At 43.5% G+C, this 119,549-nt stretch overlaps 1 long non-coding RNA gene across 1 annotated transcript; it reads left to right on the top strand.

Annotated features, from left to right (window-relative positions):
- The first annotated feature begins 25,915 nt into the window (after window positions 1-25,915).
- LOC133388305 (uncharacterized) lies at window positions 25,916-88,989 on the top strand. Its single transcript, XR_009763728.1, has 3 exons — window positions 25,916-26,062; window positions 60,962-61,066; window positions 87,716-88,989. It is a non-coding gene; the product is annotated as an uncharacterized LOC133388305 (long non-coding RNA).
- The last annotated feature ends 30,560 nt before the right edge of the window (window positions 88,990-119,549 follow it).

Below are 119,549 nucleotides of genomic sequence, written 5' to 3'. Positions count from 1 at the left end.
CAGGGATAGCCGAGCCTCAGTTTAACCCACACTCATAACTGATAGGTTAGGGTTACTAGAACATGCTGTATGTGAGACTACATTTGAAAACAGTCTATCATTTTGGCACCTTCCCATTTTTCCACGCTTTTAAAGCTTTTTAAATTTTTAATCTTTTTAACTCTTTAAAGCTGTTGTGAGGTTTATGATATATTCTCTTAGATAGTTTGTATATACATTTCCTTTTTATTTTTTTGTGAGCTTCTCTCAGAATGCCTATTGGCACTGAAGGGCAAGGTGCACATTTTATAAAATAGGTAAATGCCGCATGTCAATGCTATAATGTTACCATTTCCAAAATTTCAAACTTCAGTGCATATAAGCAAATATATGTGCTCCGCTTCATACAAAAGCAGCACACTTGTCATAGAAACTCAATTACTGGGTGTAAATTCAATATTAAATGCACACAAGGAAGCTCCTTCCACACAGTTAAGAAAAAAACACTTTTATTCTAGCATTCAGATTGTACTCCTGTGACTCTGAGGCTGTCTCTGCATCAATGAGGGCAATGAAAGGCAAGTCATCCCTCTACTGCAGGGCCAGTTCTAAAGGGCAGCCAGGTGGGGCACTGGCCTGATGGCCCCTGGAGCTACAGGGGGCCCCTCCGCTCCCCTTCTGTGATCCGCCCCCCCACGCCCCCACCTACCTGTCTGCTGTCTTTTATTATTGCCCTTAACGAAGATGGCGGCTGCAGTTTCCCTAAGGTACTGAAGCCCCTGCCGCCATCTTAGTTGATGGCAGAGATGCGCGCACATAGCACGCACGTGTGCCATCAAAAAAGATGGCGGCGGAGGCCAGGGAAACCGCGGCCGCCATCTTCGTTAAGGGCAATGGTAAAAGACAACAGACAGGTAGGTGGGGAGGCCACGTGTGTGCGCGTGCATGCGCGTGCGTGCACACATACACGCCAGGGCCCAGGGCAAGCTGATGCCCAAGGGCCACGGCATTCCTGGAGCCGGCCCTGCTCTACTGCATCCTGGCACATACTTGCTTTGTTATTTTGATGTGTGCAGTCCACTTTCACAAAGAGCAGCCATGGACTGAAGGATAAGGCTTTCAATGACTCCTGCCTCCAGTGATGTAGGAGGTATGACTCTCAATACTAGTTGACGAAGAGAGTGGTGTTGTAGCCATGCCTTGTTTGCAGGCTTTCCATGGGCATCTGGTTGGCCACTGTGAGAACAGAATGCTGGACTAGATGGGCCACTGGCCTGATCCAGCAGGCTCTCTCAGCAACCACAGTGAGACCAGATATAGCCACAGCAGTAGGAATACTGTGCAGAAAGACCAGCTTACCAAGGCAACGAGAGTGGCCAGATAGTTAAAGGGGATTGTAAACCTGAAACTAAAGTTACAGGCCACCAATAGTTCCAGATTAGTCATTTACATGATTTGCGATCTGCTGTGTCTCTGGCCCAATCTGTGTCTGTGTAGAAATTTGTTCTTCTATGGAAGAGAAGCAGTTAGCCGGACAAGTAAGAAGTAGGATACAGTGGCAGCCGCATCTACTGAAGCAAAGTATGTGCCAGCACCCAAGCATGCCAGGAACTGAAATGGCTACATCAGTTATTGGCGGATCTAGGGATGAATGGCCCAAAGCCCATGCAGATCCTAGAAGACAAGCAAAGCTGCATAAAGCTGTCACAGACCAAAAGGAATAATGCACGTACCAAGCATATTGATATGAAATACCACCAGTCGAGAGACATGCACAAACAAGGGCATAGTGAGATGGAGTATTGTCCAGTGGGGGCAAGATTGCAAATATCTTCACTGAGCAACTTTTCAGAGTCCACTTCCACCATCTGCGAATCCTGTGGACTTGAACATGTGTTGTTGAGAAGGGGTGTTGGCAGTAAATCACCAACGCATGTTAAAAGTGACCTCAGCCACTGAGGGGGCGACAGAAAGACAATTTATTCTTCCCTTGCCTGATTCCTCCTGTAAAGTGTTTGTTGTTTTTGCAGGCTTTGCTCCTCCTTTCCCCCCTTCTCTTCCTGTTTTTGTTCTCAGTTAATTAGTAATGGCTCCCTGAGTGGAAGCCGCATGGCTGCTTCAGCATGTATTACTTTACCTCTTTGTAGTAATCAACCTTATGTTTCTTTATTCTTTCAATTACCAGTCTTAACAAACCAGTTATGTCTGCACTCTGCTGTAATATATCTGTCAAAAACACTAACAGCCTGGATGCTTGCTTGCTTGTGAGCAGCCTACCTGTGTGGGCATTCGCTGCTTGAAAAGGCGGGCTGGATGTCTTTCTGCAAGTGAATGTGAAGCTTGTCATTTCAAACAGCAGGCTAGGGTGCTTGCATGCAAGGAGATCTACTTGTGGGTCAGTACCCAGCCTGCCATATTATAATTGCCAAGCTTACAGGGGGCAATGTTCCTCCAGCCCCACATTAAAGGTGATATGAACTTTCTCATCATGTACTTTGTATCACCTTTAATGTGGGGCTTCCCTATAACAAACCCCCAAAGTAGAGTTCTAATCCGGACGACCACCTGTGATAACAATACTCAGCATTTAGATAGCACTTCAGAGGGTTTAAAGCATTTCACTTACATTACTTTATATAATGCACGCAACCCCCTATAAGTATTATTATCCCCATACTGCAGAGGGCTGGGACTCAGAGGGAGTGGCTTTCCTGTGACTCGTGGACTCATGGCACACAGAGGTGACTTCAAGTGGTAGTGGAGGCTCCCCAAAATATTTCCTACAACCTCACTGGCTTTCCCCATTTCATGCAGACCTCTACTATATTAAGGTCCTATATAGCTTTAGATCAAACCCTTGATCCCTCAGGATGGTCCTTGCCACCTTGAGCTCTTTGAAGGAAGGGTGGGATATTATATTTATATATAATAAATAAATAAATTATAAATAAAATAAACAATGCTGCTCCAAACTGATTTTTTTGGAGTTGCTCTTGATGGCAAGGTGAGATGCGAAAAGGGGACTTTCTGACTTGAGACATCGTGTATTAGCCGCCACACTATGCACATTGCAGGGTGGCTATCTGCAGTGGAGAGTCTCCCTGTATGATTTGGAACCCTGATTTTCTAGTCTTCTAGATCGTGCAGGGAGCTTCCATGGGTACAGGAGAGTCATTCTCCAGCTTACGGAGGGGGCCAGTGTGGTGGGGAGCAGGGCTCGCACTCTCATCCCTATTCACGTGTTCTACTTGGATACGTGTTCTCATCCCTGTTCACGTGTTCATGAGTACAATGCATGAAGAGGGCTACAGAGGATCTTTCTATGTGCTGTTGTCCAAAGAAGTTGAAAATCATAACAGTCCTGTGTTTCGCAGAGAACCCTGACTTCACTTCTGCTGTCTTCCATCAATCTGGAAGCTTCCCTAAGAGCCTTAGAGGCTCTGCATCCCCTCCTGGAACCACCAGGCCTGGCAGGCACTCCCGCACTCCCACTCTGACTTCTCCTGGTCAAAGGTCACATGTGTGGTGCTTGGTGCTTGGGTGGAGTACCCTGAGCCAGCAAGAGCCCTTTGAGGAGAGGCTCCCAGCATTCCCTTCCTCCCCCCCCCCCGCTGTCTTGTCAGCCAGTGTGAAAAGAGGCCAAGTTCATCATAGTTGGCATATGATTCACACCGCATTTCCTCTCCTTGGCCTTTTGGGGCAAGGGCTTGCAGCTAATTAACACATTCAGGGATGCTGCTCAAGCAGAAAGGCCAGGGGGGTGCTTGTCTGATGAGAAGGATTGGGGAACTGACCCAGGAAAAGGAGGGGCAATGCTCTGCCTACATCCCATTATTTTCCCTTCCAGCGAGTCAGGTTTGCTCTTCTTTCCAGCCATAGAAACATGGCCCTCTGGGCAGCTTTCATTTACCTGACCCCAGGCGCCCCCTCCAAGGGTAAAGAGAGTTTAACTATTGAACAACAGCAACCAAAAAATTAGCAAGAAATACAAAAGAAATTGCTGAGCAGACCAGTGGAGGCAACTTTGCCTATGACCTCTATCACCTTCTCCTTTGCAAATGGAAGATGCAAATCTCTTTGAATGGAGATGACTCTGCATCTTGGAGCAGAGTGTAGCAAGCAGAGGGGGCTGAAGGTGGACCGCTTGGGTCTCCCCATTAAGTAAAGCTCCAGGGGGAAACGTGGCGGCTCCAGTCTCCTTTCATTGCTTTCTGGTTCTGCTCCACAGACTCTCTCATTGTCTTCCCTATGAATGGAACTGTCTGTGTTTTAATTAGGGATTCCCTCTGTGTAAGAGCCCTTCACAGACCAGGCTCCTTAGCTTCTCTTCAGTTTCTCTCTTCCTTTCCAATTTTCAGCCCCAATTTGACAGTCTTAATTTCTCCTTGACTTCCATCAGGAAGGAAGAGGGAAAGGAAACCAAGCAGACAGCAATCTTCCATTTGCCCCTTTAGGGATGAGGAATTGGCCAGCACAGGGAACGCTGGAACACAGCCTCAACAGTCAAGACCTTCTCTAAAATTCAAGACCAACTCCTGGCATTCACTGCTGCACTCTGCGCCAGCCCATCCTCACATCTCTGCTGCCTTCTCCCTGTCCCCTCATGCTTATCACATGCTTGGGGAACATGTTCTACAAGTGTCTAGCAATTGCTACTTCCCACCATCTCTCAACTTGTGACTAGCTAGTAGATGGTCACATCCCTGCTTTGGATGGTCTTAGCTACTGGGTATCCAATTCTGGCAGCCAGGACAAATGTCTTCTCTGTACAGTAGATAGGCCAAGGATTGCCAGAGATGTAAGGAAGAAAATAAGCCACAAAGGCAAAATGACAACAACAGAACATATGAAAACATCAACCAGTTTGATCTGAGCTGGAAGTCCTGACACAAACTGATCTGTTAGATCAGCCTTCCCAAAATGGTGCCTGCTGGTGTTGATAGGAGTTATAATCCACAACTTGTAGAAGGCACCAGCTTGGGGAAGGGTGAGTTAGACCATGACGACGATCTAACTACTACTATTAACCTGCCCTATGTTTTCTTGGTCCTCATCCACCCTACCCTAAATTTGTCCTTTAGGTATGACGATTCTTAATGCTTAATTGATCAGGTTCCCCAGTATACAAGGTGGACTCTAGAAGATGACCTCTACTGTGAGATTGTTGGCCAACTCATATGTTACTGTTGCAGTGTAGGAGTCATAGAATGGTGGAATATTAGAGTTGGGACCTATAATGCCATTGAATCCAGCCCCCTGCTCAATGTGGGAATTCAGTGCAGGAGTCCAGTTTTACTGAATTGTGTCACATTTATAAAAAGGCACCACGTGATTTGGTTCAATTGATGCAGTTTTCTTCCCACAGCAATATTAATGCCCCCTAGAAGAGGAGTGTGTGCTGGTCTGGGAAGTAACCTTGTAATCCGCCCATCCCATGTAGATTTTCTTTACACATATATTATTATTTTGTTTACACATATATTAAAAAGGTAAAGGTGTCCTCGCACTTATAGTGCAAGTTGTTTCCGACTCTTAGGGTGACGTCTTGCGACGTTTACTAGGCAGACTGTTTTGAATGGGGTGGGATTGCCAGTTCCTTCCCCGGCCTTTCTTTATCCCCCAGCATATGCCGGATACTCATTTTACCGACCATGGATGGATGGAAGGCTAAGTGGACCTCGACCCCTTTTACCGGAGATTTGACTTCCTCCTTCTGTTGGAATCAAACTCCGGCCGTGAGCAGAGCTTTGGCTGCGTTACCGCCGCTTACCACTCTGCGCCACGGAGGGTCTTTACACATATTATTTACACATAAACAAATAAATTATCGGTATGATGTTGGATTTAGCCACATGGAAGCAGCTTCCAAGCCACAATCATAATGTGTAAATTGGGCCTAAATAAGAGTCGAGCCGACAACCAGCAGGAATGTGGGCAAATGCTCTAACCACTTGGTCACCACCCCATATGGAGCATGGTGGAGATACACAAAGCCATGACAAGAGATACACAAAATCCCCTTGAAAGATTGATCATCTTCTAGACTTTTTTTATTTCCCCCCCTCAAATCCTAACAGATACTTCACCTGATCAGAAAAAAAATATTTATTTATTTTTAAACTGTCTACCCTGCCAAAAATGGCTAACAAACAGTAATAAAAACAGAAAAAAGCAAACATAATCCTTATGTTTAACATAATCCTTATAAACACGATCCAATACATGCTGATATTACTGCTAAAAATATCCAACCTGTTTAACAGATTCCGGCTGCACAAAAATAACAACTGAGTCATCAAAGATGACATAATTCACCAAAGGCTTTTTTAAAAAGGGCAGGTGCCACAAGGGAAAAAGTCCTATTCCTAGTTGCCATCCTCACTTGCAGCATCCCCTGGATCAAATCAAGGTTCATGCAGCCTTCAATGTTTAGATATCTATTCTGTGTTTTTTAGACAGTACTAATGTATCAGAATCTGCTGCAGTTCCAGCCCAGATTCATTCTCAGACTCTACAAGGTAGCTCTGCTTAAGCAGCCATGAAAGGTTCTGGTAGGTCACGCTGTCTCTCTCTCTCTCCTAACCTCTAACACACACGCAAACAGCTTCTACTTTCTGTATTGTTTTAAACTGTTTTTAAAAAGTTTTATTGCATCGTGTACATTGTGTGCACAAGGTGATAAATACATAAATAATTATTTGTTTCTGCTAAAGTCATTTTAATGAAACCATACTTTTCCTTGGTCACTGAAAAATCTTGATGGGGGAAATGAGAAAATTATATTGCAAAGAAGAGAATTTAAGTTGTGTTTGTTATAGCTCCCATTGCTGTCCCCCTCCCCCATAATCTGAAGGTTAAATTGTTTATTTATTTATTCCAATTATTTAATTGTCAGGGCCAAGCCTTCATAAAGCAATGTATAGAGAGAATTAAAAAAAACAATAGAACATCAGGCCAAATATGAGGCACTGAGTTGTTGCAGTCAAATAGGCACATGAGAGAAACTCAGTTAGGTCATCTAAACTCTCTTAACGAAAGGCTCTTAAGCAAAGATATACATTTTTAAGGCTTTCTTGAATGCTAGAATTAAAGAGACCAAGCAAATGTTAACTGGAAAGAAGTTCCACAACTGGAGCCACCACTATGAAGGCCCTGTCTCATGTGCTCACCACTACTGGCCACATAAGCAGGATTTTAAATGCATATCTTAGATTATGGGCAGTGTCATACAAGTTCAGGTAGTCCTTTAGTTAACCTGATCCTAAATTGTATAGGGCCATAAAGGTTTAATGCCTTAGAAACACACTGAGAGCTAATGCATTTGGCACAGAAATGGTGTCACATGTTCAGACCCCCATCAATATCCTGGTGGCAGTGTTTTGCACCAACTGAGGTTTCTGAGCCATCTTCAGAGACAGCCTCACATAGGACACATCCACACCATACATTTCAACTTCCCAAAATAATCCTGGACCTCTAGTTTTTTAAGGGTGTTGGGAATTGTAGCTCTGTGAGGGGTAAACTACAGCTCCCAAGATTCTTTGGGGGAAGCCATGGCTGTTAGAGTAGTATAAATGCTTTTTAGATGTGTGGTGTTGATATGACCATAATGTGCATTGCAGCAATCCAGTTTGGAAAGAGCTAGAACATGAGCGACTGAAGCTGGGCCATGCCACTCCAGATAGGGCCTGATCGGTTGCCTGGTCAGTAGTGGTGGTAGTGAGGATCATCTTCAAGTTGGCATCAGCAGCAGCATTCTTCTAGAGCAGCCTTTCCCAAGCAGTGTGCCGCCAGGTGTTGTTGGACCACAACTCCCATCTTTCCTGACCGTTGGCAATGCTGGCTGAGGCTGATGGGAGTTGTGGTCCAACAACATCTGGAGGCACGCCGGTTGGGAAAGGCTGCTCTAGAGTGATTCCATGTTGCACGGTGGAAGTGCACTCCAAAATTTACCACATGAGGTGGAGCATTCAGCCCACCCCATGCTCAACTCTGCTTTGAATGCATCCATGTAGGAGGAAGCAGAAAGAATGGTCATTAAATAAATTGTATGGGGAGGACTGTGATGTACGTAGGGTATATGGCATTGAAAGAACATACACTGAGATTCCCCAGGGACCCCAGTTGGATGTCAGTAATATGAGTGAGTTTATTAATGGTTGCACTGGTCTGCCTTCAAGATCTACCAGCTTGGTTACACGTCAGTGCTTTGCTAATATTCAAGAGAATGCCATCAATGTGCAGATTGTGCAGATCAGCTACTCAGCAACATGAAACCCTCAGCTGCAGATTCATGATGTGCAGACCCTTAGCTTTAGAAGTGGTAATTTGGTAATATTACTGTGGCTGCTGAACAGTCCTTTCAAAGAACAACAGGCCTGTGACAAGTGTATTCCAAATAAGTGGTGTGGTTTTGATGTCTTGTCTGTTGTTTCCACCTTGTCTGCTACAATCTATGACTATATGAACACAAAGAATGCTACTCAATAGGAATGACCCATGATGCTGGGTTAATTCTGTTTACAAAAGAATAAATATTATAGCAGTGCCTTATAAGAGAGAATCAATAGCTTCCTTTCACTAGGTGATCCCTTCATGTCTTCCCAAATTGATTTGCCCTCCCCCCAGCACATCACCATCACAGCATGGCTATCTATTACAGGGTGACGGGGGGGTCAGGCGATTATTGAAGTATATCTGAATTTACAATATTAACGACTAGCTACGGAGTGTCCGGAGGTTCATGGTGAATTAATTATCTGTTTAAGAAGCCATGAAGAAATCAATCAATGAAAATTTCTCACTCTTTTGAGAGAGCGAGGGAGCTTGTCAATTCTTCTTTTTTAAAACTTGCATTACATTTAAAGAGGCAGACTTTCCTTTTCAGGAGGTTGTTCTAGGGATGTGATTGGCCTCACTTTGGTATGCCTCTTGTCAATAGTGTATAGGACACACAGTACAAAATGGGGGATGTGAAAGAAATGTGGGGATTCATTTTATTCTGGCAGTGGAGATTACAGCTCCCTCTCATCACCCTTGGTAGTCAAGACACAGGGGCTGGAAAAGTCAGTTTCTGGAGTGGTACTACATAGTTATAAAACACTTTGGTTTTGGGTACATTTTTTCACCACTGGGCAAGAGCAGGTTGGAAAAAAGGTGGCAAGAACTGGGAATGGATGCAAAAGGGAAGCCAGATTGATTGCTGAAAATGGGCACTGCTCGCATCTTCATTTGATGCAGGCGTGAAATTCACTGAAGAAGGATCAGGTTGAAAGTGGCATTTAACTAACTCAGAGCTCTCCCGTTCCCCCAGAGTGAGTCATGGAAAGACTAGAAGTCAGATGAGCATATATGCATCCACCCAAGGGATGCATGGAAAGAGAAGACCCGGAGGGGGGGGGGAAGGCAGCCAGATCCCCACCCCATGCACACATTAGCTAGGATTTATTCTTCTTAGATAACAGACTTGTGAAATTTGGCCCTGATGGTTAGAAGCACTCTGATTCAAACGAGAGGAATAAAGCTAGAGGATCTTATAATCAGAGAACAGGGTAGTAGCCAGTTAGGATGTCTTCATCTAGTAGCCCCTGTTAGGAATGGGTTTGTTCCCAGGCCTCGTGAATCTGCTGGAATGAGTTGAAATGATCCCTCAGCCAGCAACACCCATTTCAGTAATCAGAATGGTAGCAAAAGCCCATATTAACACAGGTGCATCTATGCCATTAAGCATCACGCGGGCTGTCAAATTGCTGCCACAAGTTGGGCTTCTCCCCACGGCATGTCACAGCAGCCGCTGGTGCAGCAGGCTTTATTGGCAGCAGCCTGAAGGCCCAAGATGGAGGTATTCTTGCTTTAGATCCAAGCTGATTTTGACTTGGCCAGGACAAGGGGCACCACAAGCACATCTGGTGTTTGATCCCCCCTCAGTTTGCATCTAGCGCAGCTAGATGTAACAAGTCATGCCTGTATCTTCTTACAATGCTTGGGTAAGCCTTATGCAGCACCAAAAAGAGGTCAAAATAGGACATGATTTGCATAAAATTTGCATACCCTAATTTATATGTATAAATGCAAATTTAGAAATGTTTAATTTAAATAGAAATGCATGTCGCCATAGTAAGGAAGACTGTTACCAGAGATGACCTGTGTGCCTGCTCAATTTGCTGTGCAAGTGATGACTCTTGATGGGTAATTTCAAGACCCGATTTCCCTTTTTGAAGTTCCTTTCTTTTAAACCAGAGTTGGCTCAGACATTCCTTCAAATAGCAGACTGTAAAATAGGCCACATGGCCATTTTATACTACCCTGAAGCCAGAAGATGGGGTCTCTGGTAGAGATGAGCATATCTGTCAGTTTCAGTTTATCTTAGTTGCTCATTTTCCTGTTCAGCATGCCTCTTTTCAGCATCAACTGTTTTTGTTAAATTGCACACAAAAATTCATACACCTTTTTGTGTGTATGTTTCCTAATATATGCATTTTTGTATGGAATTTTGCCCAATATATAGCATTCTGTATGCTATTTCCACCAATATACCCTTATATGTGACATATTTTGGTTGGAGAACTGCATTTTGTATTGCAGTTTTGTATGTACTTCATGTATTCCTTTGGAAAATGCAACAAAGGAAGGTTCTAACCACCTCCCCATCCAATCTCTGATTACCCCCAGACTGCTGCGTTTGTTCTTTAAGCTCAGTCCTATGCTTTGGAAAAAGCATCTGTTATTTCATAGAACTTTTAAGACCATACCCATCAAGCCTCTGAGATCAACATTAGGAATGGGACCCATTGGCTGGTGCCACTTCAAAAGCACTCTGTTGATCTGTGTCCACTATCCACTGCTTTTACCAATCTGATTTTTTATCCCCCAAAATATTGATATTAATACTGATATTTTGAAAGGAAATATTGATAAAAGGAAAGCAGCTCCTCCTCCTCTACTGTGACTGAGGCTGGTCAGTTTTCACATTAGCAAGCAGAGACTAGCTGTTTTTCTTTTGGAAAGGAAAGGAGGAAAGCAGCTTTCAATACTCCCCATCCCCCACCTCCTCCTTGCCAAGTTTAGACTCTTTAGTCTAAGCTCGCCTTTTAATCATTTAACGAATTAACACTACAGAAATTAGAAGGCAAGGCTTGAGAGTATCACCCACAGTAAGGACTTTCTAGAGATTTTCTAGGGCTAGGCTTGCCTTTTAATCTCTTTTACAGGGGTGGCTTGATTTCTCCCACTTGGAGCTTGGATAATTCAAATGAAAGGGGGGTGGCAGAGAGAGACCTGCACTGTTGTGCTATGCATAAAATCTTTAAAAGAACAATATTTTTGAGGGAATATTTGAGGGGGGTAGAAATCTGGTGTTGGGGGATAGCTGCTGAAGTTCAGAGCAAACAAGAGCACTCTGCAAAGATGGAGAATATGCAGACCACTGAAAAATCCAGTGCTAAATCCAAATTCAGTGGAATTCTTGCCCATCCTTTATTAACATATTCCTCACCAGCAACTATATAAACCTTCATATTTGCCACCTCAAGTATCTGATCTGGCAGAAGACATCCTGGCTGGGTCTGTTTGATCATGTCTCTGGCTTGCTAGGCCAGATCCTAAGCCTGAATATCTTACCTTTCTCTACAATGCCATGATTCAGCATGGTACAGTTTCTGAATTTCAGTAATCCTTGGCATAGAAATGAACCTGGTTTTTATAATTCTGGAATTGCTCAGCCTTTGGGGGACCTTCCAAATCTCTTTTCACTCATTCATGTAGAGTCCTGTCTTTGGGCCTTCTTGTACAGAGGTCTTCTGTATCTTTAAAAGTTGTGCTGGGGGAAGGGAGAATTCCACCTTGTGGTTTTTCCTATTACAGGGTTGCAAGAACACCTGCACTTGGCTGACCTTCTCTTCTCCTAAAGATACAGAATCAGTCTCAGGGCCTGAGCCTGGCAACCCTAGCTCAGTTGTCATGTTCATCCTACCAACAGGGCCAAGCCCTTTAGGTCACTTGGCTTTGAGTGATTTTTTGCCCCCTAATCCCTGCTTCTCCTTGGCCTCCATATTCAATTCCCTGCCCTCTTTGCATAGCTTTTCCTCAAGTTATTGCCTCACTTCAGCAGCTCTGACTCTTGGGGTTACTTCCTGTTAACAGCAAACTGCTCCTCCCATCTGTATATCTTGTTTGAGTTTTCCCCAGGACCACTGTTTTCTCCTCAGCTCCTCTATGTGTCAACACCACTGTCCCTTCTCCATGCTTCCTTACCTTTGGCATCTGTTTTCTCCCCTTCTGTTTCTCGCAGTACATCCCCCCCCATCCCCTTTGCCCATTCATGCTGCTTTTCACCCACTAAGCTAGTCTCCAGTCTCCCTGCTTTCCAGTTACATCTCAGTCTGTCCCCCTCCTCAACAGCATATAATTTCTCCTATTTCTAGGATCGTCAACAGATTTTTCATGCCCCAATTTTTTCTTCCCTCATAGGAGTGGCACTCGTAAAAAAGTATCAATAATCCCCAAGAATTCTGTGTTATGGGCAGAGGTCCTCCAGGCTCATACAAGGACTGAACCTACTTAGCATTTCCATTGAGTTTTGCCCAATTCTATTAGGTGTTTTGTGAACATTCCATGATCTCACAGCAGCTCAGCAAATGGCAAAACAGGCCATTTTACCATATTTTCTAGCCTTTAAAGAGCAGCTCAGGTGGTCATATTGTATAGTGGCACTGAGCAGGAGAAGTGGCTTCTTCCTAGGCTTCATATTGTCTGGTCACTGTTGGGGGATAGCTAAGACATGCTGGCAATTCCCACATCCCCCTAGGTAGATAATTCCTTGGCAGAAAGTTCCTTGGTGGACAAGCAATTTTGGAAGTAGCCTCAGAATCTGTGCAACAAATTATCTTATGAGCAATAACAGAATAAAGACAGAGAAGAGGGTAGGGCATCCAAGGTTTAACTGTTCAGAATTTAGATATAACTATAGGTGGTAAGCTTCAAGAAAGACAACCTGGAGGCTATATTATTTGTAAGGGTATATCTGTATGAATAGATGTAGTCTTAGGGCATATCTATGTAATATAAATCTATATATATGAAGCTGTTGGGAGCAATCCTCAGGAGGTATGGGACAGCTCTATTTTTCTGCAGTCTGAGTCAGGAGAGGCCATGCATAAGGTGAACCAGTGCCTAGCTGCAGTGGTGGAGTGGATGAGGGTCAATAGACTGAAAATGAATCCTGCTAAGAGAGAGACACGATGAGCAAGTGGTTCTCAGTTCAGAGAATTGGGGAGTTTCCTGTTCTGGGTGGGGTTGCACTGTCTCTGAAATAATAGGTATGCTGCTTAGAGGTGTTCTTGGAACCATCTTTGTCCAGGGAGGCCCAGGTGGCTTCTGTGCTGAAGAGCACCTATCACAAATTTTGGCTGGTGCATCACATGCACCGTGTCCTGGATAGGGATGAATTAGCCACTGTGACACACATGCATTGGTAATAGGGTTGCCAGGTTCAGGGCCTGAGGCTGATCCTGTATCTTTAGGAGAAGAGAAAGTCAGCCAAGTACAGGTGTTCTTGCAAACCTGTAATGGGCAAAACCACAAGGTGCAATTCTCCCTCCCCCCTGCACAACTTTTAAAGATACAGAAGACCTCTTGGAGGCCGGGCCTGGCATAGATCCGCAGATAATGCTCCCGAGCCAGCCTGATTCATTGTGTTTTAGGTGTTACTTCTTACTGGAGAGAGAAAAAGCATTCAATCCAAATCAAGCAGGGGATTCACTTAACTCAGACCAGATCAAAATAGGCAGCACTTTAACCTGCCATGCACATATGACATGTAGAACGTTGTTTATCTATAAAAGATGCAAAGCATGTCTGTGATGAGTAGGGTCAGTTACAGTGACCTGCAGTGACACCACATGGAAGCATTGCTGACCCTTACAGTCAAAGGCAGACAGGAAAGGGCTAGAGAGGCACAACAAGGCACAAAACCTGTTGTTATTGCTGAAATAATGTGAAAATTACCACATATCAGAGGACCAGTGAAGTCCACAGGAAGCTGCCTTATACTGAGTCAGACCATTTGGTGCATCTAGCCCAGTATTGCCTACAGAGACTGCCAGCGGCTCTCCAGCGGTTCTGACTGGTGCCTTCCCAGCTCTACCTGGAGATGCTGAGGACTAACCCCAAGACCTTCTGCACATAAAGCATGTGCTCTTCCACACCTATGGCCCTTCCCGTTCATATTCTGGCTGTGCAGAACCTTTCTTGTGGAAAATTTTCTTCTCCTTTTCCAGCTGCCCACCCCTGACCGGATGACTGCATCAGGTGCTTGTGCTATACGCTTTTGCTCTGCCTACTCGACCATAGATAGTAACTTCTCAGACTCATCACTGCCTGTACCCAGAACGGCCTGTGACTACTAGTTCCACCGAACTGCTAGAGTCCTTTGATTAGCGTCTTGAGTTTTGTAATGGTCATATGTCAGTTTTAAGTATATAATAATCAAACATGGCTGTGACTCACATGTCTGTCTCATCAGCACCATAAGAAAGGAGAAATAAGGAGCATTTCATAGTAAGGCTTTTAAACATGTGTAGGGAAAATAAATGTTCAGGTTTGCTAGAGACCCCTAGCCCTCGCCACTGGTTTTTCTCTCTTCTTCCCCACACTTTACCAAGAATCCCTAATACTCTAGGTGGGTTTTTGAAAGACAGGACTAGAACTTTGTATGAGAACTTCTTTGTAGAGCACTAACTGGTTTAACGGCTGTAATTATCTGTCTGAGAGAAACTGTAAATTGGATTAAGGCTCTGAGTTGCAGCTGAATGAGCTCCTCCATTGCCCCACCTGGTGGGCTGCTCTGCGATAACAAATATAAGAAGAAGAAAAAAGTGCAAAGAAATCGAATTTGGATTCCACTTCACACTCGTGGCTTCCTTCTGGAAAAAATGAATTTTTTCCGGCAGAAAAAGCTGGCATAGGCTTTGCTGGCAGTATCAGTGCTGGGGCTCGGTATCATCTGCTGGCGCTCTTCCGGAAACACGATCCCCTCCATTATCAGGAGGAAATAAATAAATAAACAGCAGGAGATGTTTTGGCAAAAGTGCAGGAAAGGAACAGAGAGCGATGCGTGTCAACATAGCGTGCTTGCGGCCAGTTCTGTCTGTTGCAGGCGGGGGGGGGGGGGAGAAACAAGGTAGTAGTTTGGGTTGTTCTCTTTTTTCCCTTCTGTTTGTGCCCTGGAAAAAACCCCACCATTTTAAGAAATCCACACTGAGCTAGTTGGTCAAATCTATGCAGAAAACTCCCTGCTGTGACAAATGCTAAGACTGCTGCCTGGAAAGGTACCTCGATACGTGGCAGAATATAGTGACTTCCTCTTTGGAAGGTTTTTGCCACATTACTTGCCATGATGTGTACCTGTCAAATCATCATGGCAGTGACTGGCTGAGGGAAAGCAGTGTAAGGTGGGCAGGAGACACCTTAGAATACCCAGAGCCAGGAGAGAGAGACTCACTGTCAAAGGCACCAGTCAGGCTTACTAAGGCCTTCTGCCAATGCACTGAACAGCTGGGGCAGGGAGGAATGTACTGCAGGCCCAGATACCTGAAGTGGGGAGCAAGGCTGAGGTGGCATGGGTGGCTGGCCTGGCCTGTGGAGGCTATCAGGTGGTTGGTGGGTGGCAGGTGGCCAGGGGAGGCAGACAATGCAGGGATATCGTTTGGTCATCAGCTGATCAGCACAGGACTGAGCTGTGGATGAGAGGCAGGAGAAGGAGGCCGGGGCAAGGATTTGATCCTGTGTCATGACATTTCCCTAGAACTGCCTATAAAAAAGGGGCAAAAAGGAGATCAGGGAATTAGCCCATGCTTTGTGGGAAAGGTCAGTTTAGAGAAACAGCCTGATGTACATGCTGGTGGAGAGAAAGCGTTAGGTTTTAGGCTTATTCAGGAACTGATGAAATGTGTTTTAAAAATAACAAGGATTTTGCCTTAGTTTGTGGATTTAGGTTGGTGTCTCTTTTTCAACACATACATAGATAACAGAGAGGCTGGCTTTTCAGAATCTGCCAAATATTCTAAATATTGCTTTAAAAAGAGTCTGATAAACAAGAAATGGCTCAAGATGTGTTCATGCCTGAGATGGAAAATCCTGGGCTCCTGCTGCAAGGGCGGGATATAAATCAAATAATAAATAAATAAATAATAAGGCTGTTTCCACACTGCACTTTATTCCATTATTCTGATGATTTCTTACCTGGTAATTTGCACATTATATTTGCTCTTTCACATGACGTACAAGCTAGTTCCGGAAATCTTGTGGAATATAGTGCAAGTTTAACACTAATTTTCATGATAAATAATACCAGAAATAATCCGTTTGCAAGCTTGGGAACCCGGAAAATCACAGGATTTTTTGCTAGCTGCAGCCGCTCACATGACAGGCATCCCAGGCAGTGCACTCCCGCCTTCTAGAGGTATGGGGTTTTTTTGCCTGATGAAAATTGTACCAGTATTCTGGCTTAAGTGTGGGTAATAGCAGCAGCAGCATTTTCCACACACACTCCTGTGTCTATACAACTAAAAATAATAATCAGATGCTAAAGGGAGAGAGGTTGTATGGCGATGGTATGAGATCTTAGATCTCCTGCACAGTGGGGCACTACAGCGCACATGTGTTTTAACGGTTAAGGGAGGAAAACAAGACGTTCCTTACAGATGTGTGAAAGACATTTGTGCAAATGCTGATATATCGGCTGAAAAAGCTACTGTTCAATTTGATTCCAATAGTGACCATTTGGTGATGTCCATGTGTACAGTCGCCTTTTTGGTTGCTCAAAAAATGTGTTTGCAAGAAACAAATTATTGGCTTTACAGAGTTCAATAAGTCTTTCTCCTGCTTCATTTCTATCCTCTAAGCCCCATTTCCCCACAATTCCTAGTTCTTCCCTGTTCCCTACATTTGTATTACAGTCCCCCATGATTATCAGCACATCTTGTTGTGGTGTGGGATCAATTTCTTCCTGTGCTTCTGCGTAAAATCTCTCCAATTCCTCTTCTTCTGCGTTTGCCGTTGGAGCATCTAGACTTAGATGATGGTTATGTTGATAGGTTTCCCGTTTAATCTCATTGATATCACTCACTCAGACCTTGCGTTATAGTTCCTAATTCAGTGGTTCTCAACCTGTTTTGCTCCATTCCCCCCTTTCACCATTGTTCAGAATATAATTCCCCCCTTCCCAAGATAGTCTCTCATAGCGTGTTGACGTTTCGCGAGTGACGGTGGTGTTTCTCGTGAGAGAAAAATTTCTTAGTTTATATTATAACAGAATTTCTTGGAGGACTTTCTGGTCTTTAAATAATAATTTAATTTTGCAAATGAAAATAATGCTGCATGTTCAAGAATGAATTTTAAGCTGTGACATTCAATAAACTTTATTAAATGTCGCAGATTAAATTAAAAACAAACTACAATTTTACAGATTGTACATAATCTACAGGACATCACACTTTGCTGAACAGTGGTCCCAATTCCCCCCCTGGAACCCTAAAATTCCCCCCCGGGGGGGAATTCCCCCCTTGTTGAGAACCCATGTCCTAATTGTTTTTGCTACATCACTTCTCACTATTAAAAACAACCCCATTGCTTCTTAATTTCTCAACGTACCCCTGTTATTCTTACTTGATCTCTCAGTAGCTTTCCATACCAATGACCAAGAAATCCTGAGCTGACTTGGTGAAATGGGTATAGGAGGCACTGTTTTGCATCGATTCCAATCCTATCTCCAGGGTTAGTTTCAGAGAACAGCATTGGGTGATTGTCTGTCAGCCCCCTGGCAGTTGTGCTGTGGGATTCCTTAGGGTACCATTTTATCCCCAATGCTATTTAACATCTACAAGAAGCTGTTGGGAGTGGTCATTAGGAGAGCTGGGGCAAGGCGTCATGCAGATTGCTGATAATAGCCAGTTCTATTTCTCTGTAACATCTGAATCGGGAGAAACCATGCAAGCCCTGGACCAGTGCTTGGATTTGGTGGAGGGCTGGATGAGGGCTAACAACCTGAGTCTGAATCCTATAGCAAGATGGGGATGCTGTGGGTAGGTGGTTCGTGAGTCTGGATAATAACATTGTAAGAAAGGCAGGATGTCAGTGAAATAAATATTTTTTGGAGGTATTTGCAACAACACCACATATTTTCCTGACCTCTCTTATGCACCACATTCCTTTTACAGGGTTATTTAGAAGCTAAGAAAAGGCAAAGCAAGTGAAAATGGGATGAGAGAAAGCATGTCCTATGAACAGGGCCGTGCCAGGCATGACTGGGCCCTTGGGCACCAGCCTGCCCTCGGGGTGCAGCTCCTGCCTATTCCACCTACCTCTCTCCTGTGTTCTGCTGCTGTGTACACTGTGTGCACAGGGCTCCATCAACCAAGGTGGTGGCGGAGGCTTCTTTCAGGGGCTGATGCCTCTGCCACCATCTTGGTTGATGGCACACATGGTATGCTAAGTGCGTGGACATGCCTTCCATGAACCAAGATGGCAGTAGGGGCATGAGCCCCTTAAAGAAACCTCTGCTGCCATCTTGGTTGATTGCAGCCCTGGACGCACAGCAGCAGAACACAGGTGAGAGGTAGGTGGAGTGAGTGAATAGGTGGGTGGCCTGGAATCTCCGTCCCTGCCATCTACAGCAGGGACCCTACTCCAAATCTCACCCTAATGAGAGGCCCTTCAGAGGCCCATCTGGGCCGCAGGGGCCCTTGGCCGGGGCTCAAACTGACTGCCGTTTGGCACTGGCCCTGCCTGTGAAGGACCTCAACATACTCCTGCACCTCATGGAAGCTCTGCTTGTTCTTTGTCACCCGATATTCCAGCAAGCTTATAGGACCAAGAACCCTTGCTTCTCCATTGCTCTTGGTCCCCTGATCCAGCATTAAAGTCAGAGCTAGGCCCAGTCACCTTGCATTAGTTTCATTCATTTTTCATTCATTAGCGATCCCTTCTGGCCGAGTAAGATTGTCTTCCAGGGTAAGGTCTTTAACGCTGGGTCCGTAAGTGACTGTGGAGGCCAATTCTGGATCCACACAGCCTCCCACAGTGAGGACATAGGTTTCCAGAAGGAAGATGGTCACGATGAGGATTTGCTTGACGTGCCGTCCGCTTGGCTCGTTTGTCCCTTTCTCCCTGCACTTGTGCTTCTTCAAAGTCCATAGCACCTTTGATAATGGCCAACCTCCAATTGGGATGCTCATGGGCCAAGGCTTCCCAGTTCTCAATGCTCATGTTACATTTTTTTAGATTAGCTTTGAGAACATCTTTAAACCTCTTTTTTTTAAAAAAAATATGTTTTTTATTTGAAATATATAAAGAAAGATTAAATATTAAATATTCACATAATACAGAAACCATATACGCAAAGAATAGTACATTACATATAAAAGTACTACTCAGTCTATCACTATACACATACAATACAAATTACTTAACGTTGGTTATTAGGCAGTTTTAGATAATAATTAATTAACAAGAGGACAGACCCCAGATCTCCAGAGAAACTATTGTAGCCATAAGCTGTTAAAGGCAATTGGAACCTGTGTTGGTGCTGATGTTTTGTTTGTATGTGTAATAAAACACGACCATTCTGTAGCAAAACTGTCTTTTTTCTTTTGTCCTCTTGCCACTCTCAAACGCTGAGTTCAAGTTCCTCTGAGAGCGCTATTTCTCATACTATGCTATACCACTTCCCAATGTTTAATCCTTTTGCCTCTTTCCAGCATTTAGCTATCAACATGCGTGCTGCTATTAAGAGATACTCAATTTGCTTTTTATGTGATATGGTTTGGTTTTGGCCATCAAATTTATTAAGTAATGCCAATTCCGGTGTTTTTATTACTTTCATTCCCACTGTAATGGATATTTCTTCAAAAACATCCACCAGAATCTTTGAATACGTTCACAGTCCCACCACATGTGAACATAGGATCCGCGGACCTCTTTTGCTGTCCACCGATATTCCGTTTTCCATCCTTAAGTTGGGAGTAAAGTAGCTGCTTTGGAAGACGGTGATCAGGCATTCGAACAACATGGCCCATCCAGCGAAGTTGATGTTGGAGGATCATATCCAGTGGGATACGGTTATCCCTGGATATAAACTATATCGGAAGGACAGGGAAGGACGTATTGGTGGCGGAGTTGCTCTATACGTGAAAGAAGGCATTGAATCCAGCAAGCTCGAAACCCCAAAAGAGGCAGACTCCTCCACAGAATCGTTGTGGGTGGTGATACCGTGCCCCAGGAGGGACTTAATACTGGGAACGATCTATCGTCCCCCTGATCAAAATGTTCAGGGAGACCTTGAGATGAGATATGAAATTGAGGAAGCATCCAAACTAGGAAATGTGGTAGTAATGGGTGACTTCAACTACCCAGACATAGACTGGCTGCATATGTGTTCCAGTCATGACAAAGAAGCAAAGTTTCTAGATATTCTAAATGACTATTCCCTAGATCAGTTGGTCATGGAACCGACCAGAGGGACGGCAACCCTGGACTTAATCCTCAGTGGGGACCGGGACCTGGTGCGAGATGTAAGTGTTGTTGAACCGATTGGGAGCAGTGACCACAGTGCTATTAAATTAAACATACATGTAACTGGCCAATTGCCAAGAAAATCCAACACGGTCACATTTGAGTTCAAAAGAGGAAACTTCACAAAAATGAGGGGATTGGTAAAAAGAAAGCTGAAAAACAAAGTCCAGAGGGTCACATCACTCGAAAATGCTTGGAAGTTGTTTAAAAACACTATATTAGAAGCTCAACTGGAGTGCATGCCACAGATCAGAAAAGGTACCGCCAGGGCCAAGAAGATGCCAGCATGGTTAACGAGCAAAGTCAAGGAAGCTCTTAGAGGCAAAAAGTCTTCCTTCAGAAAATGGAAGTCTTGTCCGAATGAAGAAAATAAAAAAGAACACAAACTCTGGCAAAAGAAATGCAAGAAGACAATAAGGGATGCTAAAAAAGAATTTGAGGAGCACATTGCTAAGAACATAAAAACCAACAACAAAAAATTCTATAAATACATTCAAAGCAGGAGACCATCTAGGGAGACAATTGGACCCTTGGATGATAAGGGAGTCAAAGGTGTACTAAAGAACGATAAGGAGATTGCAGAGAAGCTAAATGAATTCTTTGCATCTGTCTTCACAGTGGAAGACATAGGGCAGATCCCTGAACCTGAACTAACATTTGCAGGAAGGGATTCTGAGGAACTAAGACAAATAGTGGTAACGAGAGAGGAAGTTCTAAGCTTAATGGACAATATAAAAACTGACAAATCACCGGGCCCGGATGGCATCCACCCGAGAGTTCTCAAAGAACTCAAAGGTGAAATTGCTGATCTGCTAACTAAAATATGTAACTTGTCCCTCGGGTCCTCCTCCGTGCCTGAGGACTGGAAAGTGGCAAATGTAACACCAATCTTCAAAAAGGGATCCAGAGGGGATCCCGGAAATTACAGGCCAGTTAGCTTCACTTCTGTCCCTGGAAAACTGGTAGAAAGTATTATTAAAGCTAGATTAACCAAGCACATAGAAGAACAAGCCTTGCTGAAGCAGAGCCAGCATGGCTTCTGCAAGGGAAAGTCCTGTCTCAGTAACCTATTAGAATTCTTTGAGAGTGTCAACAAGCATATAGATAGAGGTGATCCAGTGGACATAGTGTACTTAGACTTTCAAAAAGCGTTTGACAAGGTACCTCACCAAAGGCTTCTGAGGAAGCTTAGCAGTCATGGAATAAGAGGAGAGGTCCTCTTGTGGATAAGGAATTGGTTAAGAAGCAGAAAGCAGAGAGTAGGAATAAACGGACAGTTGTCCCAATGGAGGGCTGTAGAAAGTGGAGTCCCTCAAGGATCGGTATTGGGACCTGTACTTTTCAACTTGTTCATTAATGACCTAGAATTAGGAGTGAGCAGTGAAGTGGCCAAGTTTGCTGACGACACTAAATTGTTCAGGGTTGTTAAAACAAAAAGGGATTGCGAAGAGCTCCAAAAAGACCTCTCCAAACTGAGTGAATAGGCGGAAAAATGGCAAATGCAATTCAATATAAACAAGTGTAAAATTATGCATATTGGAGCAAAAAATCTTAATTTCACATATACGCTCATGGGGTCTGAACTGGCGGTGACCGACCAGGAGAGAGACCTCGGGGTTGTAGTGGACAGCACGATGAAAATGTCGACCCAGTGTGTGGCAGCTGTGAAAAAGGCAAATTCCATGCTAGCAATAATTAGGAAAGGTATTGAAAATAAAACAGCCGATATCATCATGCCGTTGTATAAATCTATGGTGCGGCCGCATTTGGAATACTGTGTACAGTTCTGGTCGCCTCATCTCAAAAAGGATATTCTAGAGTTGGAAAAGGTTCAGAAGAGGGCAACCAGAATGATCAAGGGGATGGAGCGACTCCCTTACGAGGAAAGGTTGCAGCATTTGGGGCTTTTTAGTTTAGAGAAAAGGCGGGTCAGAGGAGACATGATAGAAGTGTATAAAATTATGCATGGCATTGAGAAAGTGGATAGAGAAAAGTTCTTCTCCTTCTCTCATAATACTAGAACTCGTGGACATTCAAAGAAGCTGAATGTTGGAAGATTCAGGACAGACAAAAGGAAGTACTTCTTTACTCAGCGCATAGTTAAACTATGGAATTTGCTCCCACAAGATGCAGTAATGGCCACCAGCTTGCATGGCTTTAAAAGAAGATTAGACAAATTCATGGAGGACAGGGCTATCAATGGCTACTAGCCATGATGGCTGTGCTCTGCCACCCTAGTCAGAGGCAGCATGCTTCTGAAAACCAGTTGCCGGAAGCCTCAGGAGGGGAAAGTGTTCTTGCACTCAGGTCCTGCTTGCGGGCTTCCCCCAGGCACCTGGTTGGCCACTGTGAGAACAGGATGCTGGACTAGATGGGCCACTGGCCTGATCCAGCAGGCTCTTCTTATGTTCTTATGTTCTTATTGTTTCAACACTGGTGGTCTTTGCTTTTTCCAATACACTAACATTAGTCCTCCTATCTTCCCAAGTAATTTGCAGAATTTTCCAGAGGCAGCATTGGTGGAATCTTTCAAGAAGTTGGGAGTGGCATTTATAGATGGTCCATGTTTCACAGGCGTACAGTAAGGTTGGTAGTACGATGGCTTTGTAGTTAAGCATTTTGGTCTCCCTGCGAATATCCTGATCTTCAAACAGTCCACGCTTCATTCGGGAGAATGCAGCACTCGCAGAGCTCAGACGATGCTGAATTTCAGCGTCGATGTCAGCTTTTACAGAGAGATGGCTGCCAAGATCGGAAAAGTGATCGACATTCTCCAGCGTCACACCATTAAGCTGGATTGATGGTGCTACAGAGGGATTGGTTCGCACTTGCTGATGAAGCACTTTGGGTTTTTTGATGTTAAGCGAGAGGCCAAGCTTTTCATATGCTTCTGCAAAGACATTTAGGATAGTTTGAAGATCTTCCTCTGAATGTGCGGAGACTACAGTATCATTGGCATATTGAAGTTCTATGACAGAGGTTGTAATTACCTTACTTTTTGCTTTCAGCCTACTGAGATTAAAAAGCTTTCTATCTGTTCGATATGTGATTTCCACGCCAGTGGGAAGTTTCCCCTCAACAAGGTGTAGAATCATGGTGATGAAAATAGCAAATAAGGTCACAGCAATGATGCATCCCTGTTTGATGCCTGATCCCACTTTGAATGGATCACTTTGAGAGCCATTGTTACCCAAAATTGTCGCCGTCATGTTATCGTGCAGGAGTCGCAAAATATTCACAAATTTATCAGGGCATCCAATTTTCAGGAGGATGCTCCAGAGAGCAGTTTGATTTACAGTATCAAAGGCCTTAGTCAGATCAATAAAAGCCATATACAGAGGTCGGTTTTGCTCCCTGCATTTTTCTTGAAGCTGTCGTGCAGTGAAGATCATGTCCACTGTCCCCCTGGAAGGGCGGAAACCATTTTGGGATTCAGGGAGGATGTCTTCTGAGATAGGTAGGAGGCGAATTACGAAGATCCTTGCAAGGATTTTACCTGCCTTGGTAGTTCCCACAATCTGTTCTATCACCCTTCTTGAAAAGAGTGATAATTATGGCATCCCTAAAGTCTTCTGGGATCTCCTCCCTCATCCAGATTTTTTCAATGAGCTTATGAAGTTGTTGTGTAAATTCAGGCCCACCTTCTTTAAAGACTTCAGCAGGAATCCCATCAGGTCCACTAGCTTTGTTATTCTTCATTTGATTAATGGCTTTACTGACTTCATCCAAATTAGGGGATACTGCAAGCTCATCTCTAATTTGTTGTTGTGGGATTTGCGAGAAGACCTCATCAGCAACAATAGAGTTACGATTAAGGAGGTTGTGGTAATGCTCTTTCCAACACAGTGCAATAGACTCTTTGTCCTTTAGAAGTTTGGTACCCTCTATTGAACGCAAGGGATTTGTACCATAATTTGTTGGTCCGTAGATGGCCTTTGTGGCATTAAAAAAGCCCTGTGCATCATGAGCATCTGCAAAAAGCTGGATTTCTTGAGCTTTCTTTATCCACCAGGCGTTGATCACCTGATCCAGCATTAAAGTCAGAGCTAGACCCAATCGCCTTGCATTAGTTTAGCAATGTATGGGAAGGCTCAAGTTGTTTTTTCATGGCTTGGTGGAGGCCCAGTTTAACTGAAGTTTGAAAAGTTCAGTCCTAAGCCCTGGGCTACTGGAAAAGATTGCAGATAATTATATCACTACAAAGGATATTTATTCATTTATATCTGGCCTTGTCCATACGATGATTTACAGTTAGAATTTGCAATTTTACATTTTAGGTTTTTTAACACATTACAGACCATTAAGTTATATTCAGAGAGCCAGTGTGGTATAGTGGTCAAGGTGTTGGACTACGACCTGGGAGACCAGGGTTTGAATCCCCACACAGCCATGAAGCTCACTGAGTGACCTTGGGCCAGTCACTGCATCTCAGCCTCATGAAAACCCTATTCACAGGGTTGCCATAAGTCAGAATCGACTTGAAGGCAGTACACAAGTTATATTCAAATGTAAACGTCTCCATTCACAGATACCTTAAATGAAAGAAGAGATCAAGATATATACAGAAAAACAGGGGGTAAGTGGGCGAAGAGTAGGCAACATCTCCCCTGTCTTTAATATTGCTTTCTCTGCCCCCACTTTCCTCCTCTGTTTCTCTATAATTTGACTTCATCTATGGTTTAAGATATTTGTATGATAAAATGATTACAGTAATCTTGTGCAGAGTGGCTATACAACCAGAGTGCAGCTCGTGCTGAAAGCAGGGTAGGGTAGAGTCGGGAGTGGGGAGCTATCAGCCCTCTTGCTAGGGAATGGGACCCATTACTTTTTCTCCCCTAGCTGATGGTCTTCTTGCTGAGAGATGCTGGTTCACAGGCCAGCAGGAGAGACTTTTTGGCCTGCCCTAGGCTCAGTCGTGTTGTGACAGGGCAACCGACAGTGACAGCTGAACCCTGCTCTGACAGAAGGGGAATGTAGGGTCCCAGCAGCTGTCAGTCTCTGACCACTGACCAGTATATGGGACCATGGTTGTCTTTGCTCTGCCTGCTGCTCTTCTAACCGGGAGAGGGCTCATGAATGGTGCCAGCAATCTCAAATGGCAATAGAATCATTGGCCTGTTGTTTCACTCTCTCCCTAGTGAAGAAGATATTCTAAGCCCAGATCTGGCTCTTTGCAGCTCTCATACAAGGGAAGAAACTCCCGAGGTACCAAAGATAAAGGCTTTTGGAAAGCAACCAGTTCAGCTGCTGTTTGTAGAGGTGTTAATGTTTAGCTGTTCCATTTCAACAACGAGGCCATCATCACTGCCCCTCGGTCTCCCTGCCAGCTGGCAGAATGAGAGCTGCTGGCAAGACAGTGGCAACCACAATCATCATAGGCCTCCTCGGCTGACAGAGAGCAGAGGTGAGACTGAAAAAGGAACAGATCCTATGAGTTGATGAGATGCAAAAGAGCTACTTTCCTGGATGTGAAAAATGGGAACATGCCTTTCCTCCAATCAATACTTCCTCAGAGGTGAATACTTCCCCAGAGCACTTAGAGGTGCTCTTGCTTGCCTCTAAGAAGGCCCTAAAGAGCATTTAACTCTAGTTTCTTTTTGTATGGCTTATGATGCTGTGTTTTAATATCTGTTTTATCTGCTGCTGCTCTTTTTAAAAAAATCAGATTTGATTTATTTATTTGCTACACTCCTTTTAATATTTTAATGAATGTTGCTTTTGTTATTTTGTACTATTTTATACTGTAAATCACCAGTGATGACAAGGGGGTACAGAATCCTGCAGCCCGACCGGGGGTTGTGGGTGGGCGGGGAGGCAAACACCATCAGCTCGTCAGTTACACCAACCTTTTTCTTTTTCTCTTTCCTTCTCCTCCTCTGTCCTTTTTTTAAAAACTGAGTGGGTGTGCTGCTGTGGACCAAAGCTTCCCTGAGCTGTGCTCACCATCTTCATTACCCCAGAGGCACTCTAGGAAAGAACGAAAAAGTGACCCATCCCCCCAGCCATCCCCCCCAGGGGTGGGAAGGGAACCCTTTTTCTTTTTCCTCTCCCATGCCAAAGGATGGGGGAGGCAGTGGAGTAACCAGAGTGGTGGGAGGGACCCAGAGAGCATCTTGCCCAGGGCTGTTTCACACCTGGCAGTGCCACTGTAAACTGCCTTGGGAAGATAATTTATCCTGAAAGGCAGTTTAAAAATCTATTAAGTAATTAACCTCTAATACCTCTGCATAACAATTTCCCTTGTCTGGCAGTTAGAAATACCAAATGCTGGGCCCAAGCAAGAGCTAGCCATTGATCTCATGTGTCCAGAGTGGAAATGGGATGATCGCGAAGAGATCCTAGCCCTCCTCTGTGTAACAACCTTTCCAGTACTTCAAGTATTGCTATTCCCTACACAGAGATTTTTTAAAGACAGGGTACTACAGAAGGCTAGAACTTAAGTTTTATTGTATATTTTGCACTTTGTTGTACACCGCCCAGAGAGCTATGCTAGTCGGGCGGTATAAAAATCTAACAAATAAATAAAAATAAATAAATAAATTTAAATAGAAAATATGTTCCAAATATGGTAGGCAATGCTATGGGAGATGAGGAGGGGAGGTCTATTTTTGTGACCCCCCCCCAAACCTTTTCATATTTGAACCTATAACAGACATTCTTGAGGAATTCAGTTTTGTGAATTCCAATATGAATTGACCCTCTGGACCTAGGATCCCCAAATGCAATGCTTGCAGGTGCGATGGCACTCCTGGACACTCCCTTTAGTGCCTGCTAGGGGCTCTTACCACTGCAAGTTTTTATTAGGGATGGGAGAGAATATCTGGTAAATCAGACTTAGTACTGGATTCCGAATTAATTTGACAGTCCGCTATCTTTTCAGTCCAGCACTGATTTCTTCCAGTGGGCTGCCACTGTAATTGGCACAGATTTTTTTGTGATGGGCCATGGCTGTAATCATCATAGATCCCCCCCCCAATTTTATGTAATTATCTTTGTAATTTCTTCTAAGTTGATGCACTTGTAACAGTGTGTAGATGTGATAAACGGGGGGGGGGACCACGTGAAACACTGTGATCATTTACATAGGCATTTACGTTAGAAATTATGCCATTTTTTTTGCAACAAACCAAACCAACCAACAAACCAGTGGATCGAATCGGCAAGTGCCAAAGCAAGCGGGAACAAAAAAAGGGCGGATCGGGATTGAACGACGGACTATCAGAATACAAGCGGATCGGAACTATACAACAAACCCCATTCCTAGTTTTTATATTCTTTTTACATCCCTTTTTGAACCCCCCCCTTTAAAAACCTTCAACAGCAGCTTGGCTGGCTGGAAAGAGAAGCCCAGGCCTCTAGTTGCCTTCCGCTTAGGATAGCCCAGAGGCATTCTTCATAGGAAGGGAAAGAGTGCATAACAGCTGGAGGCCAGAGCCCAGCCTTCTAACCTACCTCAAAAAAAAAGGAAAAGGGATGCTGCTGCTGCCTGGTTAGTTTGGGGTTGGGGTGGCTGGGGGCAGTTTTCCTGAATAGTTTGTTTTTGAGGGTGTGTGCTCTGGCTTGGCCCTTGTGCCAGAGGTAAACCTAGGTCTTCAGACAGGGGGACTGGCCAAACCCTAGAGGATTGTGGTAGCCAATGTTAGGCCAATCCATAAACAGAGGCTCTTGAGGAGAAGCCAAGGCAGAGCAACTCAGGCAAGGGCAAGGTATGAACTGTGGCCTAGTGGTCAGTCAGGGTAGGGTGCATGAACAAGCCACTGCAGTGCTCAGAGCTAAAGCCCTCTATTACTCCAGCATCTAGCAGTCTTCAACAGGGAGCTTAGGTAGCCTGGACACTCAGACCCTGCCCAGGCCCAGCTGCAACTAGTTAGTCCAGCCTTCAACGTTCCCTGCTTCCAAGGAATCATTTACTCCGTCTTGAGGAGCCTGGTTCTTCTGAGTTGTGAGGCTATACCTGCACCTTCTGGCACTGGTGTTTCTTGGGGCTGGGGGGTAGTTCAGCCTCCCCTCTGATTCTGCAAGTGAGACAGCTGCAGCAGGTGAGTCAGGAACCTTGTCTATACTTCTGGGTCCTCTGCTGCAAATGGGTCTAGCATTGCTTCTCATGAGATGCTAGAGACGCCTTGGAGTCAGGAAGCACCATGAGGAGTTTACGATGCTGAAGTTGGTTCCCAGTTCCCAGTTCCTTATTTGCTTGAAAGTTCAAAACACTAAAAAAGAAGAAAAGTTGACAGCTACAGCAACTTCAAGCCAAAGTTAACATGTCTCTGGACCCCAAAATATATGTTGGGGTACCCTGTATGATATATCGCTGTGATCGGGGGACTCTCCCCGTCAAGAATAACACTACATTTATGCAATCAAAATCATCAGGCTTTTACACTGCAAGTACTAAAAAATATCTTAGTTATAATTATCACAGAAATAATTTTATTAAAATATTAATTTAATTCCAGAATAGGTAGAGATTTTTACCTTGTGGTTTGTTCAGATGTGTCAATACCATGCACTTCATAATCCTGAAATATTTAATCAGAACTGTAGTTTTGTATTTTCTACATAGCTTATTGTTGTTGTGCATAGATGCCCATATCTGTTCCTTATGTCCACAAGAAAAACCACGTCAGGCACGATGCAGTGGCATCTCGCAGAGGACACTATCCACTTTGCTCATGTGGATGATTTTTCATAGCCCACAGCAGATTTTGGAGTGGTCACCGCAAAATACATATTTCCCCCTATTTACTCTTCATTATTTTAGCTGGGAGAGTCTGGCATCTCATAGAATACCCTTTTCGTGGGGTGTATGATTTGTCCTGGCCCAGAGCAGATTTTGGGGGGGGCACCCAGAGTTACTCATTTTTTTCTGTCTCTTTTTGTCCATTTTTGTTTTGCGTAGATGCCCTTACATGTGCCCTGTGCCCAGAAGAAGCTGTGGGCCAGGCAGGACACACTGGCATGTAGAGGACACTCTCCCCTTTCCTGGGGTGTATGATTTGTCCTGGCCCAGAGCAGATTTTTTGGGGGGCACCCCCAGTTACTTATTTTTTCCTGTGTGTGTTTGTAAGCAATAGAGAACTATATATCTATATATAATCTGCTGTGTATTGTCCTTATTTTTAATGCTTGGGGACGTATGCTTTTCTGAAACATTTTTATTTTTCAAGATTTATTTTTCCTGGATCTCTCAGTGGCTTTCAGAAACAAAAAACACCAATAATCTCATAAGCTGGACCTGGAAGGAGGCAGACCTAGAACTAGGGGCAGAGAAGAAATTTGTGTCAGTTTGCATTTAAAGGTGAACCTACCTAATCTGCATTTAGTGAAAGAATACAAAACTGTAACAGATCCATTCATCAAAATTCTCACCTTGAATTTTGCAGCCCAGGTGTCCAGCCAAGTAATGTGCGCAAAAATGCATATAATAGGGTAAAGTATACATAACAATGCATTAGTGAAAATAACTGACAGAAATGCATTATATTTGGAAAAATATAAATATTAGGGAAACTATATTTTGCAAATATTTGCATATTATGCAACATTGCATACATAAATGTGTGTTTTAGGAGAAATTAGCACTACAATGCTGATGAATTTTCAAGGGCTTTTGTAATCCGCTAGCTTTATAGATCAAAACTGAGAGGGTTACATAGGGGAGCCATAGCTTTGTGGAAGAGCAGAGAAGCACTGTACATGAAGTCCCAAGTTCTAAAGCTGTGTGGAAGGTGTACATAAGGCCAATTAAAATTAATACAAAGAATCAGTCCATAAAACAAAAAAACTAAACAGCAGCAAAATTAATCTATCAATTTCAAATGCTCTTTGAAAGAGAAAGCATTTGACCTGCCTTTGACAAAGCAGCAGGGAGGTTCCCATATCTTGGAGAAGGACACTTCAAAAGAAAAGGCCCTGCTTCTTGTGGAAAGACCAAACTGGTCCATGGGGATCTATGGATGGGCTTCAGGGGGTCCATGAACCGGGTGCAAAAAAAAATAAAAATCAATTTCCACTGCAATAAAATACATTGTATTTATTCTCCTTTCAATTGTTTTCCCTTCCATTCTTAAAAAGAGATGCAAATAAAATGAAAAATAGTCTCATTTTTATTATAGAAAGAGAAGACTGAGACTCCCACTATGTCCAGCATTTAACTCTCACAGGTCTGAGCTTGCTCAGAACCTATGTATGATTCTGATATAGGCTAAAACTACCAAATGGGGCTGTTCTTGAAGCAGCCTAGACTCTTCTCTGGCTCCTCTCTAATTTGCTAAAGTGCCTGTTTTAGACAGGCCTAACAACAGATGGAGTAGGATCCTTCCTAGGGGGGCTGACAAACAGGCAGACCAAGGAGGGGGACCTCCTTGCCATAGCTACACTTTTGGATTAGGATTGGCTTAGTTGTGCACAGAGCTGATTGGTCAGAGAGCAGCTGATTGACAGAAGTGTTTGCAGTGGTTCTTTGACTTCAAATATAATTATAAAATATGCGTGGAACAACAGAGAGTGTGTGGCTTTGAGCTTTTGGGGGATTTCTAAAAAATTGCTTGACATTCTCATTGGGAGGTGCTACGCCCCAGTAGACAGCCTCCACTGTTGTTGTGCACTCGCCCTGCCTTATTCACTGATATTTCAGAGGGTCCTATTCTTAACTTGCTCCTTAAAACAAGCTATCATTCTTTAAACAGAGGCTGTCATTGTCTGTCATGTCACAAATTTAAAAGAAACATTTCACAAAAAAGATGCAGGGGAAGGAGAGCCACAGCTCTGGGGGCGGGCTGTGCACCCATTTCCCTGGACTACCGTTCGTAAGCTGCAGCTAGTGAAGAATGTGGCGGCTCACCGGATTAAGGGCAGTCGCCGCCGTGACCATATCACCCCAGTCCTTAAGAAATTGCACTGGCTACCTGTGGTTGCACGGGCCAAATTTAAGATCCTGGCTTTAACTTATAAGGCTCTTCATGAGGCTTGCCTACTCTAAAGAGTCTCCTTCACTCGTACCAGGGGCACCGGCTTACAAGATTGTCCTTGAATGACTCACTTCTTACACCTCCAGTAAAAGAGGTGAGGTTGGTGAGGACAGGGTCTAGAGCCTTTTCTATTGTGGCTCCTACGCTTTGAAATTTGTTGCCAACTGACCTCCATCAGGCCCCTCCCTGCTATGCTTTTGGCAGACCTTGAAGACCTGGCTCTTTACCCAGGCATGGGAAGGGGATTAGGCTGGCAGATTGCAGTTCTTGGGGGCTTTAAATTCAATTTAGGCTGGCAGATTGCAGATCTTAGGGGGGGGGGTTGAATGTTTAAGCTTTTAATTTTTAATTTCTAATTTTTAGGATTTTGATTATGTCTATATGGAATGTACTTGTGTTTGGTTGTAAGTTGCCCAGAGTGGCAGATTAACCTCTGCCAGATGGGCGTCTTAACAAATCTCATAAATAAATAAATCCCCCCCCCCCGGCTCCAAGGCTACTCCACCCCAATTTGGTATAGCAAAGACAGTAGGCAAAGAGACTGAGGAGAGTTGCAGGAGGAAAGGGGCTGGTAAGGAGAAAGTTAAACACACACCAATGCCTGCTTCTGCATTGCAATTTGTGACCCCTATGGTTTTGCATTGAAAAATCAACAGCCGACACTCCCAGACCACTGAGCTTCTAGTTTAACCCTGAGCTTGAATGGAGACAGGGCACTGGATGGTCCTTGGTTCAAGCCATGCCTGTGAAATGGGATCTGCTACATTCTAGTATGTAAATTAATTCAGTTTTATTGGCAGCAAATTGTCTCTTCAAACATTTTGATCTCCCTGTGTCTTTTTCCCTCAATTCCCTTTTACTGTGTGCTTTATCACCCTTGCTGATTTAAAAAGCAGAAATATGATTTATGTTAGAAATTAATGAGTAGAATCAGCTGATGCTTGAACCAACCTCATGTCTCACATTTCTTAACTCTTGTGTTGATATTTAAACAAGGTTAAGAATATCTGGGAGGCTCTTGGCTCAAACTCCACAATAAAGAGCAACATGGGAATAGATTTGGGCTGCAGAACATTTCTTTCAGATTAGAAACACACTTACTGTTCTGTCGGTTCTAGTGGATCTCCACTGCTCTCTTCTGTAAACGGGGTTACAAAACACTAGTCATACTCTGGCCTTTTACTGTAAAACTTGGTGGGAGCCGTTTGAGTGTGTGTGTTTCTAAAATTCAGGCTATAAACACACTAGTTGCCAGAACAAAGTGTTAGTCACACCTGGAGGGGGTACAGGTTGATCTGCCGACTAGCTGCGAAATCTCTTTGAAGCTGAATTAAAAACAAAACAAAATGCACTCCCACCGGGTTTCACAGTAAAAAGGGGCGGGGTTTGACTAGCACCATGTGCCCCTGTTTTCCGAAGAGAGAGACGCACTTGGAACCAGCAGAACCGTGAGTGTGTTTCTACCTTCACCTTCAAAGAGATTTCGCGACTAGTGTGTTCACAGCATCAGTCTAAGGGCAAACCTAGGGACTACAGGAGACATGGAAGTCTTACTGCTCCACGACTCCCACTCCCCTTTCTCAGAACACCCAGTTTAACACAATCCATTGCACGGTATCATCACGCTATGTGCTGTTCCACCCCCACTAGCCAATAACATGAGGCACAACAGGAGTGGGGGAAATCACACTACAGTTAAATTAGGACCAAACGACATAAAGCCATAAAGCTGACTGGGTGACCTTGGGCCAGTCACTGCCTCTCAGCCTAACCTACCGCACAGAGTCGTTTCAGGGGTTTAATGACAAGGAGGAGAACCATGCACACCACCTTGAGCTCCTTGGAGAAAAGGTGGGATTTAAATCTACTACTGCTGCTTCTGCTGCTGCTGCTACTACTACTACTACTACTTTTATTATTATTATTATTATTATTATCATCATCATCAACAACAACAACAACAATAGCTGTTCTGTTGGACCTCTGTATTTGAAACTCCCAGCAATTTTTGTTGTAAAAGCTGCAATGGTGGGTTGGGATGAGTGGGATTCAGGACCAGAGAACATATGGAAGGATCTTACCCTTCCTCCCATGCTATGGCCCTGATCCAGATATATGTATATATATCTTACTAACTCTCACACATGCACCTCCCATGAACAGCAGAGGGCAAAACATGTGAGCTTAAATCTGGATCAGGCAGCTCTGTAGCGGGGGGGGGAGATTATCTTCTTTTTAATTTGTGCCATGACAGACAGTGACAACCTCCATTTAAAGAAAGACAGCTTGTTTTATGAACGGGCAATTAAAGAATAGGACCCTCTGAAAAATTCAGCAAAAAAGGCAGAGTGAGTGCATAACAAAAGCCTCATTTGGAAGAGCCCCCAAAGTCTGCTCATTTAAGAAATCCTCTGACTGAGGGTGGATTTTTTATGATCACAATCACCCTATAATTACTTAAGTGATCCTGAAAAAACAGCATCTGTAGTAACATGATCCTTGAAGAGTTAAGTATTAGAACTTTATACAATATTATGGGCTAGAGTCAGACCCTACCCCATGGACTTTCCTTTGCTCTGCTTTTCAGTTTCAGTTTCAGTTGTGTTCTCTTCCCAGCCAGCAATAAACATATTTGTTTGCCTGCGGTAAGAAAGAGTTTGTTTATTCTGCAGTTACTATGAGTAGGATTGACTGCTTATTCCTAAAGGGGGGAAATAAAAGATAAAATGATCTGAAAAAATGGCTACCCCAAGTTACTCTTTAATCTTCTAAAGCACTCACTATACTCACAGTCAAAGTGGCTATTTTTTATTCTTTTTCTTGTGTACTTGATGGTAAAGGATGAAAACAGCCCTAAAGAAATAGAAATAGTAAACTACAGTTAACTGGCTGGCTGGCTAACCACCTAGGCTGTAACTCAGGCCTAATTTTTGATTTTCCCAATATGTGCCACTCAGAATGATGCCTTTTCAGGGCAGGAAAATGAACTCAGTGACCAGTAAAAAAGTTCCAATTGCTTTCCACAGTTAGTTTCCAGTCACTTAGTTCTTTATATGGTAGCCAGAGAGAAAAGTTTTATCTTCATTGAGCAACAGGAAGGAAAAGGAAGGACTCTCAAGGAGGAGTTTAACAAACATACCCTAAAGTATTTATTTCCTCTCCACCCTTCCCTAGACTTGTAGTATGGACAGGCTTTTCTGATAAAATCTAAAACTGTGATACCTAATGCAGCATCAAAGCCAAGCTCAGAAGCTCACTGTCATTACCAAAGTAGTTCAGTTCATGAAGAATCAGAACACAGGAACAGAACAGAGCACAGGTGAAAGGGGAATGTAGCTATAGGCAAAGCCAAGCTTTTGAGTGTGGTATTCCTGGAGATCTCTCAAAAAAGGTGAGACAATTCAACAGATTAAACTTTCAGGTAAATTAACACACTCTCTGGATGGAGGAGTGAGGGGGAAGGTCGCTGCCTTTCCTTTCCTCTGTCCCCTGGCCTGGGCTTCATGTCCTTACCACCAGTGTGTGAGTTAGCTGGCGCAATGTGCCTCCCCCCCCCGCAATACCCCACCTAACAAGGAAGGCTGGCAACAGGGCTAGGATCAGGGCTCCAGTGTATATGTGTGTGCTATGGCCCTACTCTAAATGGGAGGGGGAGATAGTTGCAACTGGGACAGCGGTGTAGCTCAGTAGCAGAGCATCTGCTTTGCATCCAAATGGCTCCTGGTTCAAGCCCTGGCATCTCCAGCTAGGGCAAAGAGAGACCCCTGCCTGAAATCCCGGAGAGCTACTGCCAGTCAGTGTAGACAGTACTGAGTTAGATGGACCAACAGCTGGAGGGTCTGACTTGGTGCAAGGCATTTGCCTATGTTCCTGAGTGCTTCAGAAAAGAAAAAAAGGAGACTGGGTGTTGGAAACCCAGTGTAACATTTGATATGCCCCTTACACGTTATGAGGGAAAGAAAAGAGTCTCACAATGGTAGCAGCATCCTGCCTCTCATAATGTCTAATTTCACCCAAAAGCTGGCTTTAAAATCAAAATGTTTGTAATGTGCAAAGACTATTTGTGTGGCAACACAACTAAGTATGAAAAATTAATTGCAAGCATAATAATAATGGTTAAAATGACTGAGGCTACTCTTAAGGGGTAATGTGACTACCTAGCAATGGCAAATTCCATCCATTCATAGAATCATCACGTAAGCAAGGACTTAACAGTATTTGGTTCAGACTTCAGCATTTAGATAATCTTATATGTACTTTAAAAACACATAGATCAGTTGCCTTTTTTATGGCTGTGATGGCCAATACCAGACAGTGCCTTAAGCGGTGGTAATGCAGCCGAAGCTCTGCTCACGGTCGGAGTTCGATTCCAACGGAAGGAGGAAGTCGAATCTCCGGTAAAAGAGGTCGAGGTCCACTCAGCCTTCCATCCATCCATGGTCGGTAAAATGAGTACCTGGCATATGCTGGGGGGTAAAGAAAGGCCAGGGAAGGAACTGGCAATCCCACCCCATATATACGGTCTGCCTAGTAAAAGTCACAAGATGGCACCCTAAGAGTCAGAAATGACTCGCACTACAAGTGCGGGGGCACCTTTGCCTTTTCTACCAGAATTTCCAGTAGCCAAATCTTCAGTCATTTCTATACCTCCCTGTTCCTCCCCAAATGTTGTGTGTGGGTTTCATCTTAGTAGGCAGGCAACATCGCCTTCTTTCTCTTTGTTATCTTCCACATGTGCTCTTTGCCACTGTCAGGGACTTGTGTAGGCCAGTTCTTCTCTCCCTCTATGTTCCATTTTTCAATCCATGCTCATCTGTGCTCCCCACCGCATTAGTCCTGGAAGTTAAAAAACCTAGATTCTTACTGAAACTTTTTGGTTCCCCACTCTTTTCTTTTTAATGTACAAACTGATATTTTTCTGTGTATGTGGGAGTACCTCAAGTAGGCAGAACCGCCTACTTTATCTATAGGTGGCCCCATTTTGCTGCCAGCTGATAGGCACCAGACCACCCATGTTTAATGTTAGGAGGAACAGGTGCGGCCCTGCAAAAAAAGTTGCTTGTGTGTGTGTGTGTCTGGGGGGATGCCTTTAGAGCTCTCCCTTCTCAGGCAGGAAGTTGCCCATAACTGTGTGTCTCTTCCTGTGTCGTCCTTTTCCAGCCGTTCCTTTCCATTCCTCCATTATCCAGTTTTCAGTAGTCATTCAGTATTTCATGGGCATTGGGTATGCATAGTGTGGGACTTTCCCCCTCCCCTCAAGAAGTTTTCCCTGCTCTTAGGGTTTTTTCCTCCCCAATTTTTTTTGTATTACTATAAACCTCAGGGTTACCCCAACCTCCTTTTTGTGTGCAATCGTTGCCATTTTGGCTACGTAAGTGACATCCCTCAGGAAACTGAACTGGAATTAGAATGCCAGATGAAAGATGATGTGTCCTGGTAGACAGACCAAACACCTTCAGCTGCATATGGGTTGGAAGGAATGAGAAACTCTGGAAAGGCAAAGTGCACAGTTTGAATCTGATGTTCTGTCCAGAGGTGGGTCCATTGTGCTATTTTCAGGAGCAGGTGACATATCTGCTTGCATTAGCCTATTAAATGTGTTGGCACTTAAATAATTCATTCCCTTCAAAGACTTATGAAATGGCCTTTTGTCTGCACTCACACCTGTTAACCCCACAATGACCTTTGAAAACATCCTTGCCTCTTTGGGAGGCATCCTGTTTCAGACTTGGCTGATGCATCACATAGAGGGAGGACAGGGTGCAGGGTGGAAAATCAGGCTGAAGGGGAGGGCAGGAAAAAAAGAGAAAGCCAGGCAGAAGAGAGGGAGGGAGAGAGAACGCGCGCAAGTCAGCTGGTTTGGGATGGAGGGAAATGGCAGAACACATACAAGTGGAAAGAAAGAAAGAAAGAAAGAAAGAAAGAAGAAAGAAAGAAAGAAAGAAAGAAAGAAGGTCTACAGGAAAAAGGAAGAGAATTAAAAGGAACAAGGGAAAAATTCTAGTGCTTTAATGTCCCCTTTCATATGTGCTCAAAACACAAACAGTGGCTTCCTCTTTTTCATTTCCATTAATAGAATTCTCAGTGCTGGAATGACTAAAGTTAAGGGACAGGTTAAAGTTCCACAGAATGTTAATGCTTAACCAGGTTGGGCCCTGGTTGAGGGCCCCTGCGGCCCAGATGGGCCCCTCAAGGGCCCCTCCTTAGGAGAGGAGGGTAGTGCTCCCATTCCATGATCTGTGGCAGCATTGGCTTCCTGCACTGCCGTGGAGAGGAAGCTCCCAGGCACCTCCACCTCCCCAACATAGTCAGTGTGGGCTCCCATAAGCCCGCACGCATGCCCCACTTGCCTCTCCCGTCCCTGTAAATGATGTGTGAGCTGTGCGAGCGTGCCTGCCATCAAATAAGATGGTGACGGGGGCTTCCCTAAGGGACTGACACCCTCGCCATTTTGGTTGATGGCAGGCCTGCGCACACAACACGCATGTCATTTACAGGGACAGGAGAGGTAGGTGGGCTTACTAGGCCCATGCAGCCTGTATGGGGGGGTTGGGCTAGGGCACTATGGGCCCGGGGCAGGCTGGTGCCCAAGGGCCCAGTCATGCCGTCAGCCCTGCGCTTAAGGTAAATGTAGAGAATTCCCCTGAGCCCTTCCCCCTCCTTGGGCTTAATCCTGCCTGTCAGTCTAGACTGTTAACATGGAAATCACCAAAGACCATCCCAGCCTTGACAGGATTTGCTTACCAGAAGTCTAGCCCACAGGATGACAAAGGATGAAAGCCAGTAACCAAGTCACTCACTAGATGGAAGACAAAGCTAAAACAGCCACAAAATCCAGTAAATTGGTTGCAGTATGGGGAACATAATTTCTCCCTTGCTCCAGACAGAACATGTGAACAACCCATCCACCTACACGCATACTGACTTTCTCCAAAGTATTGAAGTTCACATTCCCCTATATTCAGTGCTTTTATTTTTGTAAACAATGATGTGCCAGTACTCATGTCTTGATAAAAGTGCCATAGGTGCCAGTGCAATATAGCTGCCACGGGCAGCAAAAAATGAGGTGTTGGAACTCCATCCTGGTGGGGAGTACCACCACAGACAAAGCAGAAAGCGGTCCTGCCCCCAAGACAGGCCAGACAAAAGAAAAGGGGCCTCGCTCCATGCCCAGCCCCCAAATGCCCACCAGCAGAACTTTCTTCCTCAGAACAGAAGGATAAAAGGGCAGCGAGGGCACTGGATCCAACCACAACTGTGGAATTCCTTCCCGGAAGAGGTGCATCTGGCCCCTTCCTTGTACAGCTCTTGTTATACACTGAAGATGCACCTCTTTACCCTGGCCTTTGACACTTGTAGCCTGCCCTGGGATCTTATGGTGAAGGGCTGGTAAGAAATCTAATAAATATTGATAATTATAATAATAGGTTGGGTACTGGATGGGAAGCTATAGTATCCTTATGGACTATAGTACCCTTATGGAGAGGTATCAGTCTCAAGTCGGAAGTCACTTGCTGCCATGAAGGCTGTTTCCCAGGTCGTTGCCCATGCTCATCCATCAAATAGGTCATGAGAAATGGTGGATTTAGTCACTTGATTTCCAGGTGGTCGGGGCAAAAAGTTCCAAATTGTTTTAAGTGGTGGGAAAAGTAGGCTGGGAGGGTTTTGTTTTTACCGTACTCTAGTGGGGTTTGCTCTTCACACCACCTCCTTGCCAGAGGACAGAAGAGAAGCTATGCACTACCTGGCTGTCCTTAAAGCAAGCTGGGTGCCTGGGCAGTAGCTGTTGGCTGGCTAGCTGCCAGGTAGGTTGCCCAAAAGATGTTTTACGTAGAGCCTCTTTAGAGCAAGTCGGCTGGCCGGCCAGCCAGCAGCAACCGCCACCTGGCTTGCTCACTGGCTGTCCGTCTGTCCAGGTAATTCAGCATTGCCCACCTCCCACGGACAAGGGAGAGAGCGAGAAAGAGCAGAGCTGCTTTGCTCCTACTACATAAAGGTAAAACAACACATAAGCAAATAAACCCTGCTGCTTTCCCTCCTTCATAGAAACAATTAAGAAATGGTGCCTATCCCTGAAAATTAGTGACATGCCCTCCCCCAATTTGCCCCATGTGAGTAGCATTAGAATGAACAGCTTCCGCTGGGTAGCTCTGTGCAGAAGTGACAGGGGCAGGAAAGTAAGACTTCGTTGCTGCCATCATTGCCACGGGATAGGCCTTAATATGGATCTAGTCTGTGTCCAGTCAGATTTGTCCGATTCTTCCTCCATCATTGCTCTAATCATTGTCCTTGCCACTTCACCATCTTTGGAAAGCCAAGGAGCACGTCTGACGTCATCAGCAGGGAGTGGGCACCTAGAATCAATTATGTTAACTGTCCAGGTCATTTCCCTATTCCACAGATCAGCCAGAGCTTCCTATCCAGAAAGCGGATAGGGAGAAAACTTCTCCTTCTCTCACAATTCTAGAATTTGGGGTCATCCAATGAAGCTGCATGTTGGAAGATTCAGGGCAGAGAAAGGAAGTCGTTCTTCACACACACTGCATAGTAAGATTGTGGAATTCCCTCTCGCAAAAAGTACTGAGGGCTGCCAACTGGGATGTCTTTTAAGGAGGATTAGACATACTCATGGAGGATAATGTTGTCAGTGGCTACTAGCCATGAAAGCTGTGGACTGCCTCCAGTACTGGAGACTGTGACTACCAGTTGCTGGAAACCACAGGTGGGGCACGTGCTCTTGAACTGAGGTCCTGTTTGTGAGCTTTCCATGGGCATCTGCTTGGCCACTGTGAAAACAGAATGCTAGACTGACTGGGGCTCGGGGCTGATCCAGCAGGCGCTTCTTAATCACTGGCTGAGGTGCCAGGAAAGACCCTGAAAGTCATGAGGAAACATTCGGCTCTATCTTGCTTCAAGGGTAGAATAGATTTCCAATCCCTGTGTGGGGACACAAGCTCTTGTAAGCCTAAACCATGCCAGGTAGTGACTTATCCATGACAATGGGACTACATATTATTCCATTGGTGCAAAAGGAATAGTGTTTTTTTTCTTTTTAACTTTAACTTTAAAATATAAATTGCATTTTTGCTGTCTCCCCTCATTCTTTCCCCAGAATGATGCTATGTCATGATGACAAGGTGATATGTTAAGGATCACAGTGCTGCATGGCATTGTGACTATAATATGCTGGGCTAGGTTAGGTTTCAGTTTGCTTTCAGTTTGCCTCAAAACAGCATTTATGATAGCTTGCCAAGAAACAATGTATGTGGTTTGACAAAGGTCAGCTCATGTCCTCACCTGGTGAAGTATCCAGTACACATAGGAGAAGAATGGGCACATGCAAAAGAATGAAGGAGACCAGTACTCTCTGCTGTTAACTCTGCTATTAACTACGATGGCTATGCTCTGACCCCACAGTTGAAGGCGGTATGCTTCTGAATACCAGTTGCTAGAAATGGCAGGTGGGAAGAGTGCTCTTTTGCTCAGGTCCTGCGTGTGGGCTTCCCACAGGCATCTGGTTGGCCACAGTGAGAACAGGATGCTGGACTAGATGGGCCATTGGCCTGATCCAGCAGGCTCTTCTTATGTTCTTATGCTAGTCCAGCTGAATACATATCTTCACATTTGGGGTGAATGTTTGTTGCACTTTTCTCTATCTGGAGGTCAGAGATGCTAATGGAGGCAGAGCTTCAGCTACTTGTAGATTCATCATGTAGGCTTGAATGTGAGGTCTAATGTAGGAGTAGACAATGTCTTTAGGAGTACCCCTGGGTTGGCCTCAAGGGACCTTGTGTCCCTGGCATTTCCCTCATAGTCACTTCAGTGTGGGTTTCAAAGACGAGAGGTTGCACAGTTAGATTTTGGTTTGATCATCTGGCTGATCTCCATGTGTTCAGCTAAAGTAATGAGGCTTTCTTGACTTCTGTTGTACGATGCTGATGACATAACATCTTCTTTATTGCTTGCCATGTTGCCTGTGGACAATGACATTTCCAATGTCCAACCTATCTCATGCACAGGAGAAACACTTTTGGCACCTAGTCTCCACAGCAAGGATGGTGCCTCATCTGTGAAACCTTGGCTTAGAGAGGTTCATAGAACCACTGAGGCATCATTAGCCCCCAGTATCTGGGAGTTTCAGGCAGTTTGGTCTAAACTGGGGTTAAGCTGTCTCCTGGCCAATTCTGATGGGGCATGTCTTGCAATTTGCACTGTATCTGAGGAACAAACGCTGTGCTTTAATACAGCCAGGTGTCTTGCAGCTCTGGTTTTCACACCAAGGCCCAAGTATATAGGGGGATTTTAGAAAGCATAAAATGCCAGAGACATTCCTTTGCAGGTTGATTAGAGGCACACACTGTTGTCTGAGATTTTGCATGGTTTATTGGTGTGTTTTAACTTTTCCCTGCTTATGCCACTCAGACTATGACGTAGCACGTTCCGAGCCTGCTTCCTTGGTAACCTCTTTTATTTATTTATTTATTTATTTATTTATTTATTTATTATTCAATTAATATCCTGCCCTTCCTCCCAGCATGAGCCTTTTTCAAGGCGTTTAGAATTCGTGAATTGGTGGCACCAACAGGACCAGTGTGTTGGCCAGGGTGTTTAGCAGGGCAGACCTTAGTTTTCAGGTTTCATGTGTGACCCTCCGGCTATACACTCAAAAATTAATCAGCAAACTAAGAGGCAGTCTATGCAGCCCAACCATAGAATAAAGCAGACTATATCTCCTGTACAGACACTTTTGCACGATATGGGATTTAGGATGTAGAAAGCTCGCTTTTTTTGGCACCCCTGATGTCATGCCAATTTTGCTCAGTTTTCCAGGCAGCACCAAGCATGACTGTTCTTTTCAGATTGAAGCAATGACCACAGCTGGAAGGCTTAGGTTTCGTTTGCAGCACAAAGAGGGTGAGGAAGTGGAAGCTTAAGGCACACAAGCTCTACATCCAGGCCTAGGCCACAATACTTCGTGGAGTACATGGAGTGGAGTAGCTTTGCTTCCAACACTGAGGTATGTTAAGTCTGGTTGACTCAAGTGAGCCGTTTGTTCTGGTTTTGGAAACCATATTGGAAGTTGTGAAGGGATGGGGGAGAAATTCAATTTTGTTGGCATTTTAATGAGAAGCTACCTAATCTGCACTTTTCAACCCAATGCACCAGCCAAAGCACACCTATCTCTTGAAATTCATACTTCATAGAATTTTGCAGTGCAGCTCTCAAATGCATACAAAAGTGCCATTAGAGTTGCTACAAGTTACTGAGACTGAATCTGTCCAAATTTTAACAAACATTTGTCAACAAATATGGAAAAGAAAACAATGGCACACAGACTAGCCCATAGACCAATATACATCCCAATTCCAAAGAAAGGGGCTCCCAGGGAATGCAGTAATTATCGAACTATTGCCTTAATATCCCATGCAAGTAAACTAATGCTCAAGATTCAACAACAAAGGCTCTTACCATATATGGAGCAAGAAATGCCAGATGTCCAAGCTGGATTTGGAAAGGGAAGAGGCACCAGAGATCATATTGCAAACATATGTTGGATAATGGAACGGAGCAAGGAATTTCAGAAGGAAATCACCCTGTGCTTTATAGATTACAGCAAAGCCTTTGACTGTGTAGATCATGAAAGACTATGGAATGATCTGAAAGAAATGGGGGTGCCACAGCATCTGATTGTCCTGATGCGCAACCTATACTTTGGACAAGAGGCTACTGTAAGGACAGAATATGGAGAAACCGATTGGTTCCCCATCGGAAAGGGTGTGAGACAGGGATGCATTTTATCACCCTATTTGTTTAATCTGTACGCAGAACATATCATACGGAAAGCAGGATTGGACCAGATGAAGGAGGTGTGGAAACTGGAGGGAGAAATATCAATAATTTAAGATATGCAGACGATACCATACTCTTAGCAGAAACCAGTAATGATTTGAAATGAATGCTGTTGAAAGTTAAAGAGGAAAGCACAAAAGCAGGACTACAGCTGAATGCCAAAAAGACTAAAGTAATGACAACAGAAGATTTATGTAACTTTAAAGTTGACAATGAGGGCATTGAACTTGTCAAGGATTATTGATACCTTGGCACAGTCATTAACCAAAATGGAGACAACAGTCAAGAAATCAGAAGAAGGCTAGGACTGGGGAGGGCAGCTATGACAGAACTAGAAAAGGTCCTCAAATGCAAAGATGTATCACTGAACACTAAAGTCATGATAATTCAGACCATGGTATTCCCGATCTCTATGTATGGATGTGAAAGTTGGACAGTGAAAAAAGCGGATAAGAGAAAAATCAACTCATTTGAAATGTGGTGTTGGAGGAGAGATTTGCACATACCATGGACTGCAAAAAAGACAAATAAGTGGGTGTTAGAACAAATTAAACCAGAACTATTACTAGAAGCTAAAATGATGAAACTGAGGTTGTCACTTTGGACACATCATGAGAAGACAAGATTCACTAGAAAGATAATAATGCTGGGAAAAACAGGCAGTAGAAAAAGAGGAAGGCCAAACAAGAGATGGATTGATTCCATAAAGGAAGCCACAGACCTGAACTTACAGGATCTGAACAGGGTGGTTCACGACAGATGCTACTGGAGGATGCTGATTCATAGGGTCGCCATAAATCGAAATCGATTTGAAGGCACATAACTAGGGGTTTAACTATAAGCACGACCAACTCCTCACAAACCACAGCCTCCTCTCACAGACCTGAGTAGAGGAGACATGATTAGGAACTGTAAGCCTCAGAAATAAATGGTAGGAGCATGCACAGAGTGCACCTGCCACACCAGTGAGGAACCTCTGTTTATATTTAATAAGGTTATTCCACAACAGACATCCTTTGCATAAACAGTATATCTTATAAACACCACAAGTAAAAGAGTCGGCTGGATCAGGCCAAAGGCCTATCTAGTCCAGCATCCTATTCCCACAGTAGAGAGAGAGAGAGAGAGAGAGAGAGAGAGACACGCACGCACGCACGCGCACACACACACACACACAGAACATTTTTTTCAAATCTAAAGAAAAAGAGGAAGGCAAAACCTCTATACTTCTCTCCAGGGCTGGTGCCAAAGAGCAGCCAGGTTGGGGCCTGGCTGAGGGCCCCTGAAGTGCCCCTCATTAGAGTGGGAGAGTAGCACTCCGCTTCCATGATCCGTGGCAGGGTCCCACAGCAGGGAGGGAGCTTCCATGCTGCCTGCCCATTCGCTCACTCCTCCTATCTGTCTCCTGCTGCTAGGGTACTGCGCATGCGTGCCATCAACCAAGATGGCGGCAGAGGCTTCTCTAAGGAGCTGATGCCCCCGCCGCCATCTTGGTTGATGGCAGCCCTGTGCGCGCAGCAGCAGAAGACAGGTGAAAGGTAGGTAAAACAGGCAGTAGCCACATGCCAGGGCTGTATAGTATATTATTATACAGCCACGAGAGTATACTCTCGTGGCTGTATACTATAGCCAGCGTGGAGTTTTCACATTCTGCAATGTTAAATTGAAAATACCCCCCTTCCCATTCTGATGCTTCCCATAAGCTCATTTGAATACAAAACCTTACAAAACTTATAGTCCTGAACGCAGAAACGCTTGTTTAACAACCCTCTACATTTTCATGGTGAATCACAAAACAGTCAGAGAGAGTTGAGAGTTCAAAGTCTAAAAAGAGAGAGAGAAAAACCCAGAGCCCTTTTGTACTTTTTTCTGTCAGAGTTCTCATAATCTGTTGAAATTCACTAAAAACCAGCCACGTTCACAGAGTACCTGTAATCCTAATACTGACCTTGCCCCATACTCTGACCTTCATCTTCAGTTTAAAAGTTAACAAAATGCCTGGCTGATTTTTAATTAATTTAAGAAATTTTGGCTTGAACTCAATGATAATGTCAGGCATGCTCAGTAAGAACCATCAGTGTTCTAAAAGCCAGACTCACAGCTTGCTGGGCTTGCCTAATCGGGGCCACACCCACACCAGACTTTGATTTCATGCGAGACAGTCATGGCTTCCCCCAGAGAATCCTGGGAAGTGTAGTTTGTGAAAGGTGCTGAGAGGAGATTCCTATTCCCCTGAGAGAGCTCCAGTGGCCAGAGTGGTTTAAAAGTCAGCCACTCTGACTGCAGCTCTGTGAGGGGAACAGGGCATCTCCTGACAACTCTCAGCACCCTTCACTAACTACACTTCCCAGGATTCTTTGGGAGAAGCCATGACTGCCTAAAGTGAAATACCTGTCTGGTGTGAATGTGGCCAGGGACAGCTTTGGTTTAAATTTGGGTGCAAGGCTACATGTGCCTACTGTAGAATAAAAAGGTGGGGGAAATGCTGAAAAGCAATGATACTGTTCACAATGTTTTCCTTTTGAAAAGGAAAGGGGCTTCCCCTCTGCCCAGTGCCCACCCATCCAATCTCCTCCCCTCCTTCCCATGGTCAGTTTTACCTATCTTAAGCATGATTGCACGGGAGTAAATACCACTGAACTCAATAAGCATGCAAATGATCAAACCTGCCCTCCCCTCCCCCTTCCTTTGCCCCTCCCCTTCCAATCCCCTCCTTTCCCCTTCCCCTCCTTCTGCTCCCCTCTCCCCTTCCTTTCTCCTTCCCTCTCCTCTCCCCTCCTCCACCCCATGGTCAGTTTTACCTGTCCTAACAGTGATTGTATAGGAATAAATCCCATTGAACTCAGTAAGCATGCTCAGACCTGCCTTTCCCCTCCTTCCCTTTTCCTCTCCCTTTCTCCTCCCATCCCATCTTCCTTCCTCCTCCCCTGCCCACTCCAGCTCTCCCCCCCGGTAACTTTTACCTATCCTAATCATGACTGCATAGGAGTATATCCGATTCAACTCAATAATCATACAAGTGATCAGACCTGCCTTTTCCCTCCTTCCCCTTTCCTCTCCCTTTCTCCTCCCACTTCCTTCTTCCGCCTTCCTTGCCCACTCCAGCCCTCCCCCCCAGTCAGTTTTACCTATCCAAAGCATGATTGCATGGGAGTAAATCCCACTGAACTCAATAAACATGCAAATGATCAAACCTGCCCTTCTCTTATTATTTATTTTATTTATTTATTAACTTTATTTATACCCCGCCGTTTTTCCAAATTGGAACTCATGGCGGCTTCCAGATAAAAAACAGATACAATTAAAACCTACCAAAGTTAAAAGCATATAATACATAAGTAAATAAATATAGACAGATATAATTAAAAATGAACTCTAATTTAAAATAGCATTAAACTGTTTCTGATATTAAAAACTATACTCATAAAAACAGCATAATTAAAAAATAAACAAGCAAGAGCAATATGACCTCCTTTTGGGCCTATCCTTAGCCGCCTTCGGAATCAAAGGCTTGCTGAAATAAGAAAGTTTTTACCTGTCGACGAAAGGACTGCAGGGAAGAGGCCATTCTTATCTCCTTAGGGAGGGAATTCCAAAGCCTAGGGGCAGCCACTGAGAAGGCCCTATCTCGTATCCTCACCAGTTGTACTTGTGCGGATGAAGGTATTGAAAGAAGGGCCTCTCCTGAAGATCTCAGGGCCCAGGCAGGCACATAGAGGGCAATGTGGTCTGACAAATAGCCTGGACCCAAGCCGTGTAGGGCTTTATAGGTCAACACCAGCACTTTGACTTGTGTCCGGAAACAAACTGGCAGCCAGTGGAGCTTTTTTAGCAGGGGAGTTGTATGGTCCCTGTAATCAGCCCCAGTTAGCATTCTGGCTGCAGCACGTTGTACCAGCTGAAGTTTCCGAGCAGTCTTCAGAGGCAGCCCCACGTAGAACGCATTACAGTAATCTAAACGGGATGTGACTAAGGCATGTGTCACCGTGGCCAGATCGGACGGGTCAAGGAACGGGTGCAGTTGGCGCACTAATCTCAAATGTGCAAAAGCTGAGTCCAGGAGGACACCCAAACTGTGAACCTGTGTCTTCAGGGGGAGTATAACCCCATCCAGCACAGGCTGTATCCCTATTCCCTGATCTGCCTTACGACTGACCAGGAGCACCTCTGTCTTGTCTGGATTAAGCCTCAATTTGTTCATCCTCATCCAATCCACAACTGATGTCAGACACCGGTTTAAAACTAAGACAGCTTCCTTGGAAGAAGGTGGAAAGGAGAAATAGAATTGGGTGTCATCAGCATACTGGTGGCACCGAACTCCAAACGCCCGAACAACCTCTCCCAGTGGTTTCATGTAGATGTTAAACAACATAGGGGACAAAACTGAACCCTGAGGGACTCCACAGGCCAATGGCCAAGGAGTCGAACAGGAGTCCCCCAGTACCACCTTCTGGGTTCGCCCCTCCAGGAATGACCGGAGCCACTGCAAAACAGTGCCTCCAAGTCCCAACCCAGCTAGGCGGTCCAGGAGGATACCATGGTTGATGGTATCGAAAGCCACTGAGAGGTCCAGCAGAACCAACAGGGACACACTCCCCCTGTCCAGTTCTCTGCGTAGGTCGTCCACCAAGGCGACCAAAGCTGTCTCCGTCCCATACCCAGGCCTGAAACCAGATTGAAATGAATCTAGATACTCTGTTTCATCCAGGAATCTCTGGAGCTGGGAGGCTACCACACACTCTATTACCTTACCCAAGAATGGAATATTGGACACTGGCCAGTAGTTATCCATGTTTAAGGGGTCCAGGGAAGGTTTTTTCAATAAAGGTCTCACAACTGCCTCCTTTAGGCACCTTGGAATTCTGCCTTGTTGTAAGGAGGCGTTGACCACTTCTTTCACCCACTCAGCCAGTCCTCTCTGGCCTTCAGCCTTCCCCTCCCCCTTCTGCTTGCTCCCATCCCCCTCCTCCCCTCTGCCCTCCCTCCCCTCCCTCCTCCACCTCCTCCCCTCCCCATCCCCTGTGGTCAGTTTCACCTATCCTAAGCATGATTGCAGGGGAGTAAATCCCACTGAACTCAATAAGCATGCAAATGATCAGTGCATTCTCAGCAAAGTTGCACAGGATCCCATTTCTTACCTCCCAGATTAAAAAGCAGAGAAGTTCACTAATAGGCAAAAAACCTTGAGGTTTCAGAACGTACCTATAGCCCACAGATATTTCTATCAAACTATAGAACATAACCTCCAATTTTATTTATTTTATTATTATTTAATTTGTATCCCGCCCTTCCTCCCAGCAGGAGCCCAGGGCAGCAAACAAGGTGCTAAAAACACTTTAAAACATCATAAAAACAGATCTTAAAATACATTAAAACAAAACAGCGTTAAAAACATTTAAAAAACAACTTTAAAAAAGGGTTAAAACATTATTAAAAAACATATCAAGCAATTCTAACACAGACGCAGACCGGGATAGGTCTCAACTTAAAAGGCTTATTGAAAGAGGAAAGTCTTCAACAGGCACCGAAAAGATAGCAGAGATGGCGCCTGCCTATTATTCAAAGGGAGGGAATTCCACAGGGTAGGTGCCACTACACTAAAGGTCCGTTTCCTATGTTGTGCAGAACGAACCTCCTGATAAGATGGTATAGCCCTCACATGCAGAGTGCAGTGATTGACTGGGTATATAAGGGATAAGAGGGTCTTTCACATATCCTGGTCCCAAGCTGTATAGGGCTTTGTATGCCAAAACTAGGACCTTGAACTTGGCCCGGTAGCAAATGGGCAGCCAGTGCAATTCTTTCAGCAGCGGGGTGACATGTTGGCGATACCCTGCCCCAGTGAGCAGTCTCACTGCCACATTTTACACCAGCTGCAGCTTCCGAACCAACTTCAAGGGCAGCCCCACATAGAGCGCATTGCAGTAATCCAGCCTGGAGGTTACCAGTGTGTGGACAACAGTGGTCAGGCTATCCCGGTCCAGAAAGGGCTGCAGCTGTCTCACCAGCCAAAGCTGGTAAAAGCTACTCCTAGCCATTGAGGTCACCTGGGCCTCTAGCGACAAAGATGGCTCCAGGAGCACCCCCAGACTACAGACTTGCTCTTTCAGAGGGAGTACGACCCCATCCAAAGCAGGCAACTGACCAATTATCTGAACTCGGCAACCACCAACCTACAGCGCCTCCGTCTTGCTAGGAAACACAAAAGGCTGTCTTCACCATCATATGACATTGACCAATAAAAAGGCTTTGAAATTAATAAAATAAATTTGACACAGGTTTCTAGGATGAATAATGAGGGAAATAAAATTTTCTAGTTTAGATTCTCTGTAGAAACACTAGTAACACAGGAAAGAAGCAAAGTAAGAAGAACACCAACAAACATACAAAAATATAATGCTCCATCTTTGGAGATGGCAGGTGTTGCCACCACTCACCATATGTTCAGAGGCACATGTTACCAAATTCTTCCAAGCTACACAGGAAGTGGATTGGACTGTGAAAGACCAACCCAAATTGTGTTTGCATTTCGACAACTTTGTAGGGCAGTACAATATCTTAGAGAGGAGTTCAGGTCTCCTGCTCCCCTGGTGCATTCACTATAGCTGCCCAATTTCCCTGCTTTTTAAAGTTTGGTAGAAATATCTGTGGGCTATAGGTACGTTCTTAAACCGCAAGGTTTTTTGCCTATTAGTGAATTATTATTGTTGTTGTTGTTGTTATTATTATTATTAATGTTTCTGTCCTGCCTTTCCTCCTAATAATATATTAGGCATGACAAACAACAAAGAACAAAACAATACAATTAAAAATAAAATAAAAACATATTTACAATATTAAAAAAGCATTAAGAACATCTAAAAACATTTAAAAACAGTGACATACCTCTACAGCTAATAATTTCAAGGTTGCCAGGAACAGTATCTTTCAGCCACACAGGAATGTTTTTAAATTCCTTCTGAACAATGAGGGAGACAGATGTACCTCACCAGGAAGAGCATCCCACAAATGGGGAACCACCACCAAGAAGAACCTGTCATGGGTCACTGCCAGCTGAACAGTGCACAGCAGCAGCATCACCAGCAAGGTCTCCAGCTGTAAGGACCAAGATAGCTAATATTTGAGGAGGGCACTCTTTTAGGTACTGTATCACCTACAACTACACTGTGTTCACTCAACGGCATTTGTGTACTTGTGTTTCCCATTCATGGTAAAATGCCCAATGCTCCTAGGGTGATTGGACAGGGCCCCAAGCCCTCCCTAACTCTGTCTGTGAAATGAAAATAGCTTGCTATAGCTTGGGAAATTCTATTATCTTTGTGTTTAAAACTCAGCAACTGAGAAAATGGCTATAATGTGTGTGTGTACTACACTACTACTATGCTAAGCCTGCAAAGCAATTGATTTCCCCTATATATTCTGCAATGTCTTGTGTCTCTGTCCTTCCCATTCCCCTTCTTAGGTAGTGTTGGATCCCAAGTGACAGTGCTAAGAAGATACCTCCTTCCTTTCTCTCACCAAACTGCTTACAGATTCCTAAAGAACTCTTCAATCTTTGAGAGAAGAGGGAATGTTGCTTGGGTTGCATGTGTGTGTGAGTATAGGAAGAGAAAGAAAACATTTTTTAAAAACCCAAGTGCATTCTTTCTGCAGCACTCAGGAAAAAGAATGTTTCACAGGGGATTGGAAAGGCGAAATTTTTTCACATCCAAATGGATTGCAATTTCCCTCCATTTAGCACCTGAAGGTAATTAGCTCGAAGAGACTGTCAAGTGAGAAACACGTTCATGGAACATTAACTCTCATACATTCTCCAGTTGCTGGGAATTAATAGGAAAGATTAAAGTTTAAAGAGAGCAAAATGCCATTACCTCGCAAGCCACCTCTCTCAGCGGCAGTAACTAGCCCTCACTAACCTAGAAGCACCACCAGAGACTCGGACTCCTGCTTCAGGCAACAACAGATTTGACTGGGTTCATCCACTACCCCCAGCCCATCTGTGGGCTCCTAGTGACCCTAAATTATAGAGTGATGCATCACAATTTTGCATTCTGTAGATAAGAGGAACAGTGCTCATACATAGGTCTTCGTGTGTGCATTCCATCCTTCCATGCTGAACTAGAACTCACTGGTGGGCAAAGCTCTCCATGGGTCAGTCAGTCCCTTCATACAAGTTAGCAAGGAAGCATGGATGCTGCCCCCCTGGATTCTGCATGCTGGTGAGTGCCAGGAAGCACAAGTGTGTGCACGATGCCAGGAATGGGATGGCTCTTACTGGTTCACACATACAAATGAAGAGAGGGGGTCCTTCCTTTCTTGAATACCACGTCCTTCCAACTACTACGACATCTTTCATAAGTTTAATTGTAATGCCACACCCAACTAAGGTAAAATAACAATTGCTACACAAAAAGAGAATGACAATAAAATTACTTAGGGGAAGGAAACTGATGCCCCCCCCCAAGCTATAATAACTTCTGCCCAAATACAAAACAAAAAGCATAAAGGGGGATCCTTCCCTCTCAACCACACTCAAGTTTATTGAAGCCTCTGCATTGTAAAGATTTCCATGTTGCTTTTGCATTTCAGGGGGAGAGTGAATAAGAAAGAGAGAGAGAGAGAGAGACGGGGAGAGCGAGCGAGCAAGCGAGATGAAATTGAGACATGGAAGAATTTATTGCCCAGAAAATTCCATTCTGCTATCTGATTCGAAAAGTCCAGTCCCCCCAGCTTCGGAAAATCTATTTTCCACATTTTAATACCCTGCAGAACAGTCCTCATAACTCATCCGAGTGTGTTAAGCACAGTTTTATTAGATCTGAAACAAATTTTGGTGGGGAGATACTATAGGTCATTAACCATGGAGTAATTTTATCCTTGTTTCCCTAATGATGCCATAATGGCGAGCGAATTTCTTAACTAAAGACCAAAGAACATTTTGAAGGTCAGTTTCATCTGTGAGCTCCTTCAAGCGCTTCTCAGAGAAGATTGGAAAACTCGCCGATTTTTTGAAGAGTCATTAATAATGTGAAAGCTGAAAGAGTGCTCCCATTTGCGTCCTGCTTTTTACCTTTTAATTTTATATCGCTTTAGTCTCTCTCTCTCTCTGTCCCCCTCCCTCCCGCTCCTTTTTCTCTCTAAATCTCTTCTGGAGGTGCCCCCACAGCTGGCTAAAAGGACTAACTAGGCCACTGGTGAGATGCACTATAATTCAGGGCACTGATCCAAAGGAGAAGGGAAAAGGAAGGTATTCAAATATGCCTGAGTGCTGTGCCCAGTGAAACTTGTTTGAGCCAGAGAACGTTAAAGTACCTGTTCACACATTACTTTTCTCTCTACGCATAGAATCTCTGTAGGAAGATGCAAGTGTAATTTATGAAGGTAGTATGGATGTTTCTCAGCTGTGGGCGCATGGTTAGCTACTTATCTTCCTGTAAGGAAAAGGAAAATGTATGAGGAGCCTCCAGAGTCAGTGCTATTACACAGTGTAGAACAAGTTTCTGTGTATTGACGGGTTGTTGTCTTAACCTCTTGTCTTCTAATTTACCTCTCTAACCACTGACTAGAGTTCACTTCACTAGAGGTAAGCATGAATTCCCTGGCATTCTACCTTTGCAGTGCAATCCTATATATGGTGTTGATTGTTATTTATTGGAGATTTATTGTCCCCCACCCTGAGATATTTGGATTAAGGGTGGGATAGAAATATTGAAATAAATAAATAGATAAATCCTATCCAGAAATAAGTCCCACTGAGTTCAGTGGGTTTGCTCCTAGATAAGTGGGTATAGGATTGTAACCTTCATGTAACAAGGGGGCAATTGGCATGGAATAAAATTACTTTATCCTGGGGAAATTTTGCAACAGTGCATTGCATGCATAAGTCATAAGTGGGAACTGGGATCAACCCTATGAGATAAATGCATTTATGTCCTCTCACATCAGGGGACAGAAGGAGCCTGTGTATGAGTCACACAGCTAGAGGTGAATACAGGAACACGATGTGTGTCTGTGTGTAGCATGAGCCTTGTTAGTCTTCAGATATTTATGGTGTATGTGTGCATATATTTTGAAAATGTGGATAGTGGTCTAAAGGAATTCAGGTTGATGCTTATTCTTACTCTCATACACCTGCTTTATGTTTTGCACATTGAGCAGTTAGTGGACATAGATAATGTAGGCTTGCATTATTTCCAGCTGTGCTCAAATGATGGGGGCCACAAAGCCCAAGGCCTGTTATCTTTTGTGATGCCCCCCAGCTACAGTTGATAGACCACAATACAGGTAAAATGGTGGTGGTGGGGTCAGGGGGCTGTGTTTTCATTAAGGGACCTTCTACCTTCAACCATTTATTGAGCTTAGAAGACTGTCATATCCTGAAGACGCAAGGCACATTTCCCTCTGTGTCATCTTCACATAAAGTATCTAGCATAAAGGCTCTAGTTTACTGTTAATCCCATTTCACGGATGGGTAATGTTATCTGGAAGTGAGTGGCTGGTCAAGACCACAGAAGTCCAGAAATGATCCAAATGATCTAAACGGACGCTATTTCTACTGGACCACAATAGTGTCGTCACGTCTTTTGGAAGCATATACAAATACATAAAAAAGAAGGATCATACTCACTGTTAAGGTACATGGTGTAAAGGCTAGCACTTTCGACTCTGAATCTAGGGTCATGCTTACTGTGCCTATCCTTGACTTGAACATGCATGGACTTTGTGCATGCAACCTGGGATACTGAGAAGTGCAGACAATGTATACATGGACAACAAGAAGTACACAAAATGGGCTCTGTTCACAAGGGAACAATGAATATGGGGAGATTCAAGGGTGATGACAGCAGGCATGATGCTGTTCCTCTCTGGGCAGGGTTGTCCAGACATGCAGCAATGCAAGGAAGATCCAGCTTTTTCTGCCTTGTTATAGTGAAACCAAAAACAGGACATGGATTTGCCATGTTGGCCTAAGACCAGCGAGACCATGAAGCACTCAACCTAATGTACCTCAGAGACTAGTGAGTATAATGGGGAAGAATGTCTGCTGCCTGGAGCTTCTTGGGGAAAGGGTGGGCCAACATTGATAACTGCCAGGGTACCAGGTTCATGTGTTTAAAGATACAAAAATTAGAAAAATGGCCACGCACCAAGTTCTCTGCATGTGATACTTGAGCATGTTGCTCAAAGAGCCCCACATACTCAAAATATTTCCCAGCCCTGGAGCTCTTAAAGAAATGAGCATTGCTTCCTAGATGGAAAGTGGCAGACTTAGATGAGTTTCACATTATTGCATTTGTGTACAAAGATCTTCAAGATCTACTATACAAATGATACAAATGACTGAGTTTATTATCTGCAATATGACAGTTTAGGTTTTGTAGGTTTGAAATGAATTTTCTCCCTACAATACCAAAATATCTTGAAGTTGAATATTTTCCAAATATTCTCTAGCTATTTGCTGAATATTCACCAAACATTTTGTATCCATATTTGACATCAAATGAGATGTAATTTAAATATATGATACCAGTTGTTTGACAGTATTTGATGGTTAACAGGTAATGGTATATTTGTAGCTAGCAGCATTTGATAGGTTACATGCAATAGAAATTTGATGTTTGTGAGATTTCATATTAAAAGCCTCCCAAAAGCTAAACAGTCAAGAGGTGCCAACAAGTCTGAGGCTGCAATCTTGCATCAATTTACCAGGGAGTAAGAGCCACTGAACTCAGTGGAACTTATTTCTGAGTAGACCTGTACACTAAAGCATTCAAATTTTGAGATAAAAATTGCCTTTAAGATGTGAGTTTGAATTTCTCAGATTTGAATGACAAAATTGGACACTTTGTTGTATTTTGAATATTTGTGAAGATTCTTTTCAGATTGAATGCTTTGGCATTTTTCTGTTCATGTTCATGCATATTTTGCTGATATCTTTGCACTGTGTTTGCTTATGAAGATGCCCAGAGCCAAATTCAATGAGTGTGCTTTATTGAGGAAGCTACGTTACTCCTTCAGGTGACAATGGTGTTAGGGATTATATGACTCCTCATGAGGTCATCATCAGGCACCATGTGCATTGAGAAGAATCAAAGAGCGTAGCAGAGCTGAGTTTGCAGGTGAAATACACCCCCTGGGTAGAATGCTGGACTACCATCTGGAAGAATCATCCTGCTCCAGTCATGGATTCACTTGATGATATTGTGGGAAATACCTGCAGTACCCTAGCCACATATAAAATAATAACCTATTTCACAGGGATGTAGAGAATGATGGAAATTATGAAGATGGGAAAAACTTGCAAAATTGGAAGTGTTATAAAAAGACAAACAAGCACTTCTCCTAATAAATATATAGCCATGCTGGTACATGCAGGTCATGGGGGAGAGAAAGAAGCCCAGAATGGGGCATCGGAGGGCAGCTAGAGTGTTCTCCCAGTTCTCTGGCCAAGAGTTGCAATGCTTTGTGTGTGTGTAGAGAGGGGAGCTCCAGCCGGTGAGTGGGGGGAGGGGGCAGGGAGGGATGTGTGTGGTGACACTTTCTACTCCCAGATGTGATGCCAGCAATAATTTCAATTTTATGCCTTTGTTATGGCTTTAATCACTTTCTTTATGCGTTTTGTTCCAGCGATCAGGGAGAGACACCTGATAGGCAAAAAGGATATCAGGGGAACAATTTTTATTTGGAATGTGGTGAGAAGTCTAATTAGAATTTGAATTCTGCTGAGCCTTGAAATGGTCGGTACTTTATCCTGATCGCCTTAGATATTGTTTCGAGTCAATCATCTGTCACAACATGGCACGCAGTACAGAGCCTCTCCAGCCAACAGCATGCTTTGCTTTGTGCTAAGGGCCATTGGGAGGGGAGCACAGGGTGGGGAAGGCAGGCAGGCAAGCAAGCAGGAGCCTCCCCTCCAACAGCTTTGCCCAGGAGCTAGATAAAATACACATTGTGTGCCAAACAGGCAGCAACTCGGCCCAGCGCAGCTCAGCAAGGGAATAGTGGCTCCCTGTTCAGCCCTGCTTAGCTGGACAAACATCTGAGCTAAATTGGCTATGCAGGGGTGGATTCTCCAGAAAGAAGGTGGTGCAGAGTGTAGACCAGTAGCTCTCAGCTGCTTGTACACCTGGCTCATTGTTAGAGGCAGCCCTGAGGAGGGGGGGGTCTATGTGGAAGCAGAGTGCATTTGGGAACAGCCATTGCTTGACGGTAGAGCATTTACTTTGCATGCAGGAGGTTCCAGTTTCAAAAAACCAATGGACTGGGAAAAAACCCAGTCTGAAACTCCAGAGAGCCACTGCAAGTCAGTGGAGAAAACATTGAACTAGATCGACTGACTGTCTGACTCTGTGTAAGACATCGTCCTATGTTGAGAGGGCCATTGGTGAGCTCTTGTCAGTGAAGCCCAGCTGGCTGTTGTGACTTCCCTGTTTCCCACCAGCCCAATGGCCTGCTTAGGAAACTATGTCCAGCAGTGCAAACCAGACTAGCCTGGCACTGCCTGACTCGTGGAGCTGCTAAATGCGGGGTGGGGAGGGAATGAAGCTAGAGTTGCCAATGTTTGAATTCATAGTTCCTTGGGCAGAGCTGTGGCCCAGCACCTAACAGGCCAGGGGTGGAACTTGGTAAAACCTCATGGGCAGAGCTGGAGGATCAGGTCCAGATCCAGGAGAGAAGTCAGTGAGATGGAAGCAAAGATTGGCAGAAGCTAGAAGGTCAGGGACAGAGCTTGGATGGCTTAGCACTGGGATCAAAACCAACAGGGGTTAAGAAAGAACTGCCACCACTTTTCTCAGGCCCACTCTGATATTTTCCTGATTTCTTTTTACTGCTTGACAATGGACCAGTAAAATAACAGCCAGTTGGAAAGAGTAGGTGAGAACTGTGAGGAAGGTGAGAATAAACATAGAAATCGAGTTGAGGTACAACTCTTACATAATTTACAAAGGAGTTGATGCCACTGCCTTCAAGATAGTTCATATCTCAGCCTAATGTACCTCACAGGGTTATATGGATAAAATGGGGCGTGGTTTATATTGAGCATTGTGGAGGAAAGGCAGGGTATAAAAGAGAACAAAGTTGGGCTAACTTAGGTAGATTTTTATGGTGTCAGCCTCCCAAATCTGAGAGGAAAAATAAAAATAGTTGCTGAAAAAAGTCTTGGCTGCTTCACACTCCAAATATCCTGGATTCCATAGTATTGTGCAGGAAATGCAGCCAAGTAAATGATAATTCCCAGGATATTCTGCCATAAAATGTGCATGCCATGAGATACCAGCTCCAGTTCAGTTATTACTAATGCATGATGCAGAATTAGTCACTTGAATGTGACATAGCTCCGTTTCGCTGTAGTGTGATATACACACCAGTGGGCTTCTGCATTCAGATCATTTGGGGGATCCAGATGTTTACCCACTTCTTTTATGGGAATATTGCAGTTTCCCAGCATTGAATATCAAGCTGTGCAATTTTGTTGTTGAGGAAATGCTATTCCTCCTGTGAAAGTACTATAATTACTAATGTTAATGTCAGAGCCGGCCCAAGGGATAAAGGACAAGATCTCTCCCTCATTTTACATACAGAAGTTGAGCAGACTGGCAGCTGAAATCTACCTCAAAGGTAGAGATGAGACATCGAGCCCTTCTGCACTGTACATTTAAAGCAGCATTATGCCACTTTAAATAGCTGTGGCTTCCCCCAAAGCATCCTGAGAATTGTTGTTTGTTAAGGGTGCTGAGAGTTGTTAGGAGTCCCCCCTCCCCAATGCTCCTCACAATGCCTCAAATCCCAGAGTGGTTAAACAGTCAGTCCCTCTTCCCAGGAAACTCTGGGAATTGTAGCGCTGTAAGGGGAATAGGAGTCTCCTAACAACTCTCAACACCCATAATAAACCACAGTTCTCCAGATTCTATGGGGGAGGCCCTGGCTGTTTAAAGTGGTGGAATACTGCTTTAAATGTATAGTGCAGAAGGGGCCTCCATTGCACCAGAGGATCGAGCTTGGGGGGTGCAGGGCAGGCCGTATGGCACAGAACGCTCTGTCCACCAACACCTCACGACTGCTCCCCAGCTTCAGCAGTCTGTGGCAGCTGTCCAATGCCCCTGCTTAATGCTGTTTCAAAAATGGTTTACTTTTAAATAAACTGACTGGATAACAGGTACAACATAGTTACAAGTTTCACACAGCTTGCTCTACATCATTTTGTAAACTTTTTAGAAATGCCATTGTTTTTGTTTTATTAACCTTCCGAGTGAGCATTAGTCCCCCATAGGGAAACTGCTAGTGCATTCTAAATGCTGCAGCTGGCTGGGTATCCACCCCAGCATTGTATGTCTTACTGCAGCGGCAAGAAGGAAGGAGAGGGATGTCAGATGATTCCACTCCATTCCCCATCCCTGTGGATCCTACTGTTGGATTTCCATGCTGGTTCTTTTAACTCTTGCAGAGTAGAAAGGGAAACCTGTCCACTGTATCTGTCTTTTTGCTGGAAAGGTTTTTGCTGCTGTCAGCACCCACTAACATAGGCAACTCATACAACAGTACAGTAGGGCCCCGCTTTATGGCGCTTCGCTAATGCAGCAGTCTCAATTAGACGCAATTAGACTAAACCCCCACTCATACGGCGCTTGTTCCGCTTTTACGGCAGTTTTCAGGCGTTGCACGCCATTCTATTCAATGAGTTCCGCTTTTCAGCGGGGGTCCGGAATGTAACCCACCGTATGAGTGGGGCCCTAGTGTATGTTTTAAAATGGTGGGAAACACACACATTGCTTTCTTGGGTAGAAAAATCCCACGCCAATCTCACTTTAGTTCATGACATGGTCAGAAGAGATGTCCATCATGTATGCTGAGGCCTGCTTTTGACTGCGCATTCCAACATCTGAAGACCTATGAAAATGCAATAAATGTCTAATTCAGACAGACAGCGTGCTGCACAATGGATCCAAAGACTGCTTGTTTTCTGTCAGAAACAAACACATCAAGATGGAAATATTAGCACTTTCAGACTAATGACCCTGCAGATGTTTGCCTTCATGTACAGTTTGTGGCTTGGCTCATTTGCTTGAACAGAATCCTCCAGGAAGTTCTTGAAAGAAAATCAAATTCAAAGGAAGGGGAGCTATATTTAGTCCCTCTCTTTTAGTATATGTCACCATCTTACAGTCTCTGGTTCAAGCAGTTCAAATATATATTCTGAAAAATTAAATGTAAGTAACATCTATACTTATACCTGCCCTCAACAGTTATTCAATCTGCAAATCAGATGCGTAACTTTCCTTTGGGTGTGCCCAGGTGGTGCATTTTCTCTCATATGTAATTGGAGAAAACATCTGCGTTGCAAAAAAGAAATGTATGAATGGACACAAATGGTGACCTTGAATTCTGGAAATATTCTTTTGATTCTACTCCTCCAGGTTCTAAGGAATGCCTCTGAAATTGTGTGGGCCTAGAGAAAAAACATTTTGGGAGGTGGGGAAATGATGCGTTGATGCCAAAATTGGAGCACATTCTGTATAACAGAGATGGGGAACTTGTGGTCCTCCAGATGTTAAGACTACAATTCCCATCATTCCTGATTATTCGCTATGCTGGTTGGAGCTGAGGGGAGTTGGACTCCAACAACATTTAGAGGGCCACAGGTTCCCGGTTCCTGCTGAAAGAGTTATAGGAGTGGGGTGGGAAGGATGTGTCAAAAAGATAAACTCAAACAGAATATAGATAATATGCATTTCCATTGTTTTGTGCTCCCCACTTACCTTACTGGTAAGAAATTCTAAGGAAAGCCTTTTATAGGGTCAGCTGCTTGGTAATTTGTACTTCTAAGAGAACAAAAATTGCAAATAAATAAATAAAAACATAAATAGACCTTGATGCTGAAACTTGGCATTGCAAGGAAAAAGAATTTACGTCAAAACATTTAGGCAACCTCTTAGAATTATTTTAACTGTTCTAAAAGTTTGAAAAGTAGCACTTTACAGATGGTGTTTGACATGGAGTGGTGGTGGTGAAAAGCTGATGATTTAGCCTTGCAATTTGCCACTAGCCATGTGTACCAAGAGTACGAAGTCAATCAAAGCAAAAGGTATGTCTTTTGAGACTCTAGTCCTGTGCACACCTACTTGGGAGCGAGCCCCATTGAACTCAGTGGGCTCACCTCTAAGTAAATGTGCATAAGATCTGGATGCATAAGTATAAAGGGGATCCAGTGATTTATTTAGTTTTTGAAACCACTCCAATTTACACACACAGCTAGAGGCATGTGTGACGATGAAAACAGGTAATTCCGTAGCGACCAACATAACACTTGTAAGCTTCTCTAAATAATATTTTGTGTTTTGGCTAATATTAATTGAACTCCAATTAACATTAAACTGTTTGTTAACTGGATTGATCTTCCCTACAAAAATAATCAAGAAGTATGCCACAGGTAGTTTAAATGCTTTCTTTTTGTGTTTTAAAAGATGTGAGCAACAGAAGTTTTGCAACCTCACGAATTTATCTGTAACTTGGATAGCTATATTCTCTATAAGTATGAATTTTAAAAAATGGCATTTGCCTAGAATATCCATAAACTGGAAGCTCTTTCTTTACAGAAGACACCTGGATGCCATGCAGCAGACAAGCTAAAATTCTGCGTTTGCCGGACATAAACTGATTGTTTGGAAAGAATCATGGCCTCAGTTCCTCATCAGTAAAATGTGAGTAATAAAAGTGACATGCCTTACAAGGTGATTGTGATAGTGCAGTTTATGTTCATCACATGCATTTAGCTAATTGCATGATACACCGATCGGCCACTGGAGGCACTGAACGTGTATTAAGCAAAGGAAACAGAGTGTAGTGGAGGGAACAGCTTATGCACACTGTGATTTTGTAGGTGCTCAGCTATTAGAAAGCTCACTATCATGTGGAAGGGTTAAGATTATCTCATCTGTGAAGAGCACCAGAAACAGTGGTGGGTTTCAGTGACCAAAGGAAAAAGCACCCTAGGTATCAGCCATCAAAGCTTATTAACCAAGGTGGAATCAATTTTTTGCCCATAATAAGAAGAATCCATCTGTTTTATCTGGCTTGCATTAACTCATCAGTAGAGCAATGCACATTCTACATAGCTGCAGTCTGTTGTGCCTCACTGGTCTCCTTGTCCTGTATTAACAAGGGAAACTGAGTTACAGAAGGACCAAGCACCCATAAGTTCTGGAATGGTCATAAAGCCACCAGTCCTGAGGAAAACATCCTTCTGTGTCCAGAGCTCCCAAAATAGACTCATCAAAATGGCAGAGTGCTGTGATTAGAGAGCTGGAGTGACCAAAGTGGGCAGCATATCAGTAAGCCTGCATTTGGATTCCTGTACTGAGCAGGGGTTTGGACTCGATGGCCTTATAGGCCCCTTCCAACTCTATGATTCTATGAACCCCTTCAGGCAAATTGAGTGGCTTGTCTCTTTGGGGAACACAGATTGGTATAGTCTTCATGCGAGGGGTAGGATACCACCTCAGAATGTGTGTGGATAGACCTGGAATTATGTTAGCTGGGACTGCTCATGTCAGTGTTGGGAACAATGGGAAAGTTAAAAATTAGTTTTATGCTACTTTTTTGCCAATAGGGCTTCAAAGTGGCACACAAAAGATTAAAAAATAAATGGGGCTATGGGCATCACATCCCAAAATTACAGCATGGCCCATATTTGCAGGCACAAGAGGATCAAAGTACTAAGATGGGTAGCCTTGCTGTCAGGCAAGGAACAATTTCATCTTGGGCATATCCTCCTGACTGACTGATGTGGTGATACATTAACCCCTCACCCTTTCCTTCCTAATCAGTGTAATGTGAGAAGCTGTGTGGGTAGGTGTATCTCCCCACCCCAACCCTCACACTTGTGTTGATTGATACTGCTGGGGGGCAACAAGGCAACAGCCTAAATTTCATGGTCCTTGGGCTCTCTTTGGGCTCCTCTGAACCATAAAGCTGCTGTAGATTTCTATGGTCTTCTCCATTTCCCCCCTTTTGGTTAGCTTGCTTTGAGACAATCTTCCTAAACTAAGAGAGCTGTCTTTTGTTTGTTTTACTTACACTTAGGGAGGTGCAACAAGCTTTCTTCCTGAATTAAGAGAGCTCAAGGAAACAGTTGGAAAACTCCTACAAATAAGGAAAGGACATGTTCAGAATTAGAATTATGGAGCAGGATAAAAGAGAAGCCAGAAACTGCTCTGGGGAGGTGCTGTCCACATAACTATGTCACTTGATGATACCAATTTTTGTGAGGCACGTATTTTGCAGGAAATTATACCAATCTGGAGTGGGCAAAGTTTATTTATTTATTTATTCATTATTAGATTTATATCCTGCCCTTCCTCTCAGTAGGAGCCCAGGGCTCTTTTAGAATTTTCTCTGTAAAAGAAACACTCCCCAAAGGGAGGGGGGCATCTTGATTGTGAAATGACAAACCCTCCTTTTGCCTTGGGAAATGCTGTACCTGGCAACAGCTACTTTCAAGGAGATAAACATTTTTGCCATTTTGTGTGTGCATGATAAAGTTCCCCAAATGAGACACCCCCTTTTATAAGGGTGGGGGTGAAATATTCTCTGAAATGGCCCTTCCATTTTGGCTCAGTCCAGCTTCATGACCTTGCAACATTTTGTCACATGGCCTCAAGCCCCCCCCCCGCATCTGTAACCTTCCCAGGTGACCTACCACCAGGGAGTTTAAAGTTAAAAGGATTTAAAAGCCCAAGTTATTGGCCTTTACAGCCCCTGATGTTGCCCTAACTGCATAGGTAACTAAGGTGGTTATTTGGGGAAGAAACTTCATTAGGGGTGCCCACAAACCTGTTGTGCCCCACAACATTCTGCATTATTACAAGTTATCTTGAGTAGCAGCACCTGGATGTTAAGTGCAGCTGCTCAGGCCAACAAAATGTTTTGAACAGGCTTTTCCTCTGTGTACTCAGGTGTCTCTACCTTTCTCAGCTTCCTCCTTATACTAATCACCTGAGAGGCAGTGTTTCCTCTCTCCTTTAATTAGGCCCTGCACAGCTGAAGTCCCCAAATCTAGCCACCCACATGTTCTGGGGGGCTTATACTGTCTTGAAGTGACTAGTGCTGACATTCCTAGGAGCCTAGAAAAAACTTTCCTTTTTTGAAAACCAGCTTATCCCATGTTGCATTCCCCAAGGTGCCTTTGCTTGGCCAGTTTTTTTTAACAAATAAAATAGAATATTCCTTTATGTTCATTAGGCATGTTTTTTTAAAAAATGAAGGTGTCACTTGTAGTGCGAGTCGTTTCCGACTCTTAGGGTGATGTCTTGCGACGTTTACTAGGCAGACCGTATATATGGGGTGGGATTGCCAGTTCCTTCCCTGGCCTTTCTTTACCCCCCAGCGTATGCCGGGTACTCATTTTACCGACCACGGATGGACGGAAGGCTGAGTGGACCTCGACCCCTTTTTAAAAATAAAAAATAAAAAATTCCTTTGTGTTCATCTCTCACGAAATAATTCAGGAAAATCAGTTGCAAAAACTGGAGTCAATACACAATATTATTAATACTGATTATTATTATTGTTATGCTGTCCCTCCTGAAGGAGCCCAGGGTAGAAAACATAAACAAAACAATTTAACAAGACAAAGAAAATGGCATGTGTATCATTTTCCTTTGTCAGAAAACGCAAAGGAAAGACTTTCACCATAGAGGAAAGATGAACAGGAGAAAGGGATATTTCTCTTTCTACTGTTAGTTGGAGTACAATGGGTGAGGGCCACACCTAGAAGGTGGGTTCTCCAGTTCAGGCTCCCTGGGATCAGCACCCAGTGCTGGAGAGCACTGAACATTGCCCCTTGGACTGGGTCATGGCAGGGGGCCTGGTTCCTCCCCTTTATACCAGGTCTGCTCAGCCAAGCCGCTTTATGCTGCTGCCATGCAGGAGCTGTTAGTGCACACACCACCTGTTTCCTTCTGTGTTTGAAAAGGGCGTTAGGCCATGAGCACTCGTGGAATCTGTGAGCATGCTAGGCTAGGGCCCAGCATCAGACTCTGATGTGCCTGGATAGAGCCTGGAGCCCTGGAAAGGCTATGTGATGCACAGGCAGAACATTGGCAGCTTCTAAAAATAAATATTTCTCTCTATTTGGTTCAAGGAATATATAGCCAAAACAAACAAACCCAGAGGGAGCGGATGGAAGGCAGGCAGATTATAGGTCTCCTCCTTTCAGTTGACTAGGAGTAGAGCAGAATAGCTGTGACCATGAAGCACATCCACAGGCAGCAGGTGATGGAACAGTGTGTTCCCGGCAGAGGCTGGCTTTCTATTATGTTTGTACTACACCCTAGCTAATTGCCCTAGGCTAGCAGCAAGATATGCAGAGGGGCTAAGCAGTCACAAAACAATAGTGTTAGTATCAGAAGAGTGTTAGATGGGTAGCATTGTGATCACCATGAAATGTATGAGCAGGATCACTTTGACAAAATATTTGAGTGATGTCACATTCAGTGGTACATGGACAATTTCCACACATCTTTCATCAACTAAGCCAGCTCCAGATGAATTGGTGGCTAGATTAAGGTGAAAGTGGAAGGTGAACCTGATGAAAAATGCTGAGTCTCCATATCGCTGTCAGCTCAAGTAGCACATAATGGAGAGGACGCTTTCAAGTCACCTAGGGGAACCCTCATATTGCACCATCTTATGAAAGTAGAGGGTTGCCTATCACAGCAGCATTCTGATGCAACTCTTAAAAGAGTAATCTCAGTTTTTAGGCTTGGTAACCCTAGCTTGGGGAGTTAATCATTTTTGCCAACTATTTTGCTTCAAGTGTACTACTACATCTTCATCCATTTTTAATTTTGTACAGCACCCTGTGGTTTGCCTTTGATCTCATCTGTTTATTCTATAGGTTTCAAAACCCACTAAAGGACACAATAGACATAGATAATTGTTGGGGGATGAATCCAAGAATTCTTCGATTAAACCCTGCTTTTAAGGCTTCCCCCAAGAAAACCAGTGAATGAGACCCCCCAGGAGACCCTTAGAAAAGAGGATCCTTCACAGATGTGGGCTTTTTGATCCCACCTCAGGTTTTCTCATAGTCAGGTCCTCAGAAAATCTAGAGGATCCAAGTCGCTCTAGTATGTAACCAAGCTATTTTCCATTTGGGGGGGGGGAATAGCCAGGTTCATTACTGAGCTACTCTGATGTGAGCCAGGGGGAGCTTGCCCATCATGACTTACATTTAATCTCATTTGCTTTTTCTTTCTTTTTTTCCCCATTTATCCAGTTTGGAGAGATTCTTTCGGAGGTCTTTACATTCTGATCTGGGAGGGATCTATAACGTTGTTCTGCACTGTACGCTCTCCCTTATAGGAGCTGTGTATTGAGCCTGGATTGGGTTGAATTGTGAACCAATTGTAGACAGTATTCTTATTAGCACTATTGAAGACCACCACCACACCCAATTCACTTTGGGGCCTTGCTTTGGATCGGGTCCCTATTCACTTCAGATTGGTTTGGAGGAAGGCTTGTCTGAATCCAAAGCAATGTTTGGTAAACTGAAGATTTGTTCCTCCTTTTGACTTGCCCTGAATGACCAAAATGATCATAATTTTTTTTCCACATAGGTGCGTGAAAATCTGCAGACACAGTATCCCCCCCCCCAAGAGGGGATTAACCCTGCCAAATTTCAGACACATAGATCCAGTTTTTTTTCTATTTTTCAAAAAAAATTTTTTTTTTCAAAATAGCCATAACTAGGAAAATGCTATGGCCAGAATTGGGGGGTGGGGAGAGAGAGAGAAGGCAGTGATACTACCTAAATAATTAAGAACTGAAGACATAAGTATAAGTAACTTATAATTATAAATAACTATTAAGATAGAACACAACACAATGAAATAAAAAAGAAAAAACAGTGTGGCCTGGGAAGGATGGAAAAGTATAGAAACACAAAGAGGTAGGCTGGTTATGAATGGAAGGATGGACGAACGGAGATAGGCTGCAGCTGGAAAATGTAAAGCCTAACTCTATGGCCAAAATTGGGGTGGGGAAAAGGAAATGACACTGCCTAAGTAACTATTTTAGCTGAAGACAATTATATAAGTGACTAAGACAAGAGACAACAAACTTTTATTTAATTTTTATACTGAAGAAGGAACTGGGATGGATTGGGAAGGATAGAAAAGAACTGAGAGAAAACAAAGGCAGGCAGAAAGACTGGGCAAAGGATAAATAAGAGCCAAGCAGAATCAAAATGCCAGCAACAAGCTAACATTCAGGGAATTACTACTGCTACTACTGCTACTGCTACTAGGAATTATTAGTTGGCTGTTACCAAGGTCTCCAAGAGACTGACATTAAACATAAATACATTATGCCATTAAAAATTCATATAAAACTTCAACATTCTCATAAAAACACAATTCATGTGTATATATTACACACACAAACACAACAAAAGAACCCTTAACAGACAAAGAGGGGGGAAAAAGGCACAGGGGGAAATGTTTTATAGAATCAAAACCTTAGATACTAAGGCTTCCCCACCTGGTGTCCTCAAATTGTTCTGGGATTCCCGTCAGCCCCAACCAGTATGCCCAATGGTCAGGTATGATAGGAGCTGTAGTCCAATAATGTTTGGAGGGCACCACGTTTTCAAGGCTGCACAAAGGCATACAACCCTGGCTTAACCATATGATATTTTTAACAGTGCAATCATGTATGTGTCTACTGAGAAGTGGGTCCCCTTGATTTCATTGAGGCTTACTTCCAAGTAAATGGGTATAGGAATGTACCCTAAAACACCTTAATACTCTCTTAGAATTGGGGTTGTAGTGGATATCTCAATGAAGATGTCAACCCAGTGAGTGGCAGCAGTGAGAAAGGCAAATTCCATGCTAGGGATCATTAGGAAAGGTATTGAAAACAAAACTGCCAAAGTCATAATGCTGTTGCACAAATCTATGGTATAGCTGCATTTGGAATACTGGGCTCAACAATGGTTTACAATGTGTTTGGTGCTACTCACATCTCGTTTAAGTTTGCATGGTTCACATGACGTTACCGGCAAACAGAAGCTATCAGGCAGTTTCCCCCCTGTAAATCCGTACTAACCCAATCCTACTAATACTAAAAGGGAAGGGAAAAAGTCTTCACTCCCTTTCTCTAGTGCTTGCAGACACTTTGCTCTGATGCTTTTACGTGGGTGTGTCAATCGTTCCCCTCTCCATGTCCACTCCCTCCTCCTCCCTTCGTTCATTTAATTTCCTGTAGGCTGACAAGCAATTTCCAGTTGCTCTTCTCCACACAGCACATAGTTAAACTATGGAATTCACTCCCACAAGAGGCAGTGATGGCCACCAACTTGGACAGTGTTAAAAGAGGATGAGACAAATTCAAGGCTATCCATGGCTATCATGATGGCTGTGCTCTGTCTCCATAGTCAGAAGCGGTATGCTTACAAATACCAGTTGCTGGAAACTGCAGAAGGGGAGAGGGCTCTTGCACTCAAATCCTGCTTGCAGGCTTCCCACAGGAATCTGGTTGGTGCCGGTGAGAATAGGATGCTGGACTAGATGGGCCACTGGCCTGATACAACAGGCTCTTCTTATGTCCTTATGTAACAGAATAACAAAATTCCTTCAGGCTATGAACTTAACAGGAAATTATTCCGCTGACCTCATTTTCAAGATGAAAAAAAAATCTGAAGTCACTGTCAGAGAATCTGATATGCCCAGTTAAATATGTAAGGAAGGGAAAGAGATTTGGTTTGGTTTAGATTTTAATGTGAACCTACCCAATTCACAGTTTTTGAAACACCATATGAACTGAAACACAGCTATCTTTAGAAATTTGCTCTTCTCTGAATTTTGTGGCGCAGCTTTCCAACCAACCAAAGTGTGCCCAAAAATGTATCTCTTGGAAATTATCTCCAAGACACACGTACATGCACACACAAGGTCAGTTTTGCCCATGGTGAAACATGACAAAGAAGGCTGGTAACATTTGCTCTTGCACGCTTCCTGAGGATTTAAAGGTGCAGGCACAGAAAGGAAAAAGGCAGGAGAGAGTGGGGAAAGAGTGACTGAAGGGAGGGACAGAAAAGAAGAGCCCAGGTATATTCTCTCAGCCTCCACCTACTACTGTGGACAGGAAGTGGCAGAAAAATCAGGAATGTGTACCAAACAGGCATACAGGAAAAAATTGATCCGTGAGCTGTTTGCGATCAAAGGCCCATCTGGAAGCACCCTCAAATGGCAAACTGAGCAGTAGATAAAGCATAATAAATCATAAAAAGAGTAAATTACAAGTGCCCACAGTGGCTTAACCATTTTTTTTTTAAGACTGGGAAAATGAAGAGATTTCTGCCTAGTGCCAAAGTGACAACTTCAGAGGCACCATGAGCCTTGCTGGGGAGGGCATTCAGAAGGTAGGGTGCCACAGTCAAAAGCTCTCTCCCAGTCACCACCTTCACCTCAGAAAGTGAGGACATCCAGAGGATAGCCTAAAATCTTTGTAATTGAGCAGACTGTTATGAGCAAGGGCAGCACAATAGATTTCTGGGTCCTGAGCTGTGTATGACTTTAAAAAGGAAGGACTAACACTTGAACTGAGCTTGGAAGCAGACTGGGAGCCAGTGAAGATGTTTCAGTACAGGTGAAATATGGTTCCGAAGGCTGTTTCCACTTTGTTTTAAACTAACTGCCATTTCCAATTTATCTTCAAGGGCATACAATGTATTGTGGCAATCTAAACGGGATGTTACCAGTGCATTGATAACCCTGGACACAGCCAGGTTATCTCTGCCTAGGAATGGCCACAGTTGGTACACCCATCTTAGCTGGTGGAAGGCTCTCTCTGCTACTGAGACCTCTTGAGCCTCAAATGTCATAGTTGGATCTATGTGTACCCCCAGATCATGAATCTGATCTTTAAAGGGGCATGCAGTGCCATCCAGAACAGGTTGAGGACCACCTCAATGGGCAGACAAACCAAAAGCACCTTCATTTTTGTCAGGATTCAGCTTCAGTTTATTGGCCCTCAGGGTTCCCAAGCAGCCAACAGCCAGCTGGCTGGCAGGTGCTTGGGAAAGGCAGCGTTGGCAGCAGCAGGGTGAGGGAATGAAAGGAGAGAGAAACTTCTTTCTGTCCTTTGTGTCCCCCCCCCCGTGTTGCTGTAGGACACATGAGAATGCAGGCTTCTTCCTTGTGCTTCCTGTAGCAGTGACAACTGGAGAGGGGGGAGACAAAGGGAAGAAAGCAGCTTACAACTGAAACAAAACAGAACAAGGTGGTACTCTGGACAGTTCCCCAGGCTCTTCTGCATAATTTGTGGCATCCAAATGCTATCAACTAGATCTTCAGAGTGCTTAGCAAATATGAGCTCTGAAGGTTTCTTCATATCACTGTGAGGGCCAAGTTGTCACGTGCCTGATCCACCCAGAAAAGCTTAGGTGGACAGCACTCCAAGGATGTGGTGGCGGCAGACAAGTATTCACCAACTCCATTCAAAGGCTCGATTATGAGTTGCCACCTCTCTTCTGCCACTTGTGTTCTAATAATTTTGTATCAATTTGCTTCATTGCCCTTAACTCCATGGTAAACCAGTGGCCAGAATGGATTCTGCTGGGTGGAAGGGGCTGCTCAGGAGTTGTTGTTGTTATTAATTAAATATATTTCCTGCCCCTCCTCCGAGATGACACCCAGGGTGGCATGTCAATTCCCCAAGTAGGGAATCAATAGAAACCCCAGTCATACCAAACAGAAAATCCCTGAAGGCATTTAGGACTCCATCCATTCCCCATCCCCAATTTAATACTCATATGAACCCTGTGAGGTAGGGTAGGCTGAGAGAATGACTGGCCCAAGTTTATACTACAATGTTCATGGCTAAGAAGATATACATTCAATGTGCTATCAGCAATACCATATTAATTCTCACACACATGAGTTATAGACAGTTTGGAGGCTGAATAGAGTAAGGCTGGCATGAGCTAGTTTGGTTCCATTCAGTAGAGAGCCTTCTAGCATTCCAGCCGAGATACCCCAGATAACTGGAGTAATCCTGGTTTGGTTATGAGCGATCTTGACTTAACCTCAGTTTTCCATCTCTAAAATGGGAATAAGAAGAACAAGACAAGAATGGTAAACAAAGTTTTCGTGCTGTGGCTAAAATGTTACACAACTTACTCCAGAGTAAGGGTGGAGGAGAGATCAGTTATGTTTCCCACCTAATTTGCACTTCCTGCAACAATACACAAAGCAAAATGCATCTACCCTTCACAATGAATTCCACATGTTGTGATGCAGTTCTCCAGCCAAGAAATATGTACAAAGTGCATATATTTTGGGAAAGTGTACATTAAAATGCATATACTGGTAAAAATAACACAAACATGCATTATATTAGGGGAAATGGCTTGCAAAAAGGTGTCTGTTATGCGAAATATGCATTAAAATGCTGGTTTATGTGCAGACATTTTTTAAAAAGATAAATAAATCATAAAACTAATACTGAAATGTGGAGAACTATACTTAACGGTTGGAAAAATAAGCAATTGAAACTATCAAATTCATGTACCCCTCCTTAGAGTAATCCCACTGAATTCAATGGCAGTGCTTCAGAGAGAGGACTGAAATTCTACTGTCATGTTAGCCAAACGCCGTACAGTAAGTTTATTAGAATGTGGTAATGAATAGCATAATTTGAGCATAAGAATCCTTCATTTCTACATATCAACTTTGCTATATAGTGACTTTTCTCTGTACAGGTTTGAAGGCTTTCATGTCTCATATGCCCATACCTGTGTCAGTTGTCTACTTGCCCTTTTACCTTACCAATCCAGGAGCACATGCTTCCAGTTCCGCATCTCCCCAGCCCACTTCCCTTCTACTTCCCTCCAGATTCATGCCATAAGTTTAATTGGAAACCCCAAGGCTGACTTGGAGGTGAGGCAGCAAGGAAGAGCCTGTGTCTACTGACACCATGATCGATTACCTGGAACTCCACCTGACACTGAAATTAGGGTTTTTTAATGATAGGCCGACTCTCCCTGGATGTGAAATTCAAATGCTCTCCAATGCTTCCCTCCGACCATCAGTCGCTGCACGCAGTGGTAGACACCACACGCAGGTGCTTTATCTCTGTCAACGCTGAAAGGACATTGTTATTACCAACAACTCTTTGTATTAACCAGTCTCCCTACCTAATAGACAACACTTTATGTTCTGCACCGTTACCCAGTCAGGGCTGCCATGTGCCTGAGAGACGCACGCTCCCTCAAAACTCCCCCAGGCAAAAAAACAAAACCAAACCAAACCTAGTGCTTAAAAACCAGAGTGCATAAGTGGGATATATATACCTCACCCCACATCTCTCCCACAGATCAATGTACTATCTTCCCCCTCAACCCTGAATAAAACTGCAGCTGAAAGGAGAACTGAGTAGGCTATGGACATGTTTTGCTTAGCCCGCATAGGAAAAATATATTAGGGTGCTGGACTCCATTTAAAAAGGGGAAAATCTTAGTAAAGAGTGTCAAACATTTGAAAAAGGATTTCCAGATGAAGTACCCCACACAAGAATATTTTCCTTTTTGATATATTTGCATTCCTGATTTATTACAATTAAATATTAAAGAGCAGACAGGAGTGGTAGCAGAAAAGTCAGTGTCAGGGAAGGGTGGCACATCTGACCATTTGAGGTACTTGGAGCTGTTATCAGGAGCCACGAACTAGCTGTGGAGCTTGGCATCGACCCAAGAAGGAAACCGACCCTCTGAGGGACTTCGTTACATCCGGGCAGTTTCGCAGACACTTAGAGGGCACAGTACTTTGGGGGAAGCCTTAACAGGGACACCAAAGGGGGTCACAGCTATGAGTCCCTTGTCTGGGTGGCCAGGGGTGTGTGAGTGCTTCCTTTTTTTGACCAGGGTTTGGTTTACAGTGAGAAAGTGCTTTTGCTTGGTATTAAAAAAAATGGTGTAACTACAGGCTTATCTACACAGGAGCCTAACTCCATACTAAAGAAGCTGCTTTTACCATTGCAATAACTTTTCAAGGTCCACACTTCTTGCTCAATGGTAGCTTCCAATCTGCTGTTTGCCATTCACACAAGCAGGCGTTCCTCTGGAAAGATTTAGTGTTGCTGTTCCGTTGTGGTCCTGCCCCCAATTTTACATGTTTACTCCCTCCGGAGTATCGATACTGTTAATGGAGAAGGGGTGGGTTTTTTGGTCAGTTTCATTGTTTCTTGTCAATTGGACGCCTCTCCCGGCTTGAGCATGGGGGTGCTTGGGGATGCGTGAGTGAAAGGCAAAGTAGGCAGCGGCGGCTTTTGCGGGTGACAGAGGGAGTGGGCGATGGGGCATAAAAGAGCCCACCCACTAAAAAAACATCGAAGCAAAGTGTCTACACGGAGGAGTGTAGTGCAGCTGAGACAGTTTTTCCATTTCACATTATCAGCAGATTGGGTTAACACAGGTTTAAAGGGGGAAACTGATAGCTTCTCCTTGCCTGCAACATTATGTGAACCATGCAAATTACAAGGGGATCGCCGTGTGGATGAACCCTGGGTGTTTTGTGGGAATGTAAGACTGTGGTGGAAGAGCAATCTGGTGAGTGGAGGGGATAGATATTGTTTGGCTGTTATAAAAATGTATTTAGTTTACTTTTCATGTAATTATCACTGCATTTTGATTACAAAATTATGTACTTTTACACAAACACATACAAAATCAGGTAACACTTCACTCATATGATGAAGTGGACTGCAGTTCACAATGCCACAATAAATTTGCTACCCTTTAAGATGCCTCAAGATTCTTGGTGGATTTTCTTTTCTTTTTTCTGGCAACAGACTAATATGACTACCTTCCCCCCCCCCGGAAATTCAAACAAAAATATATCAGTACATCTACATTAAACAGCTATTTAAATTAGACATGGACAAAGCTGCTAATTTCAGTTATTCTCAGTTTCTGAGTTTTCCAATAGAAAATTCAGTGTACCACATTTCAGCACTAGTTTGTCTTTGAAAAAAAGTCCTCACAAAAATTTGCCATCATTTTAGTGTACATGTCTCTTAATATACATATTTATGGATGTCCTTTTGCCTAATATACACATTCTTGGAGGCACTTTGGTATCTTATTTTCACTAATATATATGTGTTTATGTCCACTTTCCCCAAAAAACATTGTTGGAGAAGTGCATCGCAATATGTGGAGAAGTGTGAATACTGAAGGATAGCTGCATTTTTTTCTTGGTATTGGTGAACAAAATCAAATTTCTCTCTTATCCCTAGATAAGATAAATCAGTGTTATTACTCCCAAATAGGGATTGGGGAGAAATTTGATTCAGTTTGCATTTAAAGCCAAATTTATCAAATGTGTACTTTCCGAAACAATCTGAGAACCAAAACAAAGTTATCCTTTGAAATTTGCACTTGTCTGAACTTTGCAATGCAGTTCTCCAACCGAGCAATGGTTCAACAATGCATATATTAGGGGAAAGGGTGCACAAAATGAATATATTAGTGAAAATAATGTACAAAAATGCATGATAGGATAAGTTGCTTGCAAAAATGTGTACATTAATCAAAACTGCATACAAAATGTATTTATTTGGAGAAATTAAGAGACATTCACACTAAAATGCTGAAGAATTTTCATGAGGATTTTTTTTAAAAAAAATCAGAAGTTGCTGCAGAAATGTGGAGAACTAGATTTAAGATCAGAAAAATGAGAGAACTGAAATTGACAGAGCATTCCATCTCTACTCCCAAGTAAGAGATCAGGGGGAGAGATATTGGCTTGCCTAAGCCCACAATGAGTTCACAGCTGAATCACAGAATCACGGAATAGTAGAGATGGAAACGGTCTATAAGGCTATCAAATCCAACCCCCTGCTCAATGTGGGAATCCAAGTTAAGGCATACCTGACAGGTGGCTGTCCAGCTGCCTCTTGAATGCCTCCAGTGTTGGGAGACCCCACCACTGTCCAAGTAATTGGTTCCATTGTCGTACTGAGGTTACATTTGGACCAGTAACTTCCCTGTTAATGGTTCATTCATGTAATCACTGTGCTATACCAGCTTTCAAAGTAAAATCCCCACTACAGTTACAATTATACACCATTTTCTTAATATATAATGCCTATCATATTAAAATTACTGAAAGTTAACACTAGAACAATGAGAATACAGTGGGTTGTATTTGACATAGCGCTAAGTCTGCATCCTGTCAGTGCAAGGATTTTCACTTGTACTACCGGAGTTTCCCCCTTCTCCTCCCCCCGCATGCCCTCTAAATATGTTCTAGGCGTTTTCCCAAACCTCTGGAGCAGATCTGGGGAGGGTGCAGGACATGCACAGAGTGAGGGGAGGGGGGAAAGCCCCAGTGCATAAGCAGAAATCCTTGCACTGACAAGATATTAACTTAATGCTTTGTTGGATACAACCCATTATAATCATCTAAACAATTGAATTAAAATACCCAACAACATAAGCACAATAAGAACACTTATTTATATACAAAGTCTTGTTATCAGAGTCTAAGAGCCACCATCATGCTGCAGTGTCATTCCCAGAGTCATCTTGAGACAAAAAGATGGCAGCCCCATTGGTAGTTTGGTGATATTGTTTACTTAAAAACATGCACATATACTAGAGAAGCACCCTGATTGATTATGCTAGTCTTTAAAGCAATATCCATTTCCCCAAAGCCAAACAGGATATGCTTGGAGTCCCTCAAGGCACCCGCTTCCAGTCAGCTGCTAAACCCAGATTTCTTCCTTCCTCGCTGGCTACATTTCAGCTTCCCAAACTCTGTTCCTGAAACCCATACCCAAGCATGCAGGTGCATCTTAACTAGGGTTGGGCTCCGCTTGCTGGTCCCAATTCATTAGCATTCTGTCGAACTGGAATGCAGTTCCAACCATCCTCCATTTGTTTCCACTAACTTCAGCTCTCACCCAGTTCGATACGTAAGTGAAGGAAATAGGAACAAGATAGAAGGACATTTTAAAGATTAATACTATAGAGACTAACAGGGAAGCCTAGGAAGGCTTGCCTTAACTAAGCAAGACTCTTTAGACTTCCCTTTTAATCTCTAGTAGTAACTATTTAAACGTTGTAACCCCCTTTGCCATAAAAAGCAAGAGGGGGAGAAGAAGGGAGGAGAGGATGTGCCCTCAACCCAGCTGGAAGGAAAGAACAGCAGCCACAACTCCTCTGAGCCAGACTTGATCCCAGCCCCCCATCAGTGAGGTAAACAGTGTACTAAAAGCCAGGAAACTGCCTATGCATAGCTACACTGAAGTTAAGTCCCACTGCGGTAAGTGGGACTATCCTGGAGTAAGCATGCAGAAGTAAACCTGTGCTGTTGCGAGGAATCTGTTGCTGTGGACTCCAGTTGTCCCTGTTTCTGGGTAGGAGTGGGCTCAGGCAAGAGAAGGGAAAGTGTGCTCCGTGGCATGGAGGGTTTGTGCTGCAGAGCAAATAGTGTTTCGTGGAAAAGCTGCTGAGTTCACAGCAAGCATGCTTGCTCTGCACACAGAGTGAGCATGCAAACTGTTGTAAAATCTGGTTAGAAATCTGACGTGGGTGGATTTCTCACCTATCCCTAATCTTAACTAATAGCCAATCATCTACACTCACCAAAGAAACATATTCTAGCCATCACAACCACTGAGCATTTTCACCAAGGGATTGGTTGGACAAGTGCATTGGCAGGAAAAGCTGTACACTTTTGTTTGGGAACTAATGGAGCTCTAAAGGCTCTGGTTTGATGTAATGCCTGAGTTTTGTAAAGCTCATCTTGCTTTTTTGAATTTGTTGTTTAGAAAGTTATTGTGGGGAAAAGTCATTTTTAACTCTATGCATGAAAGGGATTTGACAAAAAGCAATTGATGGAATGTGAGCTCAAAATGGTAAAGCAGATAGATGAGCCCTCCTGTGGAGGCAGCACCTCAGTGCTTGGTCTGCTCTTAGATGCAGTGACAGAGAATGCATGGGGTGTGGCATTGTGGGAGCACATCATTCCAGCAGCCTTTCAGGCAGATTCAACATGTGGATGAATAAGCCACACTCTCCCCCACACAGTGCCCTCTTTATACAGGTGCATACAGCTTGTGCAATATGCAAACACTGAGGGTGCTTCAGGTTCAGAGTGTGAAAGTCTACAGCCCTCTCCTCTTACGCCAGTCCACATGTTCAGTCAATATATGGAGAGGAGTGGGAGCCATGACAGTTGGCCCCATCCCATATGCATTCACTGCCCCTGCCAAGTTGCGTGGAACAAGAGAATGGGCTCTAGACATGTACAACTGGACCATGAGGACAGATCCTTTTCAATAGAGACAAACAAAAATACTAGTCTGAGCTGCAAGAGTAATTATCAAGCCTGAAGTGACTTGACTACCGTTCTAAACATCTGCACAGAGTGGCCATATTGAAATCAGCATAGCCTTGAATGAGAGCTGAAATAAATTTTGGATGAGGGCAGGAATTTTCATTCAAATGTAGATTGTGTGTGTGAAAATTTGCTTCTCAGATCCAAAACTCACATCTTGAAAGTTTGGATTTCCAAATATGAGATTTCAGTTCTGAGCAAATTTCCAGTTCTGGATATTTGGAAATGTTTTAGAAGAAATAATTAGAGCAATCTGGTGAAGAATATATGTCGGTTAGATTTGATATGTACACCGAGATTCTTACTGACACCGTGTTTTGTTTAATATACTCTCACTCAAGTTTACGTACCTGCATTTCAAAAGCCTAGGTCTGAATGTTGTAACATTTATGAGATATTGAATGTATGGGACATTTCTTTGTCAGCTGTTGCTGTGAAACTCAAAGACAGGAAGGGACTCAGTCCTGGCCAGCTCAACTCACTCCATATGCACCCCACAGAACTGATTTCCTTGTGCTCATTAGTAAATGTCATGAGGGCAGTCATTTGCTTGCCTCAGAGTTTCCAGGATGAACATGTCTGCAGCACAGGGAAGAAGCACCACCCACAGCCCCCCTGTGTGTTTCCCGGGAATCTGTGTTTTGAGTCATGTTCCTTTGGTAGCTTTCATCAGAGCCTCACACAGGCCGTGAGACCAACAATTCCTGCATTGCCCAGTGAACAGCACTTAATATGAGGGGTGTGGCAGTATTAATGCTGTTAATAATGATGGGTCAGATCTTGTAAAGTGTTTTTAACTGATGTCTGTATCCCCTGAAAATATAAATGCAGCCATACAAACCTCCCCACCACTATTATTTTATCAAACGTTTTGATGTGGCTGCAGTGTAGAGGATGTCAGGGGAAAATTCATGTCTGCAAGGCACAAACAGGCAAAATAATGGGATATAAATCAAAAACAGAGAGAGGAAAAGCAAGTGAGAGATGCACACCATCACAGAGTTTTCACAATCAAGAAGAGAATGAAATGTTCGGTACAAACTGTAGCATCTATTACTTCTCTCCTCTCCTCCTCAGTGACATCTCACTACTCTTCAATCCCTTTTCCTTATATTTGTGAAACAAAGCTCTGGGGTATAAAATGGGCATCTTAAAGGATATGCCCCATTCAGCTAGAACAATATCACATTGGCTTTTTTGTCCACCAATACGGACAGTGATGTGGTTAAAAACAATTATTTCCTCAACCCCCAGATCCAGGGAATCCCTCTCAAGTAATGATGGACCAATGAAGGTGCATTTCAGTTCCCCCTTCTTCCCGTCTTAAATTCAGTTCTCCACATTTCTACATCTGTTGTCAATTTAAAAAATATATCACAAGAATTTGTCAGCATTTTAGTGTGCATTTCTCCTAATATACACATTTTGCATGCCATTTTCCTTGATACTATTCATTTTTGTATATTGTTTTCACTAATGCACGTTCTCTAATGTACACCTTTTATACACATTATTATTTGGTTAGAGAACTTCATAGCAAAATTTGGAGAAGTGTGAATTTCAGATGGTATCTGTGTTTTGGTTCACCCTTTGTTTTCTGAAGTGTGAATTAAGAGTTTTGCATTAAAAGGCAAACCAAACTTCTCCCACGTCCTACTCTTGAGCCCAGGGTCTTGCTAAGTGGCCATGCTATTTCCCACTTTCCTCATTCCCACTTGTCTTTGCATGACCTGGCCTGCAGTCATGTTTCCCTATGTATACTCACTCACTCGGAGCCATCTGCCTTCCAGCCAGTGCCATCATGATGACTTTTCCTGAAGTCCCAAGTTTGGGGTGAGGTGGACAGTTCTCAAACAGACTCAGATTAAACTTTGTTACTATAAAATAAGCTCATGTGCACAGATACTGATTTGCTTCACAATTTGCACTGTGATTTTAAAGGGGGCATACTTTATACTTATTTCTATGCAATGTCAAGCGAATGCTTCTGATGGATAGTAAATCAGAGTGACAAGACTAGAATTTGGAGGCATGGAAATCTCATGGCTAACACTGTTTTCACAAATAAGATTAAAATATGCCTTTGAGTTTTTCTCATGTTCTTATTCCACATACAGCTGTTCTCAATGAAAGATGACATGCAGAAGAGAAATGGAGGGCACATTCTAGTAGTCTGTATAGTTTTACATTTTCAATATTGTGCAAGCCGATTAAAGGTTAAAGCCTCTGGTGAGAAAGTGCTCTATTGTGTTTTACCCTTTGTAAAACAAATGGCGACTTCATCTCCCACAGCTTCAGTTCCCTGAAGCCTGATAGGAAGAAGCCCATAGTGCATAACCCCCAACAGCACAATCTGGCTCGCACACATGGGCATTGCTGAGAGGCGCATGCATCCACCGACCATGTGCTGTGGCCAAGGAATATGGGGGGTGGTGGTGGTGGTGGAGAGAGAAAAGGAAGATGAAAAGGTGGATAAAAAGAAATTTGAAAAAAAAAATAAGTGAAATATTCAAACTGGAAAGTGATATTATAGAAAGCTGCAGGGAACACGCTTGAGTGCATTCAAATTTATTCAAACTCTGTGCCTGACATTGATGAATGCAACAGCTTTTTTCACAATATGTAGAGCGCACAGGACATTTAGAAGTGCACCATCCCCTTTCCCTGCAGCTGTCTCAGGCCTGGTTCCTAATGCCACAGCGACCCTGACCTCCAGATCCTCTTGACACCCTTCCCAATCTCTTAAAGAGGAAGGTAAGAAAACCGGAAGGTGGGAGATGGGCTCATTTAACCAAGGAAATTGGTGGGGAATCTGGCATTCTCTTTCTTATGAGTTGTGGACAGGATTGCTATTAATACCTTGGCAGCTCAGGTGAATGTCTAGGACTCAAGGTTTAGAAGAAGCCCCACTTGCTGCCCCCCCCATTCAACATGCAACGCCCTTTTAGCAGCATCAGGCAGCTGGTTCTAGCCATCTCTTAATTTGCCCCAATGACCCAGACCTAGTGTTGCTTTCGGGCACTGTGAGACATTAAAAGGGTGCCTACACCCAGCTGCCAGCACTGCTCAGCGCCTGCCACTGCAGCCAAGTAAGCCCACTAGGACCCTCACCTGAGGATAATTTGCCTAGGGTTCCCTTGAAGCCTGGAGCCGCTCCCGGTCTACTCTTCTCCTGCATCTGGGCATGCCTTTTCTTCCTGGTCCCAGAGTAAGCCCTACAACAGCCTGGAACTTTTGACTCACAATGGTAGTGCGGGATGATTAAGAATTGGGACTCATTAACCCAAGGACCTGATGGAAAATGCCACTCAGCTTGCCCATGGATCTAAGTATAGGGAGCAGCGCATCTGCCTCCACCATCCATTATACTGGCTGCTCCTTACAACTCTCCTCTTCCCTAGAATGGGAATTTGGGTTCCCCCCCAGACCTGGATGGAGGTGGCTTTGCTCTGAGCTGTGCTGAAAGGTATCTACTCTTAGTGGGGTCCTTCTCCCCTTTCCCTTACACAGGGACTTTTAGAAAAAGTTCCTTGCCAGCACCCATTCCATCTTCTCTATGTATTTCTCTCTGTCTTTCCCAAGTAAGGGGAAGGGGGAGATTCCCATGACCCTTTCTTCCTTAGTTAGCACAGCTGTGCCCTGTCTCCTCCTGGTCCCATCCCCTTTCCCCCAAGACTACCATTGCCTCTTAAGGTCAGCCTCTCCTGTCTTCTCATTATGCTTCCTTCTCAACAATTCCAAATAGTATGGGAATAAATATATGCTCAGAATCAGAGGTGACAAGAGTCTGGCAGGATGATGCGCCACATTTAACACAGTCCAGTACAAGCATCTAGACCACATGCTGATTTCAACAAGCAACACCATGAACTAATCAGAAGTACCCATTCACAAACCCATAAGAACATAAGAGCCCATCTAGTCTGGAATTCTGTTCTCACAGTGGCCAGCCAGTTGCCTCACCGAAAGGCACAAGCAGGTCCAGTGCACTACAGCACCCTCTCCTGCGGTTTCCAGCAACTGATATTCAGAAGCCTCTCGCCCTCAGTTGGGGTCACAGCATAGTCATCGTGACTGGCTAGTAACCATTCCTCTCCATGAACGTATCTAATCCTCTTTTAAAGCCATCCAAATGTGCGGCCATCACTGCATCTCCTGGGAGTGAATTCCATAGCCTAACTGTGCGCTGTGTGAGGAAGTGTGTCCTGAATCATCCACACACACATGCACGCTTCCGTCACAACATGTACAACTTTAGAAATTGACCTGGTTAAAAAAAAGGTGGGCTAATGATGTATAAGGCTGAGGAGAGAAAGGAACACCAATAATTGCCACCTAAACGATCCCAATGGGATGGGCTATGGAGCAAGAGGTTTCTCTGGTTTTAGGATGTTTTGTACGTAATGCAGGGAATGCCAAATGTATGGGCCGGCATGTGCCATGGGCCTGACAGGGAAGCAGAATCTCTCTCTCTCCCCCACAGTGTTCTCATCATGGTATAAACAAACAGGCTAAACTCTGTGAGATTTACTGTGCCCAGGTCCGGTGGCTTCCATCGCCATGCAGTGAGATATTTCTGTACAGGCAGGGTAAGCACTTTCCATTTTATACCTCAGCAGCTTTATAGCATCTTAAGGATTTCTGTACATGCTTGGCTTCACATCCAGGGGAAAAAAATCAAGCTTGTAAATAAATACTAAATATATATGAACAGAAAAGACAGAAGAGGAGAGTGCTTGAAAGAGCATGCAAATATACATAAGAGAATGGAGACAGAGGTAGAAAAAGAAGAATACTGTGTGTGAATACTGAGGGCAGGAGTGGGGGGTGAAGAATGCTGGCAGAAGAGGACTGAGATACCAAAGAAAACCAGATCATGGAGAGGGACAAAAAAAAGAAAGAATGTGCACCACTGGAGGGAGGGGGGAAGATGGGGGCAACAGTGGGGGAGGCAGCAAATTTTCTGCCCCAGCTAGATGGTAGGTGACAAGACTGGTGCTAGCAGCTCCCTGGCAGATTGGGAAATTTGAATTTTCCATTGGGTCAGGATAATAGCCATGCCGGAGGTGAAGCAGTCATGGTGGCTGAAAGGTCAGAAGGAAGGAGCTTTGTGCAGTTACTGTCCCCCTCCCCTGTCAGCCAAACCTCAAATGCTCTCTTTGGGACATTTCCTCCCCTCTCCTTCTGCCTGATGGTTTGTCTTTGTTTGTTAAACTGTCCAAAGGGCCAGGCTCTCAGCTGTTGTCACTTGGCACGGAGCCAATTAGGAGGACCAGATTTATGGAGGATCTGGTTCCTTGCATATCATTGTTTCGTTCTTTCGCTTCTCATTCCTGTAACCTGCTGCTTCCTTCCTCTCACTCCATTTATCCAGGTGCAGGCAGGGTCTCCTCCTGCACACCCCACTGATTCAGCCATCAGTGGCAACATGGCTTATTGCTCAAACCAGAAACCACAATGGTTGTTTGTTGTCTCCAGTTTCAACCAACTTGGCCTCTTTCATCTTGTTTCTTAGTAACCTACTGGAGTGAAGACGGCAGCAAAAAGGCCCCTGGAACTTTTCCACTGCTTTTGCTAACACTAACGAAATATGCTACCTCCAAGTGCGATCTCCCACCAGTGTCTACACAGGGTAGCAACATGAAGGATTTTTGAAAAATCCTGGTTCCTGAATGAGACCTCTTTACCAACCCCAAGCCCTTTTGGACAATTTCTCAATCAAATATTTTAATTATTTAGATGTCTAGATCATACTGTCCCATACTACCTACTCCCTACAGTAGTATATCATATTAAAAAGTACAGTTCTCTGCCTGAAGGACAGCCTACATTAGCCAAAGGGCATGAGATGCTGAAGGAAGGGCAAGTCAAAAAGAATGAATGAAATTCATCACCTTCTGCCCACTCCCTTTGAGGCCTCATGTCTTAAACATCCCTTGTTACCAGCTCTCTAATCTCATCCACTCCTCCCACACATGTACAAAAGAAAATATAAAATTAAACAGAACAAATTCCTTTTTACTAATTTTCCACTCCTGTTCTCACTCCTCACAAGCAGAGCTTCAACTCTTCTGCAAGGTCCACCAGAACGTTTCTCAATTCACCTAAGGACCCTGTAAAAAATTCTGCAATTCACAGCACCCATCTAGCCACAGAGATACTTCTATCTCATCACTGAGCCAATCACTGTCACATTAATCAGGAGAGCCAGGGTAGTATAGTTGCTAGCATGTCAGAATAAAACTAGGAATACCTGGGTTTACATCTCCCCTCCACCATAAAGCAAATGGGGTGATGCTGGGCCAGTCGTCTCAGCCTAACCTACTCATCAAAGAGTTGGCACATGGATAAAGTGGGGGTGGGCAGGCCATGCAAGCAATCATGAGCTCCTCGAAGAAAGAGTAGGATAAAAAAGTAATGAATAATTATCCCAAACAGATTACTTACATGATGTTTTTATTTGAAGCTGCCTTAGGCTGCTTCCACACTAGAGTCCTTTCAACTACTGAAGCACTGCTGTTCTGTAATTAGCTGCAAGTGGGATTAAAAGAGAGGTACCACAGAGCACTTTTAATAAAGTGCTATATTATCCAGCAATGCTAAGATCTTTCACAATATGTACTCACAAGTAACTCCCATTCAGCATTCTTTCCAATGTTAATTAAAAGTTTCCTGTTTGATGTTATTTCCATTGTATTGCTCTTAATTGCCCTAGTATTAGTTTTTGTTTCCAGGGAGGTAGGGAAGGCTTTAATTACTGGTTTTCTTGCATTATTTTTTCATTTTTTAGAACAAAACCTGCAATTTTGCTATTCAAAATGAGAAAATAATAATAGGAAACTGGTAACTAGGGCTACCCACTGCCTGGAACAGAAAGTGACACTGGGGCATAATTAAGAGGTTGTTCATCACAAATTCCCCAGCTGTAATCAACAGAGCAATACATCATGCAGGACCTGCAAACAGGATATTTTTAATTAAAGGCACAGGAACCCTGCAAACCTTCAACAGCACTTTGCTTGTCTACAGTGAGTAGGCTGGTGCTACAATTGTATTTTACTGCTATGTTTTGGTCATAAATCAGATAAGAAAAACATGAGAACATGGGAAGACTGGACATTAACAGTTTGACAACAACTGCTTTCTCACTAAAAAGGGGTTGAGCAAAGGATGGGGGATGCTGTTACCATTTGTTCGTGCTTGGCTCAGAAAGGAACTCCTGGGGTTCTTTAAAGGATGCCTCAAAAAAGAGCCTCCTCCAAGCCTTCTCCTCAAATCCTAGCTCTGCTGTTTCCCCAGCAATAATAAAAAAACCCTCCTCACATTTCCCTTTACTTAGCTAGAAACTGGGATGAGAGCAGAAGCAGCAGTGAAGGGTTCCCCCCCCCTTCTTCCCTCTTTGTCTCTGAGATTTCTGACGTGTTCAGGACTGAAAGAATGACAGTCCTTGGGATTTTGAGTTTTCCTATTGCAATGGATCCGCATGCAAAGCAAATGTTCTTATCAGTGAGAGCTTATTGTTTTGAGTGTGGATCCTTATTTAGCCAAATGGCATCACCTAGTCACAAGAGGGAGGAATCTGAGGTTTGCAGAAGTACGTAACACACACAAAATAGGGGAGTGGGGGACTCAGAACAGTCCAATGAAGACTATTGAAGACTGACTGACTGATGAAAGGAAAAATACAGAAAACCCAGGGGGAAGGGGGCATGGTCCAAGAGACAGGAACAGAAGGAACGGCCATATGTCAAGTTAGACCCCTGGTCCTGAGCGGCAGTTGGCTCTTCAGGGTATCACACTGGAGTCTTTCCCAGTCCTACAGGAAGATGCTGTGGAGTGAACTGGGACCTTCTGCATGTATAGCTCTACCACTGAGCTATGACCCTTTCCTTGCCTGAGGCAAAGGACAATATGGTACCCCCTTCCATTCCACGTATAGAAGCAAATCAAACTGGCAGTAGAATCTGACTCCAATACTGGTGATGGGACAGCATCTCCCACCACGACTGAGGGCAGGAAGCTCCCTTAGGGGTCACACACAGCACTGTTCTCCAACCAGGGGGAATGGCTGGAGGGCTCAGGGCTGCTTTACCATAGCCCTCAGTGCCCACGGGGGGGCTCATGAGAGGGCATCAGAACTGATACCACAATGTGTGTATCATTGCTTTGGCCTTTCTGCACAAAACCGCCACTTTCTCCACCCACAGTATCAATGAAAATCTCTCTCCTGCTCCCCCCCCCCGTTGTAATTTGGCCCAGGAGAGAAGCTCTGTTGTTCTTAGTTGTTCTGGGTCTTAATCCAGTTCCTGAAGTGGACTCCATGATTAGACTCAGGGGCATTAGCTGTGTTTGACATTAACCACTAAATCAGAGCTTGGAAAAGTTACTTTTTTGAACTACACCTCCCATCAGCCCCAGCCAGCATGGCCACTGGATTGGGTTGATGGGAGTTGTAGTTCAAAAAAGTAACTTTTCCAAGCTCTGAAATCAGCATTCCTCACTGAGAAGATCAGCAGCACTAGCAGTGGACAAGCTTCCCTGAGAGATAGCTTAGCCAACTGTAGAGGAGAGTTTGGTGTGTTCTAGGTGCATACTCTCAGGATGCATACACGCTATACATTTAAAGCACACAAACCCACACACCCAGAATCCTAGGAACTGTCGGTTACCCTTCACAGAGCGACAATTCTCAGCACCCTTAACAAACTACAGTTCCCAGGAATCCTGGGGGAAGGGGGCTTTAACTCTATTTAAATGTATGGCATACATACAACCTCAGTTTGCAGTGGGTGATGATTAACCATGTGAGCTGAATGTGCACCCCAGAACATGTTCCGGAATCCTTGGCAACACACAGGAGTTCTGCGACAGAGGCATAGGCATTCATTGGCAGTGAAGCCAAGGTGGAAAGTGTTCTCTAAAGGTAGAAAATGTGAAAATCACTGTGATATACTATTGTGTCCCAACGATCACTACCATCAAGTGCTAAATACCATCACATGTCAACTGTCAAATACTGTTGAATATCATGTATTGAAATTAAAAGATAATTGGGCATTAAACACAAATATCAAATACTCAGAAATTTCAAAGAATATTAGAGTGTTGAGAAAATACCTGGAGAATATTCAACCTAAAAATTTTGCAAGAGAGATTTTTGAGGAGAATATTTGAGAGCCTATTTATTTCCAAAACAAAAATAGATTGGCTAACAGAGCAAGGCCTTTTCTGAGGCACAGAGCCAAGGAAATCCTTTAAAATCCCAAGGGGCAGAGACATACTCCTAACCAGAAAATGGTAGGGGACCAAGCAGAGTGGCCAGGTCGGGCCCTAGCTGAGGGCCCTTGTAGTCCAGAGGGGCCCCGAAGGGCCCCTCCCTAGAGTGGGAAGGTAGCACTCCCATCCTGTGTTCTGCGGCAGTGTTGACTCCCAACGTAGATCACAGAGAGGGAGCTCCCAGGCACCCCCCAATACAGACTGTGAAGGCTTCAATAAGCCTGCATGCACACCCCACCTACGTCTCCCATTGCCTCATGTTAACTGTTTGTGCGCTGCACACACATGCCTGCCATCAACCCCTGCCGGTTAGGTTGATGGAAGGCATGTGCGTGTGCATAGCGTAGTGTGCATGCATGCCATCAACTAAGATGGGGGGGCATCAGCCCTCTTAGGGAAGCCCCTGCCGCCATCTTAGCTGATGGTACACATAGACATGCAGTGCACAAGCGGTTAACATGAGGCAATGGGAGAGGCAGGTGGGGCGTGTGGGTGAGCGCCACAGGCTCAAAGCAGGCTGGTGCCCAAGAGTCCAGTCATGCCTGGCGCCAGCCCTGGCACAAAAGAACACTATGGTAGTGCCCATGTTAGATGATAGGGATATTTAGAAGAGGGAAAGATTCTAGGCTTCATTTTCCCTGTGGACGTAGTCTCCTCCCAAGTCTCCTGAGGGCCACATTCCCTTCTGAGCAACCTTTCAAGGGCCACATGCCAGTGTTGGGCAGAAACAAAGACAAAAGTTGGGGTGGGTGGGCAACAAATGTAAATAGTACCTTTCTTCAGTAGGCTACCTTCTACACACACTCACCCCCCCCCTCTGTCATCCTTCCAGGCAAGCAAGAGGCATTTTCAGAGTTCAAGGACACATTCCACCCAGGCAAAAACGCTCAGGATACGTCACAGGGCCAGTGAAGGCTGTGACCCAGGGAAGAGGTGTGACATGGGGAAGGTTCCAGCTTCCATGGGGCATATAGAGAGGACTGGAGGTCTGTCTTGGGCCCATGGGCCTGAGCTTCCCTACCCCTGCTATAATACAAGGGGAAAGGTCATGGGAGCTAAAGGCAAGTGCACTGAGTGGTTCCTGGCAAATCGGAAGGCAGTATGTGGAATTGGCAGAAGAAGTGTCTGACCATGCCTCATATCTAGGGTTGCCAGTTCAGAAGCATCCCAAACCCTGAGATTTCAGGGGTGGGCCCTAGTGATGTCACAAGGGTGGGTCCTAGTGATGTCACAGTTGCTTGGAGCATACAATTCAAACAAAACGTTTCTCTGATTGGAAATTAAGATAGAAATCTAAAAGATGGATCCTGGGTAAGGAACATTTAATCTAGCCTACTTACTTTTGGCAAGAAGGGGTTAAGTGTCCCCAGGCCAGGCTAGTCACCAGAAGGCCATTATAGAAAGAAAGGAACCTAGTGTTGTGGAGATGTTAGATGGAGTAAAGATTGATGTCCGTGAAGGCTGCAATTCTAAACACACTTACTAAGGGACTAAGCCCCATAGTACTCAACAGGACTTACTTCTGAGTAGATATCATTTGGATTGTGCTGTGGATAAAGCTTGACTAGGGATCCTCTGCAAAGACATCCATATCCAAGCAGGGTTGGCAACCCTCTGCCTGAAATGCCCAGACCTTATCTTTTAACATGTATGCCCCAAACTTCTTTACAGATTTGACCCTTCACTTCAGAAAGACGACTGAGAAAAGAGTAAGAAGATTCTCTACCCTTTCTGTCTGTCCTGTGGGCTGCTATAAACTCACTTTGACAGCCAACCCAATTCCAGTGAGTAATAATTGACACACAGAAAACACACATGGTTTGGTCTACCTTCACAGTCAGCACCTTGGGAACAACAACAATTGCAGCCACACTTCCCAGCATATGAATTCTCTTTTGCCACTATTGGACAAGAAAGAAACCGTCATGCAACCAACAAGATGAATCATCAGTGGGTTTAAGGGGGTTGAGCTGAGCACATGGAACCACTGCTGTTGCTTTTATGGGTGTAAGGGAGCGAGGTTAAAGATAAGTGAAATGCAAATAGAAAAGAAAAACAAAAGACAGTGATGCTTTCCTATGCAATACCATACCAACCACAACAAGATGCCTATGAGTATGGCAGACAACTCGGCCTCTCACAACCAGTCAGGATTCATAACCAAAAACCAAAACTAAAATTCCTGGCAGCCAGTCAGCAAAGGTCACAGAAATCACCATGCAGCACAACCTGACCCAGGCGCTGCAGTTAATGCAGAATGCTGCGGCACAATTGCTGACATGAGTAAGGTCCTATCAGCACATAATACCTCTGCTCTGAAATCTGTATGTGCTTTCCAGGTGCCACATAGTACTTGTTCTGCTCTTGTAAGAAATCAGTCCTGTAATGTGGCAGCACCTATGCTTTGGAACTCCTTGTCTATTGACATTACACAGACGCCTCTTTTCAGCACCTGCTAAAACCATTTTTGTTTAGGCAAGCCTTTTCAGGCATGTAGAAGTTATTGTGTTTTTAAATCTGTTTTAACTCATTGTTGGTTTTATTATTTTGAATGTTTTTAAATACCCATCTTTAACTGTTTTTGCCAATAATTTTATTGTTTTAATTCCTTCTATAAATCGCTTTGAGATTTTTTTCAATAAAGTAGTAAAGGTAAAGGTGTCCCCGCACTTATAGTGCGAGTCGTTTCCAACTCTTAGGGTGACGTCTTGCGACGTTTACAAGGCAGACCGTATATATGGGGTGGGATTGCCAGTTCCTTCCCCGGCCTTTCTTTACCCCCCAGCATATGCTGGGTACTCATTTTACCGACCACGGATGGATGGAAGGCTGAGTGGACCTCGACCCCTTTTACCGGAGATTCGACTTCCTCCTTCCGTTGGAATCGAACTCCGGCCGTGAGCAGAGCTTCAGCTGTGTTACCGCCACTTACCACTCTGTGCCATGGAGGGTCCTCAGAATAAAGTGATATATACTGTAAATGTTGTAAATAAAATACATAAATAAATTTTGGAGTCACTTTGGCTCTTGAGTCTCTTCCCACTTTTAGGAACCGAGGAATCTGCCTTATACTGACTCGGGCCATTTGGTACCAGCTAGCTCAGTACTGATGACATGGACTAGCATTGGCTCTCCAGGATTCTAGATAATAGTCTTTTCCAGAAATTGAATTTTGGACCTTGGCATGCAAAGGATATGCCCTACCAATGAACTATAACCCTTCCCCTGTTTAAAAAAGTATCATTTAAAATTGTTCCTTTCATCCTTCACTCTTGAATGCACCATACCTAGGGCAGATCCACACCATTCATTTAAAGCACATTCAACACACATTTGAAACACGTGAATCCCACCACAGAATCATGGGAACTGTAGTTTGTTAAGGGTGGTAAGAACTGTAATTGAGAGGGAAACTACACTTCCCAGGATTCTTTAGGGGAAATCATGCGCTTTAAATGTGGGTTGGATGTGCTTTAAATATATTGTGTAGATCTACTTAATAAAGTTTGCCTGCATGTAAATCATTTTACTTTATTTTTAAAAATGGAAATGAGCTATAAAGTATACTGGGTGACCATGGGCTACTCACCATCTCTGGATGAAAACAACAAAGGGGGACCATGGCCACCCCAAGGAAGAAGGGCACAATTAAAATGTAGAGGAAAAATAATCTATAACCAAAGTGTGAAATCAAATACTTACTGGGACACAGTATGAAAAAATATTTATATAAGCATGACTATCAAATAAGTTTATTATTTACACAACCTGTAAAGATATTTATAGTGCAATCCTATGTTTGTTTACTCAGAAGCAATAATAATAATAATAAATTTTATTTTTCAGCTGCCTATCTGTCCGGGTTAGGGACACTCTAGGCGACGAACAACAAGAATAAAAACAATACATATAGATCAACATAATCCAATTTTAAGCTAAAAAGCCATTCATTAATTTAATTGTAACATAAATTAATCTGTCCCAATCTTGTAGGCCTGCCTGAACAGCCAGGTCTTCAAGGCAAGCAAGTCCCAATGTACTCAATGGGGCTTACTCAACCAGGGAAGTGTGCAGAGAACTGCAACCTCAAGTGATAAGGAACTTGTTCTTTCAACAAGCCTTTTAAGTTGAGACCTTATCCCAGTCTGTGTCTGTGCTGGAATTGCTTTTTAATATTTTTAAACCTTTTTTTAAAAAAAAAAGTTTTAAAAGACATTTTGTTTTAATATATTTCAAAGTCTGTTTTTATGATGTTTTAAAGTGTTTTTAGCGCTTTTGTTTGCTACCCTGGGCGTGGGAGGAAGGGTGGGATATAAAACAAATAATAAACAAATAATAAATAAATAAACTTCATTCACCCAACCCAAAATTCAGAATCATGCCACTTTAAGCTGTTTTGCAACTGCTTAGACTTGTTTTATAGTTATTGGATTTTAAAAGGATTTATTTCTTATTGTGCAGTGCATTGGTTTCCAATTACCAACCCTACCTCACAGGGTTGTTGGAAAGACTCCATACACACACACACACACACACACACACAGGAGATGTAAAAAGACGTACAACCCCATAAAATAGTTTATTGTCGAACCGGTTGGTCATTGCAGAACATTTTTTTAAAAAAATCAGTATTACTTTCCTACATAATCAAAACTGTGATACTTAAATAAGCCATACCTAATTGCTTTAAAAAATAGGATGGGAGGGGGAGAGAAAGATTTACAACACAAATACAATTCTTTGCTATGTTCACTCAAAAGTCCCATTAATTTACAGCGCAATCCTAACCATGTCTACTCAAAAGTAAGTCCTATTGAATTCATGGGTTTACTCCAGGTACGTGGGATTAGCATTACAGCTTTACTCCCAGAAAAGGAAATGTTGGATTAAAACTTCATATTGGTTTTCAAAACACTGCCCTCTTCAACAGCCCAGGGTTTGACTCCTGCACACAAGGGGAAAAAAACCCTGAACGCTATATACTTAATTTATAAAATTTTCATATAAACAGGAAAAACAACCATTTTCTGGCATTGCAATGAGTTCTAGGCACTGTCTGGAGGTCAACAAATCACAAGCCTGACTTCACTTATTGGTTACAAACCTGAAAGGGAGGGGTTAGGCAGCCAGCTAAGAGATCATTTTACGGAAGTTGCGGGGGGGGGGGCAGCTGACGCTTTGGTGTATATCTTGTGAACCAGACGACCTAGAAACTTTTTTTTAAGTTAAAGATGAGAGTCTAGAGATTAAGGTGACTCACCTGGAGACCCAGAGAGGACCCCCAAAAGCCAGAGTATCCAGCCAAAAAACAGGCACCTGGCAACCCTACTCATATCTCAGGGTGTAGCCTTAGGAACAAGATAGGTGGAACAAGTAGAAAAAGCTCTCAAGCCAAACAGAAAATAGTCTGCACCCACTTACTTTTGACCCCTGTTCCTGAGATTTTACTCCTTTTCTCTTGAAACACAGAGTAGGGGGCTAACCCCTAAAATTTCAGATCAAACTCTGAGATTTAGCAGCTCTATGGTCCAAATTGAGATAAACCCAAATAGTTGAGTTTTGGCAGTTGTTTACACATTGTAAGTAGGAGTGTCAGTGAATTTGGAACTGGGCAGAATTTGGAAACTGAACCCTCCCATTTGGAAATTCAGATGAGCCAAGACCCCATTTAAAATTCAGGCCTGGCTCATAGTGAGCTAAGCACCAGCCAGCCTTCCCCTGTAAGCCTCTCCCACTTGGACGCTCTCCAGTTTCCAAAGCAAACTTATCTTTGCTCTAACCAAGTGGTTCCCAAACTCCCCCCCCCCATGGACCACTTGAAAATTGCTGAGGGTCTTAGCAGACCACTTGTCAGCTCTGCACTGAGACAGCGTTGCTGGTGGGGGCTGGAAATTCCTGGGTAGTTATCAGGGCGGGAAAGTCCTTAGCTGGCAGTCTGGTCGTAAGTCTGCCAGGCTAACGAGGATGAAGCATGATAAGGGCAAGGCCCATCCTAAGCTTACGTGCCAAGCCAGAAGTCCAGAAGCGAGGTCAGTAGAGGTCCGGGTTCAATTCCCAAGGGGTCAGTCCAAGATAAGGTTCAGGGAATCTGGAAACACACGAAGCCATGCCTGACGTTTAAGGAGCAGGTTTGTCAGCAGGTGTGAGCCCTCAGCGTTTTGGCCTTAAGTGGACAGGCCTGCCCCTCTTCTGCCTGACCTTCTGCTGTCTACGTTCTGCAGGTGAGGGGGGAGTCTCCTGTTCACTGTCTGCGTCTGGCTGAAGGGCTTCAGCTGTGTCTGGGGTGCTCTGCAGCTGAGGGGGAGAAGGAGCTGGGTTCTCAGGGGTTTCCTCCATTTCTCCTTCTGGGTCTGCTGCTTCTGGGTCTGCTGCTGTTACTCCCGAGTCATCCTCGTCTGATGAGGCCTCTGACGGGGCCATGACACCACTTAATAATTTTCCGACCTGCTGTTGTAACTCTAATGTTCAGTGCTAGATGCTGTATGATTTTTAACTATTTTTACAGACATTCCATGGGCCACCTGAACGAAGCTCATGGACCACTGGTTCATGGACCACAGTTTAGGAACCCCTGCTCTAGAGGGGGGATAGGTACAATTTATCCAGGTTTAAGGATTCAGGCAGGCTGGAGCTATTCAGAAGCCACGTTTCAGAGAACAAGCAGTGAGCTGCTATCCACGATTCTTGACTAGAGTATAAAATAAAAACAATGTGTGGTTTTGGTTATAATATCTGTATTGCATTTGCTGGTCTCCTTTGGATTTATGTTCCTATTTTGTATGGTTTATCTATATTTCTTTGGAAAAAAATACAATATTTTTAAAAATAAAGAAAAAAATCACTTGTGCAGGTAACTCTGGGGTGGGATGGCTAACCTGTGGCCCTGCAGGTATTGCTGAACGACAGCTCCTATTAGCCCCAGCCAGCATTGCCAGTGGTCACGAACAATAGGAGTTGGAAGCCTGCAATGTTTGTAGTGCTCGACTTTGACCACCACTGCTCTAGGGGTTATAGTCTGAGACAGAAAGGGGAGGACCTTTCTGGAAGACATGCTATGAAGAACTTTGAAAGTCCTAAAGTCCCTGTTATTTCTTGGTGGAAGTAAGGTTCCAATGCACAGGCAGAAGAAGCCAACAAGGTGTAGAGGCAGGAGGGATGGAAAAGCCCCACAATCATCAGGGACACTGACATTCCAGGACTGTGGGGGCTACAGCTGCTGATAGATTTACAGGCCTCCAAATATATATAAGACTGTAATACCACGCGCACTTACACAGCAGGGATGTAAGAAGGCATTTTCCATTCTGCCCTATATTTATCACATGGAACACTGTTTCTGTTCTTCTGCAGTTTGTCTTTTGCCAAAAACGATGTTATTTGTCTGCTGTAGTGAAATTATGTAACTTAGGTAATTTACATAATCAATTACTTAAATTATGTAAATTATGTTGTCATTTTATTATTCCACCTCAAGCATTTCAGTGCAAAGGAAATGCAATAGCAAAGGAGGGAAATATAATCAATTACATATTGTTTGCAGACTGAAAGCAACACCACCACCAAATACAGATTGCATTTACTGGATTGTTTTCTGTTCCAGACACGGGATAAATAAGCGATCATCGGCAATTTCTGCTCGCATTTCTGTACACCCCTATTTACACGGAAATGTTTCAAACAGGGTTCAGAACATCCCTGGTCTGTTCTAAGCCTTGCCTCATATACATGGATGCTTCTGGTGTGTTGTGTAGCATTTTAAGGTGTTGTCAGTGATGATCAGCCAATGCTTTTTTCCAGTTGCCACCTCCATTAGTGGCAAAGATATCAACAAAGAGAGAGGGGGTTTGCAGTGGTGCTCCAGCTTTGAGATGATCTCTCCAAAGTGTAAGCAGCAACTCTGTTGACTTTTGCATGCTAGGCAAAAAATGTTTTATTTAAAACCATTTAAACTATTTTAAATAGTTTAAACTTAAACCTTGTTAGATGTGCTTCTATCTGCTGCTTATTTTAGCCTCTGTTGTTGCTTTTATTTCGTATATTTTAATGTCTGTAAAGCATCCTGAACTCTTTGTGATAGAATATAATTTATAAAATAGATAAATAAATATTGCAAGGCCTAAGAGTAACTTCAAACTCCAACAGTTTCTGACCTAGGAGCCTTTGCCAGATTGGATAAGGAGAGCTTGACCCCCAAGGGAAATCAGTGCTTCCAAGGAAGGGGGATCTTTCCTAGGTCTGATGTAACCAACTGGCCAACCTTTTGGGGACTGCCACTTGAGGATCTCAGTGGGGATGAAGTTGCCATCTTACTGACCCACTGTCTCTCAGAGAAGGAAAGAAATAGAAAGTTTTTTCTTAGGGAGGAGGGGAGAAGAATGAAGCCCCAGGTGAGACTCGCGAAAAGTTTCCCCTGAGGGAGTGAGGGTGAGGTGCCCCCTGGTTATTGGTTTTTGTTTTTAGATAAAGCCCAATTGAATCAGAGGTCACATCTGTATCATACCTTTAAAGCACATCCTGGGAATTGTAGTTTGTTGAGAATGCCAGGAATTGCAGCTCTGTGAGAGGTAAGCTACAGGTCCCAGGATTCTTTGGGGGAAGCCATGTGCTTTAAATATGTTTTAAATATATGCCATAGATGTGATCAGAGGGGATATATCTTTTGTGACTGTTCTGACTCTTTAGTTGACTGTTAATATTGATTCTCTGATCTTTTCATTTGATTTATTGGGTATTTTGTTTCTATTGGCATATCCATTCCTTCAGCTGTTATCTTTATCTGCGTTGCTTTTGTCACGTTCCTGAGAAACTTTGCTTAAAATATCTGGGGAAGAGGAAGGGGCATAACATATTGAAATTATTTTGAGCAGGAGGAATTTGTGGCTGTGGGATAGGATTAGTCAGGTAAGGGGTTTGTTACTGTAAGACTGTGCCCCTCCTGTCATCTTGTGGCTGTGACGATGCCAGTTGCCCTGCCACCATGCCATCAAATCTTGTGGTGGTTTTGGCGAATGCCAGATCAGTCCATAACAAAACAACTACAATCCATGGTCTGATTCTGGAGGAGGGTGCTGACCTGGTATAGATTACCAAAATCACAGTGGAGGAGTAGGGAGCTATGTCTGCTGGCATTCTCCAATATATACTTGAGGGCTGAGGGTGTGATTTCTCCGCAACTCTAGACATTCTTGGAGGACACTGAAAATCTGGATGCATTCTTGGATCTCCAGCAAGCTTTTGACATTATTGACTATAGTGCCTTCTGGACTAGCTTTCTGGGATGTTGACTGGGATGTTGCGCTCCAGTGGTTCTATTCCTATCTGAATGGTGGTTTCCAGAAGGTGGTGCTGGAAGACTATTGCTGTGTCCCATGGTCCCTGTGCTGTAGTCGGCAGTCCAGAGTGAGGGGCCATAACATGCAAGAAGGGAGTCCCACAGCCACACACTGACAGTGGGTCTCTCAGAATCAGCATCAGACTTTAAGGTGCCCTTGGCACAGTGCCACCAATGGGTCGCCTTCCTCCTAACACCGATGCACTCAATACATGCTCCCCTCCATTTTTTCCTCCTGCTGTTGGCAAGTCAGCAACCGCAACATTAGGGATGGAAGGTCTGTCAGTTTCAGTTCTCTGTTTCTCACATTTCCAGTCTTAAGTTCAGTTCTGCACAATTCTGCAGCAATTTGCATTAAAAACAAACAAACAAAATCCTCATGAAACGTCTTCAGCATATTAGTGCAAATCTTTCCTTATAAACACATTTTTATAGGCAGTTTTGACTAATGTACATATTTTTGCAAGCAATTTCTCCTAATATAGTTTTTTGCATGTTATTTTCAGTAATATTTTCATTTTTATGCTGCTTTTAACCTAATATTTACATCTTCATAAACATGGTGTGGTTAGAGAATTGCATCGCAACATTTGGATTTGCACATTTTGAAGGATGGCTGCATTTCAGTCCTCATTGTCAGGTTCCAGCTCAGAGGAAGACCAGGAGGCTCCAGTCTTGGACTCAGCCCTGGCTCAGGTTCCATCTGAGGATGAGGAGCCAGAGCCCTATGACAATGCCAAGGATGCGCCGTCTGCACCTGGGGCAAGTTTAGCCTCCGACATCAATGCTGAATGGGTCCAGAGCCCAAGGGAGAGGTGTCGCTTCAAATGCTACCTGCGAAAGAGTGCATGACTATATGCCGGCTGCAGGTGGTCAATGGGAGTCAGTTGAGGTTCAGGGTGTGGTTCAGCAGCTCCAGCATAAAAACACCAGTGCTGGGCTGGAAGAGCTGCTGGAACAATGTCTATACACCAGCCATGTACCTCACCTGTCTGTGACTTGTCTGTTGACTCCAGACCTGTCCTTGCACTACTCAGGCCCTTCCTCCCGCCTTCCCCTTGGACTGCATTGCCCATGGTCTGCCTGGCTCCTGACCTTGGACTTCTCTGACCTTGCTTCTTCCTGATCCCTTTGTTGTTGTGGGTTCTGTTTGGACTCTGACTTGGGACTGGCCCTGGATACTGCCTTCCTGTTGTTGTCAACTGTATTAGCTTTGGGAAGTCTCCTGCCTCCTGAGGAACTGGGTGAGAACAGGACACTCATATTGTTTTGGAAAGTATGAATTTGATAGATTCATCTCTAAATGCAAACTGAACTGAATTTCTCCCCCATCCCTAAGCAACTGACTTACCGCTCTCCTCCCCGGGGCTTCAGGTGGCACTTTAGCACTGGGTGTGCAGCAGTGCTCCTTTTGAACAGGAGCCAAGCTTGGTTCCCATCTATGGTGGCTGCTGCTTGCCATTTTAATTTGTCCCAAATGCAATGTCTCAACCTTCAAAGATTTCATAGCTCTATCAGCCAGAACACTGCATTTGGAGTTTGTATTAAAATGGCAGACAGTTACTATGGATGGGAGTTGAGCTTTGCTCCCACCTAACACTTAAATAGCTGTCTGGGGGCCCCATGAGGTAGGCAGTAGGGTACCATAGTAGGGTTGCCAGGTCAGAAACATCCCAAACCCTGAGATTTCAGGGGCGTGCCTTAGTGATGTCATGGGGACATACCCTAGTGATGTCATTAAGCATCAACCACAGTTGCTTGGCATGTGGTGTTGGAGGAGAACTTTGCGCATACCATGGACTGTGAAAAAGACAAATAATTGGGTCTTAGGACAAATTAAACTAGAACTATCACTAGAGGCTAAAATGATGAAACTGAGATTATCATACTTTGGACACATCATGAGAAGACATGATTCATTAGAAAATATAATAATGCTGGGGAAAACAGCGGGGAGTCGAAAAAGAGGAAGGCCAAACAAGAGATGGTTTGATTCCATAAAGGAAGCCACAGACTGAACCTACAAGATCTGAACAGGGTGGATCATGACAGATGCTATTGGAGGTCACTGACTCGTAGGGTTGCCATAAGTCGTAAACAACTTGAAGGCACATAACAACAACAACAGTTGCTTGCAGCATACCACAAACAAAAATATTTATTGGATTAGAAATTAAGATAGAAATCTTAGATGAATGAAGGTGTTTTCAGGTCCAGCTGAAGTGACAGGATCATTCCTTCTCACCTGCTTAGAGAGCCTGGGTAAGGAACATTTAATCCAGCCTACTTGCTTCTGGCAAGAAGTATTTAAGTGCCCTCTGGCCAGGTCAGTCACCAGAAGGCCGTTGTAGGAAAAAAGGAGCCTACTGTGGAGATGTTAGATGGGAGCACTCAGGAGAAAAGATGGATGCCCCTGAAGGCTGCAATTCTAAACATGCTGAGGGACTAACCCCAATGAACTCAACAGGACTTACTTCTGAGTAGATATGGTTAGGACTGTGCTGTTGGTAAGGCTTGACTAGGGATCCTCTGCAGCAATATCCATATAAAAGAGGGTTGGCAACTCCCTGCCTGGAATGCCCTGCCTGCCTTTTAACATGACTGCTCCAAACATCTTTACAGACTTGACCCTTCACTGCAGAGAGAGGTTTGAGAAATGAGTATGAGTTAAGAAGATTCTCTATTCTTTCCTGCCTGCTCTGTGGGCTGCTATAAACTCAGTTTGACAGCCAACCCAATTCCAGTGAGTAATATCTGATAGAGAGAAAACACACATGGCTTGAACTGCCTTCACAGGCAGTAGATCGGGAACAACCGCAATTGAAGCCACACCCAGTATGTGAATTCTCTTTAACCACTATTGGGCAAGAAACAAACCATCATTCAAATAACAAGATGCATCATCAGTGGTATAAGGGGGTTGAGCTGACGACATGGAACCACTGTTGTTGCTTCTATGGATGTAAGGGAGTAAGGTCAGAGGTAAATGAAATGCAAATAGAAAAAGAAAAACAAAAGACAGTGATGATTTCCTAAATGCAATACCATACCAACCTATGAGTAAGACAGAAAACTCAGCATCCCACAACCACTCGAGGTTCCTAACCAAAACTAAAAAAATCCTGGCAGCCAATCAACCAAGGTCACAGAAATCCCCATGCAGCACAACCTGACCCGGGGGGCTGCAGTTAGTGCAGAATGCTGTGGCACAACTGGTGACATAAGTGAGACCCTATCAGCACATAATACCTCTGCTCTGAAATCTGCACTGGCCAACTTCAAGGTGTAATTTCCATAGTACTTGTACTGCTCTTGTATGAAATGAATCCTTTAGTGTGACAGCACCTACGCTTTGGAACTTTTTGCATTAGGCAGGCACCTTCATTGTACTCATTTTGGCACCTGCTAAAAACATTTTTGTTTAGGCAAGCCTACCCAGGCATGTGGAAGCTATTACTCTTTTCATCTGTTTTAAACTCATTGTTGGTTTTATTATTTTGAATGTTTTTAAATACCCATCTTTAACTGTTTTTGCCAATAATTTTATTGTTTTAATTCCTTCTATAAACAGCTTTGAGGTTTCTTACAATAAAGCAGTATATAAATGTTGTAAATAAAATACATAAATAAATTTTGGAGTCACTGTGGTCCTTGGGTCTCTTTCCTCTTTTATACCGAGCCAAGCCATTTGGTGCCATCTAGCTCAGTACTGATCACATGGACTACCATTGACTCTCCAGGATTCCAGGCAATAGTCTCTTCCAGAAATTGAATTTTGGACCTTTCCATGCAAAGCATGTGCCCTGCCACTGAGCTACAACCCTTCCCCTGTTTAAAAAAGTATCTTTTAAAATTGTCCTTTTCAATTCACTAATGAATGCTCAGCATTCTAGGGGAGATCCACACCGTGCATTTAAGGCACACTCAACATACATTTGAAGCACATGAATCCCACCACAGAATCCTGGGAACTGTAGTTTGTTAAGGGTGGTGGGAACTATAACTGTGTGGGGGATTCTTTGGGGAAGTCATGCGCTTTAAATGCGGTTGGATGTGCTTTGGATGTATTATGTGGATCTGCACTACTTCCTAAACTTGATATAACTGGATATAAATCATTTTAATTAAATTTTAAAATGGAAATAAGCTACAAAGCCTAGTGGGTAACCATGGGCTATGCACCATCTCTCAGCCTAATCTGCCCCTCAGGGTGAAAACAGCAGAGGGGGACCATGACCATCCCAAAGAAAAAGGGCACACTTAAAATTTAGAGGAAATAATGATTTACAAGCATTGTGTGAAATCAGATACATATCAAGACATAGTATGAAGAAATATTTATATAAGTATGAATCTCAAATATGTTTACACAACCTGTAAATATATTTATAGTGCAATCCTATGCATGTTTACTCAGAAGCAAGTCCCAATGGTGCTTACTTAGACAGGGAAGCATGTACAGGACTGCAATTCAGTGATAAAGAACTTCACTAACCCAATCCAAAAATCATGCCACTTTAAGCTGTTTTGCAACTGTTTTATACTTGTTTTATGGTTATTGAATTTTAAATGGCTTTATTTCTTCATGTGAGCTGCCTTGGTTTCTAACCCTACCTCACAGGGTTGTTGGAAATATTCCATATACGCACACACTGGAGATGTAAAAATACATACACTCCATATAATAGTTTATTGTCAAAACCAGTTGGCCATTGCAGAACATTTTTTTTTAAAAGTATTCGTTTCCAGCCAAATAAAAGCAGTGACACCCAAGTAAGCCCTGCCTAACTGCTTAAAAAAAGGATCAGAGGGGGAGAGAAAGATTTACAACACAATCCTTTTCTATGTTCACTCAAAAGTCCCATTAATTTTCAGCACAATCCTAACCATGTCTACTCAAAAGTAAGTCCTACTGAATTCAATGGGGTTAACTCCCAGATATATGGAATTAGCATTGTAGCTTTACTCCCAGAAAAGCTTCGTATTGGGAAGGTTTTCAAAACAGGTTATGAATAAGACAAATAAACCTCTTCAACAGTTCAGTAAAATTTAAACTTGTTTGACTCCTTAATTAGAAAAGTATAACACTGCAGCATGTACACTTTTAAAAACTTCTGTTCAGAAATTATTTGAAAAATAAAATGTATAATTAAAAATTAAAAAATTAATTAATAATTAAAAAACCCTGCATGTACACTTTTATGCCTACCAAGATCCTGCTGTGATCTTCTGTTGTAGTGCAATCCTATGCATGTTTACACAGAAGCAAATCCCAATGCTGTACAGAGAAAGTATTTGTTATGCTGCTGAAAGCTATATATTTACTGAATTCCTGATGTGAGACAAGCAGGAAAAGGAAACTTTGAGTTTAGCTATTGCCTGGGGTCAACAAAATTTGTCAATCACAACCCTGACTTCACTTATTGGCTGAAAACCTGAAAGGGCAGGGATTAGAGCAGTCGGAACTAACAGAAGTTGCAGGGGGGGGTGACTGACATTTTGGTTTATATCATTTGAACCAGACCACCTAGAAACTTAAGGTTTTTTTCAATGAAAGCTAAGAATACAGAGATTAAGGTGACTCACCTGGAGACCTGGAGAGGGCCTCCAAAAACCAGAGGCTCCGGGCAAAAACTAGAGACCAGGCAACCTGCAGCTAAGTCAAGCTGGAGAGGGGCCCATCTGAGCCATTGGTGCCTTCACCCAGTGCCCAATCTGGTCAACCACTGGCACCAGTGGGAGCAACTATTTTTGTTCTGTGAAAGATTATTTAAATACAATAAACAGGTAAAAAACCAGTAGTAATGCAATCAAGAAATATAAATAAACTGGAAACACTCTTTTTCTAGCTATTGTGAAATGTCGCACTCTCCAAATTTGCCTCCTCATTTGCAGATAGCAATTTGGAGGGGGAAGTTTAGAGGCAGCAACATTTCGTAAGAAATTTCTTAAGCTATTTTTGTGTGTGTGGCAGCCACAACCCCCCCCTCAAATGATCCAGAATGCCACTATGTCTAGAGTATTCTGAGAAAAACAAAATGGTAATCACCTACTAAAAGCTGGCAAAAAATCATAACTGAATTAACTTTTTTTAAAATCCTTTTTAAATTCTTTTTAAATTGTGTTTTTAAATTGGCTTTTTGTGTGTTTTAAAATGTGTATATTTGTTTTTAATGTTTTAACTGCTGTAAACTGCCCAGAGAGCTTTGGCTATGGGGCAGTATATAAATGTAATAAATAAATAAATAAACTTTTTACAAAGCTTTTTAAAAGAAAAAAATACAGCCTCTGCCACCACTGATAAGCTTACCCAAAGCTGCTTTAAAATAACCCACATTCTCCCCCCCAATTTCACCCCCTTTGAAGGCGAAAGTTCTCATCTGAGAACTATCAGGTCAGCCCTATTTATCCATGCCACCAATCAAGAAGTTTAAAGGATTTCACGTTCTAGTGAAAGCAAGTTAGGGATGAGATGTTGTGGAGCTTACCTTTTGGCTCCAACTGAAGTAGCGTCATATGGACAATATCAACAGGCTGTAGGGACTGTTGCTGCGCTGCAGGCAAGGTGATTTTGACCTGGAGTATTCTCATGTTCCTAAAGGCCATAGAAATACACTAAATTTGCAAAAGTGTGAAAAGGCTCATGAAATGTTTGCAATCTAATGCGTGTGTGATATATTCAAGAATACATGTACAGATCAATATGGATTAATCAATCTCTCACACGCATCCATCACCTTGTTCACATAGTCTGGGTGCCTGGCAAATGGTAAAGATGTTGGTGGTTCAAAATGCACTTTAATGGTTGCAAAAATGCTCATATTTGCATGCTGTGATCTTGTGTCAGAATGTGTGTGTGTGTGTGAGAGAGAGCACCTTGATTTTATATACTGAAAGGTGGTTGAAACAAGGAAGGTTTTATTAATTCACAATACGCCATTTTGAGTATATCCTGCATCCTAACGCACAGACCAAATATTTTTGTCTTTTGTTGTGTGAAGGTGAAATCAGAACCAAGAAGAAGCATCTGTTCCAGATTTTTTACTCCAGAAAAGAAAAGCATTATTTGGAAACAGACCCATGAAGTATGATCATATTGGCTCACTTTTTGTAGTGAAAAATTCTGTGCAAAAAAACTGCAGTAAAAGTGAATTGTCATGCAACTCAAATGCAAGTATGGGAGAAAGTTTAATTTGCACAAGCTCACCCACTGCGCCTGAGCACTGTCTTTCTCTCTGTAGTTTGATTTATAGAGAACTGAGGATTTTTGACACATAATGCAGTGGCTGGAAATAAGATATGTGTAAGTGAGGGCTGTTCGTTGTGGATAAGGGCAAGGGAATATGACACAAAGATCAAGGAAGCCATTGAGGAGCCATCTGGAAAGATGAGCATTTTGTGAGTCATTCCAAATGTTACTTTCTGAATCTTATGCCACTTTGAATGAGTCAGTGTATACCTGTTCCACATCAAAGCAACTTCTAACTCTGGGTAGGAATGTACACATTACTTGCTTAACAAGCAGTCACCACAGTTTTTTGAACCTGGGAACACACAACATTACCCACAATTACCCAGAAATCCAGTGTCTCTTCTGAAATACTGTGTTTTGATGTGGTATCTCCAAAACCAGCTTCACTCTGACTTTAAAATTGTTTGGGTGGAGCCATTCTCACTGTTCTGCTGGTTCCAGTGCGTCTTCACTTCTTTTTTCTGAATATGGAGGGCACATGACACTAGTCAAACCCTGCCCCTTTTCCCTGTAAAACCTGGTGGGATCAGCATGAGTGTGTTTTTTAAAATTTGCTGCGAAGAAATTTTGCAACTGATTGGGAGATCAACCTGTTCCCCCTTCAATGGAAACGCTTTGCTGTAGGCAGCTAGTGTGCTCACAGCCTTTGAGTGAATCCCAGGTGTATACAGGGGAAACATTTCTTGGGGGAGGTCCTGCATGCCTGAAATCTGTGGGGTATGTGTGTGTGCGTGTGTATTGTGGAGAAGCATCCCATTTTCCTCACGCCCGCCTACTGTGCTGGTCCACTGCAATGCTACCCATGTCGACTCAAAAGTAAGCTGCAATGAATTCATTGGGACTTACTCCCTGGTAAGTGGTTTAGGATTGCAAGTCTCTATTTTAAAACGGGGGGGGGGAGATCTGTGTTCACCTTTACCAATCAATCTCTGTAAACAAGAAGGAGGGATCTGTCTCCTGTCACTCAGGGCTCATCTACACAGTGGTTTAGTGTGTGTTTGGTGCTGCTCACATCCCCTTTTAATTTGCATGGTTCACATGACGTTACTGGCAAACAGAAGCTATCACGTTGTTTCCCCCGGTAAATCCATACTAACCCAACCTGCTGATAATATGAAAAGTTTAGAACAATACTGCTCCACTCCGCTCTATACATGTTTGAAGATTGTTTGCTTTGATGGTTTTTAGTGGGTGGGTGAATCACCACTTTCAGCTATTCCCCTTTCTCTGCCCACTAACTTTCCCATGAATTCCACTTTGTTTTCCGTGGTTTATCTATCAACTTCCGATTTCTCTGTCCTCCCCACTTCACAGTTTGCTGCAGCCCTCCCTCCTTTCCTCCCTTTCTACCCGAGTAAACTTCCTTCATTCCTTGTAACAGTGGGAATTACCAATGGATTTCATCATTCTATATCTATATTCTATATCTTCACAGAGAGAATTTTGAAGTAACATCTCTCTGCGTCTGGTTTCCCAGTTCCCCCACAAATAATCTAAAGTGTTTTTTTTTAAATCACCTTAAAATATCAATATTGATATTTTCTAAAAAAATCAATATTGATATTTTGTTTAAAATATCAATATTACATTGATTTGTTTATCCAGTAGGGAAAAATTAACCCAGAAAAAGAAAGGGGCAGCGGAGAAACGGGGTCGGATGACCCCGTTTCTATTCAGCTGCCAACCTTCAGGAAACAGTGGGAGCAGGAGGGAGTGGAAATACCACATAGGTCAAAAATATTTGCATATGCCCAGTAACTGAGCAACAGGAGGTAGTAAAAATGTAAAATGAGATGGCGGGGCCACAAGGAAACGACGACACTAATCCTTCACAGAGGAATGCCTACTTGTCCAGATTTGAAGCTACCATTGAGCACAAAGTGTGGACCTTGCAAGTCTATTATGATGGTAAAAGCAGTGTATTTGCTATGATGAAATGCTCCCATGTGGCTAAGCCCTCACTTTGATTATTTAAAGTACCAACATCAGGAGAAACAAGAAGATGATGATTTCCAGGGGGGTGGGGTTGGAGGTATGAATGTTCCATTAACAGGAGTTAGGGTGGGTGGAGGAGTGGGGAAACTGCATACAGAAGACAGTGGATGGCTGGAGACACCAGGATATTTGCAAAATCAAATTGAAATGTAGCAAGAAAAAACAGTCTCCCTGCATTTCAAGCCTGTATATGTGTGTTGGAAAAGGGGGTGGGAATAACATACTCCTTTGTAACACCTGAAAAAGGAATATGATATGAGTCTACCTTTGGGGATTTACAGGCCTCCTGGTTCAGGCTGACTTTTCCTGAAGTGAAATAGTTGTAACATCACGAATGCCAGCATCCGGGATTTTGTGTACCCTCAAGCAAGGGACCTCATTGGGCCTTTGACTGGGCTTGGGAACCTGATAAATGCCCAGCTTCCATACTCTCTAGAACTGACCTTGAAGATTACTTTGCCATGTCTTGGCAGCCGCAGCGGCTGGGAAGCACCATTCCTTTATGGTTGCCATTACATCAACAGTGTATGATTTGGCAGAGCTGTTGCTGGTGATGAATGGCCCAGTGAATCTGTATTTTGCTATCTCTTTGTGAACAAAATAGCTTACATTTGTGTCCACTTGGAAGTCACAAGTTCTAGGGTACAATGAGAGTTTGAGGCCTCTAATCCCTGCTTTATTTTTGGACAATGTGAATACCTAGCAAAGTGTTTTTGTCAGTTGCCACTGATAATAATGGACTTTCTTGATATATTTACCATCATGTTATAATGTTCACACTCATTTTTGGAGTTAGCAAATTTTTTTAGTCTTCCTTCTCATGCTAATTCTTTTATTTGTCAGAGGAAGGTGTAAAGCAGAAATTTTGTCCTTTCTAGAAGTCTCAACTTAAACAGTAGCAAGCTTATTGGTGGGTAGAAATGTAGTTGCCCAGTTCTAGTGCATAACATAATTCATACCTTGCTCAGCTCTAATTGGCCCAGAGAGCTGGAGGCATGGAGTGATGATACAATTACAAAAGAGCCTAGAACTCATGAGGTTGAAGTCATATTGGACTATTTGAAATGGCCTAAAACAAAAGAATTTCAGGACCTTTTAGGGCTGGGCTTGGTAATTCCATTTTAGACCCCACAATTAATGCTTCCTCTCTACATATCTTGCCAAAGCCCCTTTTAGACAATTCCTACATGTAAGCTGTTAGATGCTGTCAAATGTAGACTTCAGCGTGTGTGATACTGTCAAATGCTGATGTTATTGTATTATAACCTATCAAATATTGTGAAATACTGACTGTTGTGTATCATATTACATAATTGCTACTGCATTTTTCTTGTCAGTCTTGATTGTTATGAAGTGTTGACATTCAGGGGTAGCTGATGTATTGCCCTCCAAATATTTTGGACTACAACTCCCATCCCTAACTATTTGCTTTGCTGGTTGGGCTGCTGGGAGTTTCAGTCCAAAACATCTGGAGGGCATCATGTGGTCTACCATGAAATAATCTGAATCTGTTGGAGACTATTCAGCCAGAGAATACTCACCATCAAAATTCACTGAGGATAACTTCATTTGAGCAAATTTGTTTCAGCTTTAATTGAGAGATGATTTAGTTTGGAGTTTTTTAAATTGCTATTTTCTTTGTGTATTTCAAATTTTAGCCCACCCAAGCCTTCGGAATGGTGCATATGCCACCTGCCTAATGAAGTAACCAGCATTTTTAATACTTAAGAGGTTTTAAGTGCTATGGGGCTTCATGCTAATACCATTGCCAGCAGCACCCTCTTGGCCTAACTCCTAGGTCTCATCTGGATCCACCTGATATCACTGCAGTTGACGGGGAGGATGAGGGAGAGCTATGTGTCGATATTTAGGTGCATAGGTGGGTTGTAAAGGGCAGCCTGATGCAATCCCAACTGCTTCCTGTAGCAGAGCAGAATGCTGTTCGTGCTCGATCTGGGAGTTGGGGGGGACCCATTTATTTTCTAATGGACTTGAAGGAGGCACCAATGGAATGTGTAGGCAAGTCATAGATACAAAACTCTTAGTAAACTTCTCCAAACCAAGAAGCAACAGCATTCGTGCACTAGAGGTTAATGAAAACCTAATGAGGACAACTGCAGGACACCTATACTAGAACGTGAGGACACATATCTGTTCCCCGTGATCTTTGCGGGAGTAAACGATGCACAAACAGCACGTGTGCCCAGTGCACAGGTTTTCTGTCCTAGATGGAGGAGGCATTAGCTAGGCAGGGCTGACCTTGTCTCCTTCTCCTCCCACGCACACCCTGTCCCTCTCTGCCCCAAGTCCTTCTCCCTCTATAGGAGCTAATATGTACAGTCCCTGACAAAATCTGCTCATTCTCTCCGTGCCCCTGACTAGCTTCCCCTTTTCAGATATTAAGTATTCAAACCTCATTTACATCCTTATTTTTCAATTTGCTGCCACAGTAGTTTAATTTATTCTATATAATTTCTTTTTCTGAGGGGACATTAATCATTGCCCTGTGCTTTTGGGCGCCTCTGGGATATGTGTGTGGTTTTTTTAAAAATCAATAAAACAAAGCAACCGTCCTTCCTCCTCACCCCCCAACTACCCCCCCAGCTAGTACCCACCCTACTCTCCCCATTTGCCGGAGGAGAGAAACATAATTTCTTTCTCACTTTTTTCATTTCTTCCTATATGTTTGAAGATTAATTCCTCTCCGTGTTTCTGACAAGTGTGGGTGAGAAGGGACGGTGTATGTCAGTATTAGAGAAGAGACAGGTTTCCCTGTTGTATAGCTGAAGTTTAGATCCACTTTTTGAAGAAACTGTAAAATAATGGAGTTGGTTTTCTTTCTTAGGGAAAAAAAATACCCTCCTGTCCTTTAGTTATTCCTGCTAGCGTGAAGGAGACAAAAAAGATTGGGATTAGGGTCGCCAGGTCAGAAGCATCCCAAAACCTGAGATTTTAGGGGCGGGCCCGAGTGATGTCACGGGGTGGGCCCGAGTGATGTCATTAAGCATGATACATTAAGCATCAACCACAGTGGCTTGGAGCGTACAATTAAAAAAAAAATCTGACTGGAAATTAAGCTAGACATCTTAGCTAAAAGATGGAGCCTGGGTAGGGAACATTTAATCTAGCCTACTTGCTTTCGGCAAGAAGGGTTTAAGTGCCTTCAGGCCAGGCCAGCCACTGTAGGAAGAAAGGAGCCTAGTGTTGTGGAGATGTTAGATGGGAGCATTAGGGAGTAAAGATGGGTGCCCATGAAGGCTGCAATTCTAAACACACGTACTAAGGGACTAAGCCCCCATAGAACTCAACAGGACTTACTTCTGAGTAGATATAGTTTGGATTGTGCTGTTGGTAAAGCTTGACTAGGAATCCTCTGCAAAGGCATCCATATCCAAGCAGGGTTGGCAACCCCCTGCCTGGAATGCCCTGCCCTTATCTTTTAATGTGGCTGCTCCAAACTTCTTTCAAGATTTGACCCTTCACTTCAGAAAGAGGTCTGAGAAATGAGTAAGAGTAAGAAGATTCTCTACCCTTTCTGTCTGCATAGATGCCCTCATCCTTCCCCTGCACCCAGCAGAAGCTCTGGGCCAGGCGGGACACAGTGGCATCTCATAGAGGACACCCTCCCCTTTCATGGGGTGTATGATTTCTCCTGGCCCAGAGCAGATTTGGGGGTGGGCACCCCCAGTTATTTATTTTTTCCTGTATGTTTTGGTCTGCTTTGATTTCGCATAGATGCCCTCCTCCATGCCCTGTGCCCAGCAGAAGCTCTGGGCCAGGCGGGACGCAGTGGCATCTCGAGAGGACACCCTCCCCTTTCCTGGGATATATGATTTGTCCTGTCCCAGAGCAGAGTTTGGAGTGGGCACCCCCAGGTACTTATTTTTTATGATTTTGACATCATTATGTATTTATGATAATATCAGAAGCCTGATGATTTTGATTGCATAAATGTATTGTTATTCTTGACGGGGAGAGTCCGCCGATCACCGTGATATATCATACAGGGTACCCCAACATATATTTTGGGGTTCAGAGACAAGTTTGGTTTGAAGTTGCTGTAGTTGTCAACTCTTCTTTTTTAGTGTTTTGAACTTTCAAGCAAATAAGGAACTGGGAACCAGGAACCAACTTCAGCATTGCATCAGTTAGATTAAACAGTCGTGGGGGGCGGCTGACGTTTTGGTGTATATCTCGGGAACCAGACCACCTAGAAACTTAATTTTTTTTTAATTGAAGCTGAGAGTCCGGAGATTAAGGGGTGCTAGCAGGAGAGCCAGAGGCCCCCCCCACAAAACCGGAGACTCCAGCCAAAAACCGGAGACCTGGTAACTTTAATTGGGATACTGTGAACTGACCTAAGTGGTTAGAAAAGGAGAGCCAGGATCTTTTAATAATGCTAGAGTGCAGGACACAGAATAATGGGCTCAATTTACAGGAAGCCAGATTTCAACTGAACATCAGGGAAAACTTCCTAACTGTTAGAGTGGTACAACAGTGGAGCCTATTAGCTAGGGAGGTGGTGCTGGGGGCCTTCAAGAGTCAGCTGGACAGCCACCTGTCGAGTTGGATTCCTGCATTGAGCAGGGGGTTGGACTTGATGGCCGGTGGGGTCCCTTCAATCACATCAAATAAATCTTCTTTTATCAGGAAAGCCCGCATTCTCATCTTCCAGCTGGCATAATTATTTTCTGTAAGTTTCTCCATCGGCAAGCCTCCAGACATGTTTACAGCCATGTTCGCTCACCTCTGTCTGGCACAATCAATCAAGCTGCCCTCTGGTTCTCCGTCTGCTGTTCAGACCAGCCACTTACTCCTTTGTAACACGCGCTGGATCTGGGCCCATAACCCTGTTGATGTGTGCGGTTGTTGCGTGACAGCACACGTTACTTTTGGAAGTAAAATGGTCAAGAAACATCACAGAGGCAATAGATCTTGTTAAGAGTCCTTTTTACTCGGACATTAAGGCTTGTAGCAGTTACAAGTAGCTTCCCCCCCCTCTAGACAGAACATCTCTCTCCGAAAGCAAAACTTAGACAGACACAAACAGAAGGCTGTTGGAACTTTTCCCAGCCGATATCTCCCTGGTTGCCATGACTACATTACTGGCCTTGGCTGTCCGTTCCCAGGCTGGGCAAAGACTTAACTCCTGATAACGCTCCTGCTAGCTTCAAACGTTCAGCCTTTCAGACTTGATGGAAAACAACCAGTGGCAGTAATGCCTAATGGGTCAACACAGGCTACATTCCAGCCACACAAAACCCAGAGGTTTCTACGCGCACACATCTTCTAGACAGTCAAAAGCATTCAAGGAGAGGCCACAGACCAGGGCTGGTGACATTCATTTTCATATGAAGAGGCATTTGTCCCCATGTGAAAATAAATGTGTACCACCTCAAATTCAAGCATACAAATTGGGCCTAAATTATAGAATTATCTGATCATCTAGAACAGAGTATCATAGAACCAATGGAGGCAGGTCCACTAGGGCTTTAAAAAATGTTTCCCCAAAATCTGAAAGCTGCACACTATTTCCTGTCCCAGGACAGAGGTCTGTGAAGGTATTTCTGTCAATCTCCTGTTCCAATCAGTTTCCCGTTCCCTGGCCAATCAGCTCTCTGCACCACTCAGCCAATCCTAATCCAAAAGTATAGCTATGACAAAGAGGTCCCTCCAGTCCTGCCTGCTGGTCAGCCTTACAAGGGTGGTCCCCACAGCCAGTATAGCAAATTGGGGACGAGGCAGGAGTGCTTCAAGAACAGCCCTATGTGGTAGTTTTAGCCTATGTCAGAATCATACATTGGTACTGAGCATGCCCAGAACTGTTCCGCTGTAGAACAGTTCTCCTCATAGGGAGCCAGAGAATCAACAGTGAGTTTCCTACTGTGATGAGCTTTTTTTTGTTTAGTTCAGTATTCTTTTTTATTTGTTTGTTTGACCTTGCTAGAAAGAGAGAGAAAGCAGTGAGTCTCTTTCTTTAATATCTATTTTTTACTTAACCCCTTTGCATTTATTTTGTGAATTGAAGAATTGGGAGGGGAAATAGTGAATGACTTGTGTACGTGTTGCAACTAACTCTTTATTAACCATTTTCCTGCATTCATTCATTAAAAGCTGGGTGGAGCAGGGCAGATTGATCGGAGCCACTCGCAGTTCCAGAGTGTTTCCAGAAAGGATGTGTGATCTACTTCCAGCAAGCTCCTCCCCTAGTTTTAGTATTTTCAATGCAAAGGAATGGAGGAAGGTGCTGAAGCTATGATTTCTACCTTGGCTTTTTTGTGAGTTTCAGTGATTTCTAAAATGAAAGGTTTGGGCTCTATGCCTGTGTGGACATGACTCCACATCCTTCCCCAAACTTGGAAGATATTCTCCCTAATCTGAGACATAACAAAAGCTGATCATGATTAGCCTGGTGTGATGTACTCTGCATATCAGCAGAGATTTATTACATTTTCAGGACTGATACATGCATTGCAACTACGTTCAGCTGTGCTCTGATATGCCTGGCTGAAATGAAACTATTTTTTGTCTATTGGCTGGAATATATTGTTCTTTTAATTTAGAAAAAAAGTGTTTCGGATAGTGAAATGATAGATTGTTTCTGGGGTGAGGAAGATTACATGCAACTGCAAGCAAGTGTTCCTCACATTTTAAAAGTTATTGAGTGTGTGTTTAGTTTTTTGGAAATGGATGTGCAGGTGTAATCAACACATGAATTCAGAAATTTTTGTCATGTGGTATGGCATAATTTCTAAATAAGAGGTGTGGAGTCAATCTTGTCTGAAAATCATACTTGACCCTTTTAAATGGAAGCTCTTGCACCATCCATAGATGTGCAGAGAATTGGTATATTTTTGGGGGGGAAGACAATGGTACACTGTGCACATGCATATGCATATGAAATCAAGGAGAAGATGAGAATGTAACTTTTGAAAAGCAAATTGCCAATGTTTCGAGGAGGCATGATGTAGTAGTAATGGGGGACTTCAATTATTCCGACATCTGTTGGGAGACACATTCTGCCAAACACGGCCCCTCCAAGAGATTCCTGACTTGTGTTGCTGATCACTTCCTCCTACAGAAAGTGGAGGATGCAACCGGAGGATCAGCTGTCCTTGGCTTGCTTCTAAACAGTAGAGATGACTTGGTGGATGAAGTGGCAGTTACAGGAACTCTGGGGGAAAGTGACCACACTTCTTGATTTTAACAGAAGTGAAAGCTGAGAGTAGCCATATGCACACCCTGGACTTCAGGAATGCTGATTTTAATAAACTCAGAACAATTGTAAGTACGGTTCCATGGCAAGCCACCCTAATGAGAAAAGGAGTCCAAGATGGGTGGGAGTTTCTAAAAAAGGAAATTCTAAAAGCACTATGGCAAGCAATTCCGACAAGGAAAAAAGGGGGGAAACAGCAGAAGAAGCCAATGTGGCTTCACAAAAAGCTTAGAGATGACCTGAAAACAAAAAAGGACACATACAGGAAGTGGAAAGAAGGCCAGGCCACAAAGGAAGAGTACAGGCAGGTATCACGGAATTGCCGGGATGGTGTCAGGAAGGCTAAAGCTGAGAATGAGCTGAGGCTAGCGAGGGATGCCAAAAGCAACAAAAAAGCTTTCTTCAGGTACATCCATAGTAAAAGACAGAGAAAAGAAACGGTGGCAGTGAGGATGGCAAAATGATAACAGATGACAAAGATAAGGCAGAAGTTCTCAATTCCTACTTTGGCTCAGTCTTCTCCCAAAAAAGGGTCTGTGACCCTCCCGGGAAACATGAAGTAGAAGGGACAGGATTGGAGCTTGAGATTGATAGACAAACGGTCAAGGAATACCTAATCACTTTCAATGAGTTCAAATCTCCAGGGCCCGATGAACTGCATCCTAGAGTATTGAAGGAACTGGCTGAAGAACTCTCAGAACCACTCTCTATTATCTTTGCGAAATCATGGAGGACCGGTGAAGTGCCGGATGACTGGAGGAGACCTAATGTTGTCCCTATCTTCAAAAAGGGCAAGAAGGAGGAACCGGGGAACTACAGAGCAGTCGGCCAAACATCAATCCCTGGAAAAACTCTGGAGCAAATTAAGGAGCAGTCAATCTGTAAGCACCTTGAAAACAATGCAGTGATTACTAGGAGCCAACATGGATTTATGAAGAACAAATCCTGCCAAACTAATCTCCTCTCATTTTTTGATCAGGTAACCACTCTTGTAGACTGTGGGAATGCTGTGGACATAATACATCTCGACTTCAGCAAAGCTTTTGACAAAGGTAAGTTAAGGAAGGGAATGGCGGAGCCCCGAAGCTCTTGCCATGCGCAAGTCGCGGAAGGGGAGCTCTGGGGCCTGGGGCAGGCTTTTGCCCAAGGGCTCCAGCATGTCTGGGGCTGGCCCTGGGCGCTCGCACGCGTGTATGTGTGTGTGTGCGCGCACATGCGTGCCAGGGCCTAGGGCAAGCTGGTGCCCAAGGGCCCCGGCATATCTGGGGCTGGCCCTGGATCCACAGTTGGCTCCAGAATCATACTAAAAGAGTACTTATCAATGGTTCCTTCTCAAACTGGGTGGAAGTAATGAGTGGGGTACCACAGGGCTCAGTCCTGGGCCTAGTGCTCTTCAACGTTTTTATTAACAACTTGAATGAGGAGGTACAGAGCATGCTTATCAAATCTGCAGATGATACAAAATTGGGGGGCACAGTCAATACTGTGGAAGACAGAAACAAAATTCAAAGGGAGCTTGATAGGCTGGAGCATTGGGCTGAAAACAACAGAATGAAATTCAACAGGGATAAATGCAAAGATCTACACTTAGGAAAAAGAAACCAAATGCACAGTTATAAGATGAGGGACACTTGGCTCAGCAATATGACATGTGAGAAGGATCTTGGAATTGTCGTTGATTACAAGCTGAATATGAGCCAACAGTCCGATGTGGCTGCAAAAAAGGCAAATGCTGTATTAGGCTGCATTAACAGAAGTATAGTTTCCAAATCGCGTGAATTATTAGTTCCCCTCTATTCAGCACTGGTTAGGCCTCATCTTGAATACTGCATCCAGTTCTGCTTTCTGCACATCAAGAAGGATGCAGACAAACTGGAACAGTTTTAAAGAAGGGCAACAAGGATGATCAGGGGACTGGAAACCAAGCCCTATGAGGAGAGACTGAAAGAACTGGGCATGTTTAGCCTGGAGAAGAGAAGACGGAGGGGAGATATGATAGCACTCTTCAAGTGCATGGTAGGCTGTCACACAGAGGAGGGCTGGGATCTCTTCTCAGTCATCCCAGAGTGCAGGACGTGGAATAATGGGCTCAAGCTGCAGGAAGCCAGATTTCGACTGGACATCAGGAAAAACTTCCTAACTGTTAAGAGCCATACGACAATGGAACCAATTACCTAGAGAGGTAGTGGGCTCTCCGACACTGGAGGCATTCAAGAGGCAGCTGGACAGCCATCTGTCGGGAATGCTTTGATATAAATTCCTGCACTGAGCAGGGGGTTGGACTTGCTGGCCTTATAGGCCCCTTCCAACTCTACTATTCTATGATTCTATGATTATTTCCTAAATAAGTGCTGTACAAGTCCTATTGTACAGCAAGGTTAAAAATTGAAGCCCTATCAAGTCAAAATACAACCAGCTGCCACTGCACAGAACTCTTCTGTTCTTTCTCAGTCCCAAGTAATATGCTGTGATGTTTCTGAATGCAGATGCGTCCACTTATTTATTTCAATCATTTGCAAACCACCTGACATTACGAATGTTTCCAGGGTGATTCACAAAATAATCAGAATAACAACACAATCAAAAGACCAGTAACATGTACACAAAACAAGAAACAGAAGATAAAAACAGCAACATTATCCTCAAAAGTTCAGAGTCTGGGGGAAATAAAGTAGGTCTTCACCTGGTACCAGATACACATTAGAAATAGTGTTATGTGAACACGCTGGCAAAGAAAGCTCCATCGGCAGTGCCAGAATCAAGATGGTCCTCTCCCTGGTTGCTACTCACCTCACCTCAGATGACTGCAGAACCCATACAAAGGTAACTTCCAGGTGGAGTGGAGAAGAATTTGATTCAGTTTGCATTTAAAGCCAAATCTATCAAATTCACTCTTTCCAAACCAATCCATCCTTCGAAATTTGCATTTAGCTTCTCTGCAATCTCTTTATCCTCCTTTAGCACCCCTTTGACTACCTTGTCAGGGTACCTTGTTCAGGGCCCAACAGCCTCCTCACTATGGTCACTGCTCCCAATTGGTTCAACAACATTTACACCTCGCACCAGGTCCTGGTAGAGATGAAATCATCTCCTGTTTTATGTTTAGTTTTTAAGTGTGGTTCCAGTGGTCATTAATGATTCAATTCCTTTTTTCTCCGGTATCTTTCATTTTTCTAATCTTTCTAATCATTGGCATCAGTGAAATGGAATACACATTTGAAGAGCTCACATAGAAAGTCGATCAATAAAAGTATCACTCATACTATCAATGATTTCAAAGGGATTTAAAAAAAAGAATCAGAAAAAAAGAACGAATCAGAAACCAGGTGTGGAGAGATGCTACTTCATTCTCTCTGCAAAGATAGAGAATATCAGAAATAATTAATCTGATGGCAAATCCAATTATTTCAGAAATGGAGCCCATCGCTAGGTCCTGGGTACCACTTAAGATTCTCCAGGGTCACCGCCCCGTGGATGGTTCCATGACCAACTGTTGTAGGGCACAGTCATTTAGAGTATCTAGAAATTTTACTTCTTTTTCATGACTGGAACACATATATAGCCAGTCTGTGCGAGGGTAGTTGAACTCACCCATTACTACATTTCCTCTTTTGGAAGCTTCCTTGATTTCTTCCTTCATCTCAAGATCTCACTGAGCATTTTGATCAGGGAGATGAAATAACATCCCTAGTACTAAATTACTATTGGGGCACAGTATCACCACCCACAATGATTCTGTGGAGGAGTTTGCCCCTTTGGGGATTTCTAGCTTGCTGGACTCAATGCCCTCTTTGACATACAGAAAGACACCACTTCCAGTATGTCCTTCCCTGTCCTTCCTATAGAGTTTATATCCAGATATAACCATGTCCCCCTGGTTCTCTCCATTCCCTTAGGTTTCTGTTATGCCTACTATATCAATGCTGTCCTCTGACACCAAGTGCTCCAGTTCTGCCATCTTGGCTCAGAGGCTTCTAGCGTTAGTGTACAAACACTGGTGTACAGTGCCTGTCTTCAAGTGGCTTTGGCACGTGTGTTTTGGTCTCTGGTGCGTTGGCCTCTCTGAATAGCTGTCCTGTGCCCCTGCACTCACAATGCCACATTTTATGTGTTCCCAAACTAAATTTCCATCAATTTTTTCATCTTCATCCCAGGGGAAAGATTTGTTCTGAACCGGACCCGTCTCAGTTCCTATTGGCTTTTCTCCCACAAGCAGTTTAAAAGTTGCTCTACCACTTTTTTCATTTTAAACACCAATAGTCTGGTTCCATCCTGGTTTTCAGAAAAAGCTACCTTGGAGGTCCTGGCTTTCAGTATCCTACCTAGCAACCTCAATTTTGCTTCCATGACCTCACAAATACATTTCCCCATGTCATCGGTGCCAATGTGAACCATGACCCCAGACTCCTTCCCAGCACTATCCAGCAGGTGATCTAGATGGTGGGTGACATTGCAATTGTCTGCACCAGGCAGTCAGTTAACTCTGTGGATTGTACACCCATCACACATCCAACTATCTGTGTTCCTAATGGCTGTTTCACTCACTGCCAGGATCCCTCCAACTACCAGAGAAGTATTGCTGGCATGAGAGAATAGCTACTTGTCATCCACCCACCCACCCCCAGGAATGGGTCACTTCTAAGGAATCCTGTCCTTAGAGTCATACTCTACTTCTCATTCTCCATGACAGCAGGGGGCTCTCATCCTGGGAATGTCCCTGAGAGCCACATTCACCAACCTCTGTGCCTCACTCAGCTTTTCCAGGTCAGCCACCTTGTCCTCAAGTAAACAAACTTGTTCTCAGAGAGCCAGGAGTTCATTACACCAAGGACACACCCATGACTCCTGTCCAACAGACAGAAGTCATACATGTGACAGACAGTGCAAGTATTTACATACATATGAATGTATATGTATAGATGCAAATTTAGAAATAATTACTATAATTTAAATAGGATTATAATACATCTTGTCATAGTGGGGAAAGACAGTGACTTGTCTCCTCATTCTGCTATCCAGGTACTAGTTGTAGATGGGCAAATTGAAGGCCCCCGCTTTCCTTTTTTAATGATGGATGGATAGCTAGACAAACCTATCAAGACAGCTAGAGCTGCTCATGAAAGAATATCAGGTCAAAGAGCTGTCCATTTCAGCTCTCTCAGTTTCTCACTTTTCTAATGTTAAATTCAGTCCTCTACATTTTTGCAGCAATCTGTGAATTTTTTTTTTAATCCTCATGAAAATTCTCCACCATTTTAGTGCGAATTTCTCCAAATAAACACATTTTTGTAGGCAGTTTTGACAAAGGTACACAGTTTTACAAGCCATTTCTCATCACTTCATGCCTTTTTGCCTGTTATTTTCACTCACGTATTCATTTTTATGTACACTTTCCCCTAATATATGCATTTTTGTAAATATTGTTTACTTGGCAAGCTGAATCCCAAAATTCTAATAAATGTGAATTTTGAAGGATGACTGTATTTCGGTTCTCATGTTGTTTCGGAAAGTGCGAATTTGATAGATTCTGCTTGAAATGCAAACTGAATCGAAATTCTCACCCATCCCTAAAGAACATAGGAAAATACTTCTGAGGTAGTGATTAGTGAGCTTCTCATGGTACTTCTGGAAAAAAATCTAGGAATGGTTTGATTTACAGTATTTCTGACACAATCCAGCAATCCACATAAGCCTCCTTTTAAGTTCCATTGCTGTCATTTGCAGCTGCACATTTTGGAACTTTCAAGGATCTCTTGAGCCATGGAGAAATCCTGCAGAAAGATCTCTCCTTGCCTGTGGGCTGGGACCCATTCAGTTGCAGCTAAAGATCCTGGGTACCTATGATCGTAGGTTGCAAAAGACACACAGCCTGCCTGGATCAAGATGGTCCTGGTGAACTATGTGGACCTGTACTAGCAAATGCACATGATCTTATGCTGCAAAAGGCAGCCCTGGCGCAGACAATGGGAATTCTGATGGGTTTCCACTAGGCTATGTGGTGCTATATGCATCCCAGGAGAGAAATGATGTTGCATTCTTAGCAAGGAATGGCTGGGGAATCTACCCTCTGCAGAGGACATTTGTTGTTAAGGCATAGCAATGTAGGATTATTTTTTTAACTGAGCCTTTAACTTAAAATGCCCCTTGTATTGAAGGGAGGGGGGAGTGTCCTATTGCAGTGCTGTCCACATTGCAGCACTTTCTTTTTCTACATAGAAATGAATAGAAAATACTTATGTGGGAAAAAGTGAATATCTGCATTGGGGACCCAACTGGAAAAGAAGCTGACGATCCCAGTGTCTGTACTGAATGGCAGATTTTGCTCCCTCCCAATCTCAGCCTGAATGTGTATTTTTAAGAAGGGAGTCTGAGGAAGTGACGAAAATACTGGTGACGAGACGAAGTTCTAGGTCTTATTGACCAACTGAAGACAAACAAATCATTGAGTCCAGATGGCATCCATCTGAGAGTTCTTGAAGAACTTAAATGTGAAATTGCTCATCTTCTAAGAAAAAGTTCTAACTTGTTCCTAAGATCAGCCTCTGTACTTGAGGACTGGAAAGCTGCCAATTTAACACCAATCTTATTTTTCAAAGGATCTTGGGGGATCCAGGAAATTACAGACCAGTTAGCTTAACATTTATTCTGGGTAAATTTGTGGAAAGCATTACTAAATGTAAAATTATCAAGCATAGAGAAGAACAAGTCTTGCTAATGAAGAATTATCATGGCTTCTACACAAGTAAGTCCTGTACCACTAACCTTTTAGAGTGTTTGACAGTGCCTGGTCGACATTATTTATATGGGCTTTCAAAAAGCTTTTGATGAAGTCACTCACCAAAGGCTTCTGAACAAACAGCAGATACAGGATAAGAGAATAGGTCCTCTTATGGGTTGGCAACTGGTTAAAGAACAGGAAGCAGAGAGTAGGAATAAATCAACCGTTTTTGCAATGGAGGGGTATAAACAGTGTGGTTTCTCCACTGGTATCAGTGCTGTTTGACCTGTTCATAAATCATCTGGAGGTAGTGGTGAGCAGTTAGGTGCCATGTTTGCTGATGATACTAAATTATTTAGAGTGATTAAAAACAAAAGGGATAACAAAGAGCTCCAAAAGGATCTCCAAACTGAGATCAATGAGTGTTATAATGGCAAATGGTGTTCAGTGTAAGCAAGTGTAAAGATGCACATTGGGGCAAACAGCCTCAATTTTACATATACACTGATGGAGTCTGAGCTGGCAGTGAATGACCACAAAAGGGACTGTGGGATTTAGTTGATAACTCAAATGAGAATGTCAGCCAAACGTGTGGCTTCTTCTAGAAAGGCAAATTTGATGTTGGAGATCATTAGGAAAGGAATCAAAATTAAAATGACAATATCATAATGGCTTTATACAAATCTGTGGTGTAACCACACTTGGAATACCATGCACACTTCTGGTCATCACACTTCAGAACAGGATATTGTAGATCTGGGAAAGGTGAAGAAAAGAACAAACAATAATCAACGGGATGGGGCAACTCAAATATGAGGAAAATTACAACATTTGGAGCTTTTTAGTTTAGAAGAATGTGAGTAAGGGATGGCATGACAGAGTTGTATGAAATTATGCATGGTGTGGAGAAAATGGATACAGTTTTTCTCTCTCCTGTTCTCATAATACTGGAACCCCATTCATTGAAGCTGCATGGTGGGAGAGTCAGCAGAT

Source organism: Rhineura floridana, chromosome 7 (genome assembly GCF_030035675.1).
Source record: "Rhineura floridana isolate rRhiFlo1 chromosome 7, rRhiFlo1.hap2, whole genome shotgun sequence".
Taxonomy (NCBI): Eukaryota; Metazoa; Chordata; class Lepidosauria; order Squamata; family Rhineuridae; genus Rhineura; species Rhineura floridana.
Note: the sequence above shows the minus strand (reverse complement) of the source record. Positions and strands in the feature narration are given on the sequence as shown.